We start from the raw sequence: 106,693 nt of genomic DNA on the forward strand, positions 1-106,693 counted from the left end.
ATACCCCTATACTGTATCAGGACCTCTGACACCTATAATAATATAAGAGGATAGCCCTATATATCCATATATACCCCTATACTGTATCAGGACCTCTGACACCTATAATAATATAAGAGGATAGCCCTATATATCCATATATACCCCTATACTGTATCAGGACCTCTGACAGCTAACATTAGAGGATAGCCCTATATACACAACATATATACCCCTATACTGTATCAGGACCTCTGACACCTATAATAATATAAGAGGATAGCCCTATATACACATATATACCCCTATACTGTATCAGGATCTCTGACACCTATAATATAAGAGGATAGCCCTATATATCCATATAAACCCCTATACTGTATCAGGACCTCTGACACCTATAAGAGGATAGCCCTATATATCCATATATACCCCTATACTGTATCAGGACCTCTGACACCTATAATATAAGAGGATAGCCCTATATACACATATATACCCCTATACTGTATCAGGACCTCTGACACCTATAATATAAGAGGATAGCCCTATATATCCATATATACCCCTATACTGTATCAGGACCTCTGACACCTATAATATAAGAGGATAGCCCTATATATCCATATATACCCCTATACTGTATCAGGACCTCTGACACCTATAATATAAGAGGATAGCCCTATATATCCATATATACCCCTATACTGTATCAGGACCTCTGACATCTATAATATAAGAGGATAGCCCTATATACACAACATATATACCCCTATACTGTATCAGGACCTCTGACACCTATAATATAAGAGGATTGCCCTATATACACAACATATATACCCCTATACTGCATCAGGACCTCTGACACCTATAATATAAGAGGATTGCCCTATATATCCATATAAACCCCTACCCTTACCTCTTTTGTATGAGGGTCTCTATGGTGTCTTTCATCTTGTTCTGTAGTTTGGGCACAATCCTATGTCCTGGGCGGCTCCAGCAGTGGCTGACGGCCACGCGCTTCCACAGGTCTGGACTAGAGGCCACGTGATTCCATAGACGACACACCTGTGCCAGCCTGGTAATGACATACAGGTTACAGCCGGAGAGGCAGAATGGACTTTATTATGGTTTCAGGGGGCGACAACTTCCAGCAGAAAAACAGCAACCTGACCGCAGCATGTGAACACGGCCTGACCACAATTACCTGAAGCTGATCTAACGTGTTCACTAATACTGAGATTTGTAGTGGAACGAGTTGGAAAGCATCGTTCATGGCGACCGTCAGCGGATGAATATGTCTGTTCTGACGGAAATCTTCACCTCCATCAGACATAATGGCCACGACTGCACGGACAGGAGAGTGACAGAGTAAAATGTAACAATTTAGTTGTTGTTTGTGTGTGCGGCTGTGAGTGCAACTTATCTGTGGCCGCGATCACAGCGTCCGGGTGGTGGAGTCAATGAGAGGACGCCGAGGGGTGATCGGGGGCCCGTTATCTTCTTACTCCTAAGGCTGCATTCACACAACGTTTTCAGAACAATGAAGTTCTATGTGTGGATTCACATGGTCCTGCCCGTGAATATTGGCCATCAAAAAATAGGACAGGTCCTATTTTTGCCTGTTTTCATGGCCAGACGACCCCCATAGAAGTCAATGGATCCGTTTTTAGCGCCCATTTTTCAGGAATTAATCCTTGTAACGGTCGGTAAAAACTGATCCTGGCCGAGGCCTCCCCGCACACCCGGGGAAGCCCCTGACAATACTGACCATATATGTAAAGTGACATCAGGGGGCTCCCTCTAACCCCCTGTAGATAGCACCCCCTGCCTGTAGATAGATGGCGCCCCCCTGTAGGTAGCACCCCGCCTGTACCACTGTAGCTCCCTGTTGGAGCGGAATCCCCGGCAGCAAGACCCCGCTCCTGGAGAAGCCCCCGACATCACTATCCATATATGGACAGGGACGTCATGGGGTTACACAGGAGCGGAATCTCCGGCCAGAGGGATTCTGCTCCAACAGGGAACTACAGTGGCGCTATCCAAAGGGGGGGCGGGCACTATTTACAGGAGGGGGCAGGCACTAACTACAGGAGGGGCGGGCGCTATCTAAAGGGGGGCCGGGTGTTATCTACGGGGGGCGCTATCTACAGTGGGGCGGCGCTATCTAAAGGGGGGGCGGGCACTATCTACAGGAGGGGGCAGGCACTAACTACAGGGGGGGGCGCTATCTACAGGGGGGGGCGCTATCTACAGGGGGGGGCGCTATCTACAGGGGGGGGCGCTATCTACAGGGGGGCGGTGCTATCTACAGGGGGGCGGTGCTATCTACAGGGGGCGGGCGCTATCTAGAGGGGGCGGGCGCTATCTACAGGGGGCGGGCGCTATCTACAGGGGGAAGGGGCTCTATCTACAGGGGGGCAGGCACTATCTACAGGGGGCGGGCGCTATCTACAGGGGGCGGGCGCTATCTACAGGGGGAAGGGGCTCTATCTACAGGGGGCGGGCGCTATCTACAGGGGGAAGGGGCTCTATCTACAGGGGGCGGGCGCTATCTACAAGGGGGCAGGCACTATCTACAGGGGGCGGGCGCTATCTACAGGGGGCGGGCGCTATCTACAGGGGGAAGGGGCTCTATCTACAGGGGGCGGGCGCTATCTACAGGGGGAAGGGGCTCTATCTACAGGGGGCGGGCGCTATCTACATGAGCACTGTGGCAGTATATAGGATGTGTAGCACTATCTACACGGGGGTGGCATTATGTGGGCACTGGCACTTTGTATGTGGGAATTATGGCACTATGTGGGCCCCGGCCCTGTGTGGGCATTATCTGCACGGGCACTGCAGTGTTATCAGGGGGTTTGGTCAAACAAAACCTGACAAATGAAATTCATCCATGAAAAACAGGCGGACTGGAAATGGATGAAAATTTGGAGACTGAAGCAAAACGGCCGTGAGACACCGACCGATGATCCGCTTTTAATGGCCGTTTTTTTTCACTGACCTGTGACTGCAGCCGGAGACCCCCAAATGTGACATGAAAAATACCTCATTTTACCCGTCCCCTGTGGTCATCTGCAGCCATACAGGGACAGGTGGAGGATCACAGCTTCTCCTCCTCCCCCTCTCAGCCTGCCTGAATGTCCCCGCCCCCCCTCCCACACATGAAGCTCGTCACTGGCAGGGAAAGGGTTAAAGGGCCGGTGACCGGTCCGGTATTGACGCTTCGTGACAAGTTCTAATACACTTTGTATTTCACTTCCTCACCATTTTCAAGATGTCTGCTTGCTGTCAGTTAAAGGGAACATTATTGCTTATATCCAGAAGCTAAAAAACGGTGCAGACCTAATCCTTCTCACGGCTGAGGGTTTGCTACAATGTGTCTACCTGTTCAGCTGTGAGAAGGATGTGGAGAGGACACAGGTGTCTGGTAGATTTACCTGCACAGGGCGGGCACTGCCCCCTCACTATCTACTGCCAGCTGGAAGATGCTGTGGATGATCTCGGGGGGCATGACGCTGCCCCAGCCGCAGTCCTCGGTGATTGGGGGATGGTCGCTCTCCAGTCTGCGCACCCGCTTGACCACGGTGACGGTTTCCTCCAGTTCTCGGGGGATGAGGAGCAGCATGTCCTTGTCCGTGTGCTGGATGTAATAATCTTCTCCCTGCGGGCGCCGCGTTTTCTTGACTCGTTTTCCTGCGCGGCTTCCTCGAGAGCTGCGCGATGCCATCTGCGGAGAGGAGGCAAGAGGTGAGGACAAGGATGAGACCCCAACATTACATCCGGGACCAGCCCAGTGCTACAACACTGAGAAAGGAGCGGAATGGTGGGGGCTGGTGAGATTCTGATTATTCTTGGTCCCCCACCACAAACTAGTCCTCCTGGAGGAGGATGTTCTACAGCATTGTGAGACGCTTGTCTCTTCTCCTTCCAGTCTTGGGTTCGGGGGTATGAGGCAGCGCTGGATTCAGGTCCTCTGGGGGCCGGTCTTCCTGTAGTGGGCGGAGTCTTGTCTTATCCTTCGTCTTGGGTTCGGGGGTATGAAGCAACGCTGGATTCAGGTCCTCGGGGGCCGGTCTTCCTGTAGTGGGCGGAGTCTTGTCTTCCCCTTCCAGTCTTGAGTTCGGGGCAGCGCTGGATTCAGGTCCTTGGGGGCCGGTCTTCCTGTAGTGGGCGGAGTCTTGTCTTCTCCTTCCAGTCTTGGGTTCGGTGCAGTGCTGGATTCAGGTCCTCGGGGGCCGGTCTTCCTGTAGTGGGCGGAGTCTTGTCTTCTCCTTCCAGTCTTGGGTTTGGGGGTATGAGGCAGTGCTGGATTCAGGTCCTCGGGGGCCGGTCTTCCTGTAGTGGGCGGCGTCTTGTCTTCTTCCAGTCTTGGGATCGGGGGTATGAGGCAGTGCTGGATTCAGGTCCTCGGGGGCCGGTCTTCCTGTAGTGGGTGGAGTCTTGTCTTCTTCCAGTCTTGGGTTCGGGGGTATGAGGCAGTGCTGGATTCAGGTCCTCGGGGACCGGTCTTCCTGTAGTGGGCGGAGTCTTGTCTTCTTCCAGTCTTGGGATAGGGGGTATGAGGCAGCGCTGGATTCAGGTCCTCGGGGGCCGGTCTTCCTGTAGTGGGCGGAGTCTTGTCTTCTTCCAGTCTTGGGTTCGGGGGTATGGGGCAGCGCTGGATTCAGGTCCTCGGGGGCCGGTCTTCCTGTAGTGGGCGGAGTCTTGTCTTCTTCCAGTCTTGGGATCGGGGGTATGAGGCAGTGCTGGATTCAGGTCCTCGGGGGCCGGTCTTCCTGTAGTGGGCGGAGTCTTGTCTTCTTCCAGTCTTGGGATAGGGGGTATGGGGCAGCGCTGGATTCAGGTCCTCGGGGGCCGGTCTTCCTGTAGTGGGCGGAGTCTTGTCTCCTTCCAGTCTTGGGTTCGGGGCAGCGCTGGATTCAGGTCCTCGGGGGGGGCAGAACTTTGTTGGACACGCGGTGGTTGTAGGAGGGGCTTATCTGCCGTACACTGACGTGGGGCTCAGTTGTTACCTCCAGTCCAGTACAAGGGTCCGGGGGAGACGTCTTGGGGTCTCGTTCTGGACTGGAGACTCTTCTCCTCTTATCAGAGAACAATGAAAAGTTCTCAGACTTTTGTTTAAAATCTCTGCTTGCTGTCAGTGAATTGAACATTTTTATTTACACTTGAAAGGCTGAAGACCTATCCAGACCTAGTTGTGCTCTCATGGCTGAGGGTTTGTTACAGTTGTATCCAGCCTAGACGATGCTCAGTGAGCAGAAGCATGGACCTCTCTTGTCCTCCAGGCTGACAGTCCTGCACTGATACATTGTAACAAGCCTTCAGCTGTGTGAGAAGGGGTTAATAGACCGGTCCCCAGTGCTGATTTACAGGACAATGACGGCTGCGTCTTATAAGGATGGAGAAGACTTCCCAGAATCCTCTCTGATTACACCAAAGTGGGAGAACCCGGGGGAGGGGCGAGCTCGTCTTCACAGAACGATCCCCGAAATAGACACAATAGGGGTGGAGATTATGTCCAGCAGGTCCACTCCAAATACATTCTTGAGATATTACATCCTCTGTGCTGCTGTGAGCATCCTGACATCACCAGACAGGACATTACACCCTCTGTGCTGCTGTGAGGAACCTCAGATTAGCGGGCAGGACATGACATCCTCTGTGCTGCTGTGGGGACATTACACTTGGGTCACTTCATTTTCTGTAGGGGCCACACTCACCGCTTCCCGCGTTTCTCGTTGTGTGGGCGGAGTCACGGGGTCGCTACTCCCAGCTCATTAGACTGAGTCTGAATCCAAACAAATGGCATCCATCTTACTACACCCGGAAAAGCTGTTACAGAGCAGAGGGCTGAGGCTGGCGCCGCTGTCTGTGCAGGTTCGGGGCTTTTGACGTCATAACCCGCCGGTGACCCGAGAACCGGAAAGCGCGATAATTACCTCAGAGCTAAACGTCCGTCCTGACGAGAAGAAGAGCAAGTGTGAGGGGCGGAGCCAATCAGAGGGCGTACTGCTGGTCACATGATGCCGGAAACACGCGGAAACTGAAGAGAGAGTGACCGGCGGGAGAACGAGAGGTGAGAACACGTGACCGCAGCCTAATCTACAGAGAACACGTGACCGCAGCCTAATATACAGAGAACACGTGACCACAGCCTAATATACAGAGAACACGTGACCGCAGCCTAATATACAGAGAACACGTGACCGCAGCCTAATCTACAGAGAACACGTGACCGCAGCCTAATATACAGAGAACACGTGACCGCAGCCTAATATACAGAGAACACGTGACCGCAGCCTAATATACAGAGAACACGTGACCGCAGCCTAATCTACAGAGAACACGTGACCGCAGCCTAATATACAGAGAACACGTGACCGCAGCCTAATCTACAGAGAACACGTGACCGCAGCCTAATCTACAGAGAACACGTGACCGCAGCCTAATATACAGAGAACACGTGACCGCAGCCTAATATACAGAGAACACGTGACCGCAGCCTAATATACAGAGAACACGTGACCGCAGCCTAATATACAGAGAACACGTGACCGCAGCCTAATATACAGAGAACACGTGACCGCAGCCTAATATACAGAGAACACGTGACCGCAGCCTAATATACAGAGAACACGTGACCGCAGCCTAATATACAGAGAACACGTGACCGCAGCCTAATATACAGACAACACGTGACCGCAGCCTAATATACAGAGAACACGTGACCGCAGCCTAATATACAGAGAACACGTGACCGCAGCCTAATATACAGAGAACACGTGACCGCAGCCTAATCTACAGAGAACACGTGACCGCAGCCTAATATACAGAGAACACGTGACCGCAGCCTAATATACAGAGAACACGTGACCGCAGCCTAATATACAGAGAACACGTGACCGCAGCCTAATATACAGAGAACACGTGACCGCAGCCTAATATACAGACAACACGTGACCGCAGCCTAATATACAGAGAACACGTGACCGCAGCCTAATATACAGAGAACACGTGACCGCAGCCTAATATACAGAGAACACGTGACCGCAGCCTAATATACAGAGAACACGTGACCGCAGCCTAATATACAGAGAACACGTGACCGCAGCCTAATATACAGAGAACACGTGACCGCAGCCTAATATACAGAGAACACGTGACCGCAGCCTAATATACAGACAACACGTGACCGCAGCCTAATATACAGAGAACACGTGACCGCAGCCTAATATACAGAGAACACGTGACCGCAGCCTAATATACAGAGAACACGTGACCGCAGCCTAATATACAGAGAACACGTGACCGCAGCCTAATATACAGAGAACACGTGACCGCAGCCTAATATACAGACAACACGTGACCGCAGCCTAATATACAGAGAACACGTGACCGCAGCCTAATATACAGAGAACACGTGACCGCAGCCTAATATACAGAGAACACGTGACCGCAGCCTAATATACAGAGAACACGTGACCGCAGCCTAATATACAGAGAACACGTGACCGCAGCCTAATATACAGAGAACACGTGACCGCAGCCTAATATACAGAGAACACGTGACCGCAGCCTAATATACAGAGAACACGTGACCGCAGCCTAATATACAGAGGACACGTGATGGGGGTGACGGATAGATGGAAGATGTGGGGAGGACACGTGATGGGGGTGACGGATAGATGGAAGATGTGGGGAGGACACGTGATGGGGGTGACGGATAGTTGGAAGGTGTGAGGAGGACACGTGATGGGGGTGACGGATAGATGGAAGATGTGAGGAGGACACGTGATGGGGTGACGGATAGATGGAAGATGTGAGGAGGACACGTGATGGGGTGACGGATAGATGGAAGATGTGAGGAGGACACGTGATGGGGGTGACGGATAGATGGAAGATGTGGGGAGGACACGTGATGGGGGTGACGGATAGATGGAAGATGTGAGGAGGACACGTGATGGGGGTGACTGATAGATGGAAGATGTGAGGAGGACACGTGATGGGGGTGACGGATAGATGGAAGATGTGAGGAGGACACGTGATGGGGGTGACTGATAGATGGAAGATGTGAGGAGGACACGTGACGGGGGTGACGGATAGATGGAAGATGTGGGGAGGACACGTGATGGGGGTGACGGATAGATGGAAGATGTGAGGAGGACACGTGATGGGGGTGACTGATAGATGGAAGATGTGAGGAGGACACGTGATGGGGGTGACGGATAGATGGAAGATGTGAGGAGGACACGTGATGGGGGTGACGGATAGATGGAAGATGTGAGGAGGACACGTGATGGGGGTGACGGATAGATGGAAGATGTGAGGAGGACACGTGATGGGGGTGACGGATAGATGGAAGATGTGAGGAGGACACGTGATGGGGGTGACGGATAGATGGAAGATGTGGGGAGGACACGTGATGGGGGTGACGGATAGATGGAAGATGTGAGGAGGACACGTGATGGGGGTAACTGATAGATGGAAGATGTGGGGAGGACACGTGATGGGGGTGACGGATAGTTGGAAGATGTGAGGAGGACACGTGATGGGGGTGACTGATAGATGGAAGATGTGAGGAGGACACGTGATGGGGGTGACGGATAGATGGAAGATGTGAGGAGGACACGTGATGGGGGTGACGGATAGATGGAAGATGTGAGGAGGACACGTGATGGGGGTGACGGATAGATGGAAGATGTGGGGAGGACACGTGATGGGGGTGACGGATAGATGGAAGATGTGAGGAGGACACGTGATGGGGGTGACGGATAGATGGAAGATGTGAGGAGGACACGTGATGGGGGTGACTGATAGATGGAAGATGTGAGGTGGACACGTGATGGGGTGACGGATAGATGGAAGATGTGAGGAGGACACGTGATGGGGTGACGGATAGATGGAAGATGTGAGGAGGACACGTGATGGGGGTGACGGATAGATGGAAGATGTGAGGAGGACACGTGATGGGGGTGACGGATAGATGGAAGATGTGAGGAGGACACGTGATGGGGGTGACGGATAGATGGAAGATGTGAGGAGGACACGTGATGGGGGTGACGGATAGATGGAAGATGTGGGGAGGACACGTGATGGGGGTGACGGATAGATGGAAGATGTGGGGAGGACACGTGATGGGGGTGACTGATAGATGGAAGATGTGAGGAGGACACGTGATGGGGGTGACGGATAGATGGAAGATGTGAGGAGGACACGTGATGGGGGTGACGGATAGATGGAAGATGTGGGGAGGACACGTGATGGGGGTGACGGATAGTTGGAAGATGTGAGGAGGACACGTGATGGGGGTGACGGATAGATGGAAGATGTGAGGAGGACACGTGATGGGGGTGACGGATAGATGGAAGATGTGAGGAGGACACGTGATGGGGGTGACGGATAGATGGAAGATGTGAGGAGGACACGTGATGGGGGTGACGGATAGATGGAAGATGTGAGGAGGACACGTGATGGGGGTGACGGATAGAAGGAAGATGTGGGGAGGACACGTGATGGCGGTGACTGATAGATGGAAGATGTGGGGAGGACACGTGATGGGGGTGACGGATAGATGGAAGATGTGAGGAGGACACGTGATGGGGGTGACGGATAGATGGAAGATGTGGGGAGGACACGTGATGGGGGTGACGGATAGATGGAAGATGTGGGGAGGACACGTGATGGGGGTGACGGATAGATGGAAGATGTGGGGAGGACACGTGATGGGGGTGACGGATAGATGGAAGATGTGGGGAGGACACGTGATAGGGGTGACTGATAGATGGAAGATGTGAGGAGGACACGTGATGGGGGTGACGGATAGATGGAAGATGTGGGGAGGACACGTGATGGGGGTGACGGATAGATGGAAGATGTGAGGAGGACACGTGATGGGGGTGACGGATAGATGGAAGATGTGGGGAGGACACGTGATGGGGGTGACGGATAGATGGAAGATGTGGGGAGGACACGTGATAGGGGTGACTGATAGATGGAAGATGTGGGGAGGACACGTGATGGGGGTGACTGATAGATGGAAGATGTGGGGAGGACACGTGATAGGGGTGACTGATAGATGGAAGATGTGGGGAGGACACGTGATGGGGGTGACGGATAGATGGAAGATGTGGGGAGGACACGTGATGGGGGTGACGGATAGTTGGAAGATGTGAGGAGGACACGTGATGGGGGTGACGGATAGATGGAAGATGTGAGGAGGACACGTGATGGGGGTGACGGATAGATGGAAGATGTGAGGAGGACACGTGATGGGGGTGACGGATAGATGGAAGATGTGAGGAGGACACGTGATGGGGGTGACGGATAGATGGAAGATGTGAGGAGGACACGTGATGGGGGTGACGGATAAATGGAAGATGTGGGGAGGACACGTGATGGGGGTGACGGATAGATGGAAGATGTGGGGAGGACACGTGATGGGGGTGACGGATAGATGGAAGATGTGGGGAGGACACGTGATGGGGGTGACGGATAGATGGAAGATGTGGGGAGGACACGTGATGGGGGTGACGGATAGATGGAAGATGTGGGGAGGACACGTGATGGGGGTGACGGATAGATGGAAGATGTGGGGAGGACACGTGATAGGGGTGACTGATAGATGGAAGATGTGAGGAGGACACGTGATGGGGGTGACGTATAGATGGAAGATGTGGGGAGGACACGTGATGGGGGTGACGGATAGATGGAAGATGTGGGGAGGACACGTGATGGGGGTGACGGATAGTTGGAAGATGTGAGGAGGACACGTGATGGGGGTGACGGATAGATGGAAGATGTGAGGAGGACACGTGATGGGGGTGACGGATAGATGGAAGATGTGAGGAGGACACGTGATGGGGGTGACGGATAGATGGAAGATGTGAGGAGGACACGTGATGGGGGTGACGGATAGATGGAAGATGTGAGGAGGACACGTGATGGGGGTGACGGATAGATGGAAGATGTGGGGAGGACACGTGATGGGGGTGACGGATAGATGGAAGATGTGGGGAGGTCACGTGATGGGGGTGACGGATAGATGGAAGATGTGGGGAGGACACGTGATGGGGGTGACTGGAAGATGTGGGGAGGACACGTGATGGGGGTGACGGATAGATGGAAGATGTGAGGAGGACACGTGATGGGGGTGACGGATAGATGGAAGATGTGGGGAGGACACGTGATGGGGGTGACGGATAGATGGAAGATGTGAGGAGGACACGTGATGGGGGTGACGGATAGATGGAAGATGTGGGGAGGACACGTGATGGGGGTGACGGATAGATGGAAGATGTGGGGAGGACACGTGATGGGGGTGACGGATAGTTGGAAGATGTGAGGAGGACACGTGATGGGGGTGACGGATAGATGGAAGATGTGAGGAGGACACGTGATGGGGGTGACGGATAGATGGAAGATGTGAGGAGGACACGTGATGGGGGTGACGGATAGATGGAAGATGTGAGGAGGACACGTGATGGGGGTGACGGATAGATGGAAGATGTGAGGAGGACACGTGATGGGGGTGACGGATAGATGGAAGATGTGGGGAGGACACGTGATGGGGGTGACGGATAGATGGAAGATGTGGGGAGGTCACGTGATGGGGGTGACGGATAGATGGAAGATGTGGGGAGGACACGTGATGGGGGTGACTGGAAGATGTGGGGAGGACACGTGATGGGGGTGACGGATAGATGGAAGATGTGAGGAGGACACGTGATGGGGGTGACGGATAGATGGAAGATGTGGGGAGGACACGTGATGGGGGTGACGGATAGATGGAAGATGTGAGGAGGACACGTGATGGGGGTGACGGATAGATGGAAGATGTGGGGAGGACACGTGATGGGGGTGACGGATAGATGGAAGATGTGGGGAGGACACGTGATGGGGGTGACGGATAGATGGAAGATGTGGGGAGGACACGTGATGGGGGTGACGGATAGATGGAAGATGTGGGGAGGACACGTGATGGGGGTGACGGATAGATGGAAGATGTGAGGAGGACACGTGATGGGGGTGACGGATAGATGGAAGATGTGGGGAGTGACGGGGTCGGTGTGACGTCCGGTGACAGGGTGGGTGTGACATCCGGTGACGGGGTCGGTGTGAAGTCCGGTGTCGGTGTGACTTCCGGTGACGGGGTCGGTGTGACGTCCGGTGACGGGGTCGGTGTGACGTCCGGTGACGGGGTCGGTGTGACGTCCGGTGACGGGGTCGGTGTGACGTCCGGTGACGGGTCGGTGTGACGGGCAGACGGCTTGTCCCCCGCTGCTGTTGTGGGTATGACCCCTGACTGCGGGCTGTTCGGTGACAATATTTCTGGTGACGCCCGGGTCATGCAGGTTTTACAGTCGTTGCGGTCACGTCAGCTTGTTACTGCTTTTATAGACCCTTTATAGTGTTGTCACTCCCCTCATAAATCCACCGACATCCAGACATTTCTCCTCTGTTCTCTAGGAGAGGTCAACCTGACATATCATTCTGGTCACCCCGTCTTCTGTAACACCCGGGTGTCCTGGGCCCCTGCTCTCTTTGTGTTCACTGCCTGTGAGTCACTGTGATGTGGAGGTCTCTGCTCTCTCTCTGTCTTGTCCTGGAGGTCTCTGCGCTCTCTCTCTCTCTCTCTCTCTCTGTGCTGTCCTGGAGGTCTCTGCTCTCTCTCTGTCTTGTCCTGGAGGTCTCTGCGCTCTCTCTCTGTCTCTCTGTGCTGTCCTAGAGGTCTCTGCGCTCTCTCTCTCTGTCTCTCTGTGCTGTCCTAGAGGTCTCTGCGCTCTCTCTCTCTGCTCTCTCTCTGTGTAGTCCTGGAGGTCTCTACGCTCTCTCTCTCTGTCTCTCTGTGCTGTCCTAGAGGTCTCTGCTCTCTCTCTATGCTGTCCTGGAGGTCTCTGCTCTCTCTGTGCTGTCCTGGAGGTCTCTGCTTTCTCTCTGTGCTGTCCTGGAGGTCTCTACTCTCTCTCTGTGCTGTCCTGGAGGTCTCTGCTCTCTCTCTCTGTGCTGTCCTGGAGGTCTCTGCTCTCCCTCTGTGCTGTCCTGGAAGTCTCTGCACTCTATGCTGTCCTGGAGGTCTCTGCTCTCTCTCTCTCTGTGCTGTCCTGGAGGTCTCTGCTCTCTCTCTCTGTGCTGTCCAGGAGGTCTCTGCTCTCTCTCTCTGTGCTGTCCAGGAGGTCTCTGCTCTCTCTCTCTGTGCTGTCCTGGAGGTCTCTGCTCTCTCGCTATGCTGTCCTGGAGGTCTCTGCTCTCTCTCTGTGCTGTCCTGGAGGTCTCTGCTCTCTCTCTGTGCTGTCCTGGAGGTCTCTGCTCTCTCTCTCTGTGCTGTCCTGGAGGTCTCTGCTCTCTCTCTCTGTGCTGTCCTGGAGGTCTCTGCTCTCTCGCTGTGCTGTCCTGGAGGTCTCTGCTCTCTCTCTGTGCTCTCCTGGAGATCTCTGCTCTCTATGCTGTCCTGGAGGTCTCTGCTCTCTCTCTCTGTGCTGTCCTGGAGGTCTCTGCTCTCTCTCTGTGCTGTCCTGGAAGTCTCTGCTCTCTGCTGTCCTGGAGGTCTCTGCTCTCTCTCTGTGCTGTCCTGGTGGTCTCTGCTCTCTCTGCGCTGTCCTGGTGGTCTCTGCTCTCTCTGTGCTGTCCTGGAGGTCTCTACTCTCTCTCTGTGCTGTCCTGGAGGTCTCTGCTCTCTCTCTCTGTGCTGTCCTGGAGGTCTCTACTCTCTCTCTGTGCTGTCCTGGAGGTCTCTGCTCTCTCTCTCTGTGCTGTCCTGGAGGTCTCTGCTCTCTCTCTCTGTGCTGTCCTGGAGGTCTCTGCTCTCTCGCTGTGCTGTCCTGGAGGTCTCTGCTCTCTCTCTGTGCTCTCCTGGAGATCTCTGCTCTCTATGCTGTCCTGGAGGTCTCTGCTCTCTCTCTCTGTGCTGTCCTGGAGGTCTCTGCTCTCTCTCTGTGCTGTCCTGGAAGTCTCTGCTCTCTGCTGTCCTGGAGGTCTCTGCTCTCTCTCTGTGCTGTCCTGGTGGTCTCTGCTCTCTCTGCGCTGTCCTGGTGGTCTCTGCTCTCTCTGTGCTGTCCTGGAGGTCTCTGCTCTCTCTCTTTGTGCTGTCCCTGAGGTCTCTGCGCTCTCTCTCTCTCTCTGTACTGTCCTGGAGGTCTTCTCTCTCTCTCTGTGCTGTCCTGGAGGTCTTCTCTCTCTCTCTGTGCTGTCCTGGAGGTCTTTGCTCTCTCTCTATGCTGTCCTGGAGGTCTCTGCTCTCTCTCTCTCTCTATGCTGTCCTGGAGGTCTCTGCTCTCTCTGTGCTGTCCTGGAAGTCTCTGCTCTCTATGCTGTCCTGGAGGTCTCTGCTCTCTCTCTGTGCTGTCCTGGAGGTCTCTGCTCTCTCTGTGCTGTCCTGGAGGTCTCTGCTCTCTCTGTGCTGTCCTGGAGGTCTCTGCTCTCTCTGTGCTGTCCTGGAGGTCTCTGCTCTCTCTGTGCTGTCCTGGAGGTCTCTGCTCTCTCTCTGTGCTGTCCTGGAAGTCTCTGCTCTCTGCTGTCCTGGAGGTCTCTGCTCTCTCTCTGTGCTGTCCTGGTGGTCTCTGCTCTCTATGCTGTCCTGGAGGTCTTTGCTCTCTCTCTGTTCTGTCCTGGAGGTCTCTGCTCTCTCTGCGCTGTCCTGGTGGTCTCTGCTCTCTCTGTGCTGTCCTGGAGGTCTCTGCTCTCTCTCTTTGTGCTGTCCCTGAGGTCTCTGCGCTCTCTCTCTCTCTCTCTGTACTGTCCTGGAGGTCTTCTCTCTCTCTCTCTCTCTCTCTATGCTGTCCTGGAGGTCTCTGCTCTCTCTCTATGCTGTCCTGGAGGTCTCTGCTCTCTCTCTATGCTGTCCTGGAGGTCTCTGCTCTCTCTCTCTATGCTGTCCTGGAGGTCTCTGCTCTCTCTGTGCTGTCCTGGAAGTCTCTGCTCTCTATGCTGTCCTGGAGGTCTCTGCTCTCTCTCTCTGTGCTGTCCTGGAGGTCTCTGCTCTCTCTCTCTGTGCTGTCCTGGAGGTCTCTGCTCTCTCGCTGTGCTGTCCTGGAGGTCTCTGCTCTCTCTCTGTGCTCTCCTGGAGATCTCTGCTCTCTATGCTGTCCTGGAGGTCTCTGCTCTCTCTCTCTGTGCTGTCCTGGAGGTCTCTGCTCTCTCTCTGTGCTGTCCTGGAAGTCTCTGCTCTCTGCTGTCCTGGAGGTCTCTGCTCTCTCTCTGTGCTGTCCTGGTGGTCTCTGCTCTCTCTGCGCTGTCCTGGTGGTCTCTGCTCTCTCTGTGCTGTCCTGGAGGTCTCTGCTCTCTCTCTTTGTGCTGTCCCTGAGGTCTCTGCGCTCTCTCTCTCTCTCTGTACTGTCCTGGAGGTCTTCTCTCTCTCTCTGTGCTGTCCTGGAGGTCTTCTCTCTCTCTCTGTGCTGTCCTGGAGGTCTTTGCTCTCTCTCTATGCTGTCCTGGAGGTCTCTGCTCTCTCTCTCTATGCTGTCCTGGAGGTCTCTGCTCTCTCTGTGCTGTCCTGGAAGTCTCTGCTCTCTATGCTGTCCTGGAGGTCTCTGCTCTCTCTCTGTGCTGTCCTGGAGGTCTCTGCTCTCTCTGTGCTGTCCTGGAGGTCTCTGCTCTCTCTGTGCTGTCCTGCAGGTCTCTGCTCTCTCTGTGCTGTCCTGGAGGTCTCTGCTCTCTCTGTGCTGTCCTGGAGGTCTCTGCTCTCTCTCTGTGCTGTCCTGGAAGTCTCTGCTCTCTGCTGTCCTGGAGGTCTCTGCTCTCTCTCTGTGCTGTCCTGGTGGTCTCTGCTCTCTCTCTGTTCTGTCCTGGAGGTCTCTGCTCTCTCTGCGCTGTCCTGGTGGTCTCTGCTCTCTCTGTGCTGTCCTGGAGGTCTCTGCTCTCTCTCTTTGTGCTGTCCCTGAGGTCTCTGCGCTCTCTCTCTCTCTCTGTACTGTCCTGGAGGTCTTCTCTCTCTCTCTCTCTCTCTATGCTGTCCTGGAGGTCTCTGCTCTCTCTCTATGCTGTCCTGGAGGTCTCTGCTCTCTCTCTATGCTGTCCTGGAGGTCTCTGCTCTCTCTCTCTGTGCTGTCCTGGAGGTCTCTGCTCTCTCGCTATGCTGTCCTGGAGGTCTCTGCTCTCTCTCTGTGCTGTCCTGGAGGTCTCTACTCTCTCTCTGTGCTGTCCTGGAGGTCTCTGCTCTCTCTCTCTGTGCTGTCCTGGAGGTCTCTGCTCTCTCTCTCTGTGCTGTCCTGGAGGTCTCTGCTCTCTCGCTGTGCTGTCCTGGAGGTCTCTGCTCTCTCTCTGTGCTCTCCTGGAGATCTCTGCTCTCTATGCTGTCCTGGAGGTCTCTGCTCTCTCTCTCTGTGCTGTCCTGGAGGTCTCTGCTCTCTCTCTGTGCTGTCCTGGAAGTCTCTGCTCTCTGCTGTCCTGGAGGTCTCTGCTCTCTCTCTGTGCTGTCCTGGTGGTCTCTGCTCTCTCTGTGCTGTCCTGGAGGTCTCTGCTCTCTCTCTTTGTGCTGTCCCTGAGGTCTCTGCGCTCTCTCTCTCTCTCTGTACTGTCCTGGAGGTCTTCTCTCTCTCTCTGTGCTGTCCTGGAGGTCTTCTCTCTCTCTCTGTGCTGTCCTGGAGGTCTTTGCTCTCTCTCTATGCTGTCCTGGAGGTCTCTGCTCTCTCTCTCTATGCTGTCCTGGAGGTCTCTGCTCTCTCTGTGCTGTCCTGGAAGTCTCTGCTCTCTATGCTGTCCTGGAGGTCTCTGCTCTCTCTCTGTGCTGTCCTGGAGGTCTCTGCTCTCTCTGTGCTGTCCTGGAGGTCTCTGCTCTCTCTGTGCTGTCCTGGAGGTCTCTGCTCTCTCTGTGCTGTCCTGGAGGTCTCTGCTCTCTCTGTGCTGTCCTGGAGGTCTCTGCTCTCTCTCTGTGCTGTCCTGGAAGTCTCTGCTCTCTGCTGTCCTGGAGGTCTCTGCTCTCTCTCTGTGCTGTCCTGGTGGTCTCTGCTCTCTATGCTGTCCTGGAGGTCTTTGCTCTCTCTCTGTTCTGTCCTGGAGGTCTCTGCTCTCTCTGCGCTGTCCTGGTGGTCTCTGCTCTCTCTGTGCTGTCCTGGAGGTCTCTGCTCTCTCTCTTTGTGCTGTCCCTGAGGTCTCTGCGCTCTCTCTCTCTCTCTCTGTACTGTCCTGGAGGTCTTCTCTCTCTCTCTCTCTCTCTCTATGCTGTCCTGGAGGTCTCTGCTCTCTCTCTATGCTGTCCTGGAGGTCTCTGCTCTCTCTCTATGCTGTCCTGGAGGTCTCTGCTCTCTCTCTCTATGCTGTCCTGGAGGTCTCTGCTCTCTCTGTGCTGTCCTGGAAGTCTCTGCTCTCTATGCTGTCCTGGAGGTCTCTGCTCTCTCTCTGTGCTGTCCTGGAGGTCTCTGCTCTCTCTGTGCTGTCCTGGAGGTCTCTGCTCTCTCTGTGCTGTCCTGGAGGTCTCTGCTCTCTCTGTGCTGTCCTGGAGGTCTCTGCTCTCTCTCTCTGTGCTGTCCTGGAGGTCTCTGCTCTCTCTCTCTGTGCTCTCCTGGAAGTCTCTGCTCTCTATTCTGTCCTGGAGGTCTCTGCTCTCTCTCTGTGCTGTCCTGGAGGTCTCTGCTCTCTCTCTCTGTGCTGTCCTGGAGGTCTTCTCTTTCTCTGTGCTGTCATGGAGGTCCCTGCTCTCTCTCTGTGCTGTCCTGGTGGACTCTGCTCTCTCTCTGTGCTGTCCTGGTGGTCTCTGCTCTCTGTGCTGTCCTGGAGGTCTCTGCTCTCTCTCTGTGCTGTCCTGGAGATCTCTGCTCTCTCTCTCTGTGCTGTCCTGGAGGTCTCTGCGCTCTCTCTCTCTCTCTCTCTATGCTGTCCTGGAGGTCTCTGCTCTCTCTCTCTGTGCTGTCCTGGAGGTCTCTGCTCTCTCTCTGTGCTGTCCTGGAGGTCTCTGCTCTCCCTCTGTGCTGTCCTGGAAGTCTCTGCTCTCTCTCTCTCTCTCTCTCTCTATGCTGTCCTGGAGGTCTCTGCTCTCTCTCTCTGTGCTGTCCTGGAGGTCTCTGCTCTCTCTCTGTGCTGTCCTGGAGGTCTCTGCTCTCTCTCTATGCTGTCCTGGAGGTCTCTGCTCTCTCTCTGTGCTGTCCTGGAGGTCTCTGCTCTCTCTCTCTCTGTGCTGTCCTGGAGGTCTCTGCTCTCTCTCTCTGTGCTGTCCAGGAGGTCTCTGCTCTCTCTCTCTGTGCTGTCCAGGAGGTCTCTGCTCTCTCTCTCTGTGCTGTCCTGGAGGTCTCTGCTCTCTCGCTGTGCTGTCCTGGAGGTCTCTGCTCTCTCTCTGTGCTCTCCTGGAGATCTCTGCTCTCTATGCTGTCCTGGAGGTCTCTGCTCTCTCTCTCTGTGCTGTCCTGGAGGTCTCTGCTCTCTCTCTGTGCTGTCCTGGAAGTCTCTGCTCTCTCTCTATGCTGTCCTGGAGGTCTCTGCTCTCTCTCTGTGCTGTCCTGGAGGTCTCTGCTCTCTCTCTCTCTGTGCTGTCCTGGAGGTCTCTGCTCTCTCTCTCTGTGCTGTCCAGGAGGTCTCTGCTCTCTCTCTCTGTGCTGTCCAGGAGGTCTCTGCTCTCTCTCTCTGTGCTGTCCTGGAGGTCTCTGCTCTCTCGCTGTGCTGTCCTGGAGGTCTCTGCTCTCTCTCTGTGCTCTCCTGGAGATCTCTGCTCTCTATGCTGTCCTGGAGGTCTCTGCTCTCTCTCTCTGTGCTGTCCTGGTGGTCTCTGCTCTCTATGCTGTCCTGGAGGTCTTTGCTCTCTCTCTGTTCTGTCCTGGAGGTCTCTGCTCTCTCTGTGTTGTCCTGGTGGTCTCTGCTCTCTCTGTGCTGTCCTGGAGGTCTCTGCTCTCTCTCTTTGTGCTGTCCCTGAGGTCTCTGCGCTCTCTCTCTCTCTCTGTACTGTCCTGGAGGTCTTCTCTCTCTCTCTATGCTGTCCTGGAGGTCTTTGCTCTCTCTCTATGCTGTCCTGGAGGTCTCTGCTCTCTCTCTATGCTGTCCTGGAGGTCTCTGCTCTCTCTCTCTATGCTGTCCTGGAGGTCTCTGCTCTCTCTGTGCTGTCCTGGAAGTCTCTGCTCTCTATGCTGTCCTGGAGGTCTCTGCTCTCTCTCTGTGCTGTCCTGGAGGTCTCTGCTCTCTCTGTGCTGTCCTGGAGGTCTCTGCTCTCTCTGTGCTGTCCTGGAGGTCTCTGCTCTCTCTCTCTGTGCTGTCCTGGAGGTCTCTGCTCTCTCTCTCTGTGCTCTCCTGGAAGTCTCTGCTCTCTATTCTGTCCTGGAGGTCTCTGCTCTCTCTCTGTGCTGTCCTGGAGGTCTCTGCTCTCTCTCTGTGCTGTCCTGGAGGTCTTCTCTTTCTCTGTGCTGTCATGGAGGTCTCTGCTCTCTCTCTGTGCTGTCCTGGTGGACTCTGCTCTCTCTCTGTGCTGTCCTGGAGGTCTCTGCTCTCTCTCTCTGTGCTGTCCTGGAGGTCTCTGCTCTCTCTCTGTGCTGTCCTGGAGGTCTCTGCTCTCTCTCTGTGCTGTCCTGGAGGTCTCTGCGCTCTCTCTCTCTCTCTCTATTCTGTCCTGGAGGTCTCTGCTCTCTCTCTCTGTGCTGTCCTGGAGGTCTCTGCTCTCTCTGTGCTGTCCTGGAAGTCTCTGCTCTCTCTCTATGCTGTCCTGGAGGTCTCTGCTCTCTCTGTGCTGTCCTGGAGGTCTCTGCTCTCTCTCTGTGCTGTCCTGGATGTCTCTGCTCTCTCTGTGCTGTCCTGGAGGTCTCTCCTCTCTCTGTGCTGTCCTGGAGGTCTCTGCTCTCTCTCTGTGCTATCCTGGAGGTCTCTGCTCTCTCTCTGTGTTGTCCTGGAGGTCTCTGCTCTCTCTCTCTGTGCTGTCCTGGAGGTCTCTGCTCTCTCTCTGTGCTGTCCTGGAGGTCTCTGCTCTCTCTCTGTGCTGTCCTGGAGGTCTCTGCTCTCTCTCTGTGCTGTCCTGGAGGTCTCTGCTCTCTCTCTCTCTCTCTCTCTCTATGCTGTCCTGGAGGTCTCTGCTCTCTCTCTCTTTCTATGCTGTCCTGGAGTTCTCTGCTCTCTCTCTCTCTGTGCTGTCCTGGAGGTCTCTGCTCTCTCTTTGCTGTCCTGGAAGTCTCTGCTCTCTATGCTATCCTGGAGGTCTCTGCTCTCTCTCTGTGCTGTCCTGGAGGTCTCCTCTCTCTCTCTGTGCTGTCCTTGATGTCTCTGCTCTCTCTGTGCTGTCCTGGAGGTCTCTGCTCTCTTTCTGTGCTGTCCTGGAGGTCTCTGCTCCCTCTCTGTGCTGTCCTGGAGGTCTCTGCTCTCTCTCTGTGCTGTCCTGGAGGTCTCTGCTCTCTCTCTGTGCTGTCCTGGAGGTTTCTGCTCTCTCTCTGTGCTGTCCTGGAGGTCTCTGCTCTCTCTCTCTGTGCTGTCCTGGAGGTCTCTGCTCTCTCTCTGTGCTGTCCTGGAGGTCTCTGCTCTCTCTCTGTGCTGTCCTGGAGGTCTCTGCTCTCTCTCTGTGCTGTCCTGGAGGTCTCTGCTCTCTCTCTGTGCTGTCCTGGAGGTCTCTGCGCTCTCTCTCTCTCTCTATTCTGTCCTGGAGGTCTCTGCTCTCTCTCTCTGTGCTGTCCTGGAGGTCTCTGCTCTCTCTGTGCTGTCCTGGAAGTCTCTGCTCTCTCTCTGTGCTGTCCTGGAGGTCTCTGCTCTCTCTCTGTGCTGTCCTGGAGGTCTCTGCTCTCCCTCTCTCTATGCTGTCCTGGATGTCTCTGCTCTCTCTCTCCCTCTCTCTCTCTATGCTGTCCTGGAGGTCTCTGCTCTCTCTGTGCTGTCCTGGAAGTCTCTGCTCTCTATTCTGTCCTGGAGGTCTCTGCTCTCTCTCTGTGCTGTCCTGGAGGTCTCTGCTCTCTCTCTGTGCTGTCCTGAAGGTCTCTGCTCTCTCTCTGTGCTGTCCTGGAGGTCTCTGCTCTCCCTCTCTCTATGCTGTCCTGGATGTCTCTGCTCTCTCTCTCTCTCTCTATATGCTGTCCTGGAGGTCTCTGCTCTCTTTCTGTGCTGTCCTGGAGGTCTCTGCTCTCTCTGTGCTGTCCTGGAAGTCTCTGCTCTCTATTCTGTCCTGGAGGTCTCTGCTCTCTCTCTCTGTGCTGTCCTGGAGGTCTCTGCTCTCTCTGTGCTGTCCTGGAGGTCTGTGCTGTCCTGGAGGTCTCTGCTCTCTCTGTGCTGTCCTGGAGGTCTCTGCTCTCTCTGTGCTGTCCTGGAGGTCTCTGCTCTCTCTCTGTGCTGTCCTGGAGGTCTCTGCTCTCTCTCTATGCTGTCCTGGAGGTCTCTGCTCTCTCTCTCTGTGCTGTCCTGGAGGTCTCTGCTCTCTCTCTCTATGCTGTCCTGGAGGTCTCTGCTCTCTCTCTGTGCTGTCCTGGAGGTCACCTCTTCTCTTACTTTGTTCAGGCATTGCAGGGTTAATGCGTCTCATTTGCATAATGACTTTATGAGTGTATTCAGGTGTGAACTTTGTGTTATTTTTCTGCAGATTTCACCAAGGACGGAGACAATGATGAGAGTAGTGAGCAGCATCCCCGCAGAGCAGTCTCTCCTGCAGCAGTGAGGAGGTGAGTGTCGCCCTGTAGTGGGAGGAGCCATCCCTGTACCTCACAATCCTTCCTCCTGTGTCGCCCTGTAGTGGGAGGAGCCATCCCTATACCTCACAATCCTTCCTCCTGTGTCACTCTGTAGTGGGAGGAGCCATCCCTGTACCTCACAAGCCTTACTCCTTTGTCGCCCTGTAGTGGGAGGAGCCATCCCTGTACCTCACAATCCTTCCTCCTGTGTCGCCCTGTAGTGGGAGGAGCCATCCCTATACCTCACAATCTTTACTCCTGTGTCACCCTGTAGTGGGAGGAGCCATCCCTGTACCTCACAATCCTTCCTCCTGTGTCGCCCTGTAGTGGAAGGAGCCATCCCTGTACCTCACAATCCTTCCTCCTGTGTCACCCTGTAGTGGGAGGAGCCATCCCTGTACCTCACAATCCTTCCTCCTTTGTCGCCCTGTAGTGGGAGGAGCCATCCTTGTACCTCACAATTCTTCCTCCTGTGTCGCCCTGTAGTGGGAGGAGTCATCCCTGTACCTTACAATTTTTCCTCCTGTTTCACCCTGTAGTGGGAGGAGTCATCACGGTGACCCTCAGTGTGCTGCTCCTCCTATTACCAGTCATTGGGGAATCGCTTGTATAACAATTCCTTACTTTTCTGTCCATAGAAAAAAATTCAAAGATTCAGAATAGAAAGAGGCTGGTCGGCCTCCTCTCCCCAAGCTGGAGATTTTCTGGGGTCTTCACCTGACTTCAGTCTGCAACTCCCCCTCATATTGTACGGCAGCAGGTGATGGTTTTATGAATGCGGGGTGCTGTAGAAGTGGCTGTAATTATATTTGGTTTTCAGTTTGGACCTTGCTATTAACATGATCTAATTAGAGGTCTAAAAAATAATGTTGTCTCCTGTGCTCATACGCGAAGTGGAATGTGGACCCCGGGTATTATTCAAGATGTCAGCTAATGTTTTAGAAAATGTTCTGATCCTTTCCAAATCAATAGGATGTCACCAATAGAACACACTACATCATATACTAATATACTTTATGTCTAAATATAGCTCTTTCATCCCCAAAGCCGCCCTATAAAGATAAGCATAGCATGGGGCGAATGTAGTGCCCATCGCTGTCCCCTTGTGTCTATGTAAAATAATGACATTTTAATATGAAATTCTTAGAACTAGTAATAATCTTTTTTTGCTGAATGTGCAGACTGTGAACGTCTGTAATGGGTGGTCAGAAGTTACACGTTAAAGAGTCAATCATGACTCTTAAAGGTCTATACGATGGGCTCCGGTACCCGCTATGGGTAACAAGCATTCCTGACCCGCTGTCTCTAGAGAGATTTTGGTAGTAGGAACAGTTGGATAAAATTCTCAGAAATTGAGTTTGATAACGGGATCTGTTGCTGACCGCCCTCCTTTATTCTGAGACTCAGCATATTCTTATACCTTTCAGCGAGACTGAGTCATGTAGAGTCGCCAATACCGTGTTATATAAGTCTTTACTTTCCAAGTCATAAGAAGATAACAATGTTTACAACCTGTACTGAGAGGATTAGGCAATCTGTGATCTTACGTGAAGTCATCAATTTTAATGTGGGATAAAACATAAGGAAGACTCTGAACTATTGGGAGGTTCACTGTGTAGATCTTTTTATTCTGTTATCACTAATGTCACTGGGTCAATTCAAATAGGGGCTCAGCCCCAACCTCCGGCCAACCTGCCTTCCAGGAAAACGTGCTTCTCGGGGAAGGGCCGCAACCAGGCATCGGATCCACTTGGGACACATCTCATCTTCCCTGTGTCTCACTTTATAAAGATAAATTCACATTACGAGAACTCCATCTCATCGAGGCACGGCGCCTCCTCTACCCATCCCATTGTCATTGTACCCCCTTATCCCATCCACCTTCCCTTACTGCAGTCAGCCTACATAGACCCGATCACTTTCTCACCCCGCATTGATTAGTATGTCCTTTTCCCCAGTATTATCTCAGCCCGTACATTTGCAAATTTTCTCAAAATTTGTGTTTTTCACAAATAAACACAATGTATTGACCAAATTTTACCTCTAACATAAAGTACAATGTGTCACGACAAAACAGACTCCAAATCGCTTGGATAAGTAAAAGCATTCCAAAGTTATTACCACATAAAGTAAGACTTGTCAGATTTGAAAAAAGGGTCTGTGTCTATAAGGCCAGAACAGGCTGTGTCCTCCATGGGCTAATAGTTGCCCCCTGGCTGGATACTGTTCTTCAACTTGTCCCGCCACACCCTACCTCCTGTCCCACATAAAAAAAAAAACAAACACAGGCCTTCTTTCCCCCATCCCACGCCCATGTTTCACATTCTGAAAAATCCGGCATTTACTGCTGGTCAGGCTGACCCCGTATCTTCCACCAGTGGTTCACTAATGGCCACTTCCGTGCCTCTCATTTATACAAACTACACTGGACCTTCCATAGAAGCTTTAAATTCTACTTCTGAGCCCCGACTTCTCCACTTCTTGCCCCCCCCCCCCCCCTGCCACATCAATACTTTGTACAGCACCATTGGAAACTCTCTTTTTGGGCTCCGGCCCCGTGGGAATTCCCTTGATCCCTGCCATGTTGGTGTCTCCTCCGGCTCAGCCTCCACACTCCTTTTTTACTGACCTAGGAGAGGGACTTAAATTTGTCCTTTTCTGAAATCCATAGAACCAGATCATACCGTTTAGCCCATAACTTCTCTATTTCAAGCTGCTTTTAAGAGGGAGGCTACAAACTACTCTCTAGATGGTATACAGTTCTTCCCAGACTACATGCTTTAATGCCCACCATTCCCTCTGAGTGTTGGCGCTGCCACGATGCGGAGGGATCTCTCCTGGCTCCTTCTTGGAGAATCTTATCCACCTTCTCGTGTTGCGTTTGTTTCTGGGGTTTTTTCCTGCTTCATCACAGTGACATTCCTATCAAGTCCTATCATGGGACACCTTGTAGCTGCAGTTAGAGGCGGCACTTCAGCTTTATGGAGACGTTCAGATCGACCTTCTCTGAGACTTTAAATTCCCAAAGTGGAGGATCTGAGACGTATGGAGGATCTGACTTCTCAAATCAATAATCGACATGAGACTTTTCTACGGAGCTGGCATTGCTGGATAACGTTTCAGGACTCCACGGACTACAAACCTATTCTAGGTGTTGTTAGACCGTCCCTGTTGGGGGGTTTGAGGGGTCCCACTCCTCCCACCACAAACTCGTTTGTTTTTTTTTCTCCGTTTCTTGTCTTGACTGTCTGCAGATCCTTTTGTTTGAAGGGTCTTCATTTTCCCCCCTACTATGATTTTCACTTTATATGAAAAAGGTTAAACATAGAATTTTTTGGGGAAAAACCAGGGTCCCAGAGATAGAGATTGGTGGTAGTTCTCTCTCGATCGATCCTTCACTGTTAGTTTTTTTGTAACGAGCTTTTTCGTATTATCCACAAGGCAAGACGGTGACAAGGTCGTCTGGGAATGAGGGTTCTTCAGTGTGAATGATTGATTTCATATTATCTTCAATGTCGCTCTTATGGGTCTAAAGCCCCATTCACATGACGTTTTTGGCCTTGGTTTCGCGTACATGCTGGTAAAAGATCTCAACGTATTGGTTCAATGGGACTGTGACTATCATGGGATCTGTTCATGATGTATACGATGAGCCAATCCTATATGGTGATTGATGTATGCCACTGTTAGGCATCCGTGTGATGCTTCTGTCACTTATAGGCTATTATGGGCATCTGTTTGACAGTATTCCGATGTATACAAGCCCGCTGAAGGACAAAAGGGCACTCTTTGGCCTCTATCGGGGTAATGAAGCCCTAAGAACACGTTTAGCACGTAGGCGGGAGCTTTCCTGGTGTACACGCTAAACGTACATCACAAATGTGATGTGAACAGGGCCTAATATGTGGGTTTGTAACACGTGTTGTCAACTTTCGGGGATGATGACCATGACCGGCCATAACATTCTCCATTCTAGTAGATGTTTACATAGAAAGGTCTGGTAACCTGTTCTTCTTCAGGATGTTCTTCAGGACTTTGGTCCATCTGTTGGTCAGTCGTCCTCCGTCTCGGGATGGACAAGGTAATGAGCAGCTATAGAGAGGCTTGAAATTCTGAGTAGAAGCTCTCAAAGCTGGAAATGAGACCCCTTGCCTGACGTTCTTGGACCTTCTTGCCCATGGGGGTGTGATGATAATATTCTTGAGATCTAGGGCTGAATTGCAGCTGCCCCTGAACTGCAGATTTGCCCACGACTTAATGGCCGTGTACCTGTGAGATTTACCATCCGTGTCTACCAGAAAAAGAGTGAAGTAATACTTGAAGATCTGAAGGCCACCGATGAAGATCACGTCCTGTGGCTCACAATGCCGGGGGCATCCGTCGTCCTGAAGAACCGGAGAGAGAAGATTTGCTTCAAGGCAAATAAGGGGAAGATGATTCTTGTTTTGTAGGATTTTTCTAGGAGTTTTTGTCCACAGATCTGCTGGCGATGAGGTTCCTCGGGGGTGGATCTGTTGCACAGGAAGAAATTGGTCCGTTCCTGGAATCCTTCTCGCTTTATGGCGTGGATCATCCATGAGGTGTCAGTGCTCCTTCCAAGAAGTGGACAGGAAAGTGGAGACTTTAGCGTAACTAATTCATACAGGTGGGAAATCCCGAAGTTACGGGGGAGCTAAGAGAAGCCTGAAAGTCTCTTTCCATCCTCGTACGTCAGGTATTTGATGTTTCCCCCCGGCAGAGCTGGTTGGGTTTCCGGTGGCAGTTTCTAGGACTTCTCTTGACCACATATCAGCTGAGATTAGGAGGTTCCTCAAAGCCGTTTCCAGACTGACGCCAGGACTTTTCCGTAGGGTGGTACCCTGGAGTCTGAGCTGGGTTCATGACTTGATAATGGGGGAGAGGGAGAGGTAATTGTAGCATTGCCCCCCATTCCTCGGGTTCTCAGGTTGTTCTCCTTGCAGAGGTGCAGACCCGGGGGAGCAGCTGCTCCTTCAGTGTCAGGAGAAGAGGGGAGATTTTAGGGCCCTGCCGGCCCCTCTGCTTCTTTTCTTCATATCCCTTAGATGGCCCATCCATATTCTTCTCAGTTTTCTTATTGTCTTTGTTGCTTTTCTACTTTAGACGGCATCTGACGGTTTCCTGTCCTGATATTGTCATTGAAGAAGCTGCAGGAAATCTGGAAGGACGAGCACGTTCCTCTCATTCCTGGAAGATCACAGAGCAGGTAATGAACATTCAGGATGTGACCCTCTTTCCTTCGTAGGTGGGGGGCGCAGGGACTCGAGTGCCGCATTCTCAGGGACATTTTATACAAGTGAATCTGGAAAGGGACATAAGAGGCACAGAGTAAGGGGAGGACTTCATAGGTCGATTATACTTGGTGAAGCTTTTAAGAGGTAAGTGTGGCCTAGAAGGAGGGACAACTTAGGTGGGGGGCTCCCTAACAGAAGTGTGGGGGGGGACTAGGAGTGCCCGCAGCTTAAGTGGGGGTTCTATAGAGTAACAGCGGGCAGAAAGCAACACACAGGGGGCACAGCTTATGTGGGGGCCATGTAGAGGTGAGGTCTCGGTAGGGGGTAGGTTATGTTTGGGGGTTATATAGAGGTGAGGTCTCGGTAGGGGGCACGGCTTGTGTTTGGGGGTTATATAGAGGTGAGGTCTCGGTAGGGGGCATAGCTTGTGTTTGGGGGTTATATAGAGGTGAGGTCTCGGTAGGGGGCACAGCTTATGTTTGGGGGTTATATAGAGGTGAGGTCTCGGTAGGGGGCACAGCTTATGTTTGGGGGTTATATAGAGGTGAGGTCTCGGTAGGGGGCACAGGTTATGTTTGGGGGTTATATAGAGGTGAGCTCTCGGTAGGGGGCACAGGTTATGTTTGGGGGTTATATAGAGGTGAGGTCTCGGTAGGGGGCACATCTTATGTTTGGGGGTTATATAGAGGTGAGGTCTCGGTAGGGGGCACATCTTATGTTTGGGGGTTATATAGAGGTGGGGTCTCGGTAGGGGGCACAGCTTATGTTTGGGGGTTATATAGAGGTGAGGTCTCGGTAGGGGGCACAGCTTGTGTTTGGGGGTTATATAGAGGTGAGGTCTCGGTAGGGGGCACATCTTATGTTTGGGGGTTATATAGAGGTGAGGTCTCGGTAGGGGGCACATCTTATGTTTGGGGGTTATATAGAGGTGAGGTCTCGGTAGGGGGCACAGCTTGTGTTTGGGGGTTATATAGAGGTGAGGTCTCGGTAGGGGGCACGGCTTATGTTTGGGGGTTATATAGAGGTGAGGTCTCGGTAGGGGGCACATCTTATGTTTGGGGGTTATATAGAGGTGAGGTCTCGGTAGGGGGCACATCTTGTGTTTGGGGGTTATATAGAGGTGAGGTCTCGGTAGGGGGCACAGCTTGTGTTTGGGGGTTATATAGAGGTGAGGTCTCGGTAGGGGGCACAGCTTGTGTTTGGGGGTTATATAGAGGTGAGGTCTCGGTAGGGGGCACAGGTTATGTTTGGGGGTTATATAGAGGTGAGGTCTCGGTAGGGGGCACATCTTGTGTTTGGGGGTTATATAGATGTGAGGTCTCGGTAGGGGGCACAGCTTGTGTTTGGGGGTTATATAGAGGTGAGGTCTCGGTAGGGGGCACAGGTTATGTTTGGGGGTTATATAGAGGTGAGGTCTCGGTAGGGGGCACAGGTTATGTTTGGGGGTTATATAGAGGTGAGGTCTTGGTAGGGGGCACAGCTTGTGTTTGGGGGTTATATAGAGGTGAGGTCTCGGTAGGGGGCACAGCTTGTGTTTGGGGGTTATATAGAGGTGAGGTCTCGGTAGGGGGCACAGGTTATGTTTGGGGGTTATATAGAGGAGAGGTCTCGGTAGGGGGCACAGCTTATGTTTGGGGGTTATATAGAGGTGAGGTCTCGGTAGGGGGCACAGCTTATGTTTGGGGGTTATATAGAGGTGAGGTCTCGGTAGGGGGCACAGCTTGTGTTTGGGGGTTATATAGAGGTGAGGTCTCGGTAGGGGGCACAGCTTATGTTTGGGGGTTATATAGAGGTGAGGTCTCGGTAGGGGGCACAGCTTGTGTTTGGGGGTTATATAGAGGTGAGGTCTCGGTAGGGGGCACAGGTTATGTTTGGGGGTTATATAGAGGTGAGGTCTCGGTAGGGGGCACAGCTTATGTTTGGGGGTTATATAGAGGTGAGGTCTCGGTAGGGGGCACAGCTTATGTTTGGGGGTTATATAGAGGTGAGGTCTCGGTAGGGGGCACAGCTTATGTTTGGGGGTTATATAGAGGTGAGGTCTCGGTAGGGGGCACGGCTTATGTTTGGGGGTTATATAGAGGTGAGGTCTCGGTAGGGGGCACAGGTTATGTTTGGGGGTTATATAGAGGTGAGGTCTCGGTAGGGGGCACAGCTTGTGTTTGGGGGTTATATAGAGGTGAGGTCTCGGTAGGGGGCACAGCTTGTGTTTGGGGGTTATATAGAGGTGAGGTCTCGGTAGGGGGCACAGGTTATGTTTGGGGGTTATATAGAGGTGAGGTCTCGGTAGGGGGCACAGGTTATGTTTGGGGGTTATATAGAGGTGAGGTCTCGGTAGGGGGCATAGCTTGTGTTTGGGGGTTATATAGAGGTGAGGTCTCGGTAGGGGGCACAGCTTATGTTTGGGGGTTATATAGAGGTGAGGTCTCGGTAGGGGGCACAGCTTGTGTTTGGGGGTTATATAGAGGTGAGGTCTCGGTAGGGGGCACAGCTTATGTTTGGGGGTTATATAGAGGTGAGGTCTCGGTAGGGGGCACAGCTTGTGTTTGGGGGTTATATAGAGGTGAGGTCTCGGTAGGGGGCACAGGTTATGTTTGGGGGTTATATAGAGGTGAGGTCTCGGTAGGGGGCACATCTTATGTTTGGGGGTTATATAGAGGTGAGGTTTCGGTAGGGGGCACAGCTTGTGTTTGGGGGTTATATAGAGGTGAGGTCTCGGTAGGGGGCATAGCTTGTGTTTGGGGTTATATAGAGGTGAGGTCTCGGTAGGGGGCACAGCTTGTGTTTGGGGGTTATATAGAGGTGAGGTCTCGGTAGGGGGCACATCTTATGTTTGGGGGTTATATAGAGGTGAGGTCTCGGTAGGGGGCACATCTTGTGTTTGGGGGTTATATAGAGGTGAGGTCTCGGTAGGGGCACAGCTTGTGTTTGGGGGTTATATAGAGGTGAGGTCTCGGTAGGGGGCACAGCTTGTGTTTGGGGGTTATATAGAGGTGAGGTCTCGGTAGGGGGCACAGGTTATGTTTGGGGGTTATATAGAGGTGAGGTCTCGGTAGGGGGCACAGCTTATGTTTGGGGGTTATATAGAGGTGAGGTCTCGGTAGGGGGCACAGCTTGTGTTTGGGGGTTATATAGAGGTGAGGTCTCGGTAGGGGGCACAGGTTATGTTTGGGGGTTATATAGAGGTGAGGTCTCGGTAGGGGGCACAGCTTATGTTTGGGGGTTATATAGTGGTGAGGTCTCGGTAGGGGGCACAGCTTGTGTTTGGGGGTTATATAGAGGTGAGGTCTCGGTAGGGGGCACATCTTATGTTTGGGGGTTATATAGAGGTGAGGTCTCGGTAGGGGGCACAGCTTGTGTTTGGGGGTTATATAGAGGTGAGGTCTTGGTAGGGGGCACAGCTTGTGTTTGGGGGTTATATAGAGGTGAGGTCTCGGTAGGGGGCACAGCTTGTGTTTGGGGGTTATATAGAGGTGAGGTCTCGGTAGGGGGCACATCTTATGTTTGGGGGTTATATAGAGGTGAGGTCTCGGTAGGGGGCACATCTTATGTTTGGGGGTTATATAGAGGTGAGGTCTCGGTAGGGGGCACAGCTTGTGTTTGGGGGTTATATAGAGGTGAGGTCTCGGTAGGGGGCACAGCTTATGTTTGGGGGTTATATAGAGGTGAGGTCTCGGTAGGGGGCACATCTTGTGTTTGGGGGTTATATAGAGGTGAGGTCTCGGTAGGGGGCACATCTTGTGTTTGGGGGTTATATAGAGGTGAGGTCTCGGTAGGAGGCACAGCTTATGTTTGGGGGTTATATAGAGGTGAGGTCTCGGTAGGGGGCACAGGTTATGTTTGGGGGTTATATAGAGGTGAGGTCTCGGTAGGGGGCACAGCTTGTGTTTGGGGGTTATATAGAGGTGAGGTCTCGGTAGGGGGCACAGGTTATGTTTGGGGGTTATATAGAGGTGAGGTCTCGGTAGGGGGCACAGCTTGTGTTTGGGGGTTATATAGAGGTGAGGTCTTGGTAGGGGGCACAGCTTGTGTTTGGGGGTTATATAGAGGTGAGGTCTCGGTAGGGGGCACAGGTTATGTTTGGGGGTTATATAGAGGTGAGGTCTCGGTAGGGGGCACAGGTTATGTTTGGGGGTTATATAGAGGTGAGGTCTCGGTAGGGGGCACAGGTTATGTTTGGGGGTTATATAGAGGTGAGGTCTCGGTAGGGGGCACAGCTTATGTTTGGGGGTTATATAGAGGTGAGGTCTCGGTAGGGGGCACAGGTTATGTTTGGGGGTTATATAGAGGTGAGGTCTCGGTAGGGGGCACAGCTTATGTTTGGGGGTTATATAGAGGTGAGGTCTCGGTAGGGGGCACAGGTTATGTTTGGGGGTTATATAGAGGTGAGGTCTCGGTAGGGGGCACAGGTTATGTTTGGGGGTTATATAGAGGTGAGGTCTCGGTAGGGGGCACAGCTTATGTTTGGGGGTTATATAGAGGTGAGGTCTCGGTAGGGGGCACAGGTTATGTTTGGGGGTTATATAGAGGTGAGGTCTCGGTAGGGGGCACAGCTTATGTTTGGGGGTTATATAGAGGTGAGGTCTCGGTAGGGGGCACAGCTTATGTTTGGGGGTTATATAGAGGTGAGGTCTCGGTAGGGGGCACAGCTTGTGTTTGGGGGTTATATAGAGGAGAGGTCTCGGTAGGGGGCACAGGTTATGTTTGGGGGCCATGTAGAGGTGAGGTCTCGGTAGGGGGCACAGCTTGTGTTTGGGGGTTATATAGAGGTGAGGTCTCGGTAGGGGGCACAGCTTTTGTTTGGGGGTTATATAGAGGTGAGGTCTCGGTAGGGGGCACAGGTTATGTTTGGGGGTTATATAGAGGTGAAGTCTCGGTAGGGGGCACAGCTTATGTTTGGGGGTTATATAGAGGTGAGGTCTCGGTAGGGGGCACAGGTTATGTTGGGGGGTTATATAGAGGTGAGGTCTTGGTAGGGGGCACGGCTTATGTTTGGGGGTTATATAGAGGTGAGGTCTCGGTAGGGGGCACAGCTTGTGTTTGGGGGCCATGTAGAGGTGAGGTCTCGGTAGGGGGCACAGGTTATGTTTGGGGGTTATATAGAGGTGAGGTCTCGGTAGGGGGCACAGCTTGTGTTTGGGGGTTATATAGAGGTGAGGTCTCGGTAGGGGGTAGGTTATGTTTGGGGGTTATATAGAGGTGAGGTCTCGGTAGGGGGCACATCTTATGTTTGGGGGTTATATAGAGGTGAGGTCTCGGTAGGGGGCACAGCTTATGTTTGGGGGTTATATAGAGGTGAGGTCTCGGTAGGGGGCACAGGTTATGTTTGGGGGTTATATAGAGGTGAGGTCTCGGTAGGGGGCACAGCTTGTGTTTGGGGGTTATATAGAGGTGAGGTCTCGGTAGGGGGCACGGCTTATGTTTGGGGGTTATATAGAGGTGGGGTCTCGGTAGGGGGCACATCTTATGTTTGGGGGTTATATAGAGGTGAGGTCTCGGTAGGGGGCACAGCTTATGTTTGGGGGTTATATAGAGGTGAGGTCTCGGTAGGGGGCACAGCTTGTGTTTGGGGGTTATATAGAGGTGAGGTCTCGGTAGGGGGCACAGCTTGTGTTTGGGGGTTATATAGAGGTGAGGTCTCGGTAGGGGGCACAGCTTATGTTTGGGGGTTATATAGAGGTGAGGTCTCGGTAGGGGGCACAGCTTGTGTTTGGGGGTTATATAGAGGTGAGGTCTCGGTAGGGGGCACAGCTTATGTTTGGGGGTTATATAGAGGTGAGGTCTCGGTAGGGGGTAGGTTATGTTTGGGGGTTATATAGAGGTGAGGTCTCGGTAGGGGGCACATCTTATGTTTGGGGGTTATATAGAGGTGAGGTCTCGGTAGGGGGCACAGCTTATGTTTGGGGGTTATATAGAGGTGAGGTCTCGGTAGGGGGCACGGCTTATATTTGGGGGTTATATAGAGGTGGGGTCTCGGTAGGGGGCACATCTTATGTTTGGGGGTTATATAGTGGTGAGGTCTCGGTAGGGGGCACAGCTTGTGTTTGGGGGTTATATAGAGGTGAGGTCTCGGTAGGGGGCACAGCTTATGTTTGGGGGTTATATAGAGGTGAGGTCTCGGTAGGGGGCACAGCTTATGTTTGGGGGTTATATAGAGGTGAGGTCTCGGTAGGGGGCACAGCTTGTGTTTGGGGGTTATATAGAGGTGAGGTCTCGGTAGGGGGCACAGCTTGTGTTTGGGGGTTATATAGAGGTGAGGTCTCGGTAGGGGGCACAGGTTATGTTTGGGGGTTATATAGAGGTGAGGTCTCGGTAGGGGGCACAGGTTATGTTTGGGGGTTATATAGAGGTGAGGTCTCGGTAGGGGGCACAGCTTATGTTTGGGGGTTATATAGAGGTGAGGTCTTGGTAGGGGGCACGGCTTATGTTTGGGGGTTATATAGAGGTGAGGTCTCGGTAGGGGGCGCAGCTTGTGTTTGGGGGTTATATAGAGGTGAGGTCTCGGTAGGGGGCACATCTTATGTTTGGGGGTTATATAGAGGTGAGGTCTCGGTAGGGGGCACAGCTTATGTTTGGGGGTTATATAGAGGTGAGGTCTCGGTAGGGGGCACAGCTTGTGTTTGGGGGTTATATAGAGGTGAGGTCTCGGTAGGGGGCACAGCTTGTGTTTGGGGGTTATATAGAGGTGAGGTCTCGGTAGGGGGCACAGCTTATGTTTGGGGGTTATATAGAGGTGAGGTCTCGGTAGGGGGCACAGCTTGTGTTTGGGGGTTATATAGAGGTGGGGTCTCGGTAGGGGGCACAGCTTGTGTTTGGGGGTTATATAGAGGTGAGGTCTCGGTAGGGGGCACAGCTTGTGTTTGGGGGTTATATAGAGGTGAGGTCTCGGTAGGGGGCACATCTTATGTTTGGGGGTTATATAGAGGTGAGGTCTCGGTAGGGGGCACAGCTTGTGTTTGGGGGTTATATAGAGGTGAGGTCTCGGTAGGGGGCACAGCTTATGTTTGGGGGTTATATAGAGGTGAGGTCTCGGTAGGGGGCGCAGGTTATGTTTGGGGGTTATATAGAGGTGAGGTCTCGGTAGGGGGCACAGGTTATGTTTGGGGGTTATATAGAGGTGAGGTCTCGGTAGGGGGCACATCTTATGTTTGGGGGTTATATAGAGGTGAGGTCTCGGTAGGGGGCACATCTTATGTTTGGTGGTTATATAGAGGTGAGGTCTCGGTAGGGGGCACAGCTTGTGTTTGGGGGTTATATAGAGGTGAGGTCTCGGTAGGGGGCACAGCTTGTGTTTGGGGGTTATATAGAGGTGAGGTCTCGGTAGGGGGCACAGCTTATGTTTGGGGGTTATATAGAGGTGAGGTATCGGTAGGGGGCACAGGTTATGTTTGGGGGTTATATAGAGGTGGGGTCTCGGTAGGGGGCACATCTTATGTTTGGGGGTTATATAGAGGTGGGGTCTCGGTAGGGGGCACATCTTATGTTTGGGGGTTATATAGAGGTGAGGTCTCGGTAGGGGGCACAGCTTGTGTTTGGGGGTTATATAGAGGTGAGGTCTCGGTAGGGGGCACATCTTATGTTTGGGGGTTATATAGAGGTGAGGTCTCGGTAGGGGGCACAGGTTATGTTTGGGGGTTATATAGAGGTGAGGTCTCGGTAGGGGGCACAGCTTGTGTTTGGGGGTTATATAGAGGTGAGGTCTCGGTAGGGGGCACAGCTTGTGTTTGGGGGTTATATAGAGGTGAGGTCTCGGTAGGGGGCACAGCTTGTGTTTGGGGGTTATATAGAGGTGAGGTCTCGGTACGGGGCACAGGTTATGTTTGGGGGTTATATAGAGGTGAGGTCTCGGTAGGGGGCACAGCTTGTGTTTGGGGGTTATATAGAGGTGAGGTCTCGGTAGGGGGCACATCTTATGTTTGGGGGTTATATAGAGGTGAGGTCTCGGTAGGGGGCACAGCTTATGTTTGGGGGTTATATAGAGGTGAGGTCTCGGTAGGGGGCACAGCTTATGTTTGGGGGTTATATAGAGGTGAGGTCTCGGTAGGGGGCACATCTTGTGTTTGGGGGTTATATAGAGGTGAGGTCTCGGTAGGGGGCACAGCTTGTGTTTGGGGGTTATATAGAGGTGAGGTCTTGGTAGGGGGCACATCTTATGTTTGGGGGTTATATAGAGGTGAGGTCTCGGTAGGGGGCACAGGTTATGTTTGGGGGTTATATAGAGGTGAGGTCTCGGTAGGGGGCACATCTTATGTTTGGGGGTTATATAGAGGTGAGGTCTCGGTAGGGGGCACAGCTTGTGTTTGGGGGTTATATAGAGGTGAGGTCTCGGTAGGGGGCACAGCTTGTGTTTGGGGGTTATATAGAGGTGAGGTCTCGGTAGGGGGCACAGGTTATGTTTGGGGGTTATATAGAGGTGAGGTCTCGGTAGGGGGTAGGTTATGTTTGGGGGTTATATAGAGGTGAGGTCTCGGTAGGGGGCACAGGTTATGTTTGGGGGTTATATAGAGGTGAGGTCTCGGTAGGGGGCACAGGTTATGTTTGGGGGTTATATAGAGGTGAGGTCTCGGTAGGGGGCACAGGTTATGTTTGGGGGTTATATAGAGGTGAGGTCTCGGTAGGGGGCACATCTTATGTTTGGGGGTTATATAGAGGTGAGGTCTCGGTAGGGGGCACAGGTTATGTTTGGGGGTTATATAGAGGTGAGGTCTCGGTAGGGGGCACAGGTTATGTTTGGGGTTATATAGAGGTGAGGTCTCGGTAGGGGGCACAGCTTATGTTTGGGGGTTATATAGAGGTGAGGTCTCGGTAGGGGGCACAGGTTATGTTTGGGGGTTATATAGAGGTGAGGTCTCGGTAGGGGGCACAGCTTATGTTTGGGGGTTGTATAGAGGTGAGGTCTCGGTAGGGGGCACAGCTTATGTTTGGGGGTTATATAGAGGTGAGGTCTCGGTAGGGGGCACATCTTATGTTTGGGGGTTATATAGAGGAGAGGTCTCGGTAGGGGGCACATCTTATGTTTGGGGGTTATATAGAGGTGAGGTCTCGGTAGGGGGCACAGCTTGTGTTTGGGGGTTATATAGAGGTGAGGTCTCGGTAGGGGGCACAGGTTATGTTTGGGGGTTATATAGAGGTGAGGTCTCGGTAGGGGGCACAGGTTATGTTTGGGGGTTATATAGAGGTGAGGTCTCGGTAGGCGGCACATCTTATGTTTGGGGGTTATATAGAGGTGAGGTCTCGGTAGGGGGCACAGCTTGTGTTTGGGGGTTATATAGAGGTGAGGTCTCGGTAGGGGGCACAGGTTATGTTTGGGGGTTATATAGAGGTGAGGTCTCGGTAGGGGGCACATCTTATGTTTGGGGGTTATATAGAGGTGAGGTCTCGGTAGGGGGCACAGCTTATGTTTGGGGGTTATATAGAGGTGAGGTCTCGGTAGGGGGCACAGCTTATGTTTGGGGGTTATATAGAGGTGAGGTCTCGGTAGGGGGCACATCTTATGTTTGGGGGTTATATAGAGGTGAGGTCTCGGTAGGGGGCACAGGTTATGTTTGGGGGTTATATAGAGGTGAGGTCTCGGTAGGGGGCACAGCTTATGTTTGGGGGTTATATAGAGGTGAGGTCTCGGTAGGGGGCACATCTTATGTTTGGGTGTTATATAGAGGTGAGGTCTCGGTAGGGGGCACAGGTTATATTTGGGGGTTATATAGAGGTAAGGTCTCGGTAGGGGGCACAGCTTGTGTTTGGGGGTTATATAGAGGTGAGGTCTCGGTAGGGGGCACAGCTTGTGTTTGGGGGTTATATAGAGGTGAGGTCTCGGTAGGGGGCACAGCTTATGTTTGGGGGTTATATAGAGGTGAGGTCTCGGTAGGGGGCACAGCTTATGTTTGGGGGTTATATAGAGGTGAGGTCTCGGTAGGGGGCACGGCTTATGTTTGGGGGTTATATAGAGGTGAGGTCTCGGTAGGGGGTAGGTTATGTTTGGGGGTTATATAGAGGTGAGGTCTCGGTAGGGGGCACAGGTTATGTTTGGGGGTTATATAGAGGTGAGGTCTCGGTAGGGGGCACAGCTTGTGTTTGGGGGTTATATAGAGGTGAGGTCTCGGTAGGGGGCACAGGTTATGTTTGGGGGTTATATAGAGGTGAGGTCTCGGTAGGGGGCACAGCTTATGTTTGGGGGTTATATAGAGGTGAGGTCTCGGTAGGGGGCACATCTTATGTTTGGGGGTTATATAGAGGTGAGGTCTCGGTAGGGGGCACGGCTTATGTTTGGGGGTTATATAGAGGTGAGGTCTCGGTAGGGGGTAGGTTATGTTTGGGGGTTATATAGAGGTGAGGTCTCGGTAGGGGGCACAGCTTATGTTTGGGGGTTATATAGAGGTGAGGTCTCGGTAGGGGGCACAGCTTATGTTTGGGGGTTATATAGAGGTGAGGTCTCGGTAGGGGGCACATCTTATGTTTGGGGGTTATATAGAGGTGAGGTCTTGGTAGGGGGCACAGGTTATGTTTGGGGGTTATATAGAGGTGAGGTCTCGGTAGGGGGCACGGCTTATGTTTGGGGGTTATATAGAGGTGAGGTCTCGGTAGGGGGCACAGGTTATGTTTGGGGGTTATATAGAGGTGAGGTCTCGGTAGGGGGCACAGGTTATGTTTGGGGTTATATAGAGGTGAGGTCTCGGTAGGGGGCACGGCTTATGTTTGGGGGTTATATAGAGGTGAGGTCTCGGTAGGGGGCACAGCTTATGTTTGGGGGTTATATAGAGGTGAGGTCTCGGTAGGGGGCACAGCTTATGTTTGGGGGTTATATAGAGGTGAGGTCTCGGTAGGGGGCACTGCTTATGTTTGGGGGTTATATAGAGGTGAGGTCTTGGTAGGGGGCACGGCTTATGTTTGGGGGTTATATAGAGGTGAGGTCTCGGTAGGGGGCACAGGTTATGTTTGGGGGCTATATAGAGGTGAGGTCTCGGTAGGGGGCACAGCTTGTGTTTGGGGGTTATATAGAGGTGAGGTCTCGGTAGGGGGCACAGGTTATGTTTGGGGGTTATATAGAGGTGAGGTCTCGGTAGGGGGCACAGCTTGTGTTTGGGGGTTATATAGAGGTGAGGTCTTGGTAGGGGGCACAGGTTATGTTTGGGGGTTATATAGAGGTGAGGTCTCGGTAGGGGGCATAGCTTGTGTTTGGGGGTTATATAGAGGTGAGGTCTCGGTAGGGGGCACAGCTTGTGTTTGGGGGTTATATAGAGGTGAGGTCTCGGTAGGGGGCACAGGTTATGTTTGGGGGCCATGTAGAGGTGAGGTCTCGGTAGGGGGCACATCTTATGTTTGGGGGTTATATAGAGGTGAGGTCTCGGTAGGGGGCACAGGTTATGTTTGGGGGTTATATAGAGGTGAGGTCTCGGTAGGGGGCACAGCTTGTGTTTGGGGGTTATATAGAGGTGAGGTCTTGGTAGGGGGCACAGGTTATGTTTGGGGGTTATATAGAGGTGAGGTCTCGGTAGGGGGCATAGCTTGTGTTTGGGGGTTATATAGAGGTGAGGTCTCGGTAGGGGGCACATCTTATGTTTGGGGGTTATATAGAGGTGAGGTCTCGGTAGGGGGCACATCTTATGTTTGGGGGTTATATAGTGGTGAGGTCTCGGTAGGGGGCACAGCTTGTGTTTGGGGGTTATATAGAGGTGAGGTCTTGGTAGGGGGCACAGGTTATGTTTGGGGGTTATATAGAGGTGAGGTCTCGGTAGGGGGCATAGCTTGTGTTTGGGGGTTATATAGAGGTGAGGTCTCGGTAGGGGGCACAGGTTATGTTTGGGGGTTATATAGAGGTGAGGTCTCGGTAGGGGGCACAGCTTATGTTTGGGGGTTATATAGAGGTGAGGTCTCGGTAGGGGGCACAGGTTATGTTTGGGGGTTATATAGAGGTGAGGTCTCGGTAGGGGGCACAGGTTATGTTTGGGGGTTATATAGAGGTGAGGTCTCGGTAGGGGGCACAGCTTATGTTTGGGGGTTATATAGAGGTGAGGTCTCGGTAGGGGGCACAGCTTATGTTTGGGGGTTATATAGAGGTGAGGTCTCGGTAGGGGGCACAGGTTATGTTTGGGGGTTATATAGAGGTGAGGTCTCGGTAGGGGGCACAGGTTATGTTTGGGGGTTATATAGAGGTGAGGTCTCGGTAGGGGGCACATCTTATGTTTGGGGGTTATATAGAGGTGAGGTCTCGGTAGGGGGCACAGGTTATGTTTGGGGGTTATATAGAGGTGAGGTCTCGGTAGGGGGCACAGCTTGTGTTTGGGGGTTATATAGAGGTGAGGTCTCGGTAGGGGGCACAGCTTATGTTTGGGGGTTATATAGAGGTGAGGTCTCGGTAGGGGGCACAGCTTGTGTTTGGGGGTTATATAGAGGTGAGGTCTCGGTAGGGGGTAGGTTATGTTTGGGGGCTATATAGAGGTGAGGTCTCGGTAGGGGGCACAGCTTGTGTTTGGGGGTTATATAGAGGTGAGGTCTCGGTAGGGGGCACAGGTTATGTTTGGGGGTTATATAGAGGTGAGGTCTCGGTAGGGGGCACAGCTTATGTTTGGGGGTTATATAGAGGTGAGGTCTCGGTAGGGGGCACAGCTTGTGTTTGGGGGTTATATAGAGGTGAGGTCTCGGTAGGGGACACATCTTATGTTTGGGGGTTATATAGAGGTGAGGTCTCGGTAGGGGGCACAGGTTATGTTTGGGGGTTATATAGAGGTGAGGTCTCGGTAGGGGGCACAGGTTATGTTTGGGGGTTATATAGAGGTGAGGTCTCGGTAGGGGGCACAGGTTATGTTTGGGGGTTATATAGAGGTGAGGTCTCGGTAGGGGGCACAGGTTATGTTTGGGGGTTATATAGAGGTGAGGTCTCGGTAGGGGGCACATCTTATGTTTGGGGGTTATATAGAGGTGAGGTCTCGGTAGGGGGCACAGCTTGTGTTTGGGGGTTATATAGAGGTGAGGTCTCGGTAGGGGGCACAGCTTATGTTTGGGGGTTATATAGAGGTGAGGTCTCGGTAGGGGGCACATCTTATGTTTGGGGGTTATATAGAGGTGAGGTCTCGGTAGGGGGCACATCTTATGTTTGGGGGTTATATAGAGGTGAGGTCTCGGTAGGGGGCACAGCTTGTGTTTGGGGGTTATATAGAGGTGAGGTCTCGGTAGGGGGCACAGGTTATGTTTGGGGGTTATATAGAGGAGAGGTCTCGGTAGGGGGCACAGGTTATGTTTGGGGTTATATAGAGGTGAGGTCTCGGTAGGGGGCACAGCTTATGTTTGGGGGTTATATAGAGGTGAGGTCTCGGTAGGGGGCACAGCTTGTGTTTGGGGGTTATATAGAGGTGAGGTCTCGGTAGGGGGCACATCTTATGTTTGGGGGTTATATAGAGGTGAGGTCTCGGTAGGGGGCGCAGGTTATGTTTGGGGGTTATATAGAGGTGAGGTCTCGGTAGGGGGCACAGGTTATGTTTGGGGGTTATATAGAGGTGAGGTCTCGGTAGGGGGCACAGCTTGTGTTTGGGGGTTATATAGAGGTGAGGTCTCGGTAGGGGGCACATCTTATGTTTGGGGGTTATATAGAGGTGAGGTCTCGGTAGGGGGCACATCTTGTGTTTGGGGGTTATATAGAGGTGAGGTCTCGGTAGGGGCACAGCTTGTGTTTGGGGGTTATATAGAGGTGAGGTCTCGGTAGGGGGCACAGCTTGTGTTTGGGGGTTATATAGAGGTGAGGTCTCGGTAGGGGGCACAGGTTATGTTTGGGGGTTATATAGAGGTGAGGTCTCGGTAGGGGGCACAGCTTATGTTTGGGGGTTATATAGAGGTGAGGTCTCGGTAGGGGGCACAGCTTGTGTTTGGGGGTTATATAGAGGTGAGGTCTCGGTAGGGGGCACAGGTTATGTTTGGGGGTTATATAGAGGTGAGGTCTCGGTAGGGGGCACAGCTTATGTTTGGGGGTTATATAGTGGTGAGGTCTCGGTAGGGGGCACAGCTTGTGTTTGGGGGTTATATAGAGGTGAGGTCTCGGTAGGGGGCACATCTTATGTTTGGGGGTTATATAGAGGTGAGGTCTCGGTAGGGGGCACAGCTTGTGTTTGGGGGTTATATAGAGGTGAGGTCTTGGTAGGGGGCACAGCTTGTGTTTGGGGGTTATATAGAGGTGAGGTCTCGGTAGGGGGCACATCTTATGTTTGGGGGTTATATAGAGGTGAGGTCTCGGTAGGGGGCACATCTTATGTTTGGGGGTTATATAGAGGTGAGGTCTCGGTAGGGGGCACAGCTTGTGTTTGGGGGTTATATAGAGGTGAGGTCTCGGTAGGGGGCACATCTTGTGTTTGGGGGTTATATAGAGGTGAGGTCTCGGTAGGGGGCACAGCTTATGTTTGGGGGTTATATAGAGGTGAGGTCTCGGTAGGGGGCACAGGTTATGTTTGGGGGTTATATAGAGGTGAGGTCTCGGTAGGGGGCACAGGTTATGTTTGGGGGTTATATAGAGGTGAGGTCTCGGTAGGGGGCACAGGTTATGTTTGGGGGTTATATAGAGGTGAGGTCTCGGTAGGGGGCACAGCTTGTGTTTGGGGGTTATATAGAGGTGAGGTCTCGGTAGGGGGCACAGGTTATGTTTGGGGGTTATATAGAGGTGAGGTCTCGGTAGGGGGCACAGCTTGTGTTTGGGGGTTATATAGAGGTGAGGTCTTGGTAGGGGGCACAGCTTGTGTTTGGGGGTTATATAGAGGTGAGGTCTCGGTAGGGGGCACAGGTTATGTTTGGGGGTTATATAGAGGTGAGGTCTCGGTAGGGGGCACAGGTTATGTTTGGGGGTTATATAGAGGTGAGGTCTCGGTAGGGGGCACAGGTTATGTTTGGGGGTTATATAGAGGTGAGGTCTCGGTAGGGGGCACAGCTTATGTTTGGGGGTTATATAGAGGTGAGGTCTCGGTAGGGGGCACAGGTTATGTTTGGGGGTTATATAGAGGTGAGGTCTCGGTAGGGGGCACAGCTTGTGTTTGGGGGTTATATAGAGGTGAGGTCTCGGTAGGGGGCACAGCTTATGTTTGGGGGTTATATAGAGGTGAGGTCTCGGTAGGGGGCACAGCTTGTGTTTGGGGGTTATATAGAGGTGAGGTCTCGGTAGGGGGCACAGCTTTTGTTTGGGGGTTATATAGAGGTGAGGTCTCGGTAGGGGGCACAGCTTTTGTTTGGGGGTTATATAGAGGTGAGGTCTCGGTAGGGGGCACATCTTATGTTTGGGGGTTATATAGAGGTGAGGTCTCGGTAGGGGGCACAGCTTATGTTTGGGGGTTATATAGAGGTGAGGTCTCGGTAGGGGGCACGGCTTATGTTTGGGGGTTATATAGAGGTGAGGTCTCGGTAGGGGGCACAGCTTATGTTTGGGGGTTATATAGAGGTGAGGTCTCGGTAGGGGGCACAGCTTATGTTTGGGGGTTATATAGAGGTGAGGTCTCGGTAGGGGGCACAGGTTATGTTTGGGGGTTATATAGAGGTGAGGTCTCGGTAGGGGGCACAGCTTGTGTTTGGGGGTTATATAGAGGTGAGGTCTCGGTAGGGGGCACAGCTTGTGTTTGGGGGTTATATAGAGGTGAGGTCTCGGTAGGGGGCACAGGTTATGTTTGGGGGTTATATAGAGGTGAGGTCTCGGTAGGGGGCACAGGTTATGTTTGGGGGTTATATAGAGGTGAGGTCTTGGTAGGGGGCACGGCTTATGTTTGGGGGTTATATAGAGGTGAGGTCTCGGTAGGGGGCACAGCTTGTGTTTGGGGGCCATGTAGAGGTGAGGTCTCGGTAGGGGGCACAGGTTATGTTTGGGGGTTATATAGAGGTGAGGTCTCGGTAGGGGGCACAGCTTGTGTTTGGGGGTTATATAGAGGTGAGGTCTCGGTAGGGGGCACAGCTTATGTTTGGGGGTTATATAGAGGTGAGGTCTCGGTAGGGGGCACGGCTTATGTTTGGGGGTTATATAGAGGTGGGGTCTCGGTAGGGGGCACATCTTATGTTTGGGGGTTATATAGTGGTGAGGTCTCGGTAGGGGGCACAGCTTATGTTTGGGGGTTATATAGAGGTGAGGTCTCGGTAGGGGGCACAGCTTATGTTTGGGGGTTATATAGAGGTGAGGTCTCGGTAGGGGGCACAGCTTGTGTTTGGGGGTTATATAGAGGTGAGGTCTCGGTAGGGGGCACAGCTTGTGTTTGGGGGTTATATAGAGGTGAGGTCTCGGTAGGGGGCACAGGTTATGTTTGGGGGTTATATAGAGGTGAGGTCTCGGTAGGGGGCACAGGTTATGTTTGGGGGTTATATAGAGGTGAGGTCTCGGTAGGGGGCACAGCTTATGTTTGGGGGTTATATAGAGGTGAGGTCTTGGTAGGGGGCACGGCTTATGTTTGGGGGTTATATAGAGGTGAGGTCTCGGTAGGGGGCGCAGCTTGTGTTTGGGGGTTATATAGAGGTGAGGTCTCGGTAGGGGGCACATCTTATGTTTGGGGGTTATATAGAGGTGAGGTCTCGGTAGGGGGCACAGCTTATGTTTGGGGGTTATATAGAGGTGAGGTCTCGGTAGGGGGCACAGCTTGTGTTTGGGGGTTATATAGAGGTGAGGTCTCGGTAGGGGGCACAGCTTGTGTTTGGGGGTTATATAGAGGTGAGGTCTCGGTAGGGGGCACAGCTTATGTTTGGGGGTTATATAGAGGTGAGGTCTCGGTAGGGGGCACAGCTTGTGTTTGGGGGTTATATAGAGGTGGGGTCTCGGTAGGGGGCACAGCTTGTGTTTGGGGGTTATATAGAGGTGAGGTCTCGGTAGGGGGCACAGCTTGTGTTTGGGGGTTATATAGAGGTGAGGTCTCGGTAGGGGGCACATCTTATGTTTGGGGGTTATATAGAGGTGAGGTCTCGGTAGGGGGCACAGCTTGTGTTTGGGGGTTATATAGAGGTGAGGTCTCGGTAGGGGGCACAGCTTATGTTTGGGGGTTATATAGAGGTGAGGTCTCGGTAGGGGGCGCAGGTTATGTTTGGGGGTTATATAGAGGTGAGGTCTCGGTAGGGGGCACATCTTATGTTTGGTGGTTATATAGAGGTGAGGTCTCGGTAGGGGGCACAGCTTGTGTTTGGGGGTTATATAGAGGTGAGGTCTCGGTAGGGGGCACAGCTTATGTTTGGGGGTTATATAGAGGTGAGGTATCGGTAGGGGGCACAGGTTATGTTTGGGGGTTATATAGAGGTGGGGTCTCGGTAGGGGGCACATCTTATGTTTGGGGGTTATATAGAGGTGGGGTCTCGGTAGGGGGCACATCTTATGTTTGGGGGTTATATAGAGGTGAGGTCTCGGTAGGGGGCACAGCTTGTGTTTGGGGGTTATATAGAGGTGAGGTCTCGGTAGGGGGCACATCTTATGTTTGGGGGTTATATAGAGGTGAGGTCTCGGTAGGGGGCACAGGTTATGTTTGGGGGTTATATAGAGGTGAGGTCTCGGTAGGGGGCACAGCTTGTGTTTGGGGGTTATATAGAGGTGAGGTCTCGGTAGGGGGCACAGCTTGTGTTTGGGGGTTATATAGAGGAGAGGTCTCGGTAGGGGGCACAGCTTATGTTTGGGGGTTATATAGAGGTGAGGTCTCGGTACGGGGCACAGGTTATGTTTGGGGGTTATATAGAGGTGAGGTCTCGGTAGGGGGCACAGCTTGTGTTTGGGGGTTATATAGAGGTGAGGTCTCGGTAGGGGGCACATCTTATGTTTGGGGGTTATATAGAGGTGAGGTCTCGGTAGGGGGCACAGCTTATGTTTGGGGGTTATATAGAGGTGAGGTCTCGGTAGGGGGCACAGCTTATGTTTGGGGGTTATATAGAGGTGAGGTCTCGGTAGGGGGCACAGGTTATGTTTGGGGGTTATATAGAGGTGAGGTCTCGGTAGGGGGCACATCTTGTGTTTGGGGGTTATATAGAGGTGAGGTCTCGGTAGGGGGCACAGCTTGTGTTTGGGGGTTATATAGAGGTGAGGTCTTGGTAGGGGGCACATCTTATGTTTGGGGGTTATATAGAGGTGAGGTCTCGGTAGGGGGCACAGGTTATGTTTGGGGGTTATATAGAGGTGAGGTCTCGGTAGGGGGCACATCTTATGTTTGGGGGTTATATAGAGGTGAGGTCTCGGTAGGGGGCACAGCTTGTGTTTGGGGGTTATATAGAGGTGAGGTCTCGGTAGGGGGCACAGCTTGTGTTTGGGGGTTATATAGAGGTGAGGTCTCGGTAGGGGGCACAGCTTGTGTTTGGGGGTTATATAGAGGTGAGGTCTCGGTAGGGGGCACAGGTTATGTTTGGGGGTTATATAGAGGTGAGGTCTCGGTAGGGGGTAGGTTATGTTTGGGGGTTATATAGAGGTGAGGTCTCGGTAGGGGGCACAGCTTATGTTTGGGGGTTATATAGAGGTGAGGTCTCGGTAGGGGGCACAGGTTATGTTTGGGGGTTATATAGAGGTGAGGTCTCGGTAGGGGGCACAGCTTATGTTTGGGGGTTATATAGAGGTGAGGTCTCGGTAGGGGGCACAGGTTATGTTTGGGGGTTATATAGAGGTGAGGTCTCGGTAGGGGGCACAGCTTATGTTTGGGGGTTGTATAGAGGTGAGGTCTCGGTAGGGGGCACAGCTTGTGTTTGGGGGTTATATAGAGGTGAGGTCTCGGTAGGGGGCACAGGTTATGTTTGGGGGTTATATAGAGGTGAGGTCTCGGTAGGGGGCACATCTTATGTTTGGGGGTTATATAGAGGTGAGGTCTCGGTAGGGGGCACAGGTTATGTTTGGGGGTTATATAGAGGTGAGGTCTCGGTAGGGGGCACAGCTTGTGTTTGGGGGTTATATAGAGGTGAGGTCTCGGTAGGGGGCACAGGTTATGTTTGGGGGTTATATAGAGGTGAGGTCTCGGTAGGGGGCACAGCTTGTGTTTGGGGGTTATGTAGAGGTGAGGTCTCGGTAGGGGGCACAGGTTATGTTTGGGGGTTATATAGAGGTGAGGTCTCGGTAGGGGGCACAGCTTATGTTTGGGGGTTATATAGAGGTGAGGTCTCGGTAGGGGGCACAGCTTATGTTTGGGGGTTATATAGAGGTGAGGTCTCGGTAGGGGGCACATCTTATGTTTGGGGGTTATATAGAGGTGAGGTCTCGGTAGGGGGCACATCTTATGTTTGGGGGTTATATAGAGGTGAGGTCTCGGTAGGGGGCACAGCTTATGTTTGGGGGTTATATAGAGGTGAGGTCTCGGTAGGGGGCACATCTTATGTTTGGGGGTTATATAGAGGTGAGGTCTCGGTAGGGGGCACAGGTTATGTTTGGGGGTTATATAGAGGTGAGGTCTCGGTAGGGGGCACATCTTATGTTTGGGGGTTATATAGAGGTGAGGTCTCGGTAGGGGGCACAGCTTGTGTTTGGGGGTTATATAGAGGTGAGGTCTCGGTAGGGGGCACATCTTATGTTTGGGTGTTATATAGAGGTGAGGTCTCGGTAGGGGGCACAGGTTATATTTGGGGGTTATATAGAGGTAAGGTCTCGGTAGGGGGCACAGCTTGTGTTTGGGGGTTATATAGAGGTGAGGTCTCGGTAGGGGGCACAGCTTGTGTTTGGGGGTTATATAGAGGTGAGGTCTCGGTAGGGGGTAGGTTATGTTTGGGGGTTATATAGAGGTGAGGTCTCGGTAGGGGGCACAGCTTGTGTTTGGGGGTTATATAGAGGTGAGGTCTCGGTAGGGGGCACAGCTTATGTTTGGGGGTTATATAGAGGTGAGGTCTCGGTAGGGGGCACAGCTTATGTTTGGGGGTTATATAGAGGTGAGGTCTCGGTAGGGGGCACGGCTTATGTTTGGGGGTTATATAGAGGTGAGGTCTCGGTAGGGGGTAGGTTATGTTTGGGGGTTATATAGAGGTGAGGTCTCGGTAGGGGGCACAGGTTATGTTTGGGGGTTATATAGAGGTGAGGTCTCGGTAGGGGGCACAGCTTGTGTTTGGGGGTTATATAGAGGTGAGGTCTCGGTAGGGGGCACAGGTTATGTTTGGGGGTTATATAGAGGTGAGGTCTCGGTAGGGGGCACAGCTTATGTTTGGGGGTTATATAGAGGTGAGGTCTCGGTAGGGGGCACATCTTATGTTTGGGGGTTATATAGAGGTGAGGTCTCGGTAGGGGGCACGGCTTATGTTTGGGGGTTATATAGAGGTGAGGTCTCGGTAGGGGGTAGGTTATGTTTGGGGGTTATATAGAGGTGAGGTCTCGGTAGGGGGCACAGCTTATGTTTGGGGGTTATATAGAGGTGAGGTCTCGGTAGGGGGCACAGCTTATGTTTGGGGGTTATATAGAGGTGAGGTCTCGGTAGGGGGCACATCTTATGTTTGGGGGTTATATAGAGGTGAGGTCTTGGTAGGGGGCACAGGTTATGTTTGGGGGTTATATAGAGGTGAGGTCTCGGTAGGGGGCACGGCTTATGTTTGGGGGTTATATAGAGGTGAGGTCTCGGTAGGGGGCACAGGTTATGTTTGGGGGTTATATAGAGGTGAGGTCTCGGTAGGGGGCACAGGTTATGTTTGGGGTTATATAGAGGTGAGGTCTCGGTAGGGGGCACGGCTTATGTTTGGGGGTTATATAGAGGTGAGGTCTCGGTAGGGGGCACAGCTTATGTTTGGGGGTTATATAGAGGTGAGGTCTCGGTAGGGGGCACAGCTTATGTTTGGGGGTTATATAGAGGTGAGGTCTCGGTAGGGGGCACGGCTTATGTTTGGGGGTTATATAGAGGTGAGGTCTCGGTAGGGGGCACAGCTTATGTTTGGGGGTTATATAGAGGTGAGGTCTCGGTAGGGGGCACATCTTATGTTTGGGGGTTATATAGAGGTGAGGTCTCGGTAGGGGGCACATCTTATGTTTGGGGGTTATATAGTGGTGAGGTCTCGGTAGGGGGCACATCTTATGTTTGGGGGTTATATAGAGGTGAGGTCTCGGTAGGGGGCACAGGTTATGTTTGGGGGTTATATAGAGGAGAGGTCTCGGTAGGGGGCACAGCTTATGTTTGGGGGTTATATAGAGGTGAGGTCTCGGTAGGGGGCACAGCTTATGTTTGGGGGTTATATAGAGGTGAGGTCTCGGTAGGGGGCACAGCTTGTGTTTGGGGGTTATATAGAGGTGAGGTCTCGGTAGGGGGCACAGGTTATGTTTGGGGGTTATATAGAGGTGAGGTCTCGGTAGGGGGCATAGCTTGTGTTTGGGGGTTATATAGAGGTGAGGTCTCGGTAGGGGGCACAGCTTGTGTTTGGGGGTTATATAGAGGTGAGGTCTCGGTAGGGGGCATAGCTTGTGTTTGGGGGTTATATAGAGGTGAGGTCTCGGTAGGGGGCACATCTTATGTTTGGGGGTTATATAGAGGTGAGGTCTCGGTAGGGGGCACATCTTATGTTTGGGGGTTATATAGTGGTGAGGTCTCGGTAGGGGGCACAGCTTGTGTTTGGGGGTTATATAGAGGTGAGGTCTTGGTAGGGGGCACAGGTTATGTTTGGGGGTTATATAGAGGTGAGGTCTCGGTAGGGGGCATAGCTTGTGTTTGGGGGTTATATAGAGGTGAGGTCTCGGTAGGGGGCACAGGTTATGTTTGGGGGTTATATAGAGGTGAGGTCTCGGTAGGGGGCACAGCTTATGTTTGGGGGTTATATAGAGGTGAGGTCTCGGTAGGGGGCACAGGTTATGTTTGGGGGTTATATAGAGGTGAGGTCTCGGTAGGGGGCACAGCTTGTGTTTGGGGGTTATATAGAGGTGAGGTCTCGGTAGGGGGCACAGCTTATGTTTGGGGGTTATATAGAGGTGAGGTCTCGGTAGGGGGCACAGCTTGTGTTTGGGGGTTATATAGAGGTGAGGTCTCGGTAGGGGGTAGGTTATGTTTGGGGGCTATATAGAGGTGAGGTCTCGGTAGGGGGCACAGCTTGTGTTTGGGGGTTATATAGAGGTGAGGTCTCGGTAGGGGGCACAGGTTATGTTTGGGGGTTATATAGAGGTGAGGTCTCGGTAGGGGGCACAGCTTATGTTTGGGGGTTATATAGAGGTGAGGTCTCGGTAGGGGGCACAGCTTGTGTTTGGGGGTTATATAGAGGTGAGGTCTCGGTAGGGGACACATCTTATGTTTGGGGGTTATATAGAGGTGAGGTCTCGGTAGGGGGCACAGGTTATGTTTGGGGGTTATATAGAGGTGAGGTCTCGGTAGGGGGCACAGGTTATGTTTGGGGGTTATATAGAGGTGAGGTCTTGGTAGGGGGCACAGGTTATGTTTGGGGGTTATATAGAGGTGAGGTCTCGGTAGGGGGCACAGCTTGTGTTTGGGGGTTATATAGAGGTGAGGTCTCGGTAGGGGGCACATCTTATGTTTGGGGGTTATATAGAGGTGAGGTCTCGGTAGGGGGCACAGCTTGTGTTTGGGGGTTATATAGAGGTGAGGTCTCGGTAGGGGGCACAGCTTATGTTTGGGGGTTATATAGAGGTGAGGTCTCGGTAGGGGGCACATCTTATGTTTGGGGGTTATATAGAGGTGAGGTCTCGGTAGGGGGCACATCTTATGTTTGGGGGTTATATAGAGGTGAGGTCTCGGTAGGGGGCACAGCTTGTGTTTGGGGGTTATATAGAGGTGAGGTCTCGGTAGGGGGCACAGGTTATGTTTGGGGGTTATATAGAGGAGAGGTCTCGGTAGGGGGCACAGCTTATGTTTGGGGGTTATATAGAGGTGAGGTCTCGGTAGGGGGCACAGCTTATGTTTGGGGGTTATATAGAGGTGAGGTCTCGGTAGGGGGCACATCTTATGTTTGGGGGTTATATAGAGGTGAGGTCTCGGTAGGGGGCACATCTTATGTTTGGGGGTTATATAGAGGTGAGGTCTCGGTAGGGGGCACATCTTATGTTTGGGGGTTATATAGAGGTGAGGTCTCGGTAGGGGGCACATCTTATGTTTGGGGGTTATATAGAGGTGAGGTCTCGGTAGGGGGTAGGTTATGTTTGGGGGTTATATAGAGGTGAGGTCTCGGTAGGGGGCACAGCTTGTGTTTGGGGGTTATATAGAGGTGAGGTCTCGGTAGGGGGCACAGCTTATGTTTGGGGGTTATATAGAGGTGAGGTCTCGGTAGGGGGCACATCTTATGTTTGGGGGTTATATAGAGGTGAGGTCTCGGTAGGGGGCACATCTTATGTTTGGGGGTTATATAGAGGTGAGGTCTCGGTAGGGGGCACAGCTTGTGTTTGGGGGTTATATAGAGGTGAGGTCTCGGTAGGGGGCACAGGTTATGTTTGGGGGTTATATAGAGGTGAGGTCTCGGTAGGGGGCACAGCTTATGTTTGGGGGTTATATAGAGGTGAGGTCTTGGTAGGGGGCACAGGTTATGTTTGGGGGTTATATAGAGGTGAGGTCTCGGTAGGGGGCACAGCTTGTGTTTGGGGGTTATATAGAGGTGAGGTCTCGGTAGGGGGCACAGGTTATGTTTGGGGGTTATATAGAGGTGAGGTCTCGGTAGGGGGCACAGCTTATGTTTGGGGGTTATATAGAGGTGAGGTCTCGGTAGGGGGCACAGGTTATGTTTGGGGGTTATATAGAGGTGAGGTCTCGGTAGGGGGCACAGGTTATGTTTGGGGGTTATATAGAGGTGAGGTCTCGGTAGGGGGCACAGCTTGTGTTTGGGGGTTATATAGAGGTGAGGTCTCGGTAGGGGGCACAGGTTATGTTTGGGGTTATATAGAGGTGAGGTCTCGGTAGGGGGCACAGCTTATGTTTGGGGGTTATATAGAGGTGAGGTCTCGGTAGGGGGCACAGCTTGTGTTTGGGGGTTATATAGAGGTGAGGTCTCGGTAGGGGGCACGGCTTATGTTTGGGGGTTATATAGAGGTGAGGTCTCGGTAGGGGGCACAGGTTATGTTTGGGGGTTATATAGAGGTGAGGTCTCGGTAGAGGGCACAGCTTGTGTTTGGGGGTTATATAGAGGTGAGGTCTCGGTAGGGGGCACAGCTTGTGTTTGGGGGTTATATAGAGGTGAGGTCTCGGTAGGGGGCACAGCTTGTGTTTGGGGGTTATATAGAGGTGAGGTCTCGGTAGGGGGCACGGCTTATGTTTGGGGGTTATATAGAGGTGAGGTCTCGGTAGGGGGCACAGGTTATGTTTGGGGGTTATATAGAGGTGAGGTCTCGGTAGGGGGCACAGCTTGTGTTTGGGGGTTATATAGAGGTGAGGTCTCGGTAGGGGGCACATCTTGTGTTTGGGGGTTATATAGAGGTGAGGTCTCGGTAGGGGGCACAGGTTATGTTTGGGGGTTATATAGAGGTGAGGTCTCGGTAGGGGGCACAGGTTATGTTTGGGGGTTATATAGAGGTGAGGTCTCGGTAGGGGGCACAGCTTGTGTTTGGGGGTTATATAGAGGTGAGGTCTCGGTAGGGGGCACAGCTTGTGTTTGGGGGTTATATAGAGGTGAGGTCTCGGTAGGGGGCACAGCTTGTGTTTGGGGGTTATATAGAGGTGAGGTCTCGGTAGGGGGCACAGCTTGTGTTTGGGGGTTATATAGAGGTGAGGTCTCGGTAGGGGGCACAGGTTATGTTTGGGGGTTATATAGAGGTGAGGTCTCGGTAGGGGGCACAGGTTATGTTTGGGGGTTATATAGAGGTGAGGTCTCGGTAGGGGGCACAGCTTATGTTTGGGGGTTATATAGAGGTGAGGTCTCGGTAGGGGGCACAGCTTGTGTTTGGGGGTTATATAGAGGTGAGGTCTCGGTAGGGGGCACAGCTTGTGTTTGGGGGTTATATAGAGGTGAGGTCTCGGTAGGGGGCACAGCTTGTGTTTGGGGGTTATATAGAGGTGAGGTCTCGGTAGGGGGCACAGCTTATGTTTGGGGGTTATATAGAGGTGAGGTCTCGGTAGGGGGCACATCTTATGTTTGGGGGTTATATAGAGGTGAGGTCTCGGTAGGGGGCACAGCTTGTGTTTGGGGGTTATATAGAGGTGAGGTCTCGGTAGGGGGCACATCTTATGTTTGGGGGTTATATAGAGGTGAGGTCTCGGTAGGGGGCACATCTTGTGTTTGGGGGTTATATAGAGGTGAGGTCTCGGTAGGGGGCACAGGTTATGTTTGGGGGTTATATAGAGGTGAGGTCTCGGTAGGGGGCACAGCTTATGTTTGGGGGTTATATAGAGGTGAGGTCTCGGTAGGGGGTAGGTTATGTTTGGGGGTTATATAGAGGTGAGGTCTCGGTAGGGGGCACAGCTTATGTTTGGGGGTTATATAGAGGTGAGGTCTCGGTAGGGGGCACATCTTATGTTTGGGGGTTATATAGAGGTGAGGTCTCGGTAGGGGGCACAGCTTATGTTTGGGGGTTATATAGAGGTGAGGTCTCGGTAGGGGGCACAGGTTATGTTTGGGGGTTATATAGAGGTGAGGTCTCGGTAGGGGGCACAGCTTATGTTTGGGGGTTATATAGAGGTGAGGTCTCGGTAGGGGGCACAGGTTATGTTTGGGGGTTATATAGAGGTGAGGTCTCGGTAGGGGGCACAGCTTGTGTTTGGGGGTTATATAGAGGTGAGGTCTCGGTAGGGGGCACGGCTTATGTTTGGGGGTTATATAGAGGTGAGGTCTCGGTAGGGGGCACAGCTTGTGTTTGGGGGTTATATAGAGGTGAGGTCTCGGTAGGGGGCACAGGTTATGTTTGGGGGTTATATAGAGGTGAGGTCTCGGTAGGGGGCACAGCTTGTGTTTGGGGGTTATATAGTGGTGAGGTCTCGGTAGGGGGCACAGCTTGTGTTTGGGGGTTATATAGAGGTGAGGTCTCGGTAGGGGGCACATCTTATGTTTGGGGGTTATATAGAGGTGAGGTCTCGGTAGGGGGCACAGCTTATGTTTGGGGGTTATATAGAGGTGAGGTCTCGGTAGGGGGCACAGCTTATGTTTGGGGGTTATATAGAGGTGAGGTCTCGGTAGGGGGCACAGCTTGTGTTTGGGGGTTATATAGAGGTGAGGTCTCGGTAGGGGGCACATCTTATGTTTGGGGGTTATATAGAGGTGAGGTCTCGGTAGGGGGCACAGGTTATGTTTGGGGGTTATATAGAGGTGAGGTCTCGGTAGGGGGCACGGCTTGTGTTTGGGGGTTATATAGAGGTGAGGTCTCGGTAGGGGGCATAGCTTGTGTTTGGGGGTTATATAGAGGTGAGGTCTCGGTAGGGGGCACAGCTTGTGTTTGGGGGTTATATAGAGGTGAGGTCTCGGTAGGGGGCACAGGTTATGTTTGGGGGTTATATAGAGGTGAGGTCTCGGTAGGGGGCACATCTTGTGTTTGGGGGTTATATAGAGGTGAGGTCTCGGTAGGGGGCACAGGTTATGTTTGGGGGTTATATAGAGGTGAGGTCTCGGTAGGGGGCACAGGTTATGTTTGGGGGTTATATAGAGGTGAGGTCTCGGTAGGGGGCACAGGTTATGTTTGGGGGTTATATAGAGGTGAGGTCTCGGTAGGGGGCACAGCTTATGTTTGGGGGTTATATAGTGGTGAGGTCTCGGTAGGGGGCACAGGTTATGTTTGGGGGTTATATAGAGGTGAGGTCTCGGTAGGGGGCACAGCTTATGTTTGGGGGTTATATAGAGGTGAGGTCTCGGTAGGGGGCACAGCTTGTGTTTGGGGGTTATATAGAGGTGAGGTCTCGGTAGGGGGCACAGGTTATGTTTGGGGGTTATATAGAGGTGAGGTCTCGGTAGGGGGTAGGTTATGTTTGGGGGTTATATAGTGGTGAGGTCTCGGTAGGGGGCACAGCTTGTGTTTGGGGGTTATATAGAGGTGAGGTCTCGGTAGGGGGCACATCTTATGTTTGGGGGTTATATAGAGGTGAGGTCTCGGTAGGGGGCACAGCTTATGTTTGGGGGTTATATAGAGGTGAGGTCTCGGTAGGGGGCACAGGTTATGTTTGGGGGTTATATAGAGGTGAGGTCTCGGTAGGGGGCACAGCTTGTGTTTGGGGGTTATATAGAGGTGAGGTCTCGGTAGGGGGCACAGGTTATGTTTGGGGGTTATATAGAGGTGAGGTCTCGGTAGGGGGCACAGGTTATGTTTGGGGGTTATATAGAGGTGAGGTCTCGGTAGGGGGCACAGCTTGTGTTTGGGGGTTATATAGAGGTGAGGTCTCGGTAGGGGGCACAGCTTATGTTTGGGGGTTATATAGAGGTGAGGTCTCGGTAGGGGGCACAGCTTGTGTTTGGGGGTTATATAGAGGTGAGGTCTCGGTAGGGGGCACAGCTTGTGTTTGGGGGTTATATAGAGGTGAGGTCTCGGTAGGGGGCACAGCTTATGTTTGGGGGTTATATAGAGGTGAGGTCTCGGTAGGGGGTACATCTTATGTTTGGGGGTTATATAGAGGTGAGGTCTCGGTAGGGGGTACATCTTATGTTTGGGGGTTATATAGAGGTGAGGTCTCGGTAGGGGGCACAGCTTATGTTTGGGGGTTATATAGAGGTGAGGTCTCGGTAGGGGGCACAGCTTATGTTTGGGGGTTATATAGAGGTGAGGTCTCGGTAGGGGGCACAGCTTATGTTTGGGGGTTATATAGAGGTGAGGTCTCGGTAGGGGGTACATCTTATGTTTGGGGGTTATATAGAGGTGAGGTCTCGGTAGGGGGCACAGCTTGTGTTTGGGGGTTATATAGAGGTGAGGTCTCGGTAGGGCACAGCTTATGTTTGGGGGTTATATAGAGGTGAGGTCTCGGTAGGGGGTAGGTTATGTTTGGGGGTTATATAGAGGTGAGGTCTCGGTAGGGGGCACAGCTTGTGTTTGGGGGTTATATAGAGGTGAGGTCTCGGTAGGGGGCACAGCTTATGTTTGGGGGTTATATAGAGGTGAGGTCTCGGTAGGGGGCACAGCTTATGTTTGGGGGTTATATAGAGGTGAGGTCTCGGTAGGGGGCACAGGTTATGTTTGGGGGTTATATAGAGGTGAGGTCTCGGTAGGGGGCACATCTTATGTTTGGGGGTTATATAGAGGTGAGGTCTCGGTAGGGGGCACATCTTATGTTTGGGGGTTATATAGAGGTGAGGTCACGGTAGGGGGCACAGCTTATGTTTGGGGTTATATAGAGGTGAGGTCTCGGTAGGGGGCACAGCTTGTGTTTGGGGGTTATATAGAGGTGAGGTCTCGGTAGGGTGCACAGCTTGTGTTTGGGGGTTATATAGAGGTGAGGTCTCGGTAGGGGGCACAGCTTGTGTTTGGGGGTTATATAGAGGTGAGGTCTCGGTAGGGGGCACAGCTTATGTTTGGGGGTTATATAGAGGTGAGGTCTCGGTAGGGGGCACAGCTTGTGTTTGGGGGTTATATAGAGGTGAGGTCTCGGTAGGGGGCACATCTTATGTTTGGGGGTTATATAGAGGTGAGGTCTTGGTAGGGGGCACAGGTTATGTTTGGGGGTTATATAGAGGTGAGGTCTCGGTAGGGGGCACGGCTTATGTTTGGGGGTTATATAGAGGTGAGGTCTCGGTAGGGGGCACAGGTTATGTTTGGGGGTTATATAGAGGTGAGGTCTCGGTAGGGGGCACAGGTTATGTTTGGGGTTATATAGAGGTGAGGTCTCGGTAGGGGGCACAGCTTGTGTTTGGGGGTTATATAGAGGTGAGGTCTTGGTAGGGGGCACAGGTTATGTTTGGGGGTTATATAGAGGTGAGGTCTCGGTAGGGGGTACATCTTATGTTTGGGGGTTATATAGAGGTGAGGTCTCGGTAGGGGGTACATCTTATGTTTGGGGGTTATATAGAGGTGAGGTCTCGGTAGGGGGCACAGCTTATGTTTGGGGGTTATATAGAGGTGAGGTCTCGGTAGGGGGCACAGCTTGTGTTTGGGGGTTATATAGAGGTGAGGTCTCGGTAGGGGGCACATCTTATGTTTGGGGGTTATATAGAGGTGAGGTCTCGGTAGGGGGCACAGCTTATGTTTGGGGGTTATATAGAGGTGAGGTCTCGGTAGGGGGCACAGCTTGTGTTTGGGGGTTATATAGAGGTGAGGTCTCGGTAGGGGGCACGGCTTGTGTTTGGGGGTTATATAGAGGTGAGGTCTCGGTAGGGGGTAGGTTATGTTTGGGGGTTATATAGAGGTGAGGTCTCGGTAGGGGGCACAGGTTATGTTTGGGGGTTATATAGAGGTGAGGTCTCGGTAGGGGGCACAGGTTATGTTTGGGGGTTATATAGAGGTGAGGTCTCGGTAGGGGGCACAGGTTATGTTTGGGGGTTATATAGAGGTGAGGTCTCGGTAGGGGGCACAGCTTATGTTTGGGGGTTATATAGAGGTGAGGTCTCGGTAGGGGGCACATCTTATGTTTGGGGGTTATATAGAGGTGAGGTCTCGGTAGGGGGCACAGCTTATGTTTGGGGGTTATATAGAGGTGAGGTCTTGGTAGGGGGCACGGCTTATGTTTGGGGGTTATATAGAGGTGAGGTCTCGGTAGGGGGCACAGCTTGTGTTTGGGGGTTATATAGAGGTGAGGTCTCGGTAGGGGGCACAGCTTATGTTTGGGGGTTATATAGAGGTGAGGTCTCGGTAGGGGGCGCAGGTTATGTTTGGGGGTTATATAGAGGTGAGGTCTCGGTAGGGGGCACATCTTGTGTTTGGGGGTTATATAGAGGTGAGGTCTCGGTAGGGGGCATAGCTTGTGTTTGGGGGTTATATAGAGGTGAGGTCTCGGTAGGGGGCACATCTTATGTTTGGGGGTTATATAGAGGTGAGGTCTCGGTAGGGGGCACAGCTTATGTTTGGGGGTTATATAGAGGTGAGGTCTCGGTAGGGGGCGCAGGTTATGTTTGGGGGTTATATAGAGGTGAGGTCTCGGTAGGGGGCACAGGTTATGTTTGGGGGTTATATAGAGGTGAGGTCTCGGTAGGGGGCACGGCTTATGTTTGGGGGTTATATAGAGGTGGGGTCTCGGTAGGGGGCACATCTTATGTTTGGGGGTTATATAGTGGTGAGGTCTCGGTAGGGGGCACAGCTTATGTTTGGGGGTTATATAGAGGTGAGGTCTCGGTAGGGGGCACAGCTTGTGTTTGGGGGTTATATAGAGGTGAGGTCTCGGTAGGGTGCACAGCTTGTGTTTGGGGGTTATATAGAGGTGAGGTCTCGGTAGGGGGCACAGGTTATGTTTGGGGGTTATATAGAGGTGAGGTCTCGGTAGGGGGCACGGCTTATGTTTGGGGGTTATATAGAGGTGAGGTCTCGGTAGGGGGCACAGCTTATGTTTGGGGGTTATATAGAGGTGAGGTCTCGGTAGGGGGCACGGCTTATGTTTGGGGGTTATATAGAGGTGAGGTCTCGGTAGGGGGCACATCTTATGTTTGGGGGTTATATAGAGGTGAGGTCTCGGTAGGGGGCACGGCTTATGTTTGGGGGTTATATAGAGGTGAGGTCTCGGTAGGGGGCACATCTTATGTTTGGGGGTTATATAGAGGTGAGGTCTCGGTAGGGGGCACAGCTTGTGTTTGGGGGTTATATAGAGGTGAGGTCTCGGTAGGGGGCACAGGTTATGTTTGGGGGTTATATAGAGGTGAGGTCTCGGTAGGGGGCACATCTTATGTTTGGGGGTTATATAGAGGTGGGGTCTCGGTAGGGGGCACAGGTTATGTTTGGGGGCTATATAGAGGTGAGGTCTCGGTAGGGGGCACAGCTTGTGTTTGGGGGTTATATAGAGGTGAGGTCTCGGTAGGGGGCACATCTTATGTTTGGGGGTTATATAGAGGTGAGGTCTCGGTAGGGGGCACAGCTTATGTTTGGGGGTTATATAGAGGTGAGGTCTCGGTAGGGGGCACAGCTTGTGTTTGGGGGTTATATAGAGGAGAGGTCTCGGTAGGGGGCACAGGTTATGTTTGGGGGTTATATAGAGGTGAGGTCTCGGTAGGGGGCACAGCTTGTGTTTGGGGGTTATATAGAGGTGAGGTCTCGGTAGGGGGCACATCTTATGTTTGGGGGTTATATAGAGGTGAGGTCTCGGTAGGGGGCACAGCTTGTGTTTGGGGGTTATATAGAGGAGAGGTCTCGGTAGGGGGCACAGGTTATGTTTGGGGGTTATATAGAGGTGAGGTCTCGGTAGGGGGCACAGCTTATGTTTGGGGGTTATATAGAGGTGAGGTCTCGGTAGGGGGCACAGCTTGTGTTTGGGGGTTATATAGAGGTGAGGTCTCGGTAGGGGGCACAGCTTGTGTTTGGGGGTTATATAGAGGTGAGGTCTCGGTAGGGGGCATAGCTTGTGTTTGGGGGTTATATAGAGGTGAGGTCTCGGTAGGGGGCACAGCTTGTGTTTGGGGGTTATATAGAGGTGAGGTCTCGGTAGGGGACACATCTTATGTTTGGGGGTTATATAGAGGTGAGGTCTCGGTAGGGGGCACAGCTTGTGTTTGGGGGTTATATAGAGGTGAGGTCTCGGTAGGGGGCACAGGTTATGTTTGGGGGTTATATAGAGGTGAGGTCTCGGTAGGGGGCACAGCTTGTGTTTGGGGGTTATATAGAGGTGAGGTCTCGGTAGGGGGCACAGCTTGTGTTTGGGGGTTATATAGAGGTGAGGTCTCGGTAGGGGGCACATCTTATGTTTGGGGGTTATATAGAGGTGAGGTCTCGGTAGGGGGCACAGCTTATGTTTGGGGGTTATATAGAGGTGAGGTCTCGGTAGGGGGCACAGCTTGTGTTTGGGGGTTATATAGAGGAGAGGTCTCGGTAGGGGGCACAGGTTATGTTTGGGGGTTATATAGAGGTGAGGTCTCGGTAGGGGGCACAGCTTGTGTTTGGGGGTTATATAGAGGTGAGGTCTCGGTAGGGGGCACATCTTATGTTTGGGGGTTATATAGAGGTGAGGTCTCGGTAGGGGGCACAGCTTGTGTTTGGGGGTTATATAGAGGAGAGGTCTCGGTAGGGGGCACAGGTTATGTTTGGGGGTTATATAGAGGTGAGGTCTCGGTAGGGGGCACAGCTTATGTTTGGGGGTTATATAGAGGTGAGGTCTCGGTAGGGGGCACAGCTTGTGTTTGGGGGTTATATAGAGGTGAGGTCTCGGTAGGGGGCACAGCTTGTGTTTGGGGGTTATATAGAGGTGAGGTCTCGGTAGGGGGCATAGCTTGTGTTTGGGGGTTATATAGAGGTGAGGTCTCGGTAGGGGGCACAGCTTGTGTTTGGGGGTTATATAGAGGTGAGGTCTCGGTAGGGGACACATCTTATGTTTGGGGGTTATATAGAGGTGAGGTCTCGGTAGGGGGCACAGCTTGTGTTTGGGGGTTATATAGAGGTGAGGTCTCGGTAGGGGGCACAGGTTATGTTTGGGGGTTATATAGAGGTGAGGTCTCGGTAGGGGGCACAGCTTGTGTTTGGGGGTTATATAGAGGTGAGGTCTCGGTAGGGGGCACAGCTTGTGTTTGGGGGTTATATAGAGGTGAGGTCTCGGTAGGGGGCACATCTTATGTTTGGGGGTTATATAGAGGTGAGGTCTCGGTAGGGGGCACAGCTTGTGTTTGGGGGTTATATAGAGGAGAGGTCTCGGTAGGGGGCACAGGTTATGTTTGGGGGTTATATAGAGGTGAGGTCTCGGTAGGGGGCACAGCTTATGTTTGGGGGTTATATAGAGGTGAGGTCTCGGTAGGGGGCACAGCTTGTGTTTGGGGGTTATATAGAGGTGAGGTCTCGGTAGGGGGCACAGCTTGTGTTTGGGGGTTATATAGAGGTGAGGTCTCGGTAGGGGGCACAGCTTGTGTTTGGGGGTTATATAGAGGTGAGGTCTCGGTAGGGGGCACAGGTTATGTTTGGGGGTTATATGGAGGTGAGGTCTCGGTAGGGGGCACATCTTATGTTTGGGGGTTATATAGAGGTGAGGTCTCGGTAGGGGGCACAGCTTATGTTTGGGGGTTATATAGAGGTGAGGTCTCGGTAGGGGGCACAGCTTATGTTTGGGGGTTATATAGAGGTGAGGTCTCGGTAGGGGGCACAGGTTATGTTTGGGGGTTATATAGAGGTGAGGTCTCGGTAGGGGGCACATCTTATGTTTGGGGGTTATATAGAGGTGAGGTCTCGGTAGGGGGCACAGCTTGTGTTTGGGGGTTATATAGAGGTGAGGTCTCGGTAGGGGGCACATCTTATGTTTGGGGGTTATATAGAGGTGAGGTCTCGGTAGGGGGCACAGCTTGTGTTTGGGGGTTATATAGAGGTGAGGTCTCGGTAGGGGGCACAGCTTGTGTTTGGGGGTTATATAGAGGTGAGGTCTCGGTAGGGGGCACAGCTTGTGTTTGGGGGTTATATAGAGGTGAGGTCTCGGTAGGGGGCACAGGTTATGTTTGGGGGTTATATAGAGGTGAGGTCTCGGTAGGGGGCACATCTTATGTTTGGGGGTTATATAGAGGTTAGGTCTCGGTAGGGGGCACAGCTTATGTTTGGGGGTTATATAGAGGTGAGGTCTCGGTAGGGGGCACAGCTTATGTTTGGGGGTTATATAGAGGTGAGGTCTTGGTAGGGGGCACGGGTTATGTTTGGGGGTTATATAGAGGTGAGGTCTTGGTAGGGGGCACTTCTTATGTTTGGGGGTTATATAGAGGTGAGGTCTTGGTAGGGGGCACTTCTTATGTTTGGGGGTTATATAGAGGTGAGGTCTTGGTAGGGGGCACGGGTTATGTTTGGGGGTTATATAGAGGTGAGGTCTCGGTAGGGGGCACGGCTTATGTTTGGGGGTTATATAGAGGTGAGGTCTCGGTAGGGGGCACAGGTTATGTTTGGGGGTTATATAGAGGTGAGGTCTCGGTAGGGGGCACAGGTTATGTTTGGGGTTATATAGAGGTGAGGTCTCGGTAGGGGGCACAGCTTGTGTTTGGGGGTTATATAGAGGTGAGGTCTTGGTAGGGGGCACAGGTTATGTTTGGGGGTTATATAGAGGTGAGGTCTCGGTAGGGGGCACATCTTATGTTTGGGGGTTATATAGAGGTGAGGTCTTGGTAGGGGGCACAGGTTATGTTTGGGGGTTATATAGAGGTGAGGTCTCGGTAGGGGGCACAGCTTGTGTTTGGGGGTTATATAGAGGTGAGGTCTCGGTAGGGGGCACATCTTATGTTTGGGGGTTATATAGAGGTGAGGTCTCGGTAGGGGGCACAGCTTGTGTTTGGGGGTTATATAGAGGTGAGGTCTCGGTAGGGGGCACGGCTTGTGTTTGGGGGTTATATAGAGGTGAGGTCTCGGTAGGGGGCACGGCTTGTGTTTGGGGGTTATATAGAGGTGAGGTCTCGGTAGGGGGTAGGTTATGTTTGGGGGTTATATAGAGGTGAGGTCTCGGTAGGGGGCACAGGTTATGTTTGGGGGTTATATAGAGGTGAGGTCTCGGTAGGGGGCACAGGTTATGTTTGGGGGTTATATAGAGGTGAGGTCTCGGTAGGGGGCACAGCTTGTGTTTGGGGGTTATATAGAGGTGAGGTCTTGGTAGGGGGCACAGCTTGTGTTTGGGGGTTATATAGAGGTGAGGTCTCGGTAGGGGGCACAGGTTATGTTTGGGGGTTATATAGAGGTGAGGTCTCGGTAGGGGGCACAGCTTATGTTTGGGGGTTATATAGAGGTGAGGTCTCGGTAGGGGGCACAGGTTATGTTTGGGGGTTATATAGAGGTGAGGTCTCGGTAGGGGGCACAGCTTATGTTTGGGGGTTATATAGAGGTGAGGTCTCGGTAGGGGGCACAGCTTATGTTTGGGGGTTATATAGAGGTGAGGTCTCGGTAGGGGGCACAGCTTATGTTTGGGGGTTATATAGAGGTGAGGTCTTGGTAGGGGGCACGGCTTATGTTTGGGGGTTATATAGAGGTGAGGTCTCGGTAGGGGGCACAGCTTGTGTTTGGGGGTTATATAGAGGTGAGGTCTCGGTAGGGGGCACAGCTTATGTTTGGGGGTTATATAGAGGTGAGGTCTCGGTAGGGGGCGCAGGTTATGTTTGGGGGTTATATAGAGGTGAGGTCTCGGTAGGGGGCACATCTTGTGTTTGGGGGTTATATAGAGGTGAGGTCTCGGTAGGGGGCATAGCTTGTGTTTGGGGGTTATATAGAGGTGAGGTCTCGGTAGGGGGCACATCTTATGTTTGGGGGTTATATAGAGGTGAGGTCTCGGTAGGGGGCACAGCTTATGTTTGGGGGTTATATAGAGGTGAGGTCTCGGTAGGGGGCGCAGGTTATGTTTGGGGGTTATATAGGGGTGAGGTCTCGGTAGGGGGCACAGCTTGTGTTTGGGGGTTATATAGAGGTGAGGTCTCGGTAGGGGGCACAGCTTATGTTTGGGGGTTATATAGAGGTGAGGTCTCGGTAGGGGGCACGGCTTATGTTTGGGGGTTATATAGAGGTGAGGTCTCGGTAGGGGGCACATCTTATGTTTGGGGGTTATATAGAGGTGAGGTCTCGGTAGGGGGCACGGCTTATGTTTGGGGGTTATATAGAGGTGAGGTCTCGGTAGGGGGCACATCTTATGTTTGGGGGTTATATAGAGGTGAGGTCTCGGTAGGGGGCACAGCTTGTGTTTGGGGGTTATATAGAGGTGAGGTCTCGGTAGGGGGCACAGGTTATGTTTGGGGGTTATATAGAGGTGAGGTCTCGGTAGGGGGCACATCTTATGTTTGGGGGTTATATAGAGGTGGGGTCTCGGTAGGGGGCACAGGTTATGTTTGGGGGCTATATAGAGGTGAGGTCTCGGTAGGGGGCACAGCTTGTGTTTGGGGGTTATATAGAGGTGAGGTCTCGGTAGGGGGCACATCTTATGTTTGGGGGTTATATAGAGGTGAGGTCTCGGTAGGGGGCACAGCTTATGTTTGGGGGTTATATAGAGGTGAGGTCTCGGTAGGGGGCACAGCTTGTGTTTGGGGGTTATATAGAGGAGAGGTCTCGGTAGGGGGCACAGGTTATGTTTGGGGGTTATATAGAGGTGAGGTCTCGGTAGGGGGCACAGCTTGTGTTTGGGGGTTATATAGAGGAGAGGTCTCGGTAGGGGGCACAGGTTATGTTTGGGGGTTATATAGAGGTGAGGTCTCGGTAGGGGGCACAGCTTATGTTTGGGGGTTATATAGAGGTGAGGTCTCGGTAGGGGGCACAGCTTGTGTTTGGGGGTTATATAGAGGTGAGGTCTCGGTAGGGGGCACAGGTTATGTTTGGGGTTATATAGAGGTGAGGTCTCGGTAGGGGGCACAGCTTGTGTTTGGGGGTTATATAGAGGTGAGGTCTCGGTAGGGGGCACAGCTTGTGTTTGGGGGTTATATAGAGGTGAGGTCTCGGTAGGGGGCACATCTTATGTTTGGGGGTTATATAGAGGTGAGGTCTCGGTAGGGGGCACAGCTTGTGTTTGGGGGTTATATAGAGGTGAGGTCTCGGTAGGGGGCACATCTTATGTTTGGGGGTTATATAGAGGTGAGGTCTCGGTAGGGGGCACAGCTTGTGTTTGGGGGTTATATAGAGGTGAGGTCTCGGTAGGGGGCACAGCTTGTGTTTGGGGGTTATATAGAGGTGAGGTCTCGGTAGGGGGCACAGGTTATGTTTGGGGGTTATATAGAGGTGAGGTCTCGGTAGGGGGCACATCTTATGTTTGGGGGTTATATAGAGGTGAGGTCTCGGTAGGGGGCACAGCTTATGTTTGGGGGTTATATAGAGGTGAGGTCTCGGTAGGGGGCACAGCTTATGTTTGGGGGTTATATAGAGGTGAGGTCTCGGTAGGGGGCACATCTTATGTTTGGGGGTTATATAGAGGTGAGGTCTCGGTAGGGGGCACAGCTTATGTTTGGGGGCTATATAGAGGTGAGGTCTCGGTAGGGGGCACATCTTATGTTTGGGGGTTATATAGAGGTGAGGTCTCGGTAGGGGGCACAGCTTGTGTTTGGGGGTTATATAGAGGTGAGGTCTCGGTAGGGGGCACAGCTTGTGTTTGGGGGTTATATAGAGGTGAGGTCTCGGTAGGGGGCACAGGTTATGTTTGGGGGTTATATAGAGGTGAGGTCTCGGTAGGGGGCACAGCTTGTGTTTGGGGGTTATATAGAGGTGAGGTCTCGGTAGGGGGCACAGCTTATGTTTGGGGGTTATATAGAGGTGAGGTCTCGGTAGGGGGCACAGGTTATGTTTGGGGGTTATATAGAGGTGAGGTCTCGGTAGGGGGCACAGGTTATGTTTGGGGGTTATATAGAGGTGAGGTCTCGGTAGGGGGCACAGCTTGTGTTTGGGGGTTATATAGAGGTGAGGTCTCGGTAGGGGGCACAGGTTATGTTTGGGGGTTATATAGAGGTGAGGTCTCGGTAGGGGGCACAGGTTATGTTTTGGGGTTATATAGAGGTGAGGTCTCGGTAGGGGGCACAGCTTGTGTTTGGGGGTTATATAGAGGTGAGGTCTCGGTAGGGGGCACAGCTTGTGTTTGGGGGTTATATAGAGGTGAGGTCTCGGTAGGGGGCACAGCTTGTGTTTGGGGGTTATATAGAGGTGAGGTCTCGGTAGGGGGCACAGGTTATGTTTGGGGGTTATATAGAGGTGAGGTCTCGGTAGGGGGCACAGCTTATGTTTGGGGGTTATATAGAGGTGAGGTCTCGGTAGGGGGCACAGCTTGTGTTTGGGGGTTATATAGAGGTGAGGTCTCGGTAGGGGGTACAGGTTATGTTTGGGGGTTATATAGAGGTGAGGTCTCGGTAGGGGGCACAGCTTGTGTTTGGGGGTTATATAGAGGTGAGGTCTCGGTAGGGGGCACATCTTATGTTTGGGGGTTATATAGAGGTGAGGTCTCGGTAGGGGGCACATCTTATGTTTGGGGGTTATATAGATGTGAGGTCTCGGTAGGGGGCACAGCTTGTGTTTGGGGGTTATATAGAGGTGAGGTCTCGGTAGGGGGCACATCTTATGTTTGGGGGTTATATAGAGGTGAGGTCTCGGTAGGGGGCACAGCTTATGTTTGGGGGTTATATAGATGTGAGGTCTCGGTAGGGGGCACAGCTTGTGTTTGGGGGTTATATAGAGGTGAGGTCTCGGTAGGGGGCACATCTTATGTTTGGGGGTTATATAGAGGTGAGGTCTCGGTAGGGGGCACAGCTTGTGTTTGGGGGTTATATAGAGGTGAGGTATCGGTAGGGGGCACATCTTATGTTTGGGGGTTATATAGAGGTGAGGTCTCGGTAGGGGGCACATCTTGTGTTTGGGGGTTATATAGAGGTGAGGTCTCGGTAGGGGGCACATCTTATGTTTGGGGGTTATATAGAGGTGAGGTCTCGGTAGGGGGCACAGGTTATGTTTGGGGGTTATATAGAGGTGAGGTCTCGGTAGGGGGCACAGCTTGTGTTTGGGGGTTATATAGAGGTGAGGTCTCGGTAGGGGGCACAGGTTATGTTTGGGGGTTATATAGAGGTGAGGTCTCGGTAGGGGGCACAGCTTATGTTTGGGGGTTATATAGAGGTGAGGTCTCGGTAGGGGGCACAGCTTGTGTTTGGGGGTTATATAGAGGTGAGGTCTCGGTAGGGGGCACAGCTTGTGTTTGGGGGTTATATAGAGGTGAGGTCTCGGTAGGGGGCACATCTTATGTTTGGGGGTTATATAGAGGTGAGGTCTCGGTAGGGGGCACATCTTATGTTTGGGGGTTATATAGAGGTGAGGTCTCGGTAGGGGGCACAGGTTATGTTTGGGGGTTATATAGAGGTGAGGTCTCGGTAGGGGGCACAGCTTGTGTTTGGGGGTTATATAGAGGTGAGGTCTCGGTAGGGGGCACAGCTTATGTTTGGGGGTTATATAGAGGTGAGGTCTCGGTAGGGGGCACAGCTTATGTTTGGGGGTTATATAGAGGTGAGGTCTCGGTAGGGGGCACAGGTTATGTTTGGGGGTTATATAGAGGTGAGGTCTCGGTAGGGGGCACATCTTATGTTTGGGGGTTATATAGAGGTGAGGTCTCGGTAGGGGGCACAGCTTATGTTTGGGGGTTATATAGAGGTGAGGTCTCGGTAGGGGGCACATCTTATGTTTGGGGGTTATATAGAGGTGAGGTCTCGGTAGGGGGCACATCTTATGTTTGGGGGTTATATAGAGGTGAGGTCTCGGTAGGGGGCACATCTTATGTTTGGGGGTTATATAGAGGTGAGGTCTCGGTAGGGGGCACAGGTTATGTTTGGGGGTTATATAGAGGTGAGGTCTCGGTAGGGGGCACAGCTTGTGTTTGGGGGTTATATAGAGGTGAGGTCTCGGTAGGGGGCACAGCTTATGTTTGGGGGTTATATAGAGGTGAGGTCTCGGTAGGGGGCACAGCTTATGTTTGGGGGTTATATAGAGGTGAGGTCTCGGTAGGGGGCACAGGTTATGTTTGGGGGTTATATAGAGGTGAGGTCTCGGTAGGGGGCACATCTTATGTTTGGGGGTTATATAGAGGTGAGGTCTCGGTAGGGGGCACAGCTTATGTTTGGGGGTTATATAGAGGTGAGGTCTCGGTAGGGGGCACATCTTATGTTTGGGGGTTATATAGAGGTGAGGTCTCGGTAGGGGGCACATCTTATGTTTGGGGGTTATATAGAGGTGAGGTCTCGGTAGGGGGCACATCTTATGTTTGGGGGTTATATAGAGGTGAGGTCTCGGTAGGGGGCACAGCTTGTGTTTGGGGGTTATATAGAGGTGAGGTCTCGGTAGGGGGCACAGCTTGTGTTTAGGGGTTATATAGAGGTGGGGTCTCGGTAGGGGGCACATCTTATGTTTGGGGGTTATATAGAGGTGAGGTCTCGGTAAGGGGCACATCTTATGTTTGGGGGTTATATAGAGGTGAGGTCTCGGTAGGGGGCACAGGTTATGTTTGGGGGTTATATAGAGGTGAGGTCTCGGTAGGGGGCACATCTTATGTTTGGGGGTTATATAGAGGAGAGGTCTCGGTAGGGGGCACAGCTTGTGTTTGGGGGTTATATAGAGGTGAGGTCTCGGTAGGGGGCACAGCTTGTGTTTGGGGGTTATATAGAGGTGAGGTCTCGGTAGGGGGCACATCTTATGTTTGGGGGTTATATAGAGGTGAGGTCTCGGTAGGGGGCACAGCTTGTGTTTGGGGGTTATATAGAGGTGAGGTCTCGGTAGGGGGCACAGGTTATGTTTGGGGGTTATATAGAGGTGAGGTCTCGGTAGGGGGCACAGCATATGTTTGGGGGCTATATAGAGGTGAGGTCTCGGTAGGGGGCACAGCTTATGTTTGGGGGTTATATAGAGGTGAGGTCTTGGTAGGGGGCACATCTTATGTTTGGGGGTTATATAGAGGTGAGGTCTCGGTAGGGGGCACATCTTATGTTTGGGGGTTATATAGAGGTGAGGTCTCGGTAGGGGGTAGGTTATGTTTGGGGGTTATATAGAGGTGAGGTCTCGGTAGGGGGCACAGCTTGTGTTTGGGGGCTATATAGAGGTGAGGTCTCGGTAGGGGGCACAGCTTGTGTTTGGGGGTTATATAGAGGTGAGGTCTCGGTAGGGGGCACAGGTTATGCTTGGGGGTTATATAGAGGTGAGGTCTCGGTAGGGGGCACAGCTTATGTTTGGGGGTTATATAGAGGTGAGGTCTCGGTAGGGGGCACAGGTTATGTTTGGGGGTTATATAGAGGTGAGGTCTCGGTAGGGGGCACAGCTTGTGTTTGGGGGTTATATGGAGGTGAGGTCTCGGTAGGGGGCACAGCTTATGTTTGGGGGTTATATAGAGGTGAGGTCTCGGTAGGGGGCACAGGTTATGTTTGGGGGTTATATAGAGGTGAGGTCTCGGTAGGGGGCACAGCTTATGTTTGGGGGTTATATAGAGGTGAGGTCTCGGTAGGGGGCACAGCTTATGTTTGGGGGTTATATAGAGGTGAGGTCTCGGTAGGGGGCACAGGTTATGTTTGGGGGTTATATAGAGGTGAGGTCTCGGTAGGGGGCACATCTTATGTTTGGGGGTTATATAGAGGTGAGGTCTCGGTAGGGGGCACAGCTTATGTTTGGGGGTTATATAGAGGTGAGGTCTCGGTAGGGGGCACAGCTTATGTTTGGGGGTTATATAGAGGTGAGGTCTCGGTAGGGGGCACAGGTTATGTTTGGGGGTTATATAGAGGTGAGGTCTCGGTAGGGGGCACAGCTTATGTTTGGGGGTTATATAGAGGTGAGGTCTCGGTAGGGGGCACAGCTTATGTTTGGGGGTTATATAGAGGTGAGGTCTCGGTAGGGGGCACAGCTTGTGTTTGGGGGTTATATAGAGGAGAGGTCTCGGTAGGGGGCACAGGTTATGTTTGGGGGTTATATAGAGGTGAGGTCTCGGTAGGGGGCACAGCTTGTGTTTGGGGGTTATATAGAGGTGAGGTCTCGGTAGGGGGCACAGCTTGTGTTTGGGGGTTATATAGAGGTGAGGTCTCGGTAGGGGGCATAGCTTGTGTTTGGGGGTTATATAGAGGTGAGGTCTCGGTAGGGGGCACATCTTATGTTTGGGGGTTATATAGTGGTGAGGTCTCGGTAGGGGGTAGGTTATGTTTGGGGGTTATATAGAGGTGAGGTCTCGGTAGGGGGCACAGCTTGTGTTTGGGGGTTATATAGAGGTGAGGTCTCGGTAGGGGGCACAGCTTATGTTTGGGGGTTATATAGAGGTGAGGTCTCGGTAGGGGGCACAGCTTATGTTTGGGGGTTATATAGAGGTGAGGTCTCGGTAGGGGGCACAGCTTGTGTTTGGGGGTTATATAGAGGTGAGGTCTCGGTAGGGGGCACAGCTTATGTTTGGGGGTTATATAGAGGTGAGGTCTCGGTAGGGGGCACAGCTTATGTTTGGGGGTTATATAGAGGTGAGGTCTTGGTAGGGGGCACGGCTTATGTTTGGGGGTTATATAGAGGTGAGGTCTCGGTAGGGGGCACAGCTTATGTTTGGGGGTTATATAGAGGTGAGGTCTCGGTAGGGGGCACAGCTTGTGTTTGGGGGTTATATAGAGGTGAGGTCTCGGTAGGGGGCACAGCTTGTGTTTGGGGGTTATATAGAGGTGAGGTCTCGGTAGGGGGCACAGGTTATGTTTGGGGGTTATATAGAGGTGAGGTCTCGGTAGGGGGCACAGCTTGTGTTTGGGGGTTATATAGAGGTGAGGTCTCGGTAGGGGGCACAGGTTATGTTTGGGGGTTATATAGAGGTGAGGTCTCGGTAGGGGGCACATCTTATGTTTGGGGGTTATATAGAGGTGAGGTCTTGGTAGGGGGCACAGCTTATGTTTGGGGGTTATATAGAGGTGAGGTCTCGGTAGGGGGCACAGCTTATGTTTGGGGTTATATAGAGGTGAGGTCTCGTAGGGGGCACAGCTTGTGTTTGGGGACTATATAGAGGTGAGGTCTCGGTAGGGGGCACAGCTTATGTTTGGGGGTTATATAGAGGTGAGGTCTCGGTAGGGGGCACAGGTTATGTTTGGGGGTTATATAGAGGTGAGGTCTCGGTAGGGGGCACAGGTTATGTTTGGGGGTTATATAGAGGTGAGGTCTCGGTAGGGGGCACATCTTATGTTTGGGGGTTATATAGAGGTGAGGTCTCTGTAGGGGGCACAGGTTATGTTTGGGGGTTGTATAGAGGTGAGGTCTCGGTAGGGGGCACAGCTTATGTTTGGGGGTTATATAGAGGTGAGGTCTCGGTAGGGGGCACATCTTATGTTTGGGGGTTATATAGAGGTGAGGTCTCGGTAGGGGGCACAGCTTGTGTTTGGGGGTTATATAGAGGTGAGGTCTCGGTAGGGGGCACAGCTTATGTTTGGGGGTTATATAGAGGTGAGGTCTCGGTAGGGGGCACAGGTTATGTTTGGGGGTTATATAGAGGTGAGGTCTCGGTAGGGGGCACAGGTTATGTTTGGGGGTTATATAGAGGTGAGGTCTCGGTAGGGGGCACAGCTTATGTTTGGGGGTTATATAGAGGTGAGGTCTCGGTAGGGGGCACAGGTTATGTTTGGGGGTTATATAGAGGTGAGGTCTCGGTAGGGGGCACAGCTTGTGTTTGGGGGTTATATAGAGGTGAGGTCTCGGTAGGGGGCACATCTTATGTTTGGGGGTTATATAGAGGTGAGGTCTCGGTAGGGGGCACATCTTATGTTTGGGGGTTATATAGAGGTGAGGTCTCGGTAGGGGGCACAGGTTATGTTTGGGGGTTATATAGAGGTGAGGTCTCGGTAGGGGGCACAGCTTGTGTTTGGGGGTTATATAGAGGTGAGGTCTCGGTAGGGGGCACAGCTTATGTTTGGGGGTTATATAGAGGTGAGGTCTCGGTAGGGGGCACAGGTTATGTTTGGGGGTTATATAGAGGTGAGGTCTCGGTAGGGGGCACAGCTTATGTTTGGGGGTTATATAGAGGTGAGGTCTCGGTAGGGGGCACATCTTATGTTTGGGGGTTATATAGAGGTGAGGTCTCGGTAGGGGGCACAGGTTGTGTTTGGGGGTTATATAGAGGTGAGGTCTCGGTAGGGGGCACAGCTTGTGTTTGGGGGTTATATAGAGGTGAGGTCTCGGTAGGGGGCACAGCTTATGTTTGGGGGTTATATAGAGGTGAGGTCTCGGTAGGGGGCACAGGTTATGTTTGGGGGTTATATAGAGGTGAGGTCTCGGTAGGGGGCACAGGTTATGTTTGGGGGTTATATAGAGGTGAGGTCTCGGTAGGGGGCACATCTTATGTTTGGGGGTTATATAGAGGTGAGGTCTCTGTAGGGGGCACAGGTTATGTTTGGGGGTTGTATAGAGGTGAGGTCTCGGTAGGGGGCACAGCTTATGTTTGGGGGTTATATAGAGGTGAGGTCTCGGTAGGGGGCACATCTTATGTTTGGGGGTTATATAGAGGTGAGGTCTCGGTAGGGGGCACAGCTTGTGTTTGGGGGTTATATAGAGGTGAGGTCTCGGTAGGGGGCACAGCTTATGTTTGGGGGTTATATAGAGGTGAGGTCTCGGTAGGGGGCACAGGTTATGTTTGGGGGTTATATAGAGGTGAGGTCTCGGTAGGGGGCACAGGTTATGTTTGGGGGTTATATAGAGGTGAGGTCTCGGTAGGGGGCACAGCTTATGTTTGGGGGTTATATAGAGGTGAGGTCTCGGTAGGGGGCACAGGTTATGTTTGGGGGTTATATAGAGGTGAGGTCTCGGTAGGGGGCACAGCTTGTGTTTGGGGGTTATATAGAGGTGAGGTCTCGGTAGGGGGCACAGGTTATGTTTGGGGGTTATATAGAGGTGAGGTCTCGGTAGGGGGCACAGGTTATGTTTGGGGGTTATATAGAGGTGAGGTCTCGGTAGGGGGCACAGGTTATGTTTGGGGGTTATATAGAGGTGAGGTCTCGGTAGGGGGCACAGCTTATGTTTGGGGGTTATATAGAGGTGAGGTCTCGGTAGGGGGCACAGCTTATGTTTGGGGGTTATATAGAGGTGAGGTCTCGGTAGGGGGCACAGCTTATGTTTGGGGGTTATATAGAGGTGAGGTCTCGGTAGGGGGCGCAGCTTATGTTTGGGGGTTATATAGAGGTGAGGTCTCGGTAGGGGGCACAGCTTATGTTTGGGGGTTATATAGAGGTGAGGTCTCGGTAGGGGGCACAGCTTATGTTTGGGGGTTATATAGAGGTGAGGTCTCGGTAGGGGGCACAGGTTATGTTTGGGGGTTATATAGAGGTGAGGTCTCGGTAGGGTGTAGGTTATGTTTGGGGGTTATATAGAGGTGAGGTCTCGGTAGGGGGCACAGCTTGTGTTTGGGGGTTATATAGAGGTGAGGTCTCGGTAGGGGGCACAGCTTGTGTTTGGGGGTTATATAGAGGTGAGGTCTCGGTAGGGGGCACAGCTTATGTTTGGGGGTTATATAGAGGTGAGGTCTCGGTAGGGGGCACAGCTTATGTTTGGGGGTTATATAGAGGTGAGGTCTCGGTAGGGGGCACAGCTTGTGTTTGGGGGTTATATAGAGGTGAGGTCTCGGTAGGGGGCACAGCTTATGTTTGGGGGTTATGTAGAGGTGAGGTCTCGGTAGGGGGCACATCTTATGTTTGGGGGTTATATAGAGGTGAGGTCTCGGTAGGGGGCACAGCTTGTGTTTGGGGGTTATATAGAGGTGAGGTCTCGGTAGGGGGCACAGCTTGTGTTTGGGGGTTATATAGAGGTGAGGTCTCGGTAGGGGGCACATCTTATGTTTGGGGGTTATATAGAGGTGAGGTCTCTGTAGGGGGCACAGGTTATGTTTGGGGGTTATATAGAGGTGAGGTCTCGGTAGGGGGCACAGCTTATGTTTGGGGGTTATATAGAGGTGAGGTCTCGGTAGTGGGCACATCTTATGTTTGGGGGTTATATAGAGGTGAGGTCTCGGTAGGGGGCACGGCTTGTGTTTGGGGGTTATATAGAGGTGAGGTCTCGGTAGGGGGCACAGCTTGTGTTTGGGGGCTATATAGAGGTGAGGTCTCGGTAGGGGGCACAGGTTATGTTTGGGGGTTATATAGAGGTGAGGTCTCGGTAGGGGGCACAGCTTGTGTTTGGGGGTTATATAGAGGTGAGGTCTCGGTAGGGGGCACAGGTTATGTTTGGGGGTTATATAGAGGTGAGGTCTCGGTAGGGGGCACAGCTTATGTTTGGGGGTTATATAGAGGTGAGGTCTCGGTAGGGGGCACGGCTTGTGTTTGGGGGTTATATAGAGGTGAGGTCTCGGTAGGGGGCACAGCTTGTGTTTGGGGGTTATATAGAGGTGAGGTCTCGGTAGGGGGCACAGCTTATGTTTGGGGGTTATATAGAGGTGAGGTCTCGGTAGGGGGCACAGCTTGTGTTTGGGGGTTATATAGAGGTGAGGTCTCGGTAGGGGGCACAGGTTATGTTTGGGGGCTATATAGAGGTGAGGTCTCGGTAGGGGGCACAGCTTATGTTTGGGGGTTATATAGAGGTGAGGTCTCGGTAGGGGGCACAGGTTATGTTTGGGGGTTATATAGAGGTGAGGTCTCGGTAGGGCGCACAGCTTATGTTTGGGGGTTATATAGAGGTGAGGTCTCGGTAGGGGGCACAGCTTGTGTTTGGGGGTTATATAGAGGTGAGGTCTCGGTAGGGGGCACAGGTTATGTTTGGGGGTTATATAGAGGTGAGGTCTCGGTAGGGGGCACAGCTTGTGTTTGGGGGTTATATAGAGGTGAGGTCTCGGTAGGGGGCACAGGTTATGTTTGGGGGTTATATAGAGGTGAGGTCTCGGTAGGGGGCACAGCTTGTGTTTGGGGGTTATATAGAGGTGAGGTCTCGGTAGGGGGCACAGCTTGTGTTTGGGGGTTATATAGAGGTGAGGTCTCGGTAGGGGGCACAGGTTATGTTTGGGGGTTATATAGAGGTGAGGTCTCGGTAGGGGGCACAGGTTATGTTTGGGGGTTATATAGAGGTGAGGTCTCGGTAGGGGGTAGGTTATGTTTGGGGGTTATATAGAGGTGAGGTCTCGGTAGGGGGCATAGGTTATGTTTGGGGGTTATATAGAGGTGAGGTCTCGGTAGGGGGCACAGCTTATGTTTGGGGGTTATATAGAGGTGAGGTCTCGGTAGGGGGCACAGCTTATGTTTGGGGGTTATATAGAGGTGAGGTCTTGGTAGGGGGCACGGCTTATGTTTGGGGGTTATATAGAGGTGAGGTCTCGGTAGGGGGCACAGGTTATGTTTGGGGGTTATATAGAGGTGAGGTCTCGGTAGGGGGCACAGCTTGTGTTTGGGGGTTATATAGAGGTGAGGTCTCGGTAGGGGGCACAGGTTATGTTTGGGGGTTATATAGAGGTGAGGTCTCGGTAGGGGGCACAGCTTGTGTTTGGGGGTTATGTAGAGGTGAGGTCTCGGTAGGGGGCACAGCTTATGTTTGGGGGTTATATAGAGGTGAGGTCTCGGTAGGGGGCACAGCTTATGTTTGGGGGTTATATAGAGGTGAGGTCTCGGTAGGGGGCACATCTTATGTTTGGGGGTTATATAGAGGTGAGGTCTCGGTAGGGCGCACAGCTTATGTTTGGGGGTTATATAGAGGTGAGGTCTCGGTAGGGGGCACAGCTTGTGTTTGGGGGTTATATAGAGGTGAGGTCTCGGTAGGGGGCACAGCTTGTGTTTGGGGGTTATATAGAGGTGAGGTCTCGGTAGGGGGCACAGCTTATGTTTGGGGGTTATATAGAGGTGAGGTCTCGGTAGGGGGCACGGCTTATGTTTGGGGGTTATATAGAGGTGAGGTCTCGGTAGGGGGCACAGGTTATATTTGGGGGTTATATAGAGGTGAGGTCTCGGTAGGGGGCACAGCTTGTGTTTGGGGGTTATATAGAGGTGAGGTCTCGGTAGGGGGCACAGCTTGTGTTTGGGGGTTATATAGAGGAGAGGTCTCGGTAGGGGGCACAGCTTGTGTTTGGGGGTTATATAGAGGTGAGGTCTCGGTAGGGGGCACAGGTTATGTTTGGGGGTTATATAGAGGTGAGGTCTTGGTAGGGGGCACAGGTTATGTTTGGGGGTTATATAGAGGTGAGGTCTCGGTAGGGGGCACAGGTTATGTTTGGGGGTTATATAGAGGTGGGGTCTCGGTAGGGGGCACAGGTTATGTTTGGGGGTTATATAGAGGTGAGGTCTCGGTAGGGGGCACAGCTTGTGTTTGGGGGTTATATAGAGGTGAGGTCTCGGTAGGGGGCACAGCTTGTGTTTGGGGGTTATATAGAGGTGAGGTCTCGGTAGGGGGCACAGCTTATGTTTGGGGGTTATATAGAGGTGAGGTCTCGGTAGGGGGCACAGGTTATGTTTGGGGGTTATATAGAGGTGAGGTCTCGGTAGGGGGCACAGCTTGTGTTTGGGGGCCATGTAGAGGTGAGGTCTCGGTAGGGGGCACAGCTTATGTTTGGGGGTTATATAGAGGTGAGGTCTCGGTAGGGGGCACAGGTTATGTTTGGGGGTTATATAGAGGTGAGGTCTCGGTAGGGGCACAGCTTATGTTTGGGGGTTATATAGAGGTGAGGTCTCGGTAGGGGGCACAGGTTATGTTTGGGGGTTATATAGAGGTGAGGTCTCGGTAGGGGGCACAGCTTGTGTTTGGGGGTTATATAGAGGTGAGGTCTCGGTAGGGGGCACAGGTTATGTTTGGGGGCCATGTAGAGGTGAGGTCTCGGTAGGGGGCACAGCTTATGTTTGGGGGTTATATAGAGGTGAGGTCTCGGTAGGGGGCACAGGTTATGTTTGGGGGTTATATAGAGGTGAGGTCTCGGTAGGGGGCACAGCTTATGTTTGGGGGTTATATAGAGGTGAGGTCTCGGTAGGGGGCACATCTTATGTTTGGGGGTTATATAGAGGTGAGGTCTCGGTAGGGGGCACATCTTATGTTTGGGGGTTATATAGAGGTGAGGTCTCGGTAGGGGGCACAGCTTGTGTTTGGGGGTTATATAGAGGTGAGGTCTCGGTAGGGGGCACAGCTTATATTTGGGGGTTATATAGTGGTGAGGTCTCGGTAGGGGGCACAGCTTGTGTTTGGGGGTTATATAGAGGTGAGGTCTCGGTAGGGGGCACAGGTTATATTTGGGGGTTATATAGAGGTGAGGTCTCGGTAGGGGGCACAGCTTGTGTTTGGGGGCCATGTAGAGGTGAGGTCTCGGTAGGGGGCACAGCTTATGTTTGGGGGTTATATAGAGGTGAGGTCTCGGTAGGGGCACAGCTTGTGTTTGGGGGCCATGTAGAGGTGAGGTCTCGGTAGGGGGCACAGGTTATGTTTGGGGGTTATATAGAGGTGAGGTCTCGGTAGGGGGCACAGCTTGTGTTTGGGGGTTATATAGAGGTGAGGTCTCGGTAGGGGGCACAGCTTGTGTTTGGGGGTTATATAGAGGTGAGGTCTCGGTAGGGGGCACAGGTTATGTTTGGGGGTTATATAGAGGTGAGGTCTCGGTAGGGGGCACAGCTTGTGTTTGGGGGTTATATAGAGGTGAGGTCTCGGTAGGGGGCACAGGTTATGTTTGGGGGTTATATAGAGGTGAGGTCTCGGTAGGGGGCGCAGCTTGTGTTTGGGGGTTATATAGAGGTGAGGTCTCGGTAGGGGGCACAGGTTATGTTTGGGGGTTATATAGAGGTGAGGTCTCGGTAGGGGGCACAGCTTGTGTTTGGGGGTTATATAGAGGTGAGGTCTCGGTAGGGGGCACAGCTTGTGTTTGGGGGTTATATAGAGGTGAGGTCTCGGTAGGGGGCACAGCTTGTGTTTGGGGGTTATATAGAGGTGAGGTCTCGGTAGGGGGCACAGGTTATGTTTGGGGGTTATATAGAGGTGAGGTCTCGGTAGGGGGCACATCTTATGTTTGGGGGTTATATAGAGGTGAGGTCTCGGTAGGGGGCATAGCTTGTGTTTGGGGGTTATATAGAGGTGAGGTCTCGGTAGGGGGCACATCTTATGTTTGGGGGTTATATAGAGGTGAGGTCTCGGTAGGGGGCACATCTTATGTTTGGGGGTTATATAGAGGTGAGGTCTCGGTAGGGGGCACAGCTTGTGTTTGGGGGTTATATAGAGGTGAGGTCTCGGTAGGGGGCACAGCTTGTGTTTGGGGGTTATATAGAGGTGAGGTCTCGGTAGGGGGCACAGCTTGTGTTTGGGGGTTATATAGAGGTGAGGTCTCGGTAGGGGGCACAGCTTATGTTTGGGGGTTATATAGAGGTGAGGTCTCGGTAGGGGGCACAGCTTGTGTTTGGGGGTTATATAGAGGTGAGGTCTCGGTAGGGGGCACAGCTTGTGTTTGGGGGTTATATAGAGGTGAGGTCTCGGTAGGGGGCACAGCTTATGTTTGGGGGTTATATAGAGGTGAGGTCTCGGTAGGGGGCACAGCTTATGTTTGGGGGTTATATAGAGGTGAGGTCTCGGTAGGGGGCACAGCTTGTGTTTGGGGGTTATATAGAGGTGAGGTCTCGGTAGGGGGCACAGCTTGTGTTTGGGGGTTATATAGAGGTGAGGTCTCGGTAGGGGGCACAGCTTGTGTTTGGGGGTTATATAGAGGTGAGGTCTTGGTAGGGGGCACAGGTTATGTTTGGGGGTTATATAGAGGTGAGGTCTCGGTAGGGGGCACAGCTTATGTTTGGGGGTTATATAGAGGTGAGGTCTCGGTAGGGGGCACAGCTTGTGTTTGGGGGTTATATAGAGGTGAGGTCTCGGTAGGGGGCACAGCTTGTGTTTGGGGGTTATATAGAGGTGAGGTCTCGGTAGGGGGCACAGCTTGTGTTTGGGGGTTATATAGAGGTGAGGTCTTGGTAGGGGGCACAGGTTATGTTTGGGGGTTATATAGAGGTGAGGTCTCGGTAGGGGGCACAGCTTGTGTTTGGGGGTTATATAGAGGTGAGGTCTTGGTAGGGGGCACAGGTTATGTTTGGGGGTTATATAGAGGTGAGGTCTCGGTAGGGGGCACAGCTTATGTTTGGGGGTTATATAGAGGTGAGGTCTCGGTAGGGGGCACAGCTTGTGTTTGGGGGTTATATAGAGGTGAGGTCTCGGTAGGGGGCACAGCTTGTGTTTGGGGGTTATATAGAGGTGAGGTCTTGGTAGGGGGCACAGGTTATGTTTGGGGGTTATATAGAGGTGAGGTCTCGGTAGGGGGCACAGCTTATGTTTGGGGGTTATATAGAGGTGAGGTCTCGGTAGGGGGCACAGCTTGTGTTTGGGGGCCATGTAGAGGTGAGGTCTCGGTAGGGGGCACAGCTTGTGTTTGGGGGCCATGTAGAGGTGAGGTCTCGGTAGGGGGCACAGCTTGTGTTTGGGGGTTATATAGAGGTGAGGTCTCGGTAGGGGGCACAGGTTATGTTTGGGGGTTATATAGAGGTGAGGTCTCGGTAGGGGGCACAGGTTATGTTTGGGGGTTATATAGAGGTGAGGTCTCGGTAGGGGGCACAGCTTGTGTTTGGGGGTTATATAGAGGTGAGGTCTCGGTAGGGGGCACAGCTTATGTTTGGGGGTTATATAGAGGTGAGGTCTCGGTAGGGGGCACATCTTATGTTTGGGGGTTATATAGAGGTGAGGTCACGGTAGGGGGCACAGCTTATGTTTGGGGGCCATGTAGAGGTGAGGTCTCGGTAGGGGGCACAGCTCATTATTCGGGATGTCTTCTTCATACACGTGACGTCTGTTTTGTTTCCTGTCCGCAGAGCTGAGAACATGGAGGTGACCGGCCGCTCCCTCGTCACGCACGCCCTCGTCGCCCTCTTTGGGATGGGTTCCTGGGTGTCTGTAAACTCCTTGTGGGTGGAGTTTCCTGTAGTTGTGAAGGAGCTTCCTGAAGGTAATGATAGAGATACGTGAGCCGCCCGTGTGCTGCCCCTGGCGGGCGGTGATTGTATGGACCGTGGTGATCGGGACACTGACCCAATACTGACGAGGAGATCACAAGACGCCAAGAGCAACGTTCACATCATGGACGTAACTCTGCTGATCGCTGACTGTCTCCAAGTCTGGATTCTAGGGGATCGGCCCTCTATTGGCTGCCAGGGAGATAGAGGGGCCTAGTGGTCAATGCCCCTCCGTCAATGCCCCGCCATCAATGCCCCTCCGTCAATGCCCCGCCATCAATGCCCCTCCGTCAATGCCCCTCCGTCAATGCCCCTCCGTCAACTCCCCGCCATCAATGCCCCTCCATCAATGCCCCCCCATCAATGCCCCTCCGTCAATGCCCCTCCGTCGATGCCCCTCCGTCAATGCCCCTCCGTCAATGCCCCTCCGTCAATGCCTTTCCGTTAATTCCCCTCCGTTGATGCCCCTCCGTCGATGCCCCTTCCATCAATGCCCCTCCGTCAATGCCCCTCCGTCAATGCCCCTCCGTCAATGCCCCTCCGTCAATACCCCTCCGTTAATTCCCATCCATTGATGCCCCTCCGTCAATGCCCCTCCGTCAATGCCCCTCCGTTAATTCCCCTCCGTTAATTCCCCTCTATCAATGCCCCTCTATCAATGCCCCTCTATCAATGCCCCTCTATCAATGCCCCTCTATTAATGCCCCTCTATCAATGCCCCTCTATCAATGCCCCTCTGTCAATGCCCCTCTATCAATGCCCCTCTATCAATGCCCCTCTGTCAATGCCCCTCTGTCAATGCCCCTCTGTCAATGCCCCTCTGTCAATGCTCCTCCATCAATGCCCCTCTATCAATGCCCCTCTGTCAATGCCCCTCTATCAATGCCCCTCTATCAATGCCCCTCTATCAATGCCCCTCTATCAATGCCCCTCTATCAATGCCCCTCTATCAATGCCCCTCTATCAATTCCCCTCTATCAATGCCCCTCCGTCAATTCCCCTCCGTCAATGCCCCTCTATCAATGCCCCTCCGTCAATGCCCCTCCGTCAATGCTCCTCTGTCAATGCCCCTCTATCAATGCCCCTCTATCAATGCCCCTCTATCAATGCCCCTCTGTCAATGCCCCTCTGTCAATGCTCCTCCGTCAATTCCCCTCCGTCAATGCCCCTCTATCAATGCCCCTCTGTCAATGCCCCTCCGTCAATGCCCCTCCGTCAATGCCCCTCTATCAATGCCCCTCTATCAATGCCCCTCCGTCAATGCCCCTCTATCAATGCCCCTCTATCAATGCCCCTCCGTCAATGCCCCTCTATCAATGCCCCTCTATCAATGCCCCTCTATCAATGCCCCTCTGTCAATGCCCCTCTATCAATGCCCCTCTATCAATGCCCCTCTGTCAATGCTCCTCTATCAATGCCCCTCTATCAATGCCCCTCTGTCAATGCCCCTCTATCAATGCCCCTCTATCAATGCCCCTCTATCAATGCTCCTCTGTCAATGCCCCTCTATCAATGCCCCTCTATCAATGCCCCTCTATCAATGCCCCTCTGTCAATGCCCCTCTGTCAATGCTCCTCCGTCAATGCTCCTCCGTCAATTCCCCTCCGTCAATGCCCCTCCGTCAATGCCCCTCCGTCAATGCCCCTCTGTCAATGCCCCTCCGTCAATGCCTCCCCATCAATGCTCCTCCATCAATGCTCCTCCATCAATGTCCCTCCATCAATGCCCCTCTGTCAATGCCCCTCTATCAATGCCCCTCTATCAATGCCCCTCTATCAATGCCCCTCTATCAATGCCCCTCCGTTAATGCCCCTCGCACGATTGGTAAGCCCATGTATGATGGATGTGCAGTGCAGGCCAGTGGCCACTAGATGGTGACACATTATTACTAGTGGGATGTGTAGTAATGGACGGCTCATATACAGAGCTGAGGGCGCAGCGTCCTGAGAACTCCGTCCTGTGCGCCAAATAACAGACACAGGGAAAGGTTTATTCTTTGCTTTATGGTGCTGCAAAATTAATAGAAACGGAGGCAGCACCCGTACAACGCCTCCGCTCCAATCACAGCGTGAGAAAGGCTCGCGGGAGCGGAAACATTGCCTGCGGAAATGCGCCCTCCGTATCTATGAAATATGTCCTTTACTCCAGTCACATCCAGAGCTGCACACACAGTTCTACTGTTACATCATGTTTACACTCCAGTCACATGCAGAGCTGCAGCCACAGTAATACTGTTACATCATGTCTTATACTCCAGTCACATGCAGAGCTGTAGCCACAGTAATACTGTTACATCATGTCTTATACTCCAGTCACATGCAGAGCTGCAGCCACAGTAATACTGTTACATCATGTCTTATACTCCAGTCACATGCAGAGCTGCAGCCACAGTAATACTGTTTAGATTATCTCTTATACTCCAGTCACATGCAGAGCTGCAGCCACAGTAATACTGTTACATCATGTCTTATACTCCAGTCACATGCAGAGCTGCAGCCACAGTAATACTGTTACATCATGTCTTATACTCCAGTCACATGCAGAGCTGCAGCCACAGTAATACTGTTACATCATGTCTTATACTCCAGTCACATGCAGAGCTGCAGCCACAGTAATACTGTTTAGATTATCTCTTATACTCCAGTCACATGCAGAGCTGCAGCCACAGTAATACTGTTACATCATGTCTTATACTCCAGTCACATGCAGAGCTGCAGCCACAGTAATACTGTTTAGATTATCTCTTATACTCCAGTCACATGCAGAGCTGCAGCCACAGTAATACTGTTACATCATGTCTTATACTCCAGTCACATGCAGAGCTGCAGCCACAGTAATACTGTTTAGATTATCTCTTATACTCCAGTCACATGCAGAGCTGCAGCCACAGTAATACTGTTACATCATGTCTTATACTCCAGTCACATGCAGAGCTGCAGTCCGTGTTATACTAGTTTGCTGTTATCAGAGTGTAGTGCATTGTGGGAGCTCTGTTGCACAGTTAGAGCTGCGGCATCTGTAAGCTGGAACCCCCACTGATTCCTAGAGCAGAGGGGCTGCGGTGCCTGGTAAAGTATGTGAACCGCGGGGGATTCTGTTACTGTTCTGGGTCCAGGCCCATTGATCAGCGCTGTGGCCCCTGCCGTCTCAGGCTCTTCTGGGGTCCACATGATGGTATGTCAGCAGAGCCCCCGGATTGTTACAGCGGCTGTCCTTTGTCTTCCGCAGGATGGAACCTCCCCGCCTACCTGACGGTGCTCATTGCCTTGGGTAACATCGGGCCCCTGGCCGTCACTCTGGGTCACCGCTTCTGTCCTCCCGGTGGTATCTCGGAGCCGTGGCTGATCCGCTCCATCCATGTCCTGAGCCTGCTGTCCGCTGCCTTCCTTGCCGTGTTCTGGGACCGGCGTGTCATGGTGGCCGGCGAGGAGCACAGTGTCCCTTACCTGCTGCTGGCGTATCTGCTGGCGCTGGGCTGCTGCACGTCCAACGTCACCTTCCTGCCCTTCATGTTCAGCTTCCCGCAGCCGTACGTGCGCAGCTTCTTCATCGGGCAGGGCCTCAGCGCGCTCTTCCCCTGTGTGCTGGCTCTGGGCCAGGGAGTGGGGCGGCTGGAGTGCAGGAATAACACGTTCAGCAATGGCAGTGAACCCCACTACATGCAGGAGAACTTCTCCGCCACCTCCTACTTCTGGGGCTTGTTCTCGTTTCTGGTGGTGTCCGCGCTCTCATTCACCATCCTGATATTCTGGCGAGAAAGAGTCGAGAAGATGTCGGAGCAGGAACTCGGAGGGTCAAATGTTCCTCAAGATGCCGATGTCTCCGAGGACTCGTACCCTCTGAGGGCGGCGGAGCACAAACCGCAGGACGCAGCCGAGGAGCCAACCTTCTGGACCTCCCGAAACATCTACCTGCTGCTCCTACTGGGACTGTCCAATGCTCTGACCAATGGGGTCCTCCCCTCAGTGCAGACCTACAGCTGCCTGCCCTATGGAGCGGACGCCTATCACTGGTCTGTAATCCTCAGCAACATCGCCAATCCAGCCGCCTGCTTCATCGCCATGTGTGTTCTGTGCAGGTGAGAGACCGGTACACAAGGGAGCGGACTATTCAGTGATGTCAGTAACAGGGGGCGGGGCTGTGACAACCTCTCACACATGATATACAGGCTGGTTGTCAGTAGTAATAGATGAATAGCTGTTACTGTATATAAGATGTGTGGATCTCATGTCTGATCACAGTGTAATTATATTATATATCAGTGATGTCAGTAACAGGGGGCGGGGCTGTGACAACCTCTCACACATGATATACAGCCTGGTTGTCAGTAGTAATAGATGAATAGCTGTTACTGTATATAAGATGTGTGGATCTCATGTCTGATCACAATGTAATTATATTATATATCAGTGATGTCAGTAACAGGGGGCGGGGCTGTGACAACCTCTCACACATGGTATACAGGCTGGTTGTCAGTAGTAATAGATGAATAGCTGTGACTGTATATAAGATGTGTGGATCTCATGTCTGATCACATGTAATTATATTATATATCAGTGATGTCAGTAACAGGGGGCGGGGCTGTGACAACCTCTCACACATGATATACAGGCTGGTTGTCAGTAGTAATAGATGAATAGCTGTTACTGTATATAAGATGTGTGGATCTCATGTCTGATCACAGTGTAATTATATTATATATCAGTGATGTCAGTAACAGGGGGCGGGGCTGTGACAACCTCTCACACATGATATACAGGCTGGTTGTCAGTAGTAATAGATGAATAGCTGTTACTGTATATAAGATGTGTGGATCTCATGTCTGATCACAGTGTAATTATATTATATATCAGTGATGTCAGTAACAGGGGGCGGGGCTGTGACAACCTCTCACACATGATATACAGGCTGGTTGTCAGTAGTAATAGATGAATAGCTGTTACTGTATATAAGATGTGTGGATCTCATGTCTGATCACATGTAATTATATTATATATCAGTGATGTCAGTAACAGGGGGCGGGGCTGTGACAACCTCTCACATGATATACAGGCTGGTTGTCAGTAGTAATAGATGAATAGCTGTTACTGTATATAAGATGTGTGGATCTCATGTCTGATCACAGTGTAATTATATTATATATTAGTGATGTCAGTAATAGGGGGCGGGGCTGTGACAACCTCTCACACATGATATACAGGCTGGTTGTCAGTAGTAATAGATGAATAGCTGTGACTGTATATAAGATGTGTGGATCTCATGTCTGATCACAGTGTAATTATATTATATATCAGTGATGTCAGTAACAGGGGGCGGAGCTGTGACAACCTCTCACACATGATATACAGGCTGGTTGTCAGTAATAATAGATGAATAGCTGTTACTGTATATAAGATGTGTGGATCTCATGTCTGATCACATGTAATTATATTATATATCAGTGATGTCAGTAACAGGGGGCGGGGCTGTGACAACCTCTCACACATGGTATACAGGCTGGTTGTCAGTAGTAATAGATGAATAGCTGTGACTGTATATAAGATGTGTGGATCTCATGTCTGATCACAATGTAATTATATTATATATCAGTGATGTCAGTATCAGGGGGCGGGGCTGTGACAACCTCTCACACATGATATACAGGCTGGTTGTCAGTAGTAATAGATGAATAGCTGTGACTGTATATAAGATGTGTGGATCTCATGTCTGATCACAGTGTAATTATATTATATATCAGTGATGTCAGTAACAGGGGGCGGGGCTGTGACAACCTCTCACACATGGTATACAGGCAGGTTGTCAGTAGTAATAGATGAATAGCTGTGACTGTATATAAGATGTGTGGATCTCATGTCTGATCACAGTGTAATTATATTATATATCAGTGATGTCAGTAACAGGGGGCGGGGCTGTGACAACCTCTCACACATGGTATACAGGCTGGTTGTCAGTAGTAATAGATGAATAGCTGTTACTGTATATAAGATGTGTGGATCTCATGTCTGATCACAATGTAATTATATTATATATCAGTGATGTCAGTAACAGGGGGCGGAGCTGTGACAACCTCTCACACATGATATACAGGCTGGTTGTCAGTAGTAATAGATGAATAGCTATTACTGTATATAAGATGTGTGGATCTCATGTCTGATCACAATGTAATTATATTATATATCAGTGATGTCAGTAACAGGGGGCGGGGCTGTGACAACCCCTCACACATGATATACAGGCTGGTTGTCAGTAGTAATAGAGGAATAGCTGTTACTGTATATAAGATGTGTGGATCTCATGTCTGATCACAGTGTAATTATATTATATATCAGTGATGTCAGTAACAGGGGGCGGAGCTGTGACAACCTCTCACACATGATATACAGGCTGGTGGTCAGTAGTAATAGATGAATAGCTGTTACTGTATATAAGATGTGTGGATCTCATGTCTGATCACAATGTAATTATATTATATATCAGTGATGTCAGTAACAGGGGGCGGGGCTGTGACAACCTCTCACACATGGTATACAGGCTGGTTGTCAGTAGTAATAGATGAATAGCTGTGACTGTATATAAGATGTGTGGATCTCATGTCTGATCACAGTGTAATTATATTATATATCAGTGATGTCAGTAACAGGGGGCGGGGCTGTGACAACCTCTCACACATGATATACAGGCTGGTTGTCAGTAGTAATAGATGAATAGCTGTTACTGTATATAAGATGTGTGGATCTCATGTCTGATCACAGTGTAATTATATTATATATCAGTGATGTCAGTAACAGGGGGCGGGGCTGTGACAACCTCTCACACATGATATACAGGCTGGTTGTCAGTAGTAATAGATGAATAGCTGTTACTGTATATAAGATGTGTGGATCTCATGTCTGATCACAGTGTAATTATATTATATATCAGTGATGTCAGTAACAGGGGGCGGAGCTGTGACAACCTCTCACACATGATATACAGGCTGGTTGTCAGTAGTAATAGATGAATAGCTGTGACTGTATATAAGATGTGTGGATCTCATGTCTGATCACAATGTAATTATATTATATATCAGTGATGTCAGTATCAGGGGGCGGGGCTGTGACAACCTCTCACACATGATATACAGGCTGGTTGTCAGTAGTAATAGATGAATAGCTGTGACTGTATATAAGATGTGTGGATCTCATGTCTGATCACATGTAATTATATTATATATCAGTGATGTCAGTAACAGGGGGCGGAGCTGTGACAACCTCTCACACATGATATACAGGCTGGTTGTCAGTAATAATAGATGAATAGCTGTTACTGTATATAAGATGTGTGGATCTCATGTCTGATCACAGTGTAATTATATTATATATCAGTGATGTCAGTAACAGGGGGCGGGGCTGTGACAACCTCTCACACATGGTATACAGGCAGGTTGTCAGTAGTAATAGATGAATAGCTGTGACTGTATATAAGATGTGTGGATCTCATGTCTGATCACAGTGTAATTATATTATATATCAGTGATGTCAGTAACAGGGGGAGGGGCTGTGACAACCTCTCACACATGATATACTGGCTGGTTGTCAGTAGTAATAGATGAATAGCTGTTACTGTATATAAGATGTGTGGATCTCATGTCTGATCACAGTGTAATTATATTATATATCAGTGATGTCAGTAACAGGGGGCGGGGCTGTGACAACCTCTCACACATGGTATACAGGCTGGTTGTCAGTAGTAATAGATGAATAGCTGTTACTGTATATAAGATGTGTGGATCTCATGTCTGATCACAGTGTAATTATATTATATATCAGTGATGTCAGTAACAGGGGGCGGAGCTGTGACAACCTCTCACACATGATATACAGGCTGGTGGTCAGTAGTAATAGATGAATAGCTGTTACTGTATATAAGATGTGTGGATCTCATGTCTGATCACAATGTAATTATATTATATATCAGTGATGTCAGTAACAGGGGGCGGGGCTGTGACAACCTCTCACATGATATACAGGCTGGTTGTCAGTAGTAATAGATGAATAGCTGTGCCTGTATATAAGATGTGTGGATCTCATGTCTGATCACATGTAATTATATTATATATCAGTGATGTCAGTAACAGGGGGCGGAGCTGTGACAACCTCTCACACATGATATACAGGCTGGTTGTCAGTAGTAATAGATGAATAGCTGTGACCTGTATATAAGATGTGTGGATCTCATGTCTGATCACAGTGTAATTATATTATATATCAGTGATGTCAGTAACAGGGGGCGGGGCTGTGACAACCTCTCACACATGGTATACAGGCTGGTTGTCAGTAATAATAGATGAATAGCTGTTACTGTATATAAGATGTGTGGATCTCATGTCTGATCACATGTAATTATATTATATATCAGTGATGTCAGTAACAGGGGGCGGGGCTGTGACAACCTCTCACACATGATATACAGGCTGGTTGTCAGTAGTAATAGATGAATAGCTGTTACTGTATATAAGATGTGTGGATCTCATGTCTGATCACAGTGTAATTATATTATATATTAGTGATGTCAGTAACGGGGCGGGGCTGTGACAACCTCTCACACATGATATACAGGCGGGTTGTCAGTAGTAATAGATGAATAGCTGTGACTGTATATAAGATGTGTGGATCTCATGTCTGATCACAATGTAATTATATTATATATCAGTGATGTCAGTAACAGGGGGCGGAGCTGTGACAACCTCTCACACATGATATACAGGCTGGTTGTCAGTAGTAATAGATGAATAGCTGTTACTGTATATAAGATGTGTGGATCTCATGTCTGATCACAGTGTAATTATATTATATATCAGTGATGTCAGTAACAGGGGGCGGGGCTGTGACAACCTCTCACACATGATATACAGGCGGGTTGTCAGTAGTAATAGATGAATAGCTGTGACTGTATATAAGATGTGTGGATCTCATGTCTGATCACAGTGTAATTATATTATATATCAGTGATGTCAGTAACAGGGGGCGGGGCTGTGACAACCTCTCGCACATGATATACAGGCTGGTTGTCAGTAGTAATAGATGAATAGCTGTTACTGTATATAAGATGTGTGGATCTCATGTCTGATCACAGTGTAATTATATTATATATCAGTGATGTCAGTAACAGGGGGCGGGGCTGTGACAACCTCTCACACATGATATACAGGCTGGTTGTCAGTAGTAATAGATGAATAGCTGTTACTGTATATAAGATGTGTGGATCTCATGTCTGATCACAGTGTAATTATATTATATATCAGTGATGTCAGTAACAGGGGGCGGGGCTGTGACAACCTCTCACACATGATATACAGGCTGGTTGTCAGTAGTAATAGATGAATAGCTGTGACTGTATATAAGATGTGTGGATCTCATGTCTGATCACAATGTAATTATATTATATATCAGTGATGTCAGTAACAGGGGGCGGAGCTGTGACAACCTCTCACACATGATATACAGGCTGGTGGTCAGTAGTAATAGATGAATAGCTGTTACTGTATATAAGATGTGTGGATCTCATGTCTGATCACAGTGTAATTATATTATATATCAGTGATGTCAGTAACAGGGGGCGGGGCTGTGACAACCTCTCACACATGATATACAGGCTGGTTGTCAGTAGTAATAGATGAATAGCTGTTACTGTATATAAGATGTGTGGATCTCATGTCTGATCACAGTGTAATTATATTATATATCAGTGATGTCAGTAACAGGAGGCGGGGCTGTGACAACCTCTCACACATGATATACAGGCTGGTTGTCAGTAGTAATAGATGAATAGCTGTTACTGTATATAAGATGTGTGGATCTCATGTCTGATCACAGTGTAATTATATTATATATCAGTGATGTCAGTAACAGGAGGCGGGGCTGTGACAACCTCTCACACATGATATACAGGCTGGTTGTCAGTAGTAATAGATGAATAGCTGTGACTGTATATAAGATGTGTGGATCTCATGTCTGATCACAGTGTAATTATATTATATATCAGTGATGTCAGTAACAGGGGGCGGGGCTGTGACAACCTCTCACACATGATATACTGGCTGGTTGTCAGTAGTAATAGATGAATAGCTGTTACTGTATATAAGATGTGTGGATCTCATGTCTGATCACAGTGTAATTATATTATATATCAGTGATGTCAGTAACAGGGGGCGGGGCTGTGACAACCTCTCACACATGATATACTGGCTGGTTGTCAGTAGTAATAGATGAATAGCTGTGACTGTATATAAGATGTGTGGATCTCATGTCTGATCACAGTGTAATTATATTATATATCAGTGATGTCAGTAACAGGGGGCGGAGCTGTGACAACCTCTCACACATGATATACAGGCTGGTTGTCAGTAGTAATAGATGAATAGCTGTTACTGTATATAAGATGTGTGGATCTCATGTCTGATCACAATGTAATTATATTATATATCAGTGATGTCAGTAACAGGGGGCGGGGCTGTGACAACCTCTCACACATGATATACAGGCTGGCTGTCAGTAACAGGGGGCGGGGCTGTGACAACCTCTCACACATGATATACAGGCTGGTTGTTAGTAGTAATAGATGAATAGCTGTGACTGTATATAAGATGTGTGGATCTCATGTCTGATCACAGTGTAATTATATTATATATCAGTGATGTCAGTAACAGGAGGCGGGGCTGTGACAACCTCTCACACATGATATACAGGCTGGTTGTCAGTAGTAATAGATGAATAGCTGTTACTGTATATAAGATGTGTGGATCTCATGTCTGATCACAATGTAATTATATTATATATCAGTGATGTCAGTAACGGGGCGGGGCTGTGACAACCTCTCACACATGATATACAGGCTGGTTGTCAGTAGTAATAGATGAATAGCTGTGACTGTATATAAGATGTGTGGATCTCATGTCTGATCACATGTAATTATATTAGATATCAGTGATGTCAGTAACAGGGGGCGGGGCTGTGACAACCTCTCACACATGATATACAGGCTGGTTGTCAGTAGTAATAGATGAATAGCTGTGACTGTATATAAGATGTGTGGATCTCATGTCTGATCACAGTGTAATTATATTATATATCAGTGATGTCAGTAACAGGGGGCGGGGCTGTGACAACCTCTCACACATGATATACAGGCAGGTTGTCAGTAGTAATAGATGAATAGCTGTTACTGTATATAAGATGTGTGGATCTCATGTCTGATCACAGTGTAATTATATTATATATCAGTGATGTCAGTAACAGGGGGCGTGGCTGTGACAACCTCTCACACATGATATACAGGCTGGTTGTCAGTAATAATAGATGAATAGCTGTTACTGTATATAAGATGTGTGGATCTCATGTCTGATCACAGTGTAATTATATTATATATCAGTGATGTCAGTAACAGGGGGCGGGGCTGTGACAACCTCTCACACATGATATACAGGCTGGTTGTCAGTAGTAATAGATGAATAGCTGTTACTGTATATAAGATGTGTGGATCTCATGTCTGATCACAGTGTAATTATATTATATATCAGTGATGTCAGTAACAGGGGGCGGGGCTGTGACAACCTCTCACACATGATATACAGGCTGGTTGTCAGTAGTAATAGATGAATAGCTGTTACTGTATATAAGATGTGTGGATCTCATGTCTGATCACAGTGTAATTATATTATATATCAGTGATGTCAGTAACAGGGGGCGTGGCTGTGACAACCTCTCACACATGATATACAGGCTGGTTGTCAGTAATAATAGATGAATAGCTGTTACTGTATATAAGATGTGTGGATCTCATGTCTGATCACAGTGTAATTATATTATATATCAGTGATGTCAGTAACAGGGGGCGGGGCTGTGACAACCTCTCACACATGATATACAGGCTGGTTGTCAGTAGTAATAGATGAATAGCTGTTACTGTATATAAGATGTGTGGATCTCATGTCTGATCACAATGTAATTATATTATATATCAGTGATGTCAGTAACAGGGGGCGGGGCTGTGACAACCTCTCACACATGAAATACAGGCAGGTTGTCAGTAGTAATAGAGGAATAGCTGTGACTGTATATAAGATGTGTGGATCTCATGTAATTATATTATATATCAGTGATGTCAGTAACAGGGGGCGGGGCTGTGACAACCTCTCACACATGGTATACAGGCTGGTTGTCAGTAGTAATAGATGAATAGCTGTGACTGTATATAAGATGTGTGGATCTCATGTCTGATCACATGTAATTATATTATATATCAGTGATGTCAGTAACAGGGGGCGGGGCTGTGACAACCTCTCACACATGATATACAGGCTGGTTGTCAGTAGTAATAGATGAATAGCTGTTACTGTATATAAGATGTGTGGATCTCATGTCTGATCACAGTGTAATTATATTATATATCAGTGATGTCAGTAACAGGGGGCGGAGCTGTGACAACCTCTCACACATGATATACAGGCTGGTTGTCAGTAGTAATAGATGAATAGCTGTGACTGTATATAAGATATGTGGATCTCATGTCTGATCACAGTGTAATTATATTATATATCAGTGATGTCAGTAACAGGGGGCGGGGCTGTGACAACCTCTCACACATGATATACAGGCAGGTTGTCAGTAGTAATACATGAATAGCTGTTACTGTATATAAGATGTGTGGATCTCATGTCTGATCACAATGTAATTATATATCAGTGATGTCAGTAACAGGGGGCGGGGCTGTGACAACCTCTCACACATGATATACAGGCTGGTTGTCAGTAGTAATAGATGAATAGCTGTGACTGTATATAAGATGTGTGGATCTCATGTCTGATCACATGTAATTATATTATATATCAGTGATGTCAGTAACAGGGGGCGGGGCTGTGACAACCTCTCACACATGATATACAGGCTGGTTGTCAGTAGTAATAGATGAATAGCTGTTACTGTATATAAGATGTGTGGATCTCATGTCTGATCACAGTGTAATTATATTATATATCAGTGATGTCAGTAACAGGAGGCGGGGCTGTGACAACCTCTCACACATGATATACAGGCTGGTTGTCAGTAGTAATAGATGAATAGCTGTTACTGTATATAAGATGTGTGAATCTCATGTCTGATCACAGTGTAATTATATTATATATCAGTGATGTCAGTAACAGGGGGCGGGGCTGTGACAACCTCTCACACATGATATACAGGCTGGTTGTCAGTAGTAATAGATGAATAGCTGTTACTGTATATAAGATGTGTGGATCTCATGTCTGATCACAGTGTAATTATATTATATATCAGTGATGTCAGTAACAGGGGGCGGGGCTGTGACAACCTCTCACACATGATATACAGGCTGGTTGTCAGTAGTAATATATGAATAGCTGTTACTGTATATAAGATGTGCGGATCTCATGTCTGATCACAGTGTAATTATATTATATATCAGTGATGTCAGTAACAGGGGGCGGGGCTGTGACAACCTCTCACACATGATATACAGGCTGGTTGTCAGTAGTAATAGATGAATAGCTGTCACTGTATATAAGATGTGTGGATCTCATGTCTAATCACACTGTAATTATATTATATATCAGTGATGTCAGTAACAGGGGGCGGGGCTGTGACAACCTCTCACACATGATATAAAGGCTGGTTGTCAGTAGTAATATATGAATAGCTGTTACTGTATATAAGATGTGCGGATCTCATGTCTAAACACAATGTAATTATATTATATATCAGTAATGTCAGTAACAGGGGGCGGAGCTGTGACAACCTCTCACACATGATATACAGGCCGGTTGTCAGTAGTAATAGATGAATAGCTGTTACTGTATATAAGATGTGCGGATCTCATGTCTAAACACAATGTAATTATATTATATATCAGTAATGTCAGTAACAGGGGGCGGGGCTGTGACAACCTCTCACACATGATATACAGGCAGGTTGTCAGTAGTAATAGATGAATAGCTGTTACTGTATATAAGATGTGTGGATCTCATGTCTGATCACAGTGTAATTATATTATATATCAGTGATGTCAGTAACAGGGGGCGTGGCTGTGACAACCTCTCACACATGATATACAGGCTGGTTGTCAGTAATAATAGATGAATAGCTGTTACTGTATATAAGATGTGTGGATCTCATGTCTGATCACAGTGTAATTATATTATATATCAGTGATGTCAGTAACAGGGGGCGGGGCTGTGACAACCTCTCACACATGATATACAGGCTGGTTGTCAGTAGTAATAGATGAATAGCTGTTACTGTATATAAGATGTGTGGATCTCATGTCTGATCACATGTAATTATATTATATATCAGTGATGTCAGTAACAGGGGGCGGGGCTGTGACAACCTCTCACACATCATATACAGGCTGGTTGTCAGTAGTAATAGATGAATAGCTGTGACTGTATATAAGATGTGTGGATCTCATGTCTGATCACAATGTAATTATATTATATATCAGTGATGTCAGTAACAGGGGGCGGGGCTGTGACAACCTCTCACACATGATATACAGGCAGGTTGTCAGTAGTAATAGATGAATAGCTGTTACTGTATATAAGATGTGTGGATCTCATGTCTGATCACAGTGTAATTATATTATATATCAGTGATGTCAGTAACGGGGCGGAGCTGTGACAACCTCTCACACATGATATACAGGCTGGTTGTCAGTAGTAATAGATGAATAGCTGTTACTGTATATAAGATGTGTGGATCTCATGTCTGATCACATGTAATTATATTATATATCAGTGATGTCAGTAACAGGGGGCGGGGCTGTGACAACCTCTCACACATCATATACAGGCTGGTTGTCAGTAGTAATAGATGAATAGCTGTGACTGTATATAAGATGTGTGGATCTCATGTCTGATCACAATGTAATTATATTATATATCAGTGATGTCAGTAACAGGGGGCGGGGCTGTGACAACCTCTCACACATGATATACAGGCTGGTTGTCAGTAGTAATAGATGAATAGCTGTTACTGTATATAAGATGTGTGGATCTCATGTCTGATCACAGTGTAATTATATTATATATCAGTGATGTCAGTAACAGGGGGCGGGGCTGTGACAACCTCTCACACATGATATACAGGCTGGTTGTCAGTAGTAATAGATGAATAGCTGTGACTGTATATAAGATGTGTGGATCTCGTGTCTGATCACAGTGTAATTATATTATATATCAGTGATGTCAGTAACAGGGGGCGGGGCTGTGACAACCTCTCACACATCATATACAGGCTGGTTGTCAGTAGTAATAGATGAATAGCTGTGACTGTATATAAGATGTGTGGATCTCATGTCTGATCACAATGTAATTATATTATATATCAGTGATGTCAGTAACAGGGGGCGGGGCTGTGACAACCTCTCACACATGGTATACAGGCTGGTGGTCAGTAGTAATAGATGAATAGCTGTTACTGTATATAAGATGTGTGGATCTCATGTCTGATCACAGTGTAATTATATTATATATCAGTGATGTCAGTAACAGGGGGCGGAGCTGTGACAACCTCTCACACATGATATACAGGCTGGTGGTCAGTAGTAATAGATGAATAGCTGTTACTGTATATAAGATGTGTGGATCTCATGTCTGATCACAATGTAATTATATTATATATCAGTGATGTCAGTAACAGGGGGCGGGGCTGTGACAACCTCTCACACATGATATACTGGCTGGTTGTCAGTAGTAATAGATGAATAGCTGTTACTGTATATAAGATGTGTGGATCTCATGTCTGATCACAGTGTAATTATATTATATATCAGTGATGTCAGTAACAGGGGGCGGGGCTGTGACAACCTCTCACACATGGTATACAGGCTGGTTGTCAGTAGTAATAGATGAATAGCTGTTACTGTATATAAGATGTGTGGATCTCATGTCTGATCACACTGTAATTATATTATATATCAGTGATGTCAGTAACAGGGGGCGGGGCTGTGACAACCTCTCACACATGATATACAGGCTGGTTGTCAGTAGTAATATATGAATAGCTGTTACTGTATATAAGATGTGAGGATCTCATGTCTGATCACATGTAATTATATTATATATCAGTGATGTCAGTAACAGGGGGCGGGGCTGTGACAACCTCTCACACATGATATACAGGCTGGTTGTCAGTAGTAATAGATGAATAGCTGTGACTGTATATAAGATGTGTGGATCTCATGTCTGATCACAATGTAATTATATTATATATCAGTGATGTCAGTAACAGGGGGCGGGGCTGTGACAACCTCTCACACATGATATACAGGCTGGTTGTCAGTAGTAATAGATGAATATCTGTGACTGTATATAAGATGTGTGGATCTCATGTCTGATCACAGTGTAATTATATTATATATCAGTGATGTCAGTAACAGGGGGAGGGGCTGTGACAACCTCTCACACATGATATACTGGCTGGTTGTCAGTAGTAATAGATGAATAGCTGTTACTGTATATAAGATGTGTGGATCTCATGTCTGATCACAGTGTAATTATATTATATATCAGTGATGTCAGTAACAGGGGGCGGGGCTGTGACAACCTCTCACACATGATATACAGGCTGGTTGTCAGTAGTAATAGATGAATAGCTGTGACTGTATATAAGATGTGTGGATCTCATGTCTGATCACAGTGTAATTATATTATATATCAGTGATGTCAGTAACAGGGGGCGGAGCTGTGACAACCTCTCACACATGATATACAGGCTGGTTGTCAGTAGTAATAGATGAATAGCTGTTACTGTATATAAGATGTGTGGATCTCATGTCTGATCACAGTGTAATTATATTATATATCAGTGATGTCAGTAACAGGGGGCGGGGCTGTGACAACCTCTCACACATGATATACAGGCTGGTTGTCAGTAGTAATAGATGAATAGCTGTGACTGTATATAAGATGTGTGGATCTCATGTCTGATCACAGTGTAATTATATTATATATCAGTGATGTCAGTAACAGGGGGCGGGGCTGTGACAACCTCTCACACATGATATACAGGCTGGTTGTCAGTAGTAATAGATGAATAGCTATTACTGTATATAAGATGTGTGGATCTCATGTCTGATCACAGTGTAATTATATTATATATCAGTGATGTCAGTAACAGGGGGCGGAGCTGTGACAACCTCTCACACATGATATACAGGCTGGTTGTCAGTAGTAATAGATGAATAGCTGTTACTGTATATAAGATGTGTGGATCTCATGTCTGATCACAGTGTAATTATATTATATATCAGTGATGTCAGTAACAGGGGGCGGGGCTGTGACAACCTCTCACACATGATATACAGGCTGGTTGTCAGTAGTAATAGATGAATAGCTGTTACTGTATATAAGATGTGGATCTCATGTCTGATCACAGTGTAATTATATTATATATCAGTGATGTCAGTAACAGGGGGCGGGGCTGTGACAACCTCTCACACATGATATACAGGCTGGTTGTCAGTAGTAATAGATGAATAGCTGTTACTGTATATAAGATGTGTGGATCTCATGTCTGATCACATGTAATTATATTATATATCAGTGATGTCAGTAACAGGGGGCGGGGCTGTGACAACCTCTCACACATGATATACGGGCTGGTTGTCAGTAGTAATAGATGAATAGCTATTACTGTATATAAGATGTGTGGATCTCATGTCTGATCACAGTGTAATTATATTATATATCAGTGATGTCAGTGACAGGGGGCGGGGCTGTGACAACCTCTCACACATGATATACAGGCTGGTGGTCAGTAGTAATAGATGAATAGCTATTACTGTATATAAGATGTGTGGATCTCATGTCTGATCACATGTAATTATATTATATATCAGTGATGTCAGTAACAGGGGGCGGGGCTGTGACAACCTCTCACACATGATATACGGGCTGGTTGTCAGTAGTAATAGATGAATAGCTATTACTGTATATAAGATGTGTGGATCTCATGTCTGATCACAGTGTAATTATATTATATATCAGTGATGTCAGTGACAGGGGGCGGGGCTGTGACAACCTCTCACACATGATATACAGGCTGGTGGTCAGTAGTAATAGATGAATAGCTATTACTGTATATAAGATGTGTGGATCTCATGTCTGATCACAATGTAATTATATTATATATCAGTGATGTCAGTAACAGGGGGCGGGGCTGTGACAACCTCTCACACATGATATACAGGCTGGTTGTCAGTAGTAATAGATGAATAGCTGTGACTGTATATAAGATGTGTGGATCTCATGTCTGATCACAGTGTAATTATATTATATATCAGTGATGTCAGTAACAGGGGGCGGGGCTGTGACAACCTCTCACACATGATATACAGGTTGGTTGTCAGTAGTAATAGATGAATAGCTGTTACTGTATATAAGATGTGTGGATCTCATGTCTGATCACAATGTAATTATATTATATATCAGTGATGTCAGTAACAGGGGGCGGGGCTGTGACAACCTCTCACACATGATATACAGGCTGGTTGTCAGTAATAATAGATGAATAGCTGTTACTGTACATAAGATGTGTGGATCTCATGTCTGATCACAATGTAATTATATTATATATCAGTGATGTCAGTAACAGGGGGCGGGGCTGTGACAACCTCTCACACATGATATACAGGCTGGTTGTCAGTAGTAATAGATGAATAGCTGTGACTGTATATAAGATGTGTGGATCTCATGTCTGATCACAATGTAATTATATTATATATCAGTGATGTCAGTAACAGGGGGCGGGGCTGTGACAACCTCTCACACATGATATACAGGCTGGTTGTCAGTAGTAATAGATGAATAGCTGTTACTGTATATAAGATGTGTGGATCTCATGTCTGATCACAGTGTAATTATATTATATATCAGTGATGTCAGTAACAGGGGGCGGGGCTGTGACAACCTCTCACACATGATATACAGGCTGGTTGTCAGTAGTAATAGATGAATAGCTGTTACTGTATATAAGATGTGTGGATCTCATGTCTGATCACAGTGTAATTATATTATATATCAGTGATGTCAGTAACAGGGGGCGGAGCTGTGACAACCTCTCACACATGATATACAGGCTGGTTGTCAGTAGTAATAGATGAATAGCTGTTACTGTATATAAGATGTGTGGATCTCATGTCTGATCACAGTGTAATTATATTATATATCAGTGATGTCAGTAACAGGGGGCGGGGCTGTGACAACCTCTCACACATGATATACGGGCTGGTTGTCAGTAGTAATAGATGAATAGCTGTGACTGTATATAAGATGTGTGGATCTCATGTCTGATCACAGTGTAATTATATTATATATCAGTGATGTCAGTAACAGGGGGCGGGGCTGTGACAACCTCTCACACATGATATACAGGCTGGTTGTCAGTAGTAATAGATGAATAGCTGTTACTGTATATAAGATGTGTGGATCTCATGTCTGATCACAGTGTAATTATATTATATATCAGTGATGTCAGTAACAGGGGGCGGGGCTGTGACAACCTCTCACACATGATATACAGGCGGGTTGTCAGTAGTAATAGATGAATAGCTGTGACTGTATATAAGATGTGTGGATCTCATGTCTGATCACAATGTAATTATATTATATATCAGTGATGTCAGTAACAGGGGGCGGGGCTGTGACAACCTCTCACACATGATATACAGGCTGGTTGTCAGTAGTAATAGATGAATAGCTGTTACTGTATATAAGATGTGTGGATCTCATGTCTGATCACAGTGTAATTATATTATATATCAGTGATGTCAGTAACAGGGGGCGGAGCTGTGACAACCTCTCACACATGATATACAGGCTGGTTGTCAGTAGTAATAGATGAATAGCTGTTACTGTATATAAGATGTGTGGATCTCATGTCTGATCACAGTGTAATTATATTATATATCAGTGATGTCAGTAACAGGGGGCGGGGCTGTGACAACCTCTCACACATGATATACGGGCTGGTTGTCAGTAGTAATAGATGAATAGCTATTACTGTATATAAGATGTGTGGATCTCATGTCTGATCACAGTGTAATTATATTATATATCAGTGATGTCAGTAACAGGGGGCGGAGCTGTGACAACCTCTCACACATGATATACGGGCTGGTTGTCAGTAGTAATAGATGAATAGCTATTACTGTATATAAGATGTGTGGATCTCATGTCTGATCACAGTGTAATTATATTATATATCAGTGATGTCAGTAACAGGGGGCGGGGCTGTGACAACCTCTCACACATGATATACGGGCTGGTTGTCAGTAGTAATAGATGAATAGCTGTTACTGTATATAAGATGTGTGGATCTCATGTCTGATCACAGTGTAATTATATTATATATCAGTGATGTCAGTAACAGGGGGCGGGGCTGTGACAACCTCTCACACATGATATACAAGCTGGTTGTCAGTAGTAATAGATGAATAGCTATTACTGTATATAAGATGTGTGGATCTCATGTCTGATCACAGTGTAATTATATTATATATCAGTGATGTCAGTAACAGGGGGCGGAGCTGTGACAACCTCTCACACATGATACACAGGCTGGTTGTCAGTAGTAATAGATGAATAGCTATTACTGTATATAAGATGTGTGGATCTCATGTCTGATCACAGTGTAATTATATTATATATCAGTGATGTCAGTAACAGGGGGCGGAGCTGTGACAACCTCTCACACATGATATACAGGCTGGTTGTCAGTAGTAATAGATGAATAGCTATTACTGTATATAAGATGTGTGGATCTCATGTCTGATCACAGTGTAATTATATTATATATCAGTGATGTCAGTGACAGGGGGCGGGGCTGTGACAACCTCACACATGATATACAGGCTGGTTGCATGGAGGACACTAGTGAAGGTGGTCATCAGGGACCCGACACTGAGGAGGTTTATCATCCAGCGAGACCCCAGACACTGCACAGGGGGGACGGACGCTGCAGTCACAGCCCAGACCTCCGTCCACTGGAGAATATGTGGATAATATCCCTCTCTGCAGTCATGTGACCTGATGGAGCGGGAACAGACTGGCATGAGAAGATTTACCTATACAAAGCTGATAGAAGGCGCCCCCTACGGACTCCAGACTGTATCTACTGTCAGAAGGGCCTCCCCTATGTTCCCATTGTGCTGGTCGTTAATGTCTTGTCCCCTGCACTCCAGCAGGGCGATCTAATGTCGTATGTGTCATGGCAGCTGGTGATAAGGCATCAGCCCTCTGACAATAGGGTCCCCGGCGCTCCGTACTGTATATGAACCCTTTCAGCTCTGGTAAGAGATTCCCAAACGCAGATACAACTAAGAAGTTCCTGATATAGAGTTCCATAACAGAAAGAGCAGCCACTCTACCAGCAGCACATAGTATTTCAGGAAAGTATGCTGATGTTGTAGGAGGTCACAGACTGAGAGTCCTCAGCAGCACAGAGTATGTCAGGAGTGCAGTGACCTGTTACCAGCAGGTTCTTTCCTTTTGGGATGTTTTTGTAGATTTGATGAATAATGGCTGATGATTTATTAACCGTGATCGGTGATGCCCCTCCCCCTGATGGCGCGCCAGCTCCCCCGTGTGACTCTGTTTTTATACATTCCAGAGATATTTTGCTCGGAGTAAACCTTGTGATGGTCACACTGAGCGTACGTTCTCACACGGCCGTCCAGCTATTACATGTCCTAGAGCATTGTATTACCAGTGTGACCCCCGGGACACCCCCATTGATGTAACTAGAGGTAGAGAATGTGGCCGTTACCCCCAATATACGTCCATTAGTATACATTACCTGTTGCCACATATGCACCCGTGGTCTGGTGGCGCCATCCTGGGCTCGCTGTATTTCATATACGGTGAAGAACCTTGACAGAATTTGGGGATCATAACTGTGCGCTGCTTGTGCTGAGGTCACCGGACACGATAGGTCACAGGTTCCCCTTCTTCTCACGTGGTGCAATGATCTGCAGCGAGCCGCTTGCTGTATTTATGACACACTGTTACCTCATTGCCACCTCTTTCATTTCAGGTCATCTCTGGGTCTCGGAGTGATTATGGCTATCGGGGTCGTGTTTGGGGGATACCTGATGGCCCTTGCTGCTCTCAGTCCTTGCCCTCCATTGTTGGGGAGCACAGCGGGTGTAGCCTTGGTGGTAAGTATCGCTGCAGTATCTCTAGGGGTCTCCAGCCACTTGGCCGGTCATACATTTCTAGGGTGGAGACACTATTACTGGAGAGATGTCGTTCTGTAGTCTCCTCTACTCCTTCTGACCCTGTACAGAGTCCCAGATAAGAATATGGTGTCCCATGTATCAGCCGTTGCCTGGTGAAGAATTGCCCAGTTGTGGATTGTCACTTGGCCGGCCAATATTTCTAGACCCACCACCCTATAAATAAAACACCTTCATCTTGAGGAAACCTCCGCATTCTCTCCACAAGGATCAGGCTCAAATTACTGATGTTTGTAAACCACTCGACTCCTACATGTCCGAGGCTGTTCCATGTCTCACCCCGCAGTCCCTTGGCCTCACCCCGCAGTCCCTTGGCCTCACCTCGCAGTCCCTCGTCCTCACCCCGCAGTCCCTCTGCCTCACCCCGCAGTCCCTCTGCCTCACCCCGCAGTCCCTTGGCCTTACCCCGCAGTGCCTTGGCCTCACCCCGCAGTCCCTTGTCCTCACCCCGCAGACCCTCTGCCTCACCCCGCAGTCCCTTGGCCTTACCCCGCAGTCCCTTGGCCTCACCTCGCAGTCCCTCGTCCTCACCCCGCAGACCCTCTGCCTCACCCCGCAGTCCCTTGGCCTTACCCCGCAGTGCCTTGGCCTCACCCCGCAGTCCCTTGGCCTTACCCCGCAGTGCCTTGGCCTCACCCCGCAGTCCCTTGGCCTTACCCCGCAGTCCCTTGGCCTCACCGCATTGGTCCAGCTGCCTTGTGTGGTATGAGATGAAGCTCAGGCCTCTTATGCTCCCAATGTGGGGAGAAGAGATCTAGAGGGATTAGTGGATGTTTTCGGACAGTGTATAGGTCAATAGATGTAGAGGTTTGGTGTCCAGTCCTTGGGCAGAGGGACTGTAGAAGGTGGACCCACACAGAGGCCAGGGGTGAAGAGATGGAAGACGAGCGCTCCTGTTGTCTTCACGTTTGGGGAGGATTTACCAGCAGAAGACGTGATGGTCGGTGGGATGTCGTCAGTTGGGATGTTCTAGTCATCCTGTATGATTGTTGGAGAGGGCAGGAGACGCCATTCAGACTTTTTCAGGCTCTGCCAGGTCCTGGGTGTTTTTGTTTATCCCCTTCCCTTTGCTTGTAATGTTGCTATACAGACCCTATCACATTGCCATATAACTCCATGGCTTCAGCTCCAGACAGAAAAGTCTCGGCCGACAATCAGGCGTTCAGGTCGGGGCCTCCGGTTCTTCCGTTATTTTATGGCCCACAATTTATTAAGCGCCGAGGATCTCTGCGACTAAAGACCAAACCAGGAGGAGCAGTCCAGATCATTACCCCGTCTCCCCCAAACTCTACAGAGGAGCTGACATGGGGGGGATCATGGATGGCCGGGGTTCTCCTTTACATATTATATGCTGTGTATTGTAATCACAAGGAGCTGGCCATGTAACTGTCCCCCCGACAGGCAAGACGGGTTTAGTAAGTAATTGTATGTGACGTCTGATGGGTCTCTGGATAAACTGGACACCAAAGCTGCATCCGCAGAGCAGAGGTGGCAGGAGCTGAGATACTGGACATACATTCTGCTGCAGGGTGTATCTAACCACCAGCTCGTTGCTCCCTGTCCTTCCATCTGTGTAATTATTTCCCATTACTTATATTCCAAAGCTCTGTACAAACAGTGTATCCCTCCCATCATATCTGCTCCGAGGAGCTTACATCCCATGTCTCACACCGTATACTACTCCCATTATCCCTGTCTCCAGGAGCTTGCAATCTAATGTCCTTATCTCCCACAATGTAGCACCGCTATCATCCCCTTACCTAAGAGCTGACACTCTTCAGGACGGGTGTAACGTGACCTTGTCTCTCCGCAGGTTTTGTCCTGGACCCTCTTTCTGGGTCTCTTGTCGTACCTGAAGGTTGTGATTGGCAGCCTGCTCCATGAAGCCGGGCACAGTGCCCTCCTGTGGTGTGGCGCTGCTATCCAGGCCGGCTCACTGCTGGGCGCGCTGGTGATGTTCCCCATGGTCAGCATCTATCACCTGTTCCAGAGTGGCAGAGACTGTGAAGACAGCTGCACCCTGTGAGGAGGTTGTGCTGCACTCCATGTACCGTGTGTCTTCTCTCTCAGGATCTTTTTATACAATTAAAATACAACGTTTCCGCAAAATGTCGCCCGTGTGATTACTTACGTAGAGATGACGCCCCTGCGTCCAGAAAGGACTGAAGAATCTCCATATCCTCAGTAGAAGGAACGTTACAGCCACCCTGACCCTACAACAATCTCTACCTCGGGGTCACGGCATAAGGTCACAATTTCTTTAGCAGAGGTCGGTGTCAGAGTATCAGGGCCAGATCAAGGGACCCCTGCCTAGTAACCGTGCCATATAACGTGTGGTAGTTGTGAGTTGTGTATGATTGTACTGGTGATGCTGTGGTGTATTATGGTTGTACTGGTGATGTGTGTTATGGTTGTACTGGTGATGCTGTGGTGTATTATGGTTGTACTGGTGATGCTGTGGTGTGTTATGATTGTACTGGTGATGCTGTGGTGTGTTATGGTTGTACTGGTGATGCTGTGGTGTATTATAGCTGTACTGGTGATGCTGTGGTGTATTATAGCTATACTGGTGATGCTGTGGTGTATTATAGCTGTACCGGTGATGCTGTGGTGTATTATAGCTGTACTGGTGATGCTGTGGTGTATTATAGCTGTACTGGTGATGCTGTGGTGTATTATGGTTGTACTGGTGATGCTGTGGTGTATTATGGTTGTACTGGTGATGCTGTGGTGTATTATAGCTGTACTGGTGATAATTGTGGTGTTTTATGGTTGTACTGGTGATGCTGTGGTGTATTATGGTTGTACTGGTGATGCTGTGGTGTATTATGGTTGTACCGGTGATGCTGTGGTGTATTATGGTTGTACTGGTGATGCTTTGGTGTATTATAGCTGTACTGGTGATGCTGTGGTGTATTATAGCTGTACTGGTGATGCTGTGGTGTATTATAGCTGTACCGGTGATGCTGTGGTGTATTATGGTTGTACTGGTGATGATGTGTGTTATGATTGTACTGGTGATGCTGTGGTGTATTATGGTTGTACTGGTGATGCTGTGGTGTATTATAGCTGTACTGGTGATGCTGTGGTGTATTATAGCTGTACTGGTGATGCTGTGGTGTATTATAGCTGTACTGGTGATGCTGTGGTGTATTATAGCTGTACCGGTGATGCTGTGGTGTATTATGGTTGTACTGGTGATGCTGTGGTGTATTATAGCTGTACTGGTGATGCTGTGGTGTATTATAGCTGTACTGGTGATGCTGTGGTGTATTATAGCTGTACCGGTGATGCTGTGGTGTATTATGGTTGTACTGGTGATGCTGTGGTGTATTTTGGTTGTACTGGTGATGCTGTGGTGTGTTATGGTTGTACTGGTGATGATCTGTGTTATGGTTGTACTGGTGATGATGTGTGTTATGATTGTACTGGTGATGCTGTGGTGTATTATAGCTGTACCGGTGATGCTGTGGTGTATTATAGCTGTACCGGTGATGCTGTGGTGTATTATGGTTGTACTGGTGATGCTGTGGTGTATTTTGGTTGTACTGGTGATGCTGTGGTGTGTTATGGTTGTACTGGTGATGATGTGTGTTATGATTGTACTGGTGATGCTGTGGTGTATTATAGCTGTACTGGTGATAATTGTGGTGTGTTATGGTTGTACTGGTGATGCTGTGGTGTATTATGGTTGTACTGGTGATGCTGTGGTGTGTTATGGTTGTACTGGTGATGATGTGTGTTATGATTGTACTGGTGATGCTGTGGTGTGTTATGGTTGTACTGGTGATGATGTGTATTCTGATTGTACTGGTGATGCTGTGGTGTATTATAGCTGTACTGGTGATAATTGTGGTGTTTTATGGTTGTACTGGTGATGCTGTGGTGTATTATGGTTGTACTGGTGATGCTGTGGTGTATTATGGTTGTACTGGTGATGCTGTGGTGTATTATAGCTGTACCGGTGATGCTGTGGTGTATTATGGTTGTACTGGCGATGCTGTGGTGTATTATGGTTGTACCGGTGATGCTGTGGTGTATTATGGTTGTACTGGTGATGATGTGGTGTATTATGGTTGTACTGGTGATGCTGTGGTGTATTATGGTTGTACTGGTGATGCTGTGGTGTATTATGGTTGTACTGGTGATGCTGTGGTGTGTTATGGTTGTACTGGTGATGCTGTGGTGTATTATGCTTGTACTGGTGATGCTGTGGTGTATTATGGTTGTACTGGTGATGCTGTGGTGTATTATGGTTGTACTGGTGATGCTGTGGTGTGTTATGGTTGTACTGGTGATGTGGTGTATTATGGTTGTACTGGTGATGCTGTGGTGTGTTATGGTTGTACTGGTGATGCTGTGGTGTGTTATGATTGTACTGGTGATGCTGTGGTGTGTTATGGTTGTACTGGTGATGATGTGTGTTATGATTGTACTGGTGATGCTGTGGTGTATTATGGTTGTACTGGTGATGCTGTGGTGTGTTATGGTTGTACTGATGATGTGGTGTATTATGGTTGTACTGGTGATGCTGTGGTGTGTTATGGTTGTACTGGTGATGCTGTGGTGTGTTATGATTGTACTGGTGATGCTGTGGTGTGTTATGGTTGTACTGGTGATGATGTGTGTTATGATTGTACTGGTGATGCTGTGGTGTATTATGGTTGTACTGGTGATGCTGTGGTGTATTATGGTTGTACTGGTGATGCTGTGGTGTGTTATGGTTGTACTGGTGATGATGTGTGTTATGGTTGTACTGGTGATGCTGTGGTGTATTATGGTTGTACTGGCGATGCTGTGGTGTATTATGGTTGTACTGGTGATGCTGTGGTGTATTATAGCTGTACTGGTGATTCTGTGGTGTGTTATGGTTGTACTGGTGATCATTGTGGTGTGTTATGGTTGTACTGGTGATGCTGTGGTGTATTATGGTTGTACTGGTGATTCTGTGGTGTGTTATAGTTGTACTGGTGATGCTGTGGTGTATTATGGTTGTACTGGTGATGATTGTGGTGTATTATGGTTGTACTGGTGATGATGTGTGTTATGATTGTACTGGTGATGCTGTGGTGTATTATAGCTGTACCGGTGATGCTGTGGTGTATTATAGCTGTACCGGTGATGCTGTGGTGTATTATGGTTGTACTGGTGATGCTGTGGTGTATTTTGGTTGTACTGGTGATGCTGTGGTGTGTTATGGTTGTACTGGTGATGATGTGTGTTATGATTGTACTGGTGATGCTGTGGTGTATTATAGCTGTACTGGTGATAATTGTGGTGTGTTATGGTTGTACTGGTGATGCTGTGGTGTATTATGGTTGTACTGGTGATGCTGTGGTGTGTTATGGTTGTACTGGTGATGATGTGTGTTATGATTGTACTGGTGATGCTGTGGTGTATTATAGCTGTACTGGTGATAATTGTGGTGTTTTATGGTTGTACTGGTGATGCTGTGGTGTATTATGGTTGTACTGGTGATGCTGTGGTGTATTATGGTTGTACTGGTGATGCTGTGGTGTATTATAGCTGTACCGGTGATGCTGTGGTGTATTATGGTTGTACTGGCGATGCTGTGGTGTATTATGGTTGTACCGGTGATGCTGTGGTGTATTATGGTTGTACTGGTGATGATGTGGTTTATTATGGTTGTACTGGTGATGCTGTGGTGTATTATGGTTGTACTGGTGATGCTGTGGTGTATTATGGTTGTACTGGTGATGCTGTGGTGTGTTATGGTTGTACTGGTGATGCTGTGGTGTATTATGCTTGTACTGGTGATGCTGTGGTGTATTATGGTTGTACTGGTGATGCTGTGGTGTGTTATGATTGTACTGGTGATGCTGTGGTGTATTATGGTTGTACTGGTGATGCTGTGGTGTGTTATGGTTGTACTGGTGATGTGGTGTATTATGGTTGTACTGGTGATGCTGTGGTGTGTTATGGTTGTACTGGTGATGCTGTGGTGTGTTATGATTGTACTGGTGATGCTGTGGTGTGTTATGGTTGTACTGGTGATGATGTGTGTTATGATTGTACTGGTGATGCTGTGGTGTATTATGGTTGTACTGGTGATGCTGTGGTGTATTATGGTTGTACTGGTGATGCTGTGGTGTGTTATGGTTGTACTGGTGATGATGTGTGTTATGGTTGTACTGGTGATGCTGTGGTGTATTATGGTTGTACTGGCGATGCTGTGGTGTATTATGGTTGTACTGGTGATGCTGTGGTGTATTATAGCTGTACTGGTGATTCTGTGGTGTGTTATGGTTGTACTGGTGATCATTGTGGTGTGTTATGGTTGTACTGGTGATGCTGTGGTGTATTATGGTTGTACTGGTGATTCTGTGGTGTGTTATAGTTGTACTGGTGATGCTGTGGTGTATTATGGTTGTACTGGTGATGATTGTGGTGTATTAT

At 50.3% G+C, this 106,693-nt stretch overlaps 2 protein-coding genes across 3 annotated transcripts; one reads left to right on the forward strand and one right to left on the reverse strand.

The window, feature by feature from the left end:
• Nucleotides 1-894: 894 nt before the first annotated feature.
• FBXL6 (F-box and leucine rich repeat protein 6) lies at nt 895-6,128 on the reverse strand. Its single transcript, XM_075847640.1, has 3 exons — nt 5,922-6,128; nt 3,420-3,709; nt 895-1,057 (listed from the first exon to the last, which is right to left on the reverse strand). Exons 2-3 carry the CDS (start codon nt 3,707-3,709, stop codon nt 895-897), a joined length of 453 nt encoding a protein of 150 aa, XP_075703755.1. The 5' UTR covers nt 5,922-6,128.
• Nucleotides 5,547-102,385, forward strand: SLC52A2 (solute carrier family 52 member 2). 2 transcript variants are annotated; one of them, XM_075847642.1, is made up of 8 exons: nt 5,547-6,058; nt 21,446-21,524; nt 22,172-22,293; nt 26,655-26,757; nt 77,849-77,982; nt 81,218-82,067; nt 100,075-100,198; nt 102,090-102,385. In XM_075847642.1, exons 5-8 carry the CDS (start codon nt 77,859-77,861, stop codon nt 102,300-102,302), a joined length of 1,311 nt encoding a protein of 436 aa, XP_075703757.1. In that variant the 5' UTR covers nt 5,547-6,058; nt 21,446-21,524; nt 22,172-22,293; nt 26,655-26,757; nt 77,849-77,858; the 3' UTR covers nt 102,303-102,385. The 2 variants fall into 2 exon arrangements, with proteins under 2 accessions (XP_075703757.1, XP_075703756.1); XM_075847641.1 differs by lacking the exon at nt 22,172-22,293.
• The last annotated feature ends 4,308 nt before the right edge of the window (nt 102,386-106,693 follow it).

This window comes from Rhinoderma darwinii (genome assembly GCF_050947455.1).
Source record: "Rhinoderma darwinii isolate aRhiDar2 chromosome 5 unlocalized genomic scaffold, aRhiDar2.hap1 SUPER_5_unloc_53, whole genome shotgun sequence".
In the NCBI taxonomy this organism is placed as follows: Eukaryota; Metazoa; Chordata; class Amphibia; order Anura; family Rhinodermatidae; genus Rhinoderma; species Rhinoderma darwinii.

What these genes read in the sequence shown, in the direction of transcription:
- FBXL6 (XM_075847640.1), bottom strand. Translation starts at nt 3,709, where the DNA reads ATGGCATCGCGCAGCTCTCGAGGAAGCCGCGCAGGAAAACGAGTCAAG. An exon ending in GCAGTGCCCGCCCTGTGCAG is followed by an intron (nt 1,058 to 3,419) that starts GTAAATCTACCA and finishes TGTCATTACCAG; the next exon opens with GCTGGCACAGGTGTGTCGTC.
- SLC52A2 (XM_075847642.1), top strand. Translation starts at nt 77,859, where the DNA reads ATGGAGGTGACCGGCCGCTCCCTCGTCACGCACGCCCTCGTCGCCCTC. An exon ending in TGTGAAGGAGCTTCCTGAAG is followed by an intron (nt 77,983 to 81,217) that starts GTAATGATAGAG and finishes TGTCTTCCGCAG; the next exon opens with GATGGAACCTCCCCGCCTAC. An exon ending in GCCATGTGTGTTCTGTGCAG is followed by an intron (nt 82,068 to 100,074) that starts GTGAGAGACCGG and finishes CTTTCATTTCAG; the next exon opens with GTCATCTCTGGGTCTCGGAG.